We start from the raw sequence: 121,896 nt of genomic DNA, 5'->3' as shown, positions 1-121,896 counted from the left end.
CTGCCCCCAGACTTTGGTCCTTCTTAGAATTTACCCGATTTATCTGGAAACAGAAAGTTGGCATATAATTAAACTACTTGTACACATACACCTTCCACTGTATGCAGACTGTGCCAAGAACCTATGAACTTACCTGGAGCTGACATAAAGGTGTCAACTGGCAGCCAACATGACATGGAGATCTTCTAACAGCAAGTAGCTGTTTTGCACTTTTAAGAATAGAAGCTCTCTCTTTGTTTTATCATTTGCCAGGGCTCTTGATGAGCAGAGAGCATCAGGAAGAAAAACCAGCCACAACTCCCCTCAGGATAAGTCTGGAAAATCCATGGCTCCTGGCCCAGATCTTCATGGAAACTATCAGGATCCAAAGAAGGAAGTGCAATGCCACATCATGCCCCTTTCTCTCAGCTCCAAGAATGTATGGATGGTGGTGCTCCTGAGTAGAATCAGCTGGACAGTAGGAAGCATAAACTGTCCCAAGGAATGTACATGCCAATATCTAACTGTCAATTGCACAGGGAAACTGCTGGAAAAGTTCCCAACTACAATTCCACTGGATACCAGGCAGCTGGTTCTGGCTCAAAACAAACTCAGCTCCTTGCCCTCACTAGAGTTGCATGTTCTCAGTGACTTGGTTTACCTAGATTGCAGCAGCAACACTTTAGGCAAGGACCTGGATTTCACTTTTGTCAGTATGATCAAGCTTATCTACTTAGACTTCAGCTTTAACAACCTCACACAGGTAACGTTTGGCACCTTTTCACAGCTCAGCAGTCTGATGGTGCTAAAACTCTCAGACAATCCCAGCCTGGTGGAGATTGAGAAGGATTCTTTTGCTAACAATACCTGGTTGAGGCATCTAGATGTGAGCCGCTGCAGCTTGATGTTCATTGATACAAGTACGATCAGGGACTTGCCTAATCTGAGAAGCCTGGGCTTAGGTGAGAATCCCTGGTTCTGCAATTGCTCCTTCATGGAACTCTGTAGCTGGTTAAAGGAGAGTGGCATAACTGTCCTAGGTGAGTTTGAAAAACTGGGATTATTATGGATGTATTCTGTTCTCAAACTAGAGGAGTATTGTATAATCAGCAATTTTGCACTGAACTACTGCTGTTTCTCCTCAGCTTATAAAGTAAGGAATGTAAACTGACACATTTTACACCTGCGGAGTTGAAATGAAACTAAAAACTTCTACATTAAATAACAGAGAGAACAGGAGACCTTGGAGATCTTCTAGTCCAACTCCCTGCTCAAGCAGCAGACCAGTCTTAACCTCCAATGATATGTATGATTCTTGCATTAAAAACAAAGGGATATATTATATTTAAAATTTTGCTGTGTATTGTTGTCATCTTCTTCTTTGTAATTAAGAGTGGCAAAACATCATGTAATTCACAAATATCTCAGCTTACACATGCAATTTTATAGTATTTGGCTTCTTCCATCAGTATTGTTCAATAGTCAATTCCTATTCATGCATCTCAGAAAGGCAAATAGGATTGAAAAACTAGATAATGTACTGGCTAAGAGAGTTCCACTTCTCACTGATGTCATACAATTCAACTATAGTGTTGCTGTTCACTCTGTGTCAAAGAGCAGCATTGTGTGTGTGAAATAAACACATTTTTCTGGCTTATATGAGGGTGATGGTTAAATGTTAATGCTTAGTGTAAGTTGATCCAGGAGCACGAGCTCCTTTTTCTTTTCCCTAGTTGAAATAAGATATATCCCATTCCATGCTAGAACAAGATAACACTGATAATTTAGTGGCTTCAGTTAACTGTCATCTGTATGGTCTATTCATGCCATTCTCCAGAAGTAAGGTAAGGGTATATGATATTCCAGGACTTAATATATTTAAGGATGAATGTATAAAAAATCTTGTAGTGATGTTACAGACGTATTGGTTAGGATGTGAATATGTACTGCATGTGTTATGTATACAGATGATTCTATATTGTTGGTTGAAAACCTGAATGATATACCACATCTGGACCAAACAACAAAAACATGATAGCAAAAAAATGCAGAACATGTTAAATTTTTGCTGATTTTAGTGATCACAGGTCAAGATAAGACAACTCTATTTAACATTTCTGTGAAGCCATGAAGAGCTTGGATCTGAAAGTCCATGTATTAATGTCTAAAATAGCTCTGTTTAACAGTAAAAATAGATTGCAGGTGATATATAACCACCGAAAAATTAAAGCAAGTAGGTCTATTTGTGTGTCTTCATAAAATGCTTACTCAATAGATCTTTGTAATTGTTGATAATGGATGCATGTTTCATGTTACATACATACATATAATACATGTGTTGGAAGAAGTGTCCTTCTGGGTTCAGTTCCAAGTGGGGGAAAGACAATGGAAACATGGAGACTGCTTTGGAAGATGGTTTAATGGTGGACAGGATCACATGGCTTCAGCTCCTGAGCAGAAAAGGGGGATCACATGCTTCAAGATGTTGGGTGAAGATGAAAAGGGGGGCAAGATGCTGAGAATGCCCTGGTTTTATGCCCTCTGTTGGGCCCCACCCCAGAGCGTCTCATTCCTGTGTAAGAAATGCATTCTGATTGGTGGTTTCACCCCCATTTCCGTGCTTCTAGGACAGAATCTAAGGCAAATGAAGTGTTTTCTGCCACTCCACTGAGAGAATACAATAATCGTAATAGTAGACAACTTCTATAGACCTAAGATTTAATTCTCTGCATTTCTAATTAAAAGATAGGAAAAATATGGGAGAGATCCTTTGCCTTGGACAACTGCTAATCAGAATAGTCAATGTGACAATGGATAAATTATGCTCAACTTATTTCTAGAAATGTGTGTGTTGGATAACAATCAAATGTACATAGGAAATATAAGTCACACTCACTTCATCTGCGTCTGTTGATTATACCTTCCTTAAACCATCCCAAAATTCATTGGATTCCACTATAGTATAACCTGCAGAGGTCCTGAGAAACAAAGTCCAAAGCATTTCAAACATTTTGAAATTTATAAAAAAGATGAGAGCTAAACTAAATGTGATGTTCAATATATTATTTTCAGAAGAGATTTCAGACTTATGAAATACAATCTGAGTCTCTGGTAGAAGACTGTGAGGTTAGTTCTTTCCCTAGTGTTATTTCCACAATGGAGTTCACAATAGTTGCTATACAAGAACAAAGTTCAATTCAAATTAATTCAGAACAAATTATGGTTAGTAGTTTATTGACCTGTAGAAAATAAAAGACTGTGCATACTTGCAAAATACTTTGGACTTTGTGTGAGCGTTCTCTTACTGATTAACAGCCCCATTTTTCAGGCTTCATAAAAGCCTGGGGAAAAAAACATAGCAATTGCTTTGCGTGTGATGGTGTATTTGTGCAGCTTTATATTTGCAGTACTTTAAAATGGAATCATGGCATGTGACTCTCGGTTTTTCTTATTGCATCCTGAAGTCAGGTTTATTTAAAGTACAGGATTAGAGATTGTGAGTTCTAGTGTTCCCTTTGGTGTGAAAGCTATCTGAATAATTTTGGCCCACTCACTCTCTCTCAGCACAAGCTACCTCAAACAGTTGTTGCTGTGGCAACATTTAATTTAATTTAAATTAAATTATTAGATTTTGATATTACCTAATTCCAGAAGGCCCTAAGGATCTTACAATATTTGAAATACATAATTTAAAACATGGCTGCCTAGATAAAATACCATCAATAACATTCAGATAAACATTCAGCAGGAATGCCACACACATTCTAACCCCAGGCCTCAGAACAGAGCTATGTCTTAAGAAACCTCTGGAATACTTGGACAGTTGGCCCCATATGTATCTGAAGGGTTCCACCACAAATGCGTGAACAACAAAAGCGCGCCTCACTAAACCGCGGTGACAAAACCGTGCCGATAAAACCGCGCGACGAAGGAGCGACGAATGAGCCCTGAAGCGCACCGACAACAGCGCGCCGACAGAAGCACGCTGTAACCTAACCCAAAACCTAACCCTAAACCTAACCCTAAACCTAACCCTAAACCTAAACCTAACCCTAACCCTAAACCTAACCCTAAACCTTGCCTTAACTTAAATCGCGTTTCTGTCGGCACGCTGTTGTCGGCGCGCTATTGTTGACGCACTTTTGACATCGCGGTTTTAGCGCCGCGGTTTTGTCGGCGCGCTTATGACGTTCGCGCTTTTGTCGGGTCACGATCTGAAGAGTTGTTCTTTCAGAGGACAGTGGCTGTGACAGAGAAAGCACATTTCTTTGGTACCACAAAGTCATAATATTTAATGGACAGGACTGGGAGCATACCCACTCTGCCTGAGTGTACTGGATAAGCATAAACAATTGGAGACAGGCAATCCCTCAAGTAACCAGGTCCTATGTCATGAAAGGCTTTGTAGATGATGAGCAGCACCTTTAATTGCACCTAGAAGCCAATTAGTAACCAAGCTTGCACAGCAGCAATAACACATGGGCATGTAACAAGGCTTATTTCCCACACCCCTGCATTTTGAACCAGTTGTACCTTCCAGGTGGTTTTCAAGGGCAGCCCCATGTACCAAATATTGCAGGGAGAACCAGACATGAGTAACTGTCTGAAGGATCTTCTGATTAAGGAAAAGGTGCAACTAATGCACAAAATGAATGTGTGCAAAAGTCTTCCTTGCTGTTTGAACAGTAGCTCAAGAGGATCCCACGTTGCACACCTACCTATCTTGAATGGAAACCACAACCCCATCCAAGACTATTAGCAAAACCATCCCTGACCTCAAGGACCCCATACATATCTAAGCAGTCCAGGGCTGAGATGTACAACTGGGTATGATCAACATACTGATAATACTAGACTTTGAACTGATGAACTACCTCACCCAGTGATTTCACATTGAGGTTCAAAAGGAAAGGCAGAGCAAAACAGAGGCTGATAAATTTATTGATAAAGAATTATGAATGATAGCACAAAATTTGAAGTAGTTGCTAAGCCTATAAAAGATGAAGATTCCAGGCATTTTTTGCTGCTAGCTCCCAGAATGGTATCCACCTTAAGCATGTACCTCCCTGCCCACATGTATGGATTTTACAGGAGATTTCTCTGTTTTTGTTTTCTTCAAAGAGTGCATCCTGGGTGGCATTTTCAGTTATATTGACCACCAGGAGGCATGATGTAATCAGTTAACTCTGAATGCGACTCTTCAAATCCAAATAACCATATATTATTCTATGGGGCTCAAACCCTCTAGTGGAAAATGAACTCGGGGATCTTCCCACTTTTTAATTACAGTGCATTCTGACAGCTTCTAAGTATCCCTTCCTGCAAGTACTTAAGTATGTTGATGATTTCTAGCATAAATCAAGGCCTGTTGTCATTCCTGTGTTTTCTCTGCAGACCCAGCCAATGTCACCTGCTACAGCCCTGTATTTATGCATGGCTTGAACATGCTGGAAGAGGTGCAGGAAGAACTCTACTACAAGTGCTACGTTCATTTCAGCAATCAAGACTATCTCTTTTTTGGGTTAGTTGGCTTTGGTATATTTTCTGCTGGCACTGTGTTGGCCTGGCTGATGGGAGTAGGTGCAGTGATATATGAGTACTTAACTGCCAGTGGAGAAGATGATAAGCAGGAAGAGGAAACAGAGAACTAGAATGACTTGTATCTACGCATAACCAATGGAGCCCGATTTATGTTTATTGTAAGTATTTCCTAGGCCATTCACTCGTGACCCGGCAAAAGCGCGGACGGCAAAAGCGCGATCGACAAAATCGCGCCTTTGACGTCATCACAGCGCGACGAAAAAGATCGAAAAATTCAAATAAAAATTAATAAAAATTAAATTAAAGCAAGCCGATTCGCATAAAGGTAAGGGTTAGGGTTAGGGTTAGGGTTAGGGTTAGGTTAAGGGTTAGGGTTAGCTTTAGAGCGTTAGCGTTAGCGTTAGGGTTAGGATAAGGGTTAGCGTTAGGTTTTTCGTTACTTTAACGGTTAGGTTTTGGGTTAGGTTTAGGGTTAGGTTAAGAGTTAGGTTTAGGGTTAGGTTTAGGGTTAGGTTTGGGGGGCTTAGGGTAAGGTTTTCGCTTTATTTTTACAATTTTTCGATCTTTTTCGTCGCGCTGTGATGACGTCACAGCGCGCTTTTGTCGAGCGCGATTTTGTCCTACGTGCTTTTGTGGTGGAACCCATTCACTAAGCTTGCAGTAATTATAAAGCAAACAGTGGGACTTTCCTCTCAGTAAAAAAACATAAACAGATTATACTAAGACTGTAATTGTTAGCAAAACTCTACTGAAGTAGATCCCATTCAATAGAGTTAAGGGTTTTTTATTTTAATTTGCATATTTTATTCTATTGTAAAAGAATAAAAATCAAAACAATTAAAAATAAATGTTACTTTCACATTAAACTTCATAAACTGCATTTCACATACATATCACAATTATAAACCAATAATTATCATTATCATTTCAGTGGTACAATAACGATGGAAAATCCATCTCGAGAAAAGACACTGCACTTTTATCTAGGCATTTTCATATTTATAGTTCTGCTTCTAAAAAGCCCCCAGTGCATAAATTTTATCTGGTCTAAGAATTACACTGTGGAATAAATGTCAGTTTGAAAGATTCCAAGGATGGGATTATGTACATGGGCATCAGAGAAACACAGTCTTAGAAATAACAGGATTGCCAATTTTTCCCATTATGGAGCAGTACTCGTCAAAGGACTGGAGCTAGCTTGAATAAAAAGAATTGCTTTTATGTTTTTAAGTCCATTTCTTGAAAACCTAAACATTTAATAACATTCCATAATGGAAAAAAAAACATATATGAGTAACAGTAAAGCATTGTATTAACCACCAGCACTGAAAATTATTCCAGTGAATCCCTAAAATTGGCTCAACTCTCTTAGGTACTCATTATTGCAACTTTTTAAAAAGTATTCTTGAGAAAGGTAACAAAAAAAGGCTGAACATCAAGTACATGTCATCTTCTAAAGAGGGATACCCCCTGATTCGAAAGCATGGGAGACACTGTTCCATTCTTCAGGGAGCTCAACATAAATGAATAGTGGTTAAGCAAGTCCCTTCCTTTCTCCAGAGATGGTAGCCAGCACCAAGATGGAACACATGAATCAAATTATTGATCACTTATGGAAACAGAATCCAATCAGGAGTGTCAAACTCACATCGTCACAGCGGGGTCACATGATGTATCTGGAATTTTTCCCCCTTTGCTAAACCAGGCTTGGCCAGCATGTGACGCATCCGGCTCGCAGGCCAGGAGTTTGACAGCCCTGCCCTAAATCAAGAGGTTTTCACATAATAAGGTTTAGTTACATATGAAAGGCAAGCATTCTCCAAGGAGAGGATTGGAAACAAAAAAATAAATAAATAGAGCCTACCTGTGGAGTAGACAAAGCATCATGGTCAAGAATAAGCTGGACATCAGGAATAGCACAGAGTACTCACCCATGTCCCCTTAACTCCTGAACAACTCTCTCTCTCAAGACACCCAGAAGACATCAATCAGAGTTGGAAATGAGCAGACCATGGTTCTAGCAAGGGCCTTGCTCACTTGGTATATAGCCTGAGTATCACAAGATTTCTGACTAGCAGAAGTAAATTAACTCTTCTTCTATACTGTAGTAATGTAGTTCACTGTTAAAAGCAGCTAAACCCCATCAATATTCCTTTTGTCACTGGCATTCAGGGGTGGGGAGCTCTTAGCATTAGCTTTTCCCTCATCTTTCTTGCTTGCTGTTGAACAGGACTTTTATTTGAATCCCCATTGACCCACTCATCAGCTAGTGTACCAAGCACAGAACTCTCTGGGGCTCATTTCAAGCCCTACACCACATGACTCGGTTCTTCCTTCATTTCTATAGGCATGCTTCAGAGCCCAGGAAGATGAACAAAGCTATTGTCATGGAAATATTTCATCTGATTGATGTTCTTGATCCCCTTGAATGAGGACAAGGCTTCAAACTGAAGCTTCCATGCCTCTCTTTGTCTTCATTCAAAGAATTAAAGCATAAGTCATTAGGTCATCTCAGAACTGGACACCTGTAATAGATTGAGGGAGGAAAGACAAAGGGGCCTCCAGAAAACAAGAGCAAATAGGCTGGGATTAATCAGTCCCTCCCTCCCTCCCCCCTCCCCCCCTCTTGTCTGCAGGACTAGTCCCTTGTATTCTTTACTCTCCAATGAATATATATTTGATGTTCTGCTGATGCATATGGTGGCTATGGTTCTATTTGGCAGGCATCTGGAGATCCAGCAGCATCCACAGAACACCCCAGTTCACAAGGAACCTTGGTTATAGGTGCAAAGAACCTTTGTTTTAATAACCCATTTCATAGAGAACTGTTGCTGTATGTTACTAACTACCGTATATACTCGAGTATAGGCCGACCCGAATATAAGCCGAGGCACCTAATTTTACCACAAAAAACTGGAAAAGTTATTGACTCGAGTATAAGCCTAGGGTAGGAAATGCAGCAGCTACCGGTAAATTTCAAAAATAAAAATAGATACCAATAATGCCATTGCCCATTGAATAACATATACAGCCTGCCTGTGCCCATTAAATATACAGTAGCCATTGTGAAAATTTGCTCTGGATAACAAATTATTATCACACAATACCGGTGTATTCAATGAAATACTTCACTCACCTCATGATGCTGATGTCCCGCTGTGATGATGATGTCCCGTGCAGCCGCAGGAGCGATGTCCCGCCTCCTATGACACACGGCACAGTGATTCCTATCATTGGATCACTGTACCAGAGGAGGTGGGACATCGCTATGTGGCTGCTTGCCATAACAAGGAGGAGGTGGGACATCGTTGCAGAGCGGCAGGAGGGGGAGGAAGGGGAATCATAAGACAGCCCTGCATTACATTAGAACGTGAGGAGGGGGGATGGTGCGGTGCGTGCTGCGCGGCAAACTGACACAGAGGGAGGGGAAACTCACAGGGGTGCCGGGCCATTCACAAGCGTCACCCAGTGGCATGGCCCCACCCCTTTTTCTCCTCCATTTCGGGCAAATTTTTCACTGACTCGAGTATAAGCCGAGGCGGCTTTTTTCAGCCCAAAAAGTGGGCTGAAAAACTCGGCTTATACTTGAGTATATACGGTAACTAACTAACTAACTTTGTTTGGGCTAATGAGATAACAAGAGTCAGGCATGACTAGTATCTGGATGAGCAACCAGGAGGACATTTCAAAGCTGCAGGCAAAATTGGAAAGCTAAAACAAAATCCTAGAAGAAGATAGTAACAACCTACTTCAAGTACCGTTCCAAAGGACTCCATGAATGTGCCCATTGAATCATTGGAAGACAAATTTGACTTAGGGGCATCTTAAGTTTTACTGTGACTATCGTGTGCACTTGTGCGTTTGCTCATGTGTGCACTCATGCAATGCTTCTGCACATGTGCAGAAGTGTCCGGGCAGGTGGACAGAGCCTCCTGCTGCCGCCACTACTGGTTCGCCCAATCCGGGGTGAACCGGCAGAAATCCACCTCTGCATTAAAGCCATTAAAAAGTGAAAGTTACAATACTTTGGACATGTGATGTGACACCCAGAAAAATACAGCATTACTTAATCCTCTAGGGAAAGATTGAAGGCAAATGAGGTCCAAGCAGAAAAAGAACATCATGGCCCTCAAAACCTAAGGGACTGGTTTGGACAAAACTCAGCAGTACTTTTTCATGCAGTTGTTGACAAAAATAGGATTGTGGCAGCGGAAGAAGAAGAAGAAGAAGAAGAAGAAGAAGAAGAAGAAGAAGAAGAAGAAGAAGGGGAAGGGGAAGGGGAAGGGGAAGGGGAAGGGGAAGGGGAAGGGGAAGGGGAAGGGGAAGGGGAAGGGGAAGGGGAAGGGGAAGGGGAAGGGGAAGGGGAAGGGAAGGGAAGGAAGGAAGGAAGAAAGAAAGAAAGAAAGAAAGAAAGAAAGAAAGAAAGAAAGAAAGAAAGAAAGAAAGAAAGAAAGAAAGAAAGAAAGTTAAAACCTGCTCTGGTTTCTGTTGCTGGGTGGATACGACCACGTAGATGACCCTCACTCTGTCAAGGACCTTGGAGTACTCATCTCAAATGATCTAAGTGCAAGAGCTCACTTTAACAGCATTGCCACAGAGAGTTGTTAACCTAATTTTGCAAAGCTTCTTCTCCAGTAACATTGTATTGCAAACTAGGGCATACAAAACCTTTGCTAGACCAATTCTCGAATACAGCTCGTCTGCCTGGAATTCGCACTGTATTTCAGACACTAATACAATTGAGCAAGTCCAGAAGTATTTCACGAGAAGAGTACTCCACTCCTCTGCTCACAATAGAATATCATATGCCACCAGGCTTGAAATTTTGGGCTTGAACAACCTAGAACTATGCCCCCCCCTATGGTCTGACCCAAGCATAGTACACAAAATTATCTGCTACAACGTCCGACCTGTCAATGACTACTTCAGCTTCAACCGCAATAATACACGAGCAACCAATAGATACAAACTCAAGGTAAACCGCTCCCAACCCGATTGCAGAAAATATGACTTCAGCAACAGAGTGGTCAATGCCTGGAATGCACTACCTGACTCTGTTGTTACATCCTCAAACCCCCATAACTTTAACCTTAAACTGTCTACTGTGGACCTCACCCTATTCCTAAGAGGTCTGTAAGGGACGTGCATAAGCACACCAGCATGCCTACCATCCCTGTCCTACTGTCCCCATTTATTTGTACCCATTTCTTGTGTTCATATTCATGTTTATATCTGTTATCTCGTATATGTTTGACAAACTAAATAAAATAAAATTAAAAAATTTGCAGACGAAATCAAATTAGGGGGAATTGCTAACACTTTGTAGGATAGACTCAAGATTCAGAAGGATTTGAGCATTGGGTCCTAGCTAACAAGATGCTGTTCAGTAGTGAGACAAATAAGATCTTGAACTTTGGCAGGAAAAACCAAATGTACAGGTATAGAATAGGCAGTACTTGGCTCAATAATAGTAACTGTGAGATGGGTCTAAGTCTCCTAGTGGACTACTGCTTAAGTATGAGCAGCTGCCAAAAAAGCCAATGCAGTCCTAGGCTTCATCAACAGAGGGGTGGCATCAAAATTGCAAGAAATGATAGTACCATTTTATATTATACCAGTGATGCCACACTTGGAATACTGCATCTAATTCTCATTATCTTGATACAAAAAAAGAAATAATGTAGAGAAGAGCAACTAATATAGTAAGGAATCTACTGGATAAATCATATGAGGATCAGTTAAGGGTATATGTAGCCTAACAAAGAAATGAATTAGGGGTAACATAATAGCTATCTTTCAGTATATGATGGGCTGCCACAGAGAGATGGGGGTTTGGAATGAACTCCCCGCGGAGATTCAGACCCTCACCTCTCTCCAGGCCTTCCGGAAAGCCATCAAAACCTGGCTGTGCCGGCAGGCCTGGGGTTGATGAGTTCCCCTCCCCTCTCCATTTGTATGGCTGTATGACTCTTGTGTATTTTAATTACGTGTATTGTGTTTGTATCCCCTTTTTCCCCTTTTGAGTTGTTCGCCGCCCTGAGTCCCTCCTGGAGAAGGGCGGCATACAAATAAACTAAATCTTAATCTTAATCTTAATCTTAATCTTAATCTTAATCTTAATCTTAATCTTAATCTTAATCTTAATCTTAATCTTAATCTTAATCTTAATCTTAATCTTAATCTTAATCTTGACTTATTTTCCAAAGCACTTGTGGGCAGGACATGAAGCAATAAATGGAAGCTTATTAGAGGGAGCTCTAATCTGAAACTAAAAAGTTCCTGATAGTGAGAATTAACCAATGGAACAGCTTGCCTCAGAGTTGTAGGTGCACTGTCACTGGAAGTTTTCCACAAAGGATTGGACAACTATTTGTCTGTGATGGTATTGGGACTCCTGGCTTGGGCAGGGGGTTGAACTAGAAGACCTTCAAGGTCCCTTCCAGCCATATGATTGTATGAACATTCTGAGTCCTGTTTTCCTGCAAGATTCTAACAATCCTGATAGGAATCTTGCATCCTCTTGGGCCAATGGGGGTGGGAGGTGGGACTCCTGCTTTAGAGAATGAATATCAGGGTAATCAGACCAGCAAGCCTGCTTGCTAGGAGGAGAAATAAGCAATTATCATGGAAGGATCACATTTCACTGCCCTGCTATATCAACTAAACATCATTAGAGCACTAATAGGGCTACAAATCCAACCAGACTGGGTTGAAGTGAAGACTACATGGGAATCTGAACTACTCAGGTGTACCAGGGAATTTATCTACATGCATAAAATAAATTGAATTTTAAGTGCTTGGATTTCAGTGTAAAAACTCTTATCTCTCTGAGTTGTAGAGATTTGTATAGCTTTTTAAAAGAATAACTCAAAAATATAAACATGTGTGTGAATTTATTTTTGTAAATTTATTTGTGCAATAGCGTGCCTCATGTTTCACTATTATTTGCACATGAACACACCTACATGTATATCCGGGGCTGCGGAACTCTGCCCCTTTAATGACAGAATACAGTAATGGAGATTTAGTGCAAGATGGATCTGATGGGACAAATAGTAGTAGTAGTTGAGACTTAATCGCTACGTATCCCAAATAAGTGAAAGAACAGTTGGTAAAAAAGATTAAGCCAAAACAGGCGGCCGGGGGTGTGTGTGTTAATCCTGCCTTTATAGTGCCCCAAGGGGGCCCATCGTCCTGGAAACAGCAAAATTCTAGAGAAGTTAAATTGAAGTATTGCAAGTATTACGAGAACTTGTTTCCCCTCCATCCATTTTAACCACCGTTTGCAAGACTGAAAAGCCACCAGCACTATCATGTCTACAGCGTCTGAGCGGCACAAATCTGGACGCCCGAATGACAGCGAAGAGCAAAGAGCACCCATGCAGTGTTTTTCAACCTTGGCCACATGAAGATGTCTGGACTTCAACTCCCAGAATTCCCCAGCCAGCATTCGCTGGCTGGGGAATTCTGGGAGTTGAAGTCCAGACATCTTCAAGTGGCCAAGGTTGAAAAACACTGCATAGAGCATCAAGAAAGAACGAACATTGGAGTCAGAGGAAGAACTCGCGGCGCCCACAGGAACCTCTTTCTGCTCGGGGCGGAGCTATTTCAGGCTCTCCTGAAAGGTGTTGGGCTTCCCGCTAACAGGAGGAAGGTGACTCGGCTGAACGGCTGCTGTACGGTCCTACTGCCTTGGCCCTTTGATTGCCGAATCAGCACGCAGAGAAGGGTGAGCGCCTGCCCTCTTGCAGGGAAAGCCTTTTCGAAGGCCGCTGGTAGGGGGACTTGGCGGCTAATCGTCGTAAAGACGCTTTCTTTGCCTGTCCTTCCCGGGGGGGGGGAGTGGGGGGAATTGCTCCTGACTCCACACCTGTGAGGTTGAGGCGGTTGAGCTCTTGAATTTACACCGGAATCGTCCTTGCAGACTTTAGCTCTGTCTGCTCTCTGCAAAACCTGCGGGAGGTCTGGAAGCGCTTTCATATTGTTCCCGACTAGCCAGCCGTATTTTAAAGTAGCATTTGGTGAGTGTAGCGTGAACCACAGTTCTGCTGTTTGTCACAAAATACGGATACCGCCATTGCTTATTTCTGTCCCTAAAGAGGTAGCAGTTAGCAATAGCAATAGCAGTTAGACTTCTATACCGCTTCATAGGGCTTTCAGCCCTCTCTAAGCGGTTTACAGAGTCAGCATATCGCCCCCAACAACAATCCGGGTCCTCATTTTACCCACCTCGGAAGGATGGAAGGCTGAGTCAACCCTGAGCCGGTGAGATTTGAACCGCTGAACTGCAGATAACAGTCAGCTGAAGTGGTCTGCAGTGCTGCATTTAACCACTGCGCCACCTCGGTTCAGTAGGTGCATTGTTTGGGACCAAATTCTTCCTCTCCGGGTTCTGCTTTAAAACTTGTTGTTGTTGTTCTCACTGCCAGGAATTTCCCCTTTAGTTGAGGTTAGCTTGGCTGTGCTGTAGGTGTTTAGGGCTTGTAGGTATATATGGGGTCCTTAACGCTTCTCATTATGGGGGAAAGTATCTTTCTTTTAGCCGAAATATAATGAAATTAGAATTTAAAAAAAAATAATTAAACATTTAAACATTAAAAAACAAAACACAAACTTCAAGTCATTACAGCATTTCCGTATTGGTATAATAAATATTCATATTTACATAAACTATTTCTATAGTTCATTAATTAGCAATAGCAATAGCAGTTAGACTTATATACCGCTTCATAGGGCTTTCAGCCCTCTCTAAGCAGTTTACAGAGTCAGCATATCGCCCCCACAGTCTGGGTCCTCATTTCACCCACCTCGGAAGGATGGAAGGCTGAGTCATCCTTGAGCCGGTGAGATTTGAACCGCCGAACTGCAGATAGCAGTCAGCTGAAGTGGCCTGCAGTACTGCACTCTAACCACTACGCCACCTCGGCTCTTAAATTAAATTGTCATTTAGGTTGTAATAATATTTATAAACATATACAGTATTGTCGTATAGTAGCTATTACATAATTTGCAATTAGAATTTTTGCAGCACACAATTGTTTCCTTCAAGCAAGTAAGCTCCAAACTTGTACATTTCAGGAACGTGCAGCAAAAGAAAAAAAAAATGGGCCTGAAGTTCTGTGCTAGTCAGGCTTCACAGTTCTGGTTTTGGTGTGATATGGAAGCACAGAAGAGCAGAGAGCAAGAAAAGGATAGTTTTTAAAGCTTAAACTAGGAGAAGAAGAGGAGGGTAGGCTGTTCTGCTTCGTGAATTGTTTTTTGAAAGACTGCCTACAGAGAGAAAGCAACTTGCTATGTTTTTAAAATCAGTTTTTGTTTACCCAGATTTTGAATTATTTCATATTTTAATACAATGTTGCTTAGTTACTAGGATATCTAGAAGAAAATAAAGAAGGCATAGGAAACAGCTGCCTGCAGTGTTCTTTATATTTTGTATCCTGCTTTTATTTTATAAATAATTGAAGGGGATTGAATTTACGGGTACCTAATATTCTTTCCTCCTTTTATTTTCCCCACAACAACTTTGTGAGATGGGTTGGGGTTAGAGAGGGTAGTTGGTTCAAAGTCATCCACCCCACTTTCATGCTTAAGTTGGACCTTGAACTCATCACCTACCGGTTTGAATCTCCCTTTGCAAATATTTCAGATAACAAGGATTTACACTGCTTGTTTTACTGAATTTATTCATAGTGGTTACGGCTACTGCTGGTAGGGCTTGGTGAGATTTGTAAGAGAGTAAGCTTGAGGAAAATTCAATTTAGTCCCAAATATATCTTTGCTCACATAATATAAAAATGCAACTTCATTTACACCGAGGTTGCAGCTTTAAGTACTGTATCAGCATATACTAGAACTTATATTGGTTTTACGTAAGGACACGAAAATTATGAAAGGCAGATGAATTGGGACAATAGTTTGGAATTATGACTGAATCCTGTAAATTGGAGATTTTTGAAATAGTCTTCATTTTTAGCTCATTTAGGACTCACCTTTATTGGAATATTGGAATACCCTTTATTGGCCAAGTCGATACCCAGAAATTTGTCTCCTGTGCATAAGCATTTAGAATTATTACAAAGTTATCATTTTTTAAGTAATCACTCAGGGACAGTTAACCAGCATAGGCTCTGTTTAGGCACTTATTTTAAAAGGAATATTATCTTGTTTTCTAGAAAAATGTTTTTTTTAAATTTTCTAAGGCATTTGTTATTTCAATCCCATGCTATTCTATAATTCATAATTCTAGCTAGATTGTCAGGTGAAACAAATCATTAATATCAGAACACCAAATGCAAAAGAAGAAAGCTTTGGGTAAAAATCTCTAAATAATCTCCAGGAAACCAGTTACTGTATATTTTTTTCTGACTTGAGTTTTAAATCATGCTAAACTCTGGTTTGTAGAATAATTTGTGCTCCTTGTGACTTTACACTGATGTCCCTTTGTGCTTGTTTACTTTCCGCGCAATCTAAACATGTTTTGTTTGTACCTGAGAGACCGCCTCCTGCCAATTACCTCCCATAGACCGATTAGATCTCACAGGTTAGGCCTCCTCCCGATTCCATCTGCCAGCCAATGTTGGCTGGCGACTCCCCGGGGGAGAGCCTTCTCTGTTGCAGCTCCAGCCCTTTGGAACGACCTCCCCGTGGAGATCTGGACCCTTACTACCCTCCCAGCCTTTCGCAAAGCCACCAAGTCCTGGCTGCTCCAGCAGGCCGGGGGGCTTGTGAAATATCCAGCCCCACAGTAACTGTGAATGTTGTATATTTTAAAGTGTTGTTTTGTCTATTTATCCCCTTCCCTTGTTTATTGTGAGCCGCCCGGAGTCCTTTGGGAGTGGGCGGCATACAACTACAACTACAAAGTCTTGAAACAAGACTCACAGAATTTCTTGGAATGTATTATGATATAGGTACCTGAATGCCCAGCAGATGATATCAGTTTGGTTGGCTCTAGCATCAGGGTTGTCATATTGGCAGCCCACAGGCCAGATGCATCACGGATAAGCCATGCCTACCCCAGCTCCATGAAGGGGGAAAATGTCGTGAAACATCACGTGAGGCAATATGACCACGAGTTTGACACCCATGCTCTAGCTAATAGTTAGAAAGGAGATCCCTAGGAAAACCCAAACTTGAGAAAACTGAAGCGTGAGAAAACCCATCCTGGGTGAAAGTCAGAGGGGCGTTGCCAATTTACCTACTACCAGTTAGGTTCCACTCGCATGCGCCGCTTTTGCGCATGTGCAGAAGTGTCCGGGAGGGTGGGCGGAATGTCCCGTCGCTGCTACTACTAGTTTGCCCAATCCTCGCCAAACTGGCAGCAACCCACTCCTGGTGAAAGTTACTCTATTACTCTATTTTTATTTTCAAAATTAGCGGCATTAATGGAAAGAATAAAGAACTCTCAGCTTCCCAGTGATGAAATTGGTATGCTTTCAATCTACCAAAGTTCTTAAAAGATTTAACATATGTTTTCTCCTGTAGGATGTGTAATGAAGCTACACAGAAGAGATGTGAATATTACCGTAAAGCTGCCTTATTTGTTTCTGTTTTCTTGTGCCTTTAAAACTTTTCTCTTTAGGAAGGTTTAATTTATTTCAGGATGGGGAAAAAGTTGGTTGTTGGATTTGACAATGATGGGCCCAAGAACAAGCTTCAGAAGTGCTAATCTGTAGAAATCAGCCTCCATTTTGATCTCACTTTCTTTACTCTTATATTTTTTTAATGTTCTCTTCTGGGAGAAAGAATATAATCATTACCTGTTTATATCAGATGATATATTCTTACCTACTGTATATTGGAATGAACATGCACTAATGTACTACTTTGAACTTTCTTCATAGGGCCGAAATGGTGGTTTTTTCAAAAGAATATGGCTATGTGATTCTCACTGGTACTGCCAGTTTTGTCTTGATAACACACCTTGCAGTAAATGTGTCGAAAGCACGCAAGAAATATCATGTGGAGGTAAGCATGGGTGATTTTCCCAGAATTCCCCTACTTAGCTATTTCTGGAGGCAGAAACTCTAGCATTTCCTGAAAGGAAATGTGTGTGTGTGTTTGTAGAAATGTTGTGAATACTTCCAGTTGAATTATGTAAAATACTGTGCTTCATCTTTCAGGAAACAACGTTTTTAAAAATAATTAATATATTGTATAATAATAAAGAATAAACAGGTAAAACAAGTAACCAGTTTTAAAACATTCATAGCCCATGGGGAAGGAATTCAGAACTATTACAAGATCCAGTGAGAATCTATCAACCTGATTTATATAGGGGGCCTTAGGTGTCTTTAATTTAAGAGCACAAATTTCGTTCCAATAAATTGGATCCATACCACTTACAATTTTGAAAGATAACGTGAATAAAGATTTGGACTGCAGAAATCAGTAAAGTCAGTAAGTGCCAATGAAGCGATAAGGCATTTCTCAAGGCATTACAACCACAGTTGGGGCTGGAATTTCCATTGCTTAGAAAAGTACCAGTAGTTAAAACATGATGCCATGAGACTATCACTTAGCAACAGCAATCCCTACAGTGCCAGCTGCCTTGACTTGTGGATCACCAAGTAGCAAGTGTATTGTGTAGCACATAAGCCCTTGAAGGCCAGTGCACGTTGCATGCAAATTGGGAGGTGCTGAAGTGCAGCATGATATCAAGGAGGCCAGGGAAAGAATATGCTGCAGCTCAAGGGCTATATGGCATGCCATGGCTCTGGGGCTGCAAGAAACTCCTGAGCTGCAACACAATGCAAAGTCTAACTCCAGTCTCATGAGGAAACTGCTATGTATTCTGTGGGGAAGAAAGCCTCTGGCATCTAGCAGCTACCTCATGAAGGGGCATGATAGCAGTTTGCAGTGTCTTAAGCGGCTGCCACAAAGAAGAGGGGGGGGGTGTCAAGATATTCTCCAAAGCACCTGAAGGCAGGACAAAAAGCAATGGATAGAAACTAATCAAGGAGAGAACCATCCTAGAACGAGGAAGAAATTTCCTCACAGTTATAGCAATCAATCAGTGGAATGGCTTCTTTTTAGAACAGTGGTTCTCAACCTGTAGGTCAGGACCCCTTTGGGGGTCGAACGACCCTTTCACAGGGGTTGCCTAAGACCATCGGAAAACACTTATTTTCAAAAAAATATGGAAAACATAAAATAACTTTATGGTTGGGGGTCACCACAACATGAGGAACTGTATTAAAGGGTTGCGGCATTAGGAAGGTTGAGACCCACTGTTTTAGAAGTTAATGGTTGCACCTTCACTGGAGTTTTTAAAGAAGAAATTAGACATTTGTCTGAAATACTATAGGGTCTCCTGCTTAAGCAGGGGTTGGATTGGATTAGAAGATCTCCATGATCCCTTCCAACTCTGTATTCCATATCTTGTATTCAGGCGTGACCCGACAAATGCGCGAACGACAAAAGCGTGCCAACAAAAGCGCGGCGCTAAAACCGCACCGACAACAGCGCGTCGACAACAGCGCGCCGACAGAAGCGCAATTTAAGTTAAGGTTAGGGTTAGGATTACAGCGCGCTTCTGTCGACGCGCTGTTGTCGGCGCACTTCAGTGCTCATTCGTCGGCACGCTTTTGTTGGCACGCTTTTGTCACCACTGTTTAGTCAGGTGCGCTTTTGTCGTTCGTGCATTTGTGGGTGAACCGTATTCAGGCTGGGCATGCATGCTTGTTCAGCAGTGAGGGGAAAGATAGCAAAGGTCAACTAGAGTTTCAGAGGTCACAAAGTTCAGTCTGCCAGAAAGGTATTGATAGGGGAGTTAAAGCACCTCTGCAGGCAGGCTGGCAGTGAAATACATGAATCTTGATAACATGACTGTGGGGTGCTGCAACAGCCTTAACTTTGGGACCTATTCATAAGTCCCTCCATTCAGCACCATTGTAACTTTGGTCACTGAACAAATCTGAAATCAAGGAATTCCTGTATCCAAAACCCCAACTCTTCAGTAGTTTAGTTTAGTTTAGTTTATTGATTTTGTATGCCGCCCACTTCCGGAGGACTCCGTGGGGCTTACAATAAGAAGGGAAGGGGGATAAATAAGACAAAACAATTTAAAATACAACAACATTCACAATTAAAGTGGGGCTGGATTCTTCAACAGCCCCAGGCCTGCCAGAACAGCCAGGACTTAGTAGCTTTACGGAAGGCCGGGAGGGTAGTAAGGGTCCGGATCTCAACGGGGAGGTCGTTCCAGAGGGTTCTTGTTGAATGATCACTTATTCAGTGTTTGAAGTTATGATGATGCTGAATATGGGAGACTTCTAGTTGCAGCTGTTGCTGCAATCCTGGCTCACATGATTGCAATTTGAGCATTTAGCCACCAGTTCATAATAATAACTTGCAGGATCCTGCAGTCACATAATCATGATTTGCAACATTTCCTGCCAACTTCTTACAAAGTCAAACCAACTATTATGTGAGGATTACCTGTAAGCAGATAATGAAAATGAGAGCTGCTGTTAGCTAAATTAAAGTAACTGTAAAATTTGTATCAGTCAAGAGGAGGTGCTTGAAATTGAAAGGTCAGGATTCCAATACAGAGAAAACATCCTGATGGAGGAAGCTACATTAAATAGAAAGGTTCCCATGAGCAGCATTTCCTCTGTATGTGATCTAGTTTACATCTTGTTATATTTACTGTATTTTTTGGAGTATAAGACGCACCGGAGTATAAGACAGACCTTAGTTTTTGGGGAGGAAAATAGGGGGAAAAAATTCTGCCTATCAGATTTACCTTGGTGCCCCCCACCTGGGTGAAGCTCCCATATTTTTATCATATGTTTACCACATTTTTATGCCCATAGCACCAGAAAAGCAAGCAAACACAATAGTATAATAAAACAACATTTTTTGCCACTTTTTTATTTCCCCAGGTGGCCAGGGAAACTGTTAATAAGTTTAACTAGATGTCAGGGCATTCAGCCAAACACACTTCACACCTGGTAAAAATGTAACAAAGCTGAATCAACAAACCAGCCCAGCACTTGCCTGAAGGAAACCATTGAGAAAACTCAAGATAGTGGATAGGAAAAATTCCTCCTTTGCCCTTAAAGGGATTATCCCCAAAAGAATAGAAATCACTAGTCACAGGAACACTTTGCCTTGCCTTTGAGAGGATTATCTCCCCAAAATAGAAACTGGACAAAAGAAGTAGCTCTTAAGGCAGGAAGGGAAGCTCTGGACAGACATCAGAAACAAAAGAATGAACCCTCAACTTGCATTGACCCAGGGTAAAAAAAAACAATAAAACCACAACTCAGAACCCCCAAAACCATCTTGCAAGACAGGAACGCTGGTCACTTTTGCTGTATTGCCCTTCTGTAATAAAACCTGCTTTAGCCTGTTACCTTCAAATTTTTCGCTATCAACGTCTCCCAGCTGGAACAAACCGGGAAATTTTTCCAACAGTATGTTGCAGTAAAAATATTCGAAGTTTTTTTTTCAGCCCTAATGAGGTGCTAACGAGTGAAGCGATCTTTCCTTCCTGCTTTGCCTGCTTTTCTCATTGCTGCTCCCTCAGACAATCAGCTATGCTTTAGAAGCTTTTTTTCAGCCCAAATGAGGTGCTAATGTTAACATCTCATTAGGGCTGAAAAAAAGCTTTGAAAAAGCTAATAATTTTCAGCCTCTTTTAGGGGGGGGGGAGTGCATCTTATACTCCAAAAAATACGGTAACTTATCTTCTATACTATGGGAGTTCTGCCTAATACACAAGCAGCTGTGTTCTGTCCTTAGCAAATCATACCTGGACTGCCAAATTCACATTTGTTACTTAGTCATGAAGGAACTGTACCAGATTTGGAACACCTTCAGATGTTCTGTTTTTAGACCACAGATGGGATGTTCTCATTTTTGTGCCCCAGGATGGTGCACATATTCTTACAGATGGCTCATGCCATGGATGGTAGAAGTCTTTCCTACTTGTAGTCTCCCTCCCTTTCTTGGGAATCTTGGGGTAGGGTAGGGTGGGGTGCGGGTGGAATAAAAGGGAGAACACATTTTGCCCAAGAATCTACTCCTTCGATACTGCAATTGAGAAGAGAGATAGCCGATGTATATACTCCACTTTCAATGCAGTAACTGAGAAACCTAACTAACAACAAGCAGGATTGGGAAATATTTGACAAGTAGACATAATTTTTAGTAGTGCAAAAGTAGCAGTAGAAGAAGAACTGTTCCTATATTCTCTCAGTTTTCATTTCTCCTCAGATTTAGGTGAAAGTGTTCCTTTATTTCTAAGCTTTTCCACCATCTCCAAGTAAATGCTGAATCATCCAAGTACGTATCTGTTGCAAAATTTCTTTGTCTCCTCTAGCCACCCAACACACCATAACGCTGGGCAGCATACAACAGTTCACAGTTAAAAATCCACTATTTAAAAAAAACCTCAAAACCTTCACCCCATTTTGCATAAAATATTTGATAATTGTATAGAAGAGAAAATTTTAGTAGGTAAAACTTTTCTGTTCTGGACGAAGTATGTGAATAGTTGTTGATCAAATCATTACGTCTGAAACTGATACTCAGGATGTAATTCTCTCTGGTTTCAACTGGAGGTGTGCTCTTAAAATGAACCCATTAGCTGTTTTTGTAAAACCAGGGAAGCTGGATGGGATTGGAATGCTTCCAGTGAGGTTACAGTTTGAAATATTTTGTATACTTCAGGTTTCAGGTCTTGTTTTAATACAGAAACTGAAATGTAGCAGAACAGTGACAGTGGACAGAGTGTATGGCTCTGTTACTTTTCTTGGACTTCTCTGCCACTTTCAGTACCATGGGCGCATCCCTTGGCTTGAGTTGAGAAGCAGAGGTTTTGCTTATATTTAGATGTCAATTCTGAAATGTAATGCTAGGTATTTCTGCCTTAGGATAGGTATAATATGCATATTCTGCTTTGTTTTATATAGCATGTAAGTGCTAAAAAGCTTTAAAGTTATTTAGTTATACAGGTATGATAGCTGCATAAACAACTGACCCTTCCTCTCTTTTTTCCTCATTTTATATTAATCAATATGACCTTGTGCAGTGATGGCTGACCTTTTTGTTCTTGGTGCCAAAAATGCGAGCCCGAGCGCACGATAGCGCGCACACATGCCAACTCCCACAATGCAAAGCCTCCCCCGGAGGCCCTCCGGAAGCAGGAAACAGATAATTTCCGAACTTCTGGTAGTTTGGGCACATTTTTCGCCCTCCCCAGGCTCTGGAGGCAGTCCTGAAGCTTGGAGAGGGCGAAAATGGCCTCCCTCGGCCCTCTGCTAGGCCAAAGCCAGCTGGCTGACATGTGCATGCGCGCTGGAGCTGACGGCTCATGTGCTGGCAGATATGGCTCCATGTGTCACCTGTGGCACTTGTGCCATATGTTCACCATCACGGACCTAGTGTTTTCTGAGAGCCAATAGCTTAGTCTAGACAAGTGAGACAAATTAGTGGGAGGTTTATTTTTTCTTAGGGAAAAGTCATCTTGTTCTGATCAGGATTTCACTTCTAAAGAATTAGATTTATCACTTGGACTATTCTTGTAGTTATTATCACTAGAAAGTCAAATTACTGTATCATGTATGGTAACGATATGTTGCAGCAATTCTACTAATCACTTTTTTTTGGATTTACTGCAATGTATTGTCTGCCTAGCAAGCTAGCACTATCTAGTTGGTTGGGGCAATTCTCAAAAAGTAAAGGTCCATGCTGATTAGAAATTGGATCAGCAGAAAATACTAGGACGGTAGACTAGCCCGGGGTCACCTCACATATAGCGTGTTGTAATACACTCTATATGGGGCTGCTCTTGAAGACCATATGAAAGCTTTGAACTGACAGCTAGTTCAAAACGTAGCAGTGTGAGAAGTAATGGCTGTCTGTTTGGGTGCACCTATGTCATCATTACTCCATGAGATGCATTGGCTGCCAGTTGGATCCTGACAGCAATTCAAGATGTTGCTGTTATCCCTAAAGCTCTATATGGCATAGGGCCTGGATGTGAGAGACTGATTATTTCCCAATTTGTTTTGCCCACTCAGTATATTTCAGCAGAGGGGATGCGTTACAGGTCCCTCCATTAGACATTGTCATCTTGTGGAACTAAAACATGCCTCCTCTCCCCCTCCCCAGAACAGCATCCCCCCAGAATAAAGATAGCACCTGTAAGGGCTCCTCTCCTAACTTAAGAAAGTGAAGACTCTTGAAATAGATTATTTCAAAATGGAAGCCATTAAAGGCAAAGCAACATCTGAATCCCCTTAGGCAGTGCAAGTAGAATTAAAGTCGTAGTGAACCCTCCCCTTTGTTAGAATGCAGATTCTAGCCAATACACAAGTGTGAAAATGTTCCCTTTATCAACTGCCCTGAGAGCCGAATAAACATACATTCCCATGGCTATCTTCCGTTAGACATTAAAATAAAACATCCCACACTGCCATCATAAACATTCCCCTAAAGGTGATGGGATCTCAGGCATTTTGGCACTAGGAAACCAGTTATAAAATATCAGTTGTCACAGACACTGCCAATAAATTGACTCCCTTGCATGGCATTTTTAGGGATCTGACACCACCCTCTCTCCCAGGATTCTGGGAAGTTTTGAAAATCTGGCTTTGGTCCCCATCCATGGTTAATGTTTATTAAAAACTCATGTTTTGTTTTGATTTTGTTGCTTATTAGATCCTTTTAGTCTGGCTGTCATTCTGAGTTAATGTTTTTATTATGTTTTTTCTAGTTCTGTATGCCACCAATAGTCCGTTGGAGTAGGGCAGCCAATAAATGTAAACAAATAGTGGTTGAGAAATCGAAAACATCATAGGGGAAGCAGTGTCTGTGTGTGCATGCACACGTGCACATATACACAGGTCACAGAAGTTGAATTTGAATAATATTTATGTAATCAAATTTTGAAGAAAGGTTGGAGAAACAAACAGGATATTTGATATCAGCATTCAGATTTGTAAAAATGTGCCATGGGAAAGATGGTAAGAAAGTATTTTCCATTGGAACAGAAGTTAGAACCAGAAATAATTATTGTGAGTGCAGCTATTTAGGTTTTACACAAGGAAAAACTTCAGGGGGCAAGATCTGTACAATTAATCAATGGAGGTTGTAAGTTATCCATTTCTGGAGGTTTCTAAGAGAATATTGATCTTTCCCCACTTATGAATACAGTTGATTAGTTTCCTGCACATTATAGAATGTTAGACTGATGATATTTTTGATTGCTTTCAACTTCACAATTCTATGGTTCTGTGATATATTTTTTTGGTAAAGTTTTTTATTTTTTTCATTTTCCTAACATATAATTTACATGTATACTATTACATAGCCAGCATCGTATTGTATTATTAAATGTTTACATCAATTCATCTTACCATCAACTCCCCAGAAACAATTATTGGCTATTCTGCTCTCCATACATCATATTTGTACCTTATCCATCACTTTCTTCTCCCTCTCCCCTCCCCCTCCCTACCTCCTTTCTTCCCTCTGTCATCCTTCCCATCTATACTTCCCCTTCCTCTCTCCTCCTCGCTCCCATTTCCACTCCTCATTTCTCCTGTTCCCCCCTCCTTGCCGTCTCTCCTATCCCTCTCTTCTTCCCTTACCTCTCTCCTTTTCTTCCCACTTTTCATGTCATTTACTTGGTGTATTTCAGCTTGTGAGCAAGCTTCATTTTGTGTTGATGGTATTTATAGTTCCTTTTCAATATACATATTTAATTTTAACATATATTCTCCTCCTTTAAAAAAAATAGAACAAAAAGTATACATATATAGTCATTGTGCTTTTAACCCCCCCCCCTCCCCAAGTCTAATTTTGGTCGAGATGTAGACCTGGTTACAGTTCCCAGCTATTCTCATCATTATCTTTATATAATTATACATACTTACATGCCCCCAATTTGTGATTCTGTCTTTAAATCTCAATAGTTTCCCATTGTAGGTGTATTTCACGTTCCCTCTCCATTTTTCCATATCTTGGATTAGATTATCCTTAATTGTCTATAAATGGCAAACCTCACTGTTCAATGTTCGTTACAATTCCCTTAATCTATTATATAGAATAACAAGCAGTAAACATCACATTTTATTCATCATCTTAAAAGTTATATAATATATCCATGTTTCATATGTTTCATGTTTTAACATGCTTAGTTGTCCTTCTATTGTCATTTTCAGTCAATTCGCAACTCAGTTTAATTATCATGTATAAAAGTGAATCACAAACTTCTGCTTTACAACCTCCCCATATCAGTTTCATATTTATTGACATTCCATATATTTTGGGCTTTGTTTGGTTATCTTTCCATTATTATATTCACCCAGTTAGAAACTCCATTTTATTGTCATATTTAGGAATAAAACCCTTATCTTGCTTTATATTTTCCCATATCTATTTGATTTTTTTCCTAGTAAGTCTTTTGTCCCACTTCTCTGTTCCTGTCTTCTCCCTTTTCTTTGTTTTGACACATCCACTCTCATCAATTTTCCCCAAGCCACCCTCAAAAGGATATTTTATATTTCTCTTTGTTGGGGCATAATCCTCTACTTCAATTTTCCTTATGCCACACCCCAAAATCACTTTTGTCTGCTTTTTATTTCCTTTTGTTGGGACACCTCCTCTTTTTTGGAGGAGGACCTGGGTACTTGAGAGACCGCCTCCTGCTGATTACCTCCCAAAGACCCATTAGATCCCACAGATTAGGCCTCCGAATTCCATCGGCCGGCCAATGTCGGCTGGCAACCACCCGGAGGAGGGCCTTCTCTGTGGCTGCTCCGGCCCTTTGGAACGATCTCCCCGTGGAGATTCGGACCCTCACCACCCTTCAGGCTTTCCGTAAAGCCGTCAAGACCTGGCTGTTCCAGCAGGCCTGGGGCTGCTGAGTCCCATCCCCTACTCGAATGGGTATGCGTGTTGAAACCTTTTAGACTGTTTTGTACTGTTGTTTGTTTTTGTTGTGGTTTTCCTTTTTGTGTCGTCCTTCCCTCCCCCCTCCCTTGGTTTTGTTAGCCGCCCTGAGTCCCTCGGGAATAGGGCGGCATACAAGTCGAATCAAACCTTCAAACCTTCAAACCTTTTTACAGTTTTCCCTATACCACTGCCAAGACCTATGGAGTTTTTGGTCTGCTTTTTGTTTCCCTCCATTTCTACCCCTTCATTGTCTTGCCCCCCCCCCTCCTTTAAATTATTCTTTAGATATCTGCTTCTCTGGGTTCAGAATTATATTTAGGCTTGATTTTAATGATTTTACTGATTTATGCTTATTTTTATAATTTCACATAGTTCTTCAAATTCCCAATTTTCCATGATGTCCAGTTCCAAGGTTATAGTTAGTTATACAATTCTTATTTCAGAGTTCTAATCCACCTTAAATTTATCTACTTCAACTGCTGTGGGAAAAAGCCATCTTGGTCTTTTGTTCTTCGTTAATGCCCAGTTCCAAAATTGCAGTTAGTTATACAAGTCTTATTTCAAGATTCTGGTCCACCATAAATTTAGTTAATTCAACTACTTTGAAACTGGAAGAGAAGCTGAGGCCATCTCAGTCTTTTGCAGAAAAAAAAGAAGAAAGAGGAAAAAAAACCCTTTTATTTCCCAGCTCTTGAGTTATTATTCTTTCCCTTAATACCTGCTCAAAATATATCAATTGGAACAAGCTTGCAAACAGCCAAAACTGGGTACGTTTCTCTTTTGCCTCCTGCTTTTCCAAGTTCTGATCTATGGCAGTTGATTAATTAAAACTTCCCGCACAATCAAGGTTAAGTTATCCGTTATCAGTGAGAAGAAGTGCTTTTTTCTTGATTATGTTAGTTGGAAGAAGAAATTCAAACAAAGTAAAAGTAAATCCTATGAAATATTTGGTTTCTATTTCAAATCCAAAACCAAATTTAGAGTTTATAATTGAGTGGGTTTATCACTTCTCTGCTTTTTATCTTTCTGTCTGAAATTGTTTCAAGCAAATAGCTTTTGGGGGGGTCTGGTGTTTCAACCCTCCATTTTCCTTTCTTTCTTTCTTTTTGAAAAAGTCCCAATCTTACCATCAATATTATTCATATTCTCAAGATTTCTTTGCCTTTTCCAGGTTTGATTTATGGCTGTGGGTTAGATAAATTTTCTTACCAGTCTTTCATCTCTTCCACACCCTCCTGTTTAATTTGCTTTGACAAAAAGCCAGCATCTTGTCACCCGTATTGCATTCTGCCACCCCGACTCCGATTCATAGGCAAATCTCCGACCTGCGAGGGACCTGTTGCCTCCCTCTGGGTCTGATGAGACGCTGCCCCCCCCCTCCAGGGGTGTGTGTGTTTCTGATCCAAAAAGGATCTCGGAGATGGTTTGTGATATTTTTATGCTTCTCATATATCTAATTTTTACTTTCATAACAAAAGTGGTCAAAAGTATGGTAATGTAGTTACCTTACTTTATTAAAGTATTTTATTATTTATAAGTGTTATTTTTATTAATCATTCTTTGCTGTATTAATGTATTTTTTAATTTTTAATTTGTCTATATGTTTTCCAATTTTCTGTCCACTGTATGAGTAAGAAAAAAAATACATGCCAAAAAATATACTGTAAACTTTGGATTAATGTATATATTATTTATATAGCTATACGTATATATATATATAACATCATATATGTATCTATTTTTTTCCCTCAATAGTATCCAACCATGTACAGTACAGACCCTGAAAATGGGCATATCTTTAACTGTATCCAGAGGGCACACCAGAACACGTAAGTAGTCTGTATTAGATTGTGCTCGTTCCTGATTTGTTTCAGATTTGGTGCCTAGAAGACACCTGAATTCCATTGCACATAAGAGTGGAATTGTGGAAGCCTGAAATCTATATAGGTTACTTTGATGCAGCACTCATGATATGCCTTTTCTCCTAAGGACATAAATGGGGCAGACTGTCATGTTGCTTGCTCTGTGTTTAGATATCATGAAATGCTACTATTGGTCATTTGGATATAATTCTAGACAACTGCAAAGCACCTGCTTGAGAAGACAGTGATCAAGAATATATTGTGCAAAAAAAAAAACACAGCAAAATTATAAATTGTAAAATGAATCTACTTGTGTTTACTATTATGATTGCAGGCAAGCTAAAGGTATCAAGGGATAGCAGAGTAGTCTGCTTTCTTTTTGTGGATGTGTAAAGTTCTGTATAATGTTCAATTGGACATGAATGAGTAAAACCCATTAATGAAGTATACTTTAAAATCTGTGTGTTTTTAGCTTGGAAACATATCCTTCCTTCCTGTTCTTTCTTGGAATCAGTGGGATCTATTACCCGGTAAGAACAATATTTTTAGGTCTGGATATGATTAGCAACTTGTTCATTGGATGTTTATGTACCTTTTTAACCCATTAATGCTACTTAAGGCAATATAGTAAAACCAGAGGCAGATGAATTAATGTTGCATAGTCAAACCCATCTATCTTTTAGTTATAGCTGATAATTTGTATTTGTATAGTATTTTATTCTTTTTAATGTTTTATTCCTAATGTATGCGTGTTGTTGTATTTTTTTATTATTTAATGTTGTAAGCTTCCCAGAGTCGTCACATAATGAAATAGGCGACAAACAAATGTAATTAATAAATACATAACTTTCATACAGTAAACAGCATCTGGCATCAGTGTAAAATATTGCATCCTGATTTGCAAGTTTTTTTTTAAATTAGCACTTACATTGCAAAAAAAATAAATACAGAAACTTCTTTTTATATATAATTTTATTTTTCTTTAACATCTATAACTGCTTAGTGAATAGTGTATTGTCTGGGTCAATATGCTTTATACACAATATTAATGATAACAATACTATTTAAATATACATAATCATAATCTTTCAATTTCTAACATTTGTGTATACATTGTTGTTATAATATATTCTATTATATATCAGTATACATGATACTATTTTCCCAACTCCTACTTTCTACCTCTTTTTTCTAATTCTTAATGAAATAGCCACCATATTAAGAAGTATTCTATATCTATCATCTCTTGCCCTTTTTAGAATTTCAACTCTTATTGACTTGGTAAATCTTTCATGTTTCTCCTTTGGGATCTTGCATCTCCTTACATCATACTTATTTAATCCAAGTATTTCATCTGTCTCAACACCTATCTCTTACTGTTGGATCTCTAGAACAGCCATCCATAATTCTTTCATCACTTTTGGGAGATCTTTCCCTTTATTCTCTTCTATATTTTGAGCTCTTAAAGAGTAATCTATCTGTTCCATTTTAAGAATTATGGAAGATTGTCTATGAAATAAATATTTTTGGATTGGTATTGATGACAGCTATTGCTTAGGAACATGAATCAGACCACAAAAAGTTGATCTTTTTAACCAATGAATGTGCTCTGTCACATTCAACATAAATTCACACTATTAAAGAAGCTCACAATGTAACTTGATAAAGAGAAAGTTGGAAAGAAAGGTAAAAGTTATACAGGGTAAAAGCAAGTATAATTGGACTGATCATGTCACTTCATAGTTTTTGCACTTGCCCAATATAGGGTGTTAAAAGGAATCTGGAGCAAATGAAATAGTGGAGTAAGCTTTATGTTTTGTACCTGTCTTTATTTACTTTCTTAGCTACTGTAATCATATATTTCCAGAATGATTCTCCCACAGTATAAATCCTAATTGTTGTGACAAACTGTCTGTTTAATATCCACTTAATTGTAAACATCCTTTCATGTGCAATTATTCATTCTTCATAGCGTGTTGCTACAGGACTTGGTATAGCATGGATAATTGGAAGAATACTCTATGCTTATGGCTATTACACAGGAGGTGAGTCCTTGTATCGAGAGTTACAATTGTCATTTCTTGCAAAGCTGTTTTCAACTCTGTGGTGGTGTTTATAAACTCCTGCTTCACTTTACATCCATATACTGTTTTACAAAATGTGAGTTGTTATCTCAAGATTAGTCTGAATCCATAATTAAAGTTTATTTTTAGACAATATAGCTCAGGGTTGTCAAACTGGATTTCTTTGAGGGCCAGATCAGCATTCTAGTTCTCTGTGGGCTGGCAGGGTGATGGTGGCAGGACAGATGCTTCCTGCAGCACCTCTGGCCAAAATGGGGCATGGGTGATCTGTGTGCCATCCCGTGCCTCATTTTCTCCCTCCATGGCACACTGCCAGCCAAAAATGGGTCATGTGGCCTGTTTTTGAGCCGTTTTTCAGCCTGTTTTGGGCCTGTTTGGGGCCTGTTTGTGGCCCAGAGTGCGGCAGGAGGCCATGGAGAATGAAAACAAGGCGCAAGGGGGGGAGGGGCGCACGTGGCCCGTTTTAACCGCCAGAGGCACTGCAGCCCAGTCCTTTGATATTTCCAGACCGGCTCCATGGCCTTGAGTTTGACACCCCTGATATAAGCTGGTCCTATATTTTCCCCAGAAAATGGAAAGAAATAGGGGAATACACACTTGGAATTAATTTACCTAGACCATTAGGATTTTATTTATTGGTTAAATGAGGCTATTATTGTGTCAGAGCATTAAAAAAAATTTTTTAAATGTTATTGTTAAAAAAAAATATCACCAAATTTAGAACGACGATCATGAATCTTGCTAAGGCATGTATTTTAATCTGATTGTGTGCATTGTGAAAATCCAGGGTGATTTTAAGTTGTTCTTGGTTTATTCAGCAAATTTTGCATAAAAATCTGCTGAATATATATAATGGATCTGTATAGACTTCATTATTCCCAGAAAACATTTGAAGTCAAAAATAAGATGTTGGGTTTATCTATCCATAATGCTAAGTGATAAAGTGAATTTGCACATTATATTAAACCAGAGAGAAGCGTCATATTTGTGAATGAGGTCCATGTGTTAGTATTCCGTAGAGCAGTGGTAGTCAACCTGGTCCCTACCGCCCACTAGTGGGCGTTCCAGCTTTCATAGTGGGCGGTAGGGGTTTGCTGTAGCTCTGCTTTATAAATTTTATAAAGTAAAGTTACTTCCCTACTTTATAAATCATCATTACTGTGGAACCGGTGGGCGGTTAGAAAATTTTACTACTAACAGAGATACAAAAGTGGGCGGTAGGTATAAAAAGGTTGACTACCTCTGCCCTAGAGAATAGAATGAAAATCATCATTAGAGAAACAGAGAAGAGGAAAATTTGAATGTGTATATCTGAATGTCTAGTTGCTTAGCTTTTTCTTGTACTCAGCCAGCTATCAAAAATGTAAAAGTGACCATCCTACTGGGGCTAGTGATTGGGAAAACAATGCTTCATGAGTTAAAAATGCTATGCAGATACTTAGCCCTTTATTTAAAATTGGGAATCATGTGCCATGAGTGGAAAGCATGTACAGACTTATTCTCTGGACAAAAATAGTGTGGGGGTAAGATACCCCCAAAACCCCTTGGGTGTACTGTTAATATACAGCCTGTTGTGCCTTGAAATGGCTTCTATTGTACTGCCATAAAATGGCTTCTACTGTGCAGCACAGTGGAGTTGCCATGGTAACGGCTTCACAGTACTCCACAAGGAGGCTCCCTCTGGTAAGGGGGAAAATCCAATGTTAGAAATTATGTTTGGTCCGGACATTTCCGCCCTATAAATAAATACCTGGGCAACGCCGGGTTATCGGATAGTGTCATATAAATAAGTAATAAGGGTGGTTTTTTGTATATGAAGATGACAACAATTTCCTTGAAGCATCTAGAAGAACTTATTGGATGAAAAGAAAGCATTTCAGAAATTAATTTTGCACAACAGTTGTTAATGTTGCTATTTGTATTACGCCATATGGATATTCTGTCTTATTTTTATAGATCCTAGTAAGCGAAATCTTGGAGTCCTCGGTTCCATTTCACATCTGTGTTTGGCAGGGACCACTGTTGCCTCAGCTTTTCAGCACCTTGGTTGGATCTGCAGAGCCTAGGCAGCATCCATTCTGGTGACTTCCTGAGATGTCTTTAAACATTTATCTCATGTAATTTTTATCATTGCTTTGTAAAAAAAATAAAAAAAATAAAAACAAAAATGAATCACATCTAGTTCCTATGTCCCCTTCTTGTTAAAACTCAGCAGCGTGCCATCTTTTTTTCCCCTCCTAACTCCAGATATTTCTATGGCATTTAACATGTCCCTCATTTTGTAATTGTAGGCATTGCCCGGTAAGGGTTATAAATGTTATAGAATATATCTTTACAAGGCTTTCAAATTCAGTTTCAGTTTCAGTTTCACTTTATTTGTATGCCGCCCTTTTCCCTGGGGGGACTCAGGGCGGCTCACAGTTCAAAGGGGGGGGGGGGAGGACAAACAATTTACAACATCAAGGCACAACATCATTTAAGAACTCAACAGTCATACAATTCGAGTAGGGGTTAGAGTCTTTAACCCCAGGCCAGCCGGGATAGCCAGATTTTAAGGGCGGCGCGGAAGGTCTGAAGGGTGGCGAGGGTCCGGATCTCCACGGGGAGTTCGTTCCAGAGGGTTGGAGCAGCCACCGAGAAGGCTCTCCTCCGGGTAGTTGCCAGTCTACACTGGCTGGCTGATGGAATTCGGAGGAGGCCTAATCTATGCGATCTTATCGGTCTAGTGGAGGTAATGTAGCGTTACAGAAAATCTGTTTTCAATTTGATTGCTGATATAAAATATATAGAGAAAAAATTTTAAATGCAATATCAGGGCATGCAATAATGTAGGCTGTACCAATTTCAGATAGATTGTAGAAACACACACCTCTTCAGGCTCTCACTACTTGGATTTTCTCCCAATTATTATCTCTGGACTATGACCAAGCAACAGCCACAGATCATGTGTGCTTGACATAAATCATCAAAACAAAGCTTGTCAAGTACCGTCATCCCAAATGTAATGTTCTCATTACTTCTGACTAGAAAGTACAAAATGATACCGTACCGACTATGAATATGTCCTTGTAACTCAGGACAGGTTGAAATACTAAACGTGTTTTTCTGAAGTGCTGTTTTTATATTCAAAGTCCTCTAGTTATTCCACTTACGAACATCAAAACAGAATTCGCCAATTTAAATTATGTACTATTTCTGCTTTCTGATATACTGAAAAAAAACTTACTAGGTGGCTAGGTTTTGTGTGGTGGCATTAAAAGCAACTGAACCTGTCGAGTATGGATAAGCAGTATAGATAACAGTATGGATAACTCTTGGTTATTTACACCCTTGGAGGTGTTTATATCTAGGGGAATACATGCCATATCAGTTACTCTATTGTGTATATTCTCAAGTCTGACAGGAAAATGTAAACAAGTTTACAAAAACCTTTGGGATTATTTTAGTGTTTTATTTGCCCATAATTACCTGAATTTTACACTAATATTGTAATTTTTTTACTACTCCAGTTATTACTTTTGACCTCTTTTGTACACATAGGTAGCTGGAGCACGCATTGCATATTCTGTTGTAATACACTGTTTTAGCCAAAATGTTATATATGTATTTTGTCTAACTGTTTGGATGTTGTTGGAGTGTTGTAGGGCGACTCCCTAGGTAATTCAGACATGGGGACAAACTCCATGGCACTGGTGACCTGGAAAGGGGTCAGTTCTGTGCTACTATGCACTGTGTTGTAGGTTACCTCCGCAAAAGTCCGCAAGTCTGCCCAGCAATGTTCCCTCTAATTTTTTTTCAGTGTGAGCGGAAAAGTATAGTGTTTGAGTGGCACAGTTTCATGCCTGAGCACCTAAGAGAGCCACAGTTTGAACTGCTGTCACGTCTGCTGGACATTTGCGCAACATTCCAAGCGTCAAGCGCCGATTGTGATTGAGGTTTCAGCCTGATGAATGCCAGGCATGAAAAGTGCCACTCAAATACTATACTTTTCCGCTCACCCTGAAAAAAAAAAGGCTCTCTGCTCAGCTTTTAGATTGCTAGACTGGCTAGAGAGAGACATGGCACCAACAGGGTCCTGGGTCCTGGCATTTTGCAGGCAACCTGTCCTCTCACATTCCTTTGGAATGCAACCCATCACATGTGAATTAGATTTTGCCAATTATCCTATTAAAAGATAACGCTATTATTCTAAAATACGACTAACTCGATATTAAAAACTGTAAATATGTAATGCTGGTAAATAATAGCAGTAATTGTTATTTAGTATGATTAAAATCAGTATTGATATATCAATATAATATCTATCAAAATTGACAATATACACTAACAATACAAATATATAATGTGGAATATAAATGTAATAAATATAATATATAAATGCAACATAAATGTAATAAAATAATTTATCATGAAACTCTCCCCCTTTAAAGTAGTAAGATCAATTAAATAGTCTAGCAAGTTTGGACAATATGCTATATGTTATGTTACTTAAGAATATATATACCTCAGAATCAGATACAACAACCACATCATTTCCAACTGAGTCAATAAAATCATATGCCATGCCAAAACTATTTTAAATAAAGATATGAAATTAATCAAGTATTGCATTTATTTTTCAAAATGAATGTACAATTTTTTTTATTATTTAAGTTTTGTACCCTATCTTTTCTAACTAACGTTAACTTTAAAAAGATGTTACATCAGACTACAATACAAGTAATTAAATGAAGACTAAAATAAGTGTTTTGGCATATTGAGCTTTTTATATTTCTTTCTTATATTTCTTCCTTAGTTGAGAACTTGCTCCTCAGCTTACTTACGCATTAACTGTTTGTTGCTTTTATGGTTTATTCATTCACTGCTCCATCTTCAGTTTTTTTCACAGGGGGAAGGGCTTCCTTCCTTCCTCCCTTCCTTCCTTCCTTCCCTCCACTCCTTTGGCCACCAATTTTGATCCTATTCTCTCTCTCTCTCTCTCTCTCTCTCTCTCTCTCTCTCTCTCTCTCTCTCTCTCTCTCTCTCTCTCTCTCTCTCTCTCTCTCTCTCTCTCTCTCTCTCTCTCTCTCTCTCTCTCTCACTCACTCTCACTCTCTCTCACTCTCTCTCTCTCACTCTCTCTCTCACTCTCTCTCTCTCTCTCACTCTCTCACACACACACACACACACATACACACACACGTTCTTTGGGGGGGTTGAATTACTCCGCCTCACTGCGCAAAGTCGGCTCAGCATGTGTTCGGCCCCCACTTAAATCAAATCCGCGGCCGGCGGGACCAGGGGGTTGCATTTCAAAGCCGCCAGTCCTCTCGCCGCGGGAGCTAGTAGGAAAGCGGCGGCAGGGGTTACCCCTGCCGCCGCCTCCACCTCCGCCGCTTTCCTACTAGCTCCCGCGGCCTCAAAAGCACGGCAGAGGAGGAAGGGGGAGGGATAACGCGGGAGCCAGCTCAGGGGCTCCGCGTGGAGGGAGAGGCACCACTGCCATGGGCGGAGAAGCCAGCAGGAGCTTTGCCGGTGAAGGAGAAGAAGCAAGAGGACTGGCAGCTCATCAAAACAAGTCTGGGGAGGTCCTTTGCGGGCGGCCAGTTCTAGCCGCCTGCAAAGGACTTCCCCACGTTTGCTTTGGTAGAAATCTCTGCGCGGCAGTTAGAAACTGCTGCGCGGGGATTTCTTTCCATGTGCGCGGTCGCGCAGGCGCGCACCTTAGAGGGAACAGTGCTGCCCAGATGGATTGCTGGTAGTCCACATAACACCTCAGGTACTCTTCTTTCATTCTACTGCCCCATTTGTGCTCGGATGAAAGGCCAAGATGAGTCCCTGGATGGGCCCTATTGCACATAGGAATTCCCTCCAGAATTTTGAAGTGAATTGGACGCTACTATTGGAGATAATCCTGCATGGCACCCCATGTAGCTTGTATATTTGCTTGATGAACATTCTAGCTAGTTTCTTGGCTGAGGGTAGCCCTGAGCAGGCTGTGAAGTGGGCTTGCTTTGAGAATAAGTCAATCAAGGTCCAAATAACCGTTTTCGCACCAGTCTCTGGGAGCTCAACTATAAAGTCCATGGCGATCTCTTCTCAGGATTGGACTGGGTCTGCCACTTGCTGGAGGAGGGCAGGGGGCTTTCCTGGCTTCTTCATAGTGACATAGTTGGCACAGCTCTTTGTGTAGTCCTCCATGTCTGCTTTCATCTTTGGCCACCAGAATTGGCTCCTAGTTAAGGGCAGGGTTTTTGGTTCCACCACAAATGCGCGCACAACAAAAGTGTGCCTGACTAAACCGCGGTGTCTAAAGCGCGGTGACAAAACCGCGCGACGAATGAGTGACTAATTAGCCCTAAAGCGCGCCGACAAAAGCGCGCCGACAGAAGTGCGCTGTAACGTAACCCTAAACCTAACCCTAACCCCAGGCTAGTCCATCTTTAAGGGTCAAGGCTTTGTTGTTAAGCCATTGGTCTGCTGGAAGCACAGCTTTTAAGGTCTCTTGTCATTGGATCCTCCCCAGGGTTGTCGCTGTACTTGACTTGCCCTCTGGCGATGGCTTGAGCTGCTGGATGAGGGGGGATGATGACATGGATTTGTAAAAAACTTCTCATCTTATAAAACATTCAGAATCTTTCTTTTTAATTTTACCATTAATCTGTCCAATTCTGAACATTCCATTATTATTTTTTAAATAATTGCTGAAATCATCCTGGTTGGACTAGTACTGGCCTCCGTAGCAATTGAGGTGGGACCAGATCCAGTTAAAAAAAATATGGTAGCTTCCCAAGACTCCCATAAAAAGTGGCGAGGGTTAGGATTAGGCCAGTGAGGCAGGTGTTGGGACCGGCAGGGGAATGGTGCTGGCACCCACTGTCATTGGATCTACCCCTGACCAGGGAAGTATGATCAACTGGGAGGGATTTGGTCCACCAGTGGCAGCCTGAGGGTGGCTGGCAAGGCGGACTGCTTGCCAAAATGGCACAATATTCAAAAGAAACAATAACTTTGCAAAATATCTTGGCTGGAATTCATAATTTATTAGAAAGAATTAGAGAGAATTGAGAAGAAGATGGGAAAAATAGAGTTTATATCAGCAAAAAATGATGGGGTCAGAGTCCCAAAAATTGAAGGGGAAATGATTATAAAGACAACTTTATACTTCTTGATAAGTTAGAAAAATGTGGGATAGACAGCATCACCACATGGATTTGTAACTGGCTGACAAATTGTACTCAACAAGTACTCCGTAATGGTACTACATCTACATGGAGGGAAGTAAGCAGTGGGGTACCACAAGGTTTCGTCTTAGGCCAATACTCTTCAATATCTTCATAAATTACTTACATAAGGGAATAGAAGGGGAACTCATCAAATTTGCAGGAGTAGCCAACACCGCAGAAGACAGGCTCAGGATCAAAAAAGATCTTAACAGGCTTGAACAATGTGCCCTATCCAAAAAATGAAATCTGACATGGAGAAAAGCAAGGTTCTACACCTGGGCAGGAAAAATCAAAAGTACAAGTACAAATTAGGCAAAATCTGGCTCAAAAACAGTAACTGTGAGAGGGACCTTGGAGTCCTAGTGGACGATCAGCAATGTGTAACGGCAGCCAAAAAGCTAATATGGCTTTTTGGCTGCCCAAAAAGGGTTCTTGGTTGTCTAAACAGATGCATAGAATCTAAACCACATGAAGTATTAGTATTGCTTTATAATCCCTTAGTAAGACCACACTATATCCAGTTTTGATCACCACATTACAAAAAAAAATGTTGAGAACTTTGGAAAAAGTGCAAAGAAGAGAAACTAAGACAATTAAAGGCCTGGAGACTAAAACACATGAAGAACAGTTGCAGGATTTGGGTTTGGCTAGTCTCAAGAAAAGGACTAGTGAGGACATGATAGTATTTGAGAGGCTGCCACAAAGAGAGGGGGGTCAATTTATTTTCCAAAGCACCAACAGGCTACACAAGAAACAATGGTTGGAAACTAATCAAGGGCAGAAGCAACCTGGAATTGAGGAGAAGCTTCCTAACAGTGAGAACAATTAACCAGTGGAACAGCTTGCCTTCCGAAGTTGTGGTTGCTTCATCGCTGGAGGTTTTTAAGAAGAGACTGGACAATCACTTGTCTGAAATAGTATAGAACAGTGATGGCTAACCTTTTCCAGACAAGAGTGCTCAAAGCCCGCGCACATTCACGCAAATGCACGTGCCCCCAAACCCCCCAAATGCAATGTGCACGTGGCCTCTGCACATGTTCTGCCCCCCCCCACCGCACATGCACAGAGCTTGATAAAAAAATAAAATAAAAAATGGTGCAAAAATAAAAACAGCTTTTATAGTTCTCTATAATATAATACAAATCGTACAGTTTGAATTATCAATCAACTATATACAAGGCATGACATTTAAAAAATGCCTTGACATTTATATCTTTGATCTAGACCAGTGTTTCTCAACCTTGGCAACTTGAAGATGTCTGGACTTCAACTCCCAGAATTCCCCAACCACCGAATGCTGGCTGGGGAATTCTGGGAGTTGAAGTCCAGACATCTTCAAGTTGCCAAGGTTGAGAAACACTGATCTAGACAAAATAACTGAAGAAAAATTGAATAATTCCTCAAAAATCCTTGGCCTTGCCCCGGTGTCCAAAAAAATATAATTAGATCATCGTTGTGATCCAATTTTTCAGTGTTGCAAACCTAAATAATTAGAATATTCGAAATAAAATTTGAAGTAGAAAAAGAAAATAATCTTCTCAGTTTCGTGGTGATTGCCCGTTCGATATCTGCTAAGCAATCATAGCTTTTCTTTAACGGACGACTCGACAATAATTCCAAACAGAGATCAGACTTTTAAAAAAAAAAAAAAACCTCAGAATTAAGAAGCCTGAAAGGCTATGCTTAATTCTCTTTTTTTCCCCTCTATGGTAAAGGGCATGATGAGAGTATCGGGAAGCGACTGAGCTTCAGATTCACTGCTGCGCATGCGCACTTGACGCTTACTTCCTGTCAAGCTCCGTAACGTCCTGCCGCTTTTTGAGAGGGAGAGAGGCGCGGAAATAAGCCCGATAAAGAAGATAATGAACTGCCAACGACCGGCATCCGCTTACCTGCCTGCAGCTATTGCAGCGCTGAGCCTGAGCCTGCCTGGCTCGCACGTTTCTCCAGAGACTTTCCGGCAAGCCAAGTTCGATCAACCTCAGGCGGTGAGTAGGGGAAAGGGGAAGTACACGCTCCCGGCCGCTCTTTCTGCCACCTAACTGGGTGGCACGCTCAGACACTGAGCAGGAATTTATGTTTACCGACACTGTGCGAGACATATTAGGCAGCTTAAAAAAAACGAGACTAGTCCTCAACAATGTAGAACAAAGTGTCTCAGCCTCATATACTTTTAAAACGTGTAGGGCTGGGGAATTCTGAGAGTTGTTGCATCTTAAAGCGGCTGAGACTGAAAGACGCCGTCGTAGGGTAACTGCTGCCTTTGACTAGTAGCCCACCGGGCGGATGGACTAGGAAAAGCGTCTGGTTGGCAGCTTTTCAGTAGAAAATGATTGCCCTGAAGAGGGCTTTCTTCCTTTCAGGGACTATATCCTAGGACAGTGTTTTTCAACCTTGGCAACTTGAAGATGTCTGGACTTCAACTCCCAGAATTCCCCAGCCAGTGCTGGCTGGGGAATTCTGGGAGTTGAAGTCCAGACATCTTCAAGTTGCCAAGGTTGAAAAACACTGTCCTAGGAAACAGTCTCACTTCTTTATTCTGAGCTTCCGACTGTACAGAGGTGATTTTACGTGCTCGACAGAGATAGTATAACCGTGTCTATTGAGAGGCTCGAGTTTTTAAAACGAAACTCCAATGTACTAATTTATTTTGTCAGCTGCTGCTTATGTTTTTAAGAGAAATTTGGTAACGTATAGGTGATTAGAGAGCACCAAGTAAGAAGAGAAAACGAAAAACCATGCAAAATCGTGGTAACATACAAAAAATCACTAAACAGCTAATGAAGTTTAAAAACTTCGCATTTACTTGTGAATATACCCCAAAATGCACCTGTCCCACTGTTATATAGATATTAGATGCACATTTGTTGATACATTGAAATATGAAAATTATATCTCTGAATTAATTCAGTTTCAATATTCTCCAAAATCATGATTACTTTTTTTGAAGAAGTCTGCAGTTGAAATATGCTTATTCTGTTTATTATTTAATTAGACAATCTGTACTTTCAATGGCAATCAATTGGGGAGCCATAAAAAGTACATAACTGTTAAATACCATATTTTAAGAAGAAGAAAAAATCTGGTGGTACCTTATGAATCAAACAATTTACTATTGTTTATCTTTTGACCCTTACAATTGAATTAGATGTCCCATTCAAATACTAGTCAGATCTGACCTAATTCCTTTTCTGACTCTAGACATAAATTTATTATAGTTGAAAGTTTTAAAAGGATTTCTTTTAAAGGAGAACCATCTAGTATTTATATATTTGACAAGGGGATAGAATGAAACAAAGGTTCGGGGTTTAAGCAAAGTCATGTAAACTACAGCAAATGTCTTCAGTGTTCTCTATTTTAAACAGAGTTTAACATTCTGGAAGCTACTATATCATCTCCTGAATCATATCCATGGTGGAGGACAGATAAAGTCTGCTGATACAGGTAGCAAATTACTGTGAATGTGGGAACATGTTCAGTTTTGGAGGGTGAGGGAGAATGAAAGTAACAAAACTATGTTATTTATTTATGAAATTTATTGACAGCCTCAGTCTAAAAGATGGTACATGAACTATAAAAAGATAAAAGCTTGCACAGTTATAACTATTTGAATAAAATAGTTATATTTTATATTTTAAATAGTAACTATTTGAATAAAAACAGTACAAGTATAACATCTCCTGATACATTAAGACCTTTGAAAATCTTTGCTTGGCACTGAAATTATGGTGCTGTCAGATGAATGTTGAAGGGATGGCACTTGCCACTTGCTTTAACGCAAATTCCAATTAGGTGATTATTGATATTTGATGATGCAGCAAGCTTTGCAAGGTAAATGTTTCTTTGCTGCTCTCATAGCGAAAAGTAGCAATGTGTTTTGATATGGATTCAGTCATCCTCATAGTAAGTTTATACCTGTAATTCTTACCAGTGCTCCATCTGTTATCAAACTTGTTTTAAAAAATCAGATATTTTTAAACTTCCACAGCATTGGAGAAGGTACTCAGGTGCAACCATATTGATAGCTGTATTTGCTTCACTATTTGATCAGAATAATCAATCCAGCCTCTAGGAATAGTTTTTTTACTCACTGCTGGGGAGCACTAGTGCTTTGAGAACTGCTTCACCAAGGAATAATGATTGTTTCAATTGCCCCACCATTATACTACTCTCTCACACTCAGAGGTAAGATCTTACAATGGTATATCCTACTCTGATGCTGGGCAAACATACATTGAGAAATGAATGACTGCAACTCTATGAAATTACGATTGGATTGTTTCAGGCAGCTTTCACATGAAGTCTCAAAAAGCATCTGATAATTGTTTTATTACATATTCATACTGTCAAGAGTATTAAATTACTGTGTTTAGTTTTATTAACCCTTGTACTGTACATTACTTTGATTCCAGACAGTGTTGCTGTAGTTTTTATATAGTGAACTCTATGTAACATATTGATGTAAATGCATTTATTTGTTTATGGATGCCTTCAGTCAATTTCAACTTACGGCAACTGTCTGGATAAATCCATGCAGGTTTTTTGGCAATGTTTTCAGAAACAGTTTGACATTGCTTTTTTAGGAGTAAGCGAAAGTGATTAGCTCAAGATCACCTAAATGACTTTAGCATCTAAGACAGGACAAAACCTGAAATAGATAATTTCTTTCTTTCTTTGTTCTAAAAAGTGCAAAACTGTTTAGGCAGAAAGCCCTGCTGGCAATCTGTTATAGATTAATTGTATATTACTATCTCATTCCAGGAATGATGCTGTCTAAATTAGAAAGCATATGTGAGGGCTTGCAATTTGGGGGTCCTCCTGGATTCGCAGCTGACACTTGAACACCATCTGTCAGCTGTGACCAAGGGGGCCTTTGCCCAGGTTCGCCTGGTACACCAATTGCAGCCCTACTTGGACAGGGGGGCACTTCAGATGGTCACTCAGGCCCTTGTCACCTCAAGGCTTGATTATTGCAACGCGCTCTACATGGGGCTACCCTTGAAAAGCGTTCAGAGACTACAGCTAGTCCAGAATGCAGCCGCGCGAGCGATATTGGGTGTACCGAGATACACCCATATTATATCTGTCCTCCACGAGCTGCACTGGCTGCCAATTGGTCTCCAGACACAATTCAAGGTGTTGTTATTACCTTTAAAGCCCTACATGGCTTAGGACCAGCCTATCTGCGAGACCGCCTACTGCCATATACCTCCCAATGGCCGATAAGACCCGACAGGGTGAGCCTCCTTCGGATACCGTCAGCTGGACAGTGTCGGCTGGCGGGCCCCCGGAGGAGGACCTTCTCTGTGGCTGCTCCGACCCTGTGGGAGGTCCGGGCCTTACCCACTCTCATGGCCTTCAGGAAAGCCATTAAAACCTGGCTGTTCCGGCAGGCCTGGGGCTGTTGACCTTAGTGTTAAGGTCCAGCCCCGATTAGGACGTATGTGTGTTGTAAATTTTAAATTATTTTTTATTTATTTTGCTTTTCTTTTTTTCTTCTTTCATTGTAAGCCGCCCGGAGTCCTCCGGGATTGGGCGGCCTATAAATTTAATAAATGAAATAAATGAAATGAAATGATACTCTCCAGTCTTCCCTCAAGAAATAATAATTACTGTAAAAATTATGATAGCAGCCTTTAAGTATCTGAAAGGATTTCCTATAGAAGAATGGGCTATAGTTATAAAAAGGCTCCAGTTAAATGTAGAAGAAGAATCAACGGTCACCATTATAATTTGACAATTGAATGAATTATTCAAAAAGTTGGTGAGGTTCTCTTCACTGGAGATGTTTGAACAGAATTTGGACAGTTATTTTATATAAATACTTTAATATTTATTTTAGAATAAATATTCTAAATATAGCAAGATATTGGACTCAATGGTTTCTTCTTTTTTATAATTTTACAAAGCCTTTGTTTAATAATTCAATGAATTCAGGGATAATGGGAATCACTTTCTTTTCATTTTAAGAAATAAGTTATTATTGGGGAAGCTGAGTTGGTACTGAGAGGCTAGTACATAATTATTACTGTCAGAGGCTCTAATCTTGAATGTCAAATTTGTTTAAAAGGAGGAAACGGAACATGTCCTCCTAGGCTACTATGTATAAATTAACTCCTGAGGTGATGCGATTTTATCTCCTTGCCTCCCAAATTTTGGTTCTACTTGCTTTAGCATTTGGCACTCTTTTTGATGAATTTGTGGTTACTTGAATGGTAATAAATAATCAAGATTTACCTTATCTCTTCTTTAGGCACCCAAGTCAGATTTGTCAAATATGCAGCCTTGAGCTATGGATATAGAAGACTAAAATTTTATCAGCTTCCTGCTGATGGTTCAGAAGCAAGCAGAGAATTGCTATTGGCACTCTCTTGGTTCCTTTGCAGAATAGCTCTAATGGAAAAGTTATTGATACTAAATAGATTTAAACTTTGGGATGAAGCAAAAGTATGCATGGTGAGTTCAAGGGCTCAAGAATAATGTTCATTGGCGGCTAAATAATGAGAGAGAATGGGTCAGTTGATTTTTTGTTGTTGTTGAGAGTGGCAATAGAGGCAGGTTATTTTTAATGTATTCCAACATGTTCCCAGCATACTTTGTGGAAATTGTTTAAGAGACAAATGGCTTAAAAGAATTGAATGGATGCCATTTTATCTAGAGCTAAAGTAGAAAAGTTGATTAGAAATTACGCTAATTTAAAATATTTACCTTCCTTACAGAAAGACGTCTGAACTGCAGACATCTCCCTTTTTTGGCCTTTGGGTTCTCCAACTCTGTTGTTGACCAACTCTAGGTAGAAATAGTCCAGACACTGTGAGGATATATTGTAGAATTGTAGAATATTTTTTTGCTTGTTTTGTAATTTTCTTTCACTTTGATGAAATATAGCATTATTTGTAGGAATGCTTTGTTACATATCTTGATTTCAGCAAATCATTTAACAAAGTATATCATGACATTCTGATTAACAAGTTAGTTAAATATTAATTTTCTACCCAATTGACTTAATTGACATGCCATCTACATTTGACATGTTTCAAAAATTGTACTCAAAAGAGTGGTAATCAGTGGTTTCATATCATATGAGGGTGGGAGGCACTCTATAAAGATTATTTTATTATAAACTTTAAAGAGAATTTTATGAATTTACAGAAAATATAAAGTTGGTTGTCTAAATGTACAAGACAGAAATGAAATTCAAACAGATTTAGATACTGTAGAGAAATCTGCTGAAAATAAGCCCACATATAAAATGGGGAATATGCAATTTAATAACAATACTATGAATGTCTGTCTGTCTGTGTCTGTCTGTCTACTTACCTACCAACCTACCTACCTATCAGGGGTGTCAAACTGGTGGCTGCTGGCTGGATGAATCACGCTCAGGTCACGCCCACCCTTGTTCCACAAAGGCAAAAATGATAAATCATGTGATGGCAAACGTGACTCCGTGAATTTGACACCTGTGATATATAGGAATAATAATTGACTGCAAACTGAGTATAAATTCACAGTACAATCATGGCAGCAAAATGAATGGTTGTATCTCCATTAAAACAGGAGTTTGCCTGTTTTATCAGGTTCGATTGATTTTTCTATTTTCAACATTACCTTTTTGCCTTCCTGCTTCCCCAGGAAAAACGGGTATTCCTTATTTTCAAAATAAGTGCAATCAGTGAATATATAATTGTTTTCAGTAGCCAAAACATACTTTTATTAAGTAATAGAATTATGCATATCTGTGCTATATTTAATAAAATAATGTTTCTAGTTACAGAATTTCAAATTTCCCCTCATTTCTCTCTCTCTCTTCCCCGAAAAGAAGCCTTAAATATTGTGATACCAAATACATTAACTGTTCATCTATTTCTGCATAATTAAAGCACTGCTTTTTATTTTTTGAGCTGGCTAAGCAATAAGGTTTTATCTTGGGATTTAACAGCTGTGAAATATACATAAAATATTGAGTGAGACCAAAAATAGAAACCTTTGTAGCACAGGACTACTCAGATTTGATTTCAAAATCTGGACTTTGGAATTGAGATATAGTAGTATATTTACTATGATTTGATATCCAGGATTAGTGGCCACTTACACATAATCTCTATATATAAAAGCGAAAACCACTCACACTGGATCATGAAATCTCCAGAATCGTAAAGCTTACAAACGTGAAATGTGGCACGTATGATCCTCTTGGCTTCTAGGTGCTCGCTTAGAAAGGATTTTTTGAAATGACCATCAGACCATTAGCATTTCTTATTATTAACATGCTCTGATGCGAAGGAGTTAGATGTTCTACTCTCCCTCCCAACCTGAAAACTTGGACATGAGCGTGGCTAACCCGTGACTCATCTGGCCTGCTGGCTGGGAGTTTGGAGAGGAGCCTGAGGAAAAGAAGGTGGTAAGAGAGAGGTTTCTGTGGGGCAAGGCTGAGGGAGAGAATGGGATAGGATATGGGAGGTTTCTGTGGAGCAAACCTGAGGAAGAGAGAAAGGGATAGGATAGGGGAGGATTCTGTGGGGCAAGGCTGAGGGGGAGAAGGGAAGAGGAGAGGCTGATGGTAACTACTCACTAATTTTAAAGCCGTAAGTGTCGATTTATCACACCCGATCACATAGTTTTGTAGCGGATAATGGGTATTCAGCTAGTTACTTATAAACTTATTACTAGTTTATCCATGCAAACTTAATATTTGTCCTGATTTCTAATAAGACTAATTTAGAAATATAATATAGTATAGTATAATATAATATAATATAATATAATATAATATAATATAATAATTTACGTATGAGTTCACAGCTTCTTTGCTAGCTTCTTATACATTTATATACATTCATGTATCAAGCATCACAACTCTATATCAGCACAAGCATTCCATGTATATAGCGTATATGGAATGAATATATAAAGTAAATGAAAAGGTATATATTAAAACTAAAGGGATGGGGTGGCTCAATGGCTAAGACACTGAGCTTGTCGATCAAAAGGTCAGCAGTTCAACAGTTCAAATCCCTAGTGCCACGTAATGGAGTGAGCTCCCCTTACTTGTCCCAGCTTCTGCCAACCTAGCAATTTGAAAGCACGTAAAAAATGCAAGTAGAAAAATAGGGACTACCTTTGGTTGGAAGGTAACAGCATTTTGTGCGCCTTTGGCGTTTAGTCATGTTAGCCACATGACCACAGAGACATCTTCAGACAGTGCTGGCTCTTCAGCTTTCAAACGGAAAAGAGCACCGCCTCCTAGAGTCGGGAAGGACTAGCACATATGTGCGAGGGGAACTTTTACCTTTACTTTTATATTAAAACACCCAATGCACCATCTTAATCCTTCTCCTACTCCTGCTAATATGAAACATTTGCCAACCTTTTCATTTATTCTCAGGTATGGTTTAGATTTATTGCGCACTGCTGTTACTGCATTCAGCAACTAATTTTGAATTCTACTCCAAACATTTTACAATTCAAAGCTGTTTACTTTAACATACTTTCTTTGAATAAAAAAATATATCATAAATTTGCTTTCTCACATTCATGCATTTAATACAGATCTCTTTAAGGACAAAAATCTGGTCTGCATAGTGCCTACATAAGCCAACCCAATCCTAAAGCTGCCAGGCATAAAGCCTAGAAGGAGAGAAGAGCAATTTCCTCTTTCTATGACGAATTACAAGATTTTTTTTCTCCGCCATACAACATTTGGTTCTGTTCAATGTTTGGATACTTAACCTGATGGTACAGTCACAAATCACTTTACACTTTACACAATTTCTTTCCAATATTCCACTGTATTGGATAGAATAAAACATTAGCGCTGTTGATAAGGGGATGTTGATCAAAGTGGCACATTTTCAAAGGCTAGAATATTTGAATATGTCAGGAGCAGTTAAGCTTGGTGTCTTTCAGCCATTTTAGATAATGAATCTCAGTGTTTAGGCTCTCAGTTACATTCCCTATATCAATCTTTTTTGCAGGTATCTTTCATGAAATATTCAGGAAATTTAGATAGATAATTGTTTTTCACTTCTGGAGAGCTTCATTTATTTTAACATACTTAATATTTCTTGAATTTGCTATCTTTAATATATATATTTTGGGAGAATCTTTGATGCCTTTTTATGAAACTATGTATGTTGCTGCTTGAATGTGATAACCCAGAGCAGAAAAGGGAAAAATTCTGTTTATGAGAACTTCCTTTCAAGTTATGATATAGAGATAGAATACAATCAAGGAAGAAAGAGAATAATAAAAAGAGAGCTCTACTTATATTACTATTCCTAGAGGAATACATTTCATCAGACTCGTGAGTAATGAGACATTTCTCTTATCAATAGCATCTTTAGAAATTCTGCTAAAATTTCTAGGCAACAACAAATACTAAACATCTACAGAAATACTCTCTAAGCTCATGTAATAAACCTTGAATACTGTGAAAAACTAAGTTGGTACAGAGCAAAAATCATTTTCAGAGATTTTGTTATTATTTTCCTTCTTAGTGCAATCCTCCTCTAAAATATCCACAAGATGGGAAAAGCCTTTTTTCAAAACCTCACGTTAAAGGCCAAAAAGATGTCCAATACCTTCAGTGGTTGAATGGCCGCCTGAAACTCCAGTGGCGGAGTTACCACTCTGACCAGGAAGAGCAATGCAAGTTACTCCATAAGGTAAGTAGAACTTGGGCTGCAGCTGTTTATATTTTGTGGCATTATCCTTCTCTGGTCTTGATTCTATAAGTTCCAGAAGTGGTTTAAAAACAAAATAGGGCTTAAGATTGTGTCTTTATCTAATTTTTTTTAGCCAATGTATGTAGCAAGAAGAATGGATATGTTTTCTTTACATGGTGATGATATTTTTTTATTTTCTTGTTCCAAGGTTAATAGGTACTAAAACTGAATGGAAAGTTCATAAGCCTGAAACCACTGTAGATTCATATTCAGTTTATTCTGATATAACAGTTAATTGTGGTTTGACATTGTGAGTTCTGAAGAGGCTCCAGCTTGGATATTACCTCCCACTCATACCATAGTTCCAGGTTTTAGTTCATAGTTTAGCCATTGAGCTGAACTGGGAGTTAGTTTGCAGCCAAGCTAAAATTGAAATTTAGACTTCTGCTGCAAGAGACCATAGTAGGCTTATTTATAGATCTTCAAGGTAATACAAATTATACAGGTGAAACTCGAAAAATTAGAATATCGTGCAAAAGTTCATTTATTTCAGTAATGCAACTTAAAAGGCAAAACTAATATATGAGATAGACTCATTACATGCAAAGCAAGATAGTTCAAGCTGTGATTTGTCATAATTGTGATGATTATGGCGTACAGCTCATCAAAACCCCAAATCCACCATCTCAGAAAATAAGAATATTACATGCAATCAATAAAACAAGGATTGTGCATAGAACAATATCGGACCTCTGAAAAGTATAAGCATGCATATGTACTCAGTACTTGGTTTGGGCCCCTTTTGCAGCAATTACTGCCTCAATGCGGCGTGGCATGAAAGCTATCAGCCTGTGGCACTGCTGAGGTGTTATGGAAGACCAGGATGCTTCAATAGCGGCCTTCAGCTCTTCTGCATTGTTCGGTCTCATGTCTCTCATCTTTCTCTTGGCAATGCCCCATAGATTCTCTTTGGGATTCAGGTCAGGCGAGTTTGCTGGCCAATCAAGCACAGTAATCCCACAGTCATTGAACCAGGTTTTGGTGCTTTTGGCAATGTGGGCAAGTGTCAGTATCCCCATAAAGCTCGTCTGTGGAAGGAAGCATGAAGTGCTCCAAAATCTCCTGGTAGACGGCTGAGTTGACCCTGGTCTTAATGAAGCACAGTGGACCAACACCAGCAGATGACATGGCTCCCCAAATCAACACAGACTGTGGAAACTTCACACTGGACTTCAAGCATCTTGCATTGTGTGCCTCTCCATTCTTCCTCCATATTTTGGGTCCTTGGTTTCCAAATGAAATGCAAAAGTTGCTCTTATCAGAGAAGAGGACTTTGGACCACTGAGCAACAGACCAGGTCTGTTTTTCTTTAGCCCAGATAAGACGCTTCTGACGTTTGTTGTTCAGGAGCGGCATGACAAGAAGAATACAACATTTGAAGCCCATGTCCAGGATCTGTCTGTGTGTGGTGGCTCTTGATGCACTGATTCCAGCCTCAGTCCACTCCTTGTGAAAGTTCCCAACACTTTTGAATGGCCTTTTCCTAACAATCCTCTCCAGGCTGCAGTCATCCCTGCTGCTTGTGCATCTTTTTCTTCCACACTTTTCCCTTCCACATAACTTTCTATTAATGTGCTTTGATACAGAACTTTGGGAACATCCAACTTCTTTTGCAATTACCTTTTGAGGCTTTCCCTCCTTATGGAGGGTGTCAATGATGGTTTTCTGCACAACTGTCAGGTCAGCAGTCTTTCCCATGTTTGTGATTCCTACTGAACCAGACTGAGAGACCATTTAAAGGCTCAGGAACCCTTTGCAGGTGTTATAGCTTAATCAGCTGCTTAGAGTGGGACACTTTGAGCCTAGAATATGGCACCTTTTCACAATATTCTAATTTTCTGAGATTGTGGATTTGGGGTTTTGATGAGCTGTACGCCATAATAATCACAATTATGACAAATCACAGCTTGAACTATCTTGCTTTGCATGTAATGAGTCTATCTCATATATTAGTTTCACCTTTTAAGTTGCATTACTGAAATAAATGGACTTTTGCATGATATTCTAATTTTTCGAGTTTCACCTGTATATGGTAAGGATCAGTAGAGCTCCAACTTAATGTTTCACAATTGATTTTCAGCGAGAGGTACAAAATGGAGCAAAATGGTGGACAAAATGTCTATTAGTATCACTTCGCCTTCTGAGACAGAAAATTGTTATTAGTGTAAGCAATTAAACTTTCCAAGCAAAGATACATGGGACAAACATTGAAAGGAACTTTTGGTTTGTGTGGTAAACCTTTTCCCACTTACTGCTTTTTTTTTAACTGAGAATTAGAATACATTGTTTTTGAATTTTTATTTATAGGCAGCATGATATCTGTCTGGCCTACTGAAGTATGCTAGTTTTATTTCATGTACTGTAGCTCTATGAAACGCTAATTCTAACCACCAACAGGCAACAACCATTTTCCTGCCTGCTGTCCTGGTTTCGAGCCATTTGGAACTTCCTGCCAACTTCTCCACTGATTTGGTGGTAGGAAGCATGCAGGAAGTTGTCTTGCCTAATAGCCTTGGGATTTGGTTTCTTTATGAAGATTTTCAAGCAAAAATGCCCTTTGGATAAAATGGTTTCATACTACCATGTTGTTTGCTTAATGATTTCAGTGAGTCACTTAACAATCATCCTAAAACACATAAAATCTAGTCCAGTCGTGTGATGCCATGACTCAGGATTGAAATTCCAGTTCCAATTGTGGTGGTTAATTCAAGGACTGCCTGTAATCTAATACCTAAAACTACACATTTAAGTGCATTACCTTTACAAGCAACAATGTGTTACATAGTTGCTTTTATAGACAATACATTTACATGTGTAGTTTTAGATACATCTTGTACCCTGTTTCTAACCATATGTTTCTCTACCAGGTACATTCCTACACAATAGGTTCTCATATTGATCCTGTTATTGACCATTTCTCAGTCATAGAAGTTGATGTTGGAAGACAAGCAGAAAGATATAAGCAGGTAATCCACTTTCTATAGTCTAATGGTATATTAGTAATTCAGAGAAACCTGCTTTCTGCAGAATTTCCAAGCTTCAGCTACATCCTACCCGTATTTTCCTGAAAATAAGACCTGGTCTTATAATTTACCCCGGCCAGGGATGGGTGCAGTACTAATGGACACCCACTCCAATTCTGCAGCCCATACCAATCCAGCAACTAGTGCAATTCCAGCCACCCGCCATGGTCCCCCCATAGATACCGGTCCAGCAGCCAGTGCTGGTCCAGCCACAGGTCTGACCCTGCCAAAAGTGCCTGTCCAGCAACCAGTGTAACTCCCACCACCAGTCGCTGCCCCACCGCCAATAACAGCCCAAGAGCCCGTGTCAACTCAGCAGCCCGTGCCGGCTCAGCAACCGGCCCTGCCAGCCCCTCTTCCTCCATGATTTAGAATGATCTTTGATGGGACACCAGGGTGGCTAGCCTATTTCCTCAATCGAATTCGTATTGGGGGCTAAGCTGCCTAAGCCAAAGATGTACTCCATGACGCCAAAAGAAATGAAAGAACTAAGGAAATGCATCGATGCCAATCTGGCAGGAGTATTTATCCAGCCGGCAAAGTCCAGAGTGATGGCCCCTGTGCTGTTTAAGGAGAAAAAGGACGGTGTACAACCCAGCGAAGAAAAATCTGCTTGAGAAAACTGCAATTTGATAGCTGTAGGTTTTACATCTTGGAGCGGAGGAAGAGGACGCGACAAGGAGGTAGTAAAGCAGCAACCTTTATTCAAGCAGAGTAACTATGATTCAACGTGGCGTGGTTCGCGCCAAACATTTATACCCCCAAGTTTGAACAATGAGCCAATGGGGCGTCGAGTAACCCGGCCAATCGGGGAAGGGATTAAACCGGCTCCGCCCGCGAGCCAATCAAAAAGGGAGATCTTACTTCCCGCGCTAGTATTCAACACCCCTCCCCCCCTAGTTAAGCACCCTCAAGAAGGGCAAACATAGTCCTGTAGATAGGTGGGACGACGACGCTCTCGTCCCGACCTTCGCAGTTCCCCGGCGGTTGTCGTCGGGGGGGGAATCGCCGGTGGAGACATGTCTATAGCGGAACGGTGGTTCTGCGACGCAACCCCGAGGGATGGTGTGTCCGTGACAGCAGGAATGTCCGACGATTGACCCGTGCAATCTGGTTGGGACATAGGTTCAAAGTCTCGACAAAAGCTTCGAGGACAAGAATAGCCAAATGAGGCGCGTCTATCCGAAAAGTTCGTATCGGCTTGTCCCCCGTTCCCCGAGGAGGGGCAGTCCGTTGGGGATAAAGTCATCGAGGGTAGCTCATGCTGAGGGCGAATGTCTGAGGGGCTCGGACCGTCTGTTTCCGCGGGGAGGCGTCGCCTTAACTGGTCCAGGTGGCGCCTCCATTGCGTTCCGTCGGCCAAGCCGGCCCTGAAGGAACAGGGGCCAGTCAAAGCTGTGATGGTTGCGGGGACCCACCGTGGATCCCCAGAAAAGGAACGAGCCCATACGGGATCCCCTAATTTAAACGTATGGGAAGGAAGGGCCCCCAAGTTGCTCGGTAAATCCCCTGCGTAAAGTGGATGGAGCCTATCTAGGGGGATTCGCAATCTCCTACCCATCAAGAGCTCCGCAGGACTTTTATTCGTCGTTGGACAGGGTGTAGAGTGCTGGCTCAAGAGATAGGCCGCCACTCTCTCCTGCCAATCCCCCTGGTCCATGCGACCCAAGGCTTCTTTAGCTGAGCGAACTGCGCGCTCCGCCCTACCGTTACTAGCTGGATGATACGGGGCTGTGGCCGCGTGTCTAATCCCTTGTCCGGCCAGGAATTCTTGGAACATAGTGGAGGTAAACTGGGGCCCGTTGTCTGAAACTATCACATCCGGTAGCCCATGTGTGGCGAACATCTTACGAAGAGCCCTCACGGTACTCTCTGCTGTAGTGGAGGTCATGAGTACCAACTCCACCCACTTAGAGTAAGCATCTACCACTATCATAAAGTTCCGGCCGTGGAAGGGACCGGCGAAATCAATGTGTAAACGAGACCATGGGCCTCTAGGGATTTCCCACTCACGAGGGGCGGCTGTGGGGGGATTCGGCCTAGAATTTTGGCATATTCTACATCGACCTACATAATCTGCGATTTCGGAATCTAACAAGGGCCACCACACATAGCTGCGGGCTAACGCTTTCATTCGCGCTATGCCTGGGTGGTTTTTATGGAGTGCAGGCAGGATTCGTGCCCGCAGGGCTGTGGGGATCACTACCCTATCCCCCCAAACAAGGCAACCCCCGTGAAGGGCAAGTTCAGCTTGTCGTGCCTTAAATGGTCGGAATTCTTCCGCAATCTTTTCTACGGGCCACCCCCTCAACACCCATAGAACTACTTGGGATAAAACGGGGTCAGCCTTTGTACAAGCTGCAACATCCGCAGCTGAAACGGGGAGGTCGGATTCAGCAATAGACAAAATGGAGAGAGAGGGCACGTGGGCTGTGTCCGTCTGTGGCAAGGGACAACGACTCAGGGCGTCTGCGTGCCCTAGTTGCTTACCCGGACGATATAACAGCGTATATGAATACGCCGCTAAAAACTCGGTCCAACGTGTCATGCGGGGAGACAAAATGGGGGGGGTTGGCTTATCGCCTGCCAATAGGCCTAGGAGCGGCTTGTGATCCGTGACAAGGGTGAAATTCCTACCGTAAAGGTAGTCATGGAATCGCTTAATGCCGGACACTGCAGCTAGGGCTTCTTTATCAATTTGACTATAATTTCGCTCCGTTGAAGAAAGCGTCCGGGAGTAAAAGGCTATGGGGGCCTCTGAGCCGTTCGGGAGAACATGGCTCAGAACCGCCCCTATGCCATAGGGAGAGGCGTCACACGTTAAAACTAGGGGCATCCTGTCGCTATATTGAATTAAGACTGCTGACGAGGTTAAAACATCCTTTATAGCCGCGAACGCCTGCGCTTCACGGCTACCCCATTTCCAGGCCGCTGACCGGTCAAGCAGTCGGTGTAACGGTTCAGCTAACGACGCCTTGTGGGGAATAAAAGGGGCGTAAAAATTTAAAAGCCCCAGGAACGCCTGCAATTCCGCCCTAGAGGTGGGTGCAGGAGCGTTTTTTATGGCCGCAACTTTCGAGGGAGTGGGGTGGATGCCCTGTGCGTCGATGAGAAATCCCAAAAACTCTACTTGGGGAACAGCAATTTCGCATTTACTGCGCTTTAGCTTCAATCCGGCCTCCCTAAAACGTGTAAGGACCTCCCGCAATATTTTTAGGAGTTCCGAGTGACTAGGGGCTGCAACCAGGACGTCGTCAAAATAAGGAATGACGCCTGGGAGCCCATGGAGCAACCGCTCCATAAGGCTCTGAAAAATCCCCGGGGCGACCGAGACGCCAAATTGGAGGCGGCGGCAACGGAAAGCCCCGCGGTGGGTGACAATAGTCTGGGCTGTAGCCGCATCGTCGTCTACGGGAAGCTGCTGATAGGCCTGTGCCATATCTAGCTTGGCGAAAATGCGGCCTTGCCCTAAAGAATGGAGTAGATGTTGCACTACAGGAACAGGATATGGATTTGCCTGCAGGGCCAAGTTGATGGTCGACTTATAGTCGGCACATATCCTCACCGATCCGTCGGGTTTGACCGGGAGAACTATGGGAGTTTCCCAACGGGCGTGATCTACGGGCTCTATTACCCCCTGCTCTAGAAGCTTATCCAATTCAGCGTCTACCTTTGCTCTCAATGCAAAAGGGACCCTACGCGCCTTCAGCCTAATAGGCGCGACCTGGGGATCGAGGCAAAGGGAAATGGGGGTGCCCTTGTAACAGCCCAATTTCCCATCGAACACATCTGCGAACTCATCTAAAACGCTATCTACGGTACGGGGGACTACCCTGTGCACCCCTTCTATGGTGAGGCCCAAAGCGGGAAACCAATCTAACCCAAGAAGAGCGGGCAGGTTATTCCTAACAATTAAAACTGGGAGTTTCCCCTTAAAATCTCCATATTCCACCCGAATGTGGAATATTCCTGCCGTGGGAATCCCATTTCCCTGGTAATCTAGGAGGGAGACCCCAGCAGGGCGCAATTTACTCTGAGGAACCCTGGGGCAAAGACGGGAAAACAAAGCCCAAGATAGAAGGGAACGGGAAGACCCAGAGTCCACCTCCATTCGGCAAGGCTGACCTTCAAGACGAACGTCGGTGCTAATTTTACGACCGCCGGCAGGGACGTGGGAAGCCCGGTAGACCACGCACTCAGCGCTGGGGGGCTGGTAGGTTGAATGGCAGTCCTCAGCTCGCCTCGCTAAACGTGGTTGTCTGTGGCGTTGCGGTGTCTGACGCTGGTTGCTGGGCTGCATAAACGATAGAGCTGGCATGAGAGCCCGGCAGACCTTGGCAAGGTGTCCTTCTCCTCGGCAACGGCGGCAGACGGCGGAACGAAACGGGCAGGATGCGCGGCTATGACGGCCGCCGCATCCGCGGCAAGGTGCGTTTGAGGCTGGCTGAACGGGCGTCGGTGGTTGCTGGTGTGGCCTCTGCTTCGGATGCGTCCTCATCTGTCCGACGGTTTCCTCCTCCTCATCTTCCGTGGGGGAGAGGTCGTCTACGAGGTTCGTCTGATTGGAAGGCCCCACAGCGGTTTGCGTAGAGGTTTTCAGCTGGAGGCGTTCCATGTCGGCCGTGGATTGTTCAGAGAGTTCTGCCGCTCGCGCGGTCTCCACAGCCTGCACCAGGGTAATTTTGTGGTTTCGGAACATACGGCTGCGCAATTGCACGTCGCGGACCCCGCATACAAACTGCTCCACGAGGTTCTCCTCCGGGTCTGCAAAATCACATTGGGCGGCCACTGTGCGCAATGCCTCTAGAAACTGGCTGATGGATTCGTTAGGTTTCTGCACACCGCGGCGAAAAATGAAACGACGTGCTATCAAGGAAGGTGAGGGAGCGTAATGGTCCCTCAACCTGGACATCAGCTCGTCCCACCCCAGTTTGTAGGCTGGCCTCGGAGCGGCCAGGGCTCTCGCAGAAGCAAACATGGAAGGCTCACAGCAGGACAGGAAAAAACTACACTTCTCCTCGTCGGTCTGTGCCCGGTTCTTTGACGCGATTAAATAACATTCAAACCGCTCCATGAAGCCGTCCCACGATTCTCCGGCAGACCCAAACGGCGCGAAAGGAGGAAGCGCTGTTGCCATGATGGTGCAAAAGCCAGAGAAGGGAAGGAAGAAAAGCAGAGAAGATTTTGTGTTCGCTGCCGGCGTTCCCGACCTGAAAACGTAGTTCAAACGCGGAGGCAAGCTGGTTTGTTCTTCTCTGTGGTCGCGGGAATCTGATCCCACCTTCGTCGCCAGTTTTACATCTTGGAGCGGAGGAAGAGGACGCGACAAGGAGGTAGTAAAGCAGCAACCTTTATTCAAGCAGAGTAACTATGATTCAACGTGGCGTGGTTCGCGCCAAACATTTATACCCCCAAGTTTGAACAATGAGCCAATGGGGCGTCGAGTAACCCGGCCAATCGGGGAAGGGATTAAACCGGCTCCGCCCGCGAGCCAATCAAAAAGGGAGATCTTACTTCCCGCGCTAGTATTCAACAGTAGGGAAGAAGACATCCATGCCATCATTCCCCCCTCACAACAAGCCACACAGGTCACAAGCCAGATGGCCAACCGACCCCAGGTGTTTTCCATTTGTCTAGATAGGTCCTAATTTGTTGTATCATCTTACAATATTTATCTTCCTTAATCGTTACACATCTTGCTGTTAATTGGATCACTAAATATTTTAATATTATTTGTGATCTGGATATCTACTCTGTTCATTAGCTCTTTTTTGTTTTTCTGTAATATTCTTCACTAAAATCTTAGATTTTTCTTTGTTTATTTTCAGACCTGCCACCTCCCTATACTCTTCTGTTCTTTTTAACAACTTAAGCCCTGTTTCTTGTGGATCTTCTAACCAGGTCATCTGCAAATGCCTGTAATTTATATTTTTCCTTTTTTTATTTCCACGCCTCTTATCTCCTTATCCTTTCTAATATTTCTGTTCAGTACTTCCAGCATCAGTATAAACAATAACGGGGATAGAGGACATTAACAGATTAACAGAGTTGGAAGGAACCTTATAGGTCATCTAGTCCAACTGCTCAAACATTTTTGACAAATGGTAGTCCAATCTCTTCTTGAAAGTTTCAAGTGATGAAGCTCTCACAACTTCTGAAGGCAAGCTGTTCCATTGGTTGATTGTTCTCACTGTCAGAAAGTTCCTCCTTATTTCTAGGTTGATTCTCTCCTTGGTCAGTTTCCATCCATTATTCCTTGTCTGACCTGAAAAAGCTTGACTCTCTCCTCTCTGTGGCAACCCCTCAAATATTGGAACACTGCTATCATGTCTCCCCTGGTCCTTCTCTTCACTAGACTAGCTATACCTGTTCTTCATCTTAGTCTCCAGTCTTCAGTCCCCTAATCATCCTCTTTGCTCTCCTCTGCACTTTTTCTAGAGTCTCAACATCTTTTTGTAGTGTGTTGACCAAAACTGGATGCAGTACTCTTACTCTAAGTCATATCTGTCTTGTGCAGGTATTATGCTAACCTTTTCCATCATGTCTCCGTTAATTATCATTGATAATTGATCCATCATTCACCAGATTTTCAATCGGTGAGTCTCTCATTTCACTGAGACACAGTGTTGTAAAGGATCCCTCCACTGATCAAACATCTTGATATAGGATCACTCAGGCAATAAGGACAGGAGACCTTCCCACAGATCTGGCTCTTCTGGAAATTGGCCCCATAAGCCATTCACGCTGGTTGACAACTGCAAATAGACTTTGTCAAATATGGGTTTCAATACGTGGCTTTAAAGGCAAAACTCTCCAAAACGTAAGAATGATAATGGAATACATTGTTGGTGTGTACTACCCTTGCTGGTTCAGCATCAAAGTAAACATTTCTGGATTGAAGGCCTGCGTCATGTGTTGTTCCAGCTGCAGCAAGTCAGACTGCAAAAGAAGACTGTAGTAGATGCTGTTTGCTAACCATTCAGCATTCAGCATGGTATGCTTTCACTAAAATGGTAACCCAGGCACTCTTCTGCAGATGATGATACACTGAGAGAATTTTCTTTACATGCAAGAAAAATGTTTTTAATCAACGCCAGAGCATCCACTCTGCTGGAGGTGTTTGAATGGTCTGAAGGTGTACATGAGCCACCTTTGATGTGCAAACTGACTACATTGACAAACCAATGCAAGTACCACAGTGACGTCACGGCCCAATGAATAGATGTGTGAAACAGGTCCCAGAGGCAGCAAGCAGAGTGTATACACATGAGAAATGTGAGGGTCACATCAGAGGCCAAGAAGCAAGTTGAATCAAACTTGCGGCAAGAACGAATCAAAGCAGGGCTTGATGAAACTTGCTTAAACATTTTTGTAACTCAGATAATTGCTTTCTGATGTTAGTTTATGGATTGCCTGGATTATTTTTTTGCTTAGTTAGATAAGATTCATGCAGAAAAAACATTTAATTTTTGTAGCAAAAGGTGTAATTTTGGGAAGATAAAGTTTACAGCATTTGGATTACAGCAGACTTTTATGGGGTATATGATCAGATGCGGATTTACCAAGCTAAACATTGTGCAATTGCAAAAATAACAGCAGATTTGAGGTGTAAAAACACACATTTTTAGAATACCTTACTGAAAAAAAATTTCAAAAATTACTTTTCACCCCATTAAATGACACACCCTAAATTTATTCTAGTAGTCAGTCTGGAGATGTCTGCACTTTCTGAGGTATGTTATCAGGTTACAAGCCCATCATGACAGAGACCACTAGAAATAACAGCTGAAAATTCAGTAACAATATAACATTTGGCAGGGAACTTGGAGGTCCTCTACCCAAGCAGAAGACCGATAACATTCTAGACAAATGGCTGTCCAATCTCTTTTTAAAACCTCCAGTGATGGGAGCATCCACAACTTCTGGAGACAAGCCATTCCATTGATTAATTGTTCTCACTGTCAGGAAATTTATTTTTAGTTGTAGGTTGGCTGTAGTTTTACAATACATGTAGAATTGTTTTGTCTACAAATCAGTTGGAGGTATGTTGCTCACCTAAAAGCTTGCACTGCTAGACATGCCTATTACCTTATAGAAACCATATTACTTTCTATTATATTGCAATAATTAAATATAGTTTGTTCTTCATTTCTACAGTTGCTGCGTTTTGTGGAATCTGATTGCTCCCGTCTAGAAGCATTTTTGAAATGGAAGCCTATGGAATCCCTTTATTGGCATTGGATGGTATGGCTCAATAACGTGGTTATAAAAAGTTACATATTTTTTAAATTTCCTTTTTCAGCCAAGATTTGTTTATAAAAATTCCCCCTACAAAATTATCATTATAGCTACCAGTTGGGTATTTGTCAAGTGCTTCTTTAATGCTTGTCAATATACTATATTTAAGTTTGAGCTCTTGTTGAGGTTAAAAGGAATTGGTAATTTGCTATCTATACAGAATGATTTTAAGGATCTTAAATTTGGTTGCTAAAATGGAAATTTTCTAGGTAATTAGTATTTGATTTGTGTATAAATGGAAGGACCATAGGAGCTCGATACGGAAATCAGATTTCTGGGTGATTGCATGTGCTGTAAGGATAGTTCTTTTTTGCCTGCCGATCTACCTTCCTGTTCTGTACTTGGTTGTAGTTGGTGAGTCATGGAGACCACAGTCAAATTAATCAAATACTTGGTTTAAGTTTTAGAGTAAACTAGTCTGAAGACTCTAAGACAGAGATGTATGTCAAGTACTTCCCATAATAGAGTTAGCATATGTTATGTATACTTTACATATATTATGCTAAGACAGAGATGTACAGAGGATTGGATTATAGATAGTCCTTGACTTAGGACCACAGCTGAGCCCAACATTTATGTTATTAAGGGAGATATTTGTTAAATGAGTTTTGCCCTATTTTACAACTTTCCTTGCCCCAATTGTTAAGTTAATCATGACAGTTGTTAAGTTAGTAGCACAGTTGTTAAGTGAGTCTGACTTCCCTTCTTGATTTTGCTTGTCAGAAGATCGTAAAAGCTGATCACATGATCCCAAGACACTGCAAAGGTCATAAATAGGAATCAGTTCAGAGGTGGTTTTCAACAGGTTCTGACCAGCTCTAGAGAACCGGTAATGGAAATTTTGAGTAGTTTGGAGAACCGGTAAATACCATCTCTGACTGGCCTTGCCCCCATCTATTCTCTGCCTCCCAAGTCCCAGCTGGTCGGGAGGAAATGGAGATTTTACAATATCCTTCCCCTGCCATGCCCATGAAGCCACACCCACCAAACCATGCCACACCCAACATGCCACGCCCACAGAACCGGTAGTAAAAAAAAATGGAATCTCACCACTGAATCAGTTGCCAAGTTTCTTTTTTCAGTGAAGTTGTAACTTTGAACAGTCATTAAATGAACTGTTGTAAGTCGAGGACTACCTGTGCTTGCTCTTGATATCAATTGTGTGACATATAATTATATTGTTTTAAAAGCCTGAAAATCATGATTAAGCTTTAAGCAAATCATAAATCACAGAATGAAATTCTTAACTACATAAATTCTATCCATATGGATAAAGCTCTGTTCTAATTTTGAAATCCTGTAAAGCTAAATAAAGACTTTTTGCAGGAAGAAACCCAAATTCTGGATATGATACACATCTATGTTTTGAACTATAATCTAATAAGATTAATTGTAATATTAATATTGTTGGGGACAGCTTTGTTCTAGTAACGTTCGTTTTTCAGTATTTTCTAGTTGAATCTATTCTATTTAAGAATACCATATACTGTAATTTATAAATGTTTGTCCAGTATAATCTTCAGGTAGAACTAGGTGTACTTTACATTTTGTAGAGTAAATGAGGCATTGAATTTCTGTTGCAGATCATAGTTATGAAAACTTAATAGAGCTTTGGAACTTTCCTCCTCCCTCACAGGAGACTGTTTTGGATATGGTAATAGAAGATACCCAAAACCAGACTATGTGTTACAAGGACTGTCTTTTGCCAGGTTTTGATCTGGCATGCCATGGTGTTACCAGAATTATAGAAGAAGTTGACAAATGTAAGAAAGACCTTCTGAGTCTGTGCCAGGAGTTGTGTGAGCATATAACCCTCAGGAAACAGGCTTGCTATGGAAAGGTAAGACCTGTTAGAAATCCCAGTTGGGATTAAGACTTCCTCTTTTTCAACCTCTAATGTTAATTTGTTTTTAACCTTCTGGGTGGGAAGTTTAAGTTATGGTTTTTGCTAATGAATTTGAATTTAATAACATTTATATGCTGCCCAATCCCGTAAGACTCCGGGCGGCTTACAATACAGAAATAAAATCAAAAATAAAATACAGGGAAAAGAAAAGATAGATTTAAAAACAACCCACCATACACTCCGTTCTAAATGGGGCTGGACCGTATTTTGGGGTCAACAGCCCCAGGCCTGCCGGAACAGCCAGGTTTTAGTGGCTTTCTGGAAGGCCGAGAGAGTGGGAAGGGTCCGGATCTCTGCGGGTAGATCGTTCCACAGGGCCGGAGCAGCTACAGAGAAAGCCCTCCCCCAAGTAGTCGCCAACCGGCATTGCCCGGTCGACGATACCCGAAGGAGGCCCAGCCTGTGAGATCTTATGGGTCGTTGGGAGGTATGTGGCAGGAGGCGGTCCCGCAGATATCCAGGTCCCAAGCCATGTAGGGCTTTAAAGGTAATAACCAGCACTTTGAAGCACGTTCGGAGACCGATGGGAAGCCAGTGCAGCTCGCGGAGGATAGGAGTAACATGGGTGTATCCAGGTACACCCGATATCGCTCGCGCGGCCGCATTCTGGACCAATTGTAGTCTCCGAACACTCTTCAGGGGCAGCCCCATGTAAAGCGCATGGCAGTAATCAAGCCTAGAGGTGACGAGAGCATGAGTGACCATTTGAAGTGCCTCCCGGTCCAGGTAGGGCCGCAACTGGTGCACCAGGCGAACCTGGGCAAAAGCCCCCCTGGTCACAGCCGACAGATGGTATTCTAATGTCAGCTGCGAATCCAGGAGGACACCCAAGTTGCGGACCCTCTCTGAGGGGTGAAGGGTTTCACCCCCCAGGCTGAGAGATGGAATATCTGGTCCATCCTTGGGGGGCAACATCAATAGCCACTCGGTCTTGTCTGGATTGAGTGCCAGCTTGTTTACTCCCATCCAGACCCTGACAGCTTCCAGGCACTGGCACATCACTTCTACCGCTTCGCTGACTTGGCATGGGGCGGACAGATACAACTGGGTATTGAAAGAATACATTTGCATATATTTAAGATTGTGACTTACTGGCATTACCAAATGTGTGTATCAAACATACATATATGTACACACACACACACACACACACACACAATTGATACAGTATACATATATAGTATAAATGTTGAAAATGAATTTACAAAATTCCAATATTTTGACACTTATTAGTTTCCAATACAAACCTTCAATAAACTACACGGCTGGATAGAAAATAGCTCTAGAAAATGGGCAAAAAACAATATGGCTCATGGGCACAGATGCATATCTTAGATTAAACAAATATCAGCACACTATGTCAACTCTCAAGGAACAACTAGAACAGACCATCACATCAGAGCACATAGAAAGGTTGACAACTGCTATTTAAGACTACTTCCCAGAAAGAAATGGTGGCAAAGCCAAACTGGTTGACATATGGCAAAATCTTATCTTTTAACTCAGGTGACACAATATTAAAGCTGAGAGAAGAACTTGAATCAAAAGGTTATGTTTGCCATTGGTTTATTTATCAACAGCTGAAAGAAAGATTTAAACTGGATAAAAAGTGCTATGGATTTGACTTTGTTAAAAATGAATTGGAAATTTTATTATGTGGAAATGATGGACATATTATTGTTAAGATCTATGAAATGTTATTGAAATTGAATTTGGAAAATGAATATATAAAACATTGTTTAATTCAGTGTGCAAGGACTTCTGGATATAATGTGATGCTTGAACAATGGGAAAATATATGGGTGAAGGGTTTAAAATTTACATTCAATTATAATGTAAAAGAAAATTTCTAAGATGATGTATCATTGGTATTTAACACTTGATAAGCTATCTAAGATGTATAAAGGTATGTCAGATGAACATTGGAAGTGTAAAAGTAAAGAAGGGACTTTTATCATCTATTGTTAATATGTGAGAAGGCAAAAAATTTGAATATGCTTCATATTTTAATACAGAAAATTTGAAAATGGCGATAAATCTGAAACCATAATTCTTTATTTTGGGTCTAATGGAAAAAGGCCTGGAGGAAAAAATTGGAACTTTGTTACTATGTATGTTGACAGCAGCATTACTATTATATGCACAAAAATGGAAGGACACTTCGATTCCTAACATGGACGAATGGTTACAGACTTTGATGGAGTTGGTTGGAATGGCAAAAGTGACTACTTTGATTAAAGAAAAGAACATAAGTACTTGAAGATCTTTATAGAAATGGCTTGTTCATATTATCATGAAAAAACAAAAAGTTGTGATTTGATGTTAATGCCTTTTTCTATGCCAGTGTTTCTCAACCTTGGCCACTTGAAGATGTCTGGACTTCAACTCCCAGAATTCCCCAGCCAGCGAATGCGTACCAGGCGAACCTGGGCAAATGCCCCCCTGGTCACAGCTGACAAATGATGGTCAAAAGTCAGCTGTGGATCCAGGAGGACTCCCAAGTTGCGGACCCTGTCTGAGGGGTATAAATTTTGACCCCCCAGCCTGAGTGATGGAACGTTGGTCAAATTGTTGGGAGGGAAACACAACAGCCACTCGGTCTTGTCCGGGTTGAGTACCAGTTTGTTAGCTCTCATCCAGTCCTTAACGGCCTCAAGACCCGGTTGGGTCAAATACAGCTAAGGAACACAGGTGGGCGGGTGGGCCCTCCGAAGCACCGTAAAGGAATGGTGCCTGCTGCTCCCAGCAGGCACTGGTACGCCCATACCGGCCTACCACCCGGAACCTACCACTGGGGTAGTCCTGATGTGTCTATGCCATCTTTGCACTTGTACAGTCTACATTTACCAATCTAATTATAATTTCCTTTTTATAGATCAGAACAAGGCAAGAAAAAGGAGTGGAAGATTTCTGCATGGCTGTAAGGAAAGTACAAGAAATTGTGGAGCTGAAATTCTCTGACCTTAAGTGCAATAATAGTACCTGTGGAAGCAATATGTTGCATGGTCCATATAGACTCGTTTATAGAAAAAAGTGTTTAAAGGACAGTAAAATGGATGCAATTGGAACAGCAGCACCTACCAAAGCCAGTGAAGGAATCACTGCCAGTGATCTGATCAGTTTTCTAAAAAAGAAAGAAGCAAGATTGAAGGCACAGTTAAAGCAGCAACAAGAGGGAGATAGGCAGAAGATTCATAAAGCAGCAAATAAACTTGGGCAAGTGCTTTTCATCCCACCAATGAAAACACAAAAAGCAAGAATAAGTGCAGAAGTTGACAAAGTTCACCACTTTTGAAAGAACACTTTGGGATTGCTTGAAATTGCTTCACCCATTTTTGGCATTTATTTCTGTCTTCTGAATGCAGCTGCTGGTCCTTTATGCTTACTATGCACCCTCTCATTTTGAAAAAAAGAATATGTCTTAAGTGTACTACATGTTACCTCAAGGCTCTTAATTAAGAGGAAACTAATATTCACATCTTTTAAAATTATTTTATCTTCTCAGATAGTTAAGTGTTGGTGCCCAGTTTCAGTTTAGCTAGAACAGATTTAACACTACCCTACACTTCACTAAACTAAACTATCATACTGAATATTTGGACAAGAGGTGTGTAAGTATGAGAATGCTGTATATTTAGTACCATCTTCAATAAAGATTTGTTTTTTAGAAATTTTTTTATTTTAGTTAAACAAAAAGAAAAAAGAAAAAAATCATCTTTCGTTACATCTTGTTGAAAGCGTATCAATTGGTTACAAATATATTCCATGCGTTTCTTCCACAGTCCTTACATATACGTCATTCAAATCATGTTGTAATTTTAAGTCAAGAAAGAAAAGTTATGTATTTTACTATCCCTGTACCATAATTCTCATTTGGTTACCATTGTTTAAACATGTTTTTATCTAGAATCATTTATATTAGAAGACACAACCATCTACTGGCATTCATTTGCAATTTCAATAGATCTCCAATACTATTGTACCTTTATGACATGTTCTAAAATTAATTCGGTTAAGTAAGATATCTAAGCATCCCCCCCCCCCCCCCCGGTAACACACCTATATGTATCATTAAATATTGTCCATTAACATTTCATTGTTATTATTGTAGTTTACTAAGAGTTGTTTACTGATTATCTCACCTCTCCTCTCCAGGCCCACACAATATTATAACTTTATAACCGTCTTTAAACAATGATTTATTAATAAGATTTATAGGACTTTTGCGTCAACCCCAAATTAGTTAATTATGTGCTAAGAAAATAAACATTAGACATCTAAGACAATCTAAGAGATATTAACATTTCTACTTAATCACCCAGAATGTACATTAGCATTTCTATGACCTGGTTATTTATCCTAACTAGGGTTATTATTTCTCTATTAGTATCATAGTAAATTTATGCTAATGGATAAACATTCAATGGTAATCTAAAACAGTCTATAAGGTACTAAAATCTCTACTTAATAATCATCAAAAATTAACTAGCTTTTTTCCATCAATTGGCATTATTAACCAGTATCTTTCCAGTAACAAAATGGTCTTTCATCTCTCGCCAGTTGTTGTGTCAATTCTGTATCCAGAACCTTTCCAGGGTTTAAGACTTCTCTCCGCACTTTGAGGCTTAAACAATCTCTCGTGGTTTTGTTGCCCTTGAGTTGTTGTTAATGTAAGCTTAACTTTGGTTGTCAGGTTTGTTTCTGAATAGATTTGTCTTATTAACTCCATCTTTTTCGCTCTTTCTTTTTCTCCTACATCTTGGAGTTTGGGGTGGAACACCAAATTATCAAAGTCACTTTTCCAGCTTCCCTTCTTTCCACTTTCACTCACGTTTGCTCCATTTATAAGTTCATCTGAGTTCTTATCTTTGTTTTCTGTATTTTCATTCACTTCTTTAATTTCTGGGGCTATAACACCCTCATCTTTTTTTGTGATACCCCATAGTCTGTCCCATTTCTTGTCAAATCTCTCAAGTCCTTCTGAGATGTTTTGAAGTCCAGCCAAAATGTTTTGAATCAACAGGTTTTCTTCATCTGAGTATTGCTCCATTTTTTAGAGTAAGGAATATAAAGAAAAAGCAAGAAGAATTTGGTACTATCTGCCACTCTAGCCTGTCACAGATTTTGAAGAATATATCTATTTTTATTTTAGACAAATGTTCTTTTATGGTTTTCAAAGAAGAAGGGTTCTAAAGTTTTTCTTTCCTTTTCCAATTCTTGTCAAAATATTTTCCACACACCACTATTTGTGACCTTGGGTCTTTATCAGGTTTTAAAGCGATGTTCCAAACCCTTCTGTTGAACAGTTAGTATAGTCAGATAAGAGTGGACAAAGGAAACATTGTTACAACAGCAAAGGAAAAGAAGCTTCAGACTTGGGCTTCCAAGTGGCAGATTCGACTCTTTTAAAACCTCTTTCCTTAAGTATCTTTAATATAATATTATAACAAGTAGAAGAAATTTATTAAAGTAAAAAGAGTTTTAATTTAAGCCAAAAAAGTTAAAGTAGTAAAGGGAAATAGGGAAAAAAAGATCCCTTCACCTCAAGCGGGAAAAAACGGAAGTGTTGAAATCACTCAATCCACAAAAGATTACAGGCAAGAACAAAACACTTTCTAAGGAAGTCTAATAGGGATTAAATACGCCACTTTGTTCTTGCTTAATAGACTAATTAAGTTTAAGAAAAGAGTTTCTTAGGGCAATCTTCTAAAAGAAAAGAAAAAAAACCTCACCAGGTGGAAACACTTTCATTTCTCTCTTCCTAGAGCCGTGTCCAACTATGTCAGCTGGGGGAGGCTGCCTGTTTGTCGCCAGTTGGAAGCACTTCCCTTGGGTTGATCAGGGACTTTGCGATGTCCCTGCAACCAGCAAGGTCTTGTCTTCCCGGTCACCGTCTCTTTGGGACCATCCAGGGGCAAAAGTGTCATCAGCGGATTCGGACAGTCAAATCTGCACAATGTAATGTTGCGATGTTGGCTCCTCCTCCTTCAATAAAGATTTTGATGTACTACTTGACACGCTGATTATCAAGCTTGCCAAATGTTGGCTGAATGGCGTGACAATTGATATTTTAATTATTTGAATGCAAAATTGGAAAGCATCCTTATCAAATAATTGGGTAGGGTAGCTAGGAAGCAGAAATAGAATTCAAAATAATCTCAGCAGGCGAGAGAAATGGCATGAAATTAACAAATTCAGCATTGACATATTCAAAGTTCTTCCTCTGGAAAACCATCACTGAATGCTTAAATATGGGATAGAGAAGGATTATTAACCTTTTCTTCCTCACAGACCTCCTTTAAATACCTTAATGAAGTACATGCTAGCCCATCTAGCGAAGAAAGTGTTCACCAAACTTGACCTACAGGAGGCATACTACAGAGTCCACATTAAAGAAAGATGAGTGGGCAGCTTCCAGTTTAAAGTAATGTCATTTGGATTACAAGGAGCCCCCCCCCCCCAGTCTCCATGCAGCTAATCAGTGAGGTGCTGCATGATCACCTCTACAAAGGGGTCCTCATATACTTGGACGACATTCTCATTTTCAGTGAGACCATACAGGAACAAGTCAAACTAGTGTGCCAAGTCCTTAAGAAACTCCTTACGGCTAAGCTTTACAGCTGTTAAAATGCAAGTTCCACAAGACATACCTAGACTACTGAGTGTCTACCCGCAAGCAGCTCTAGAGCTTCCTCAAGTTTGTTAACTTCTACAGACAGTTCATCCTTGCTTTTGTTGAGGTGGCAATCCCCCTCATGGAACTGTTAAAAACAGGAGGGAGTCCCAAACTGAAGCCCAGTCAGCCCTTATCCTGGACCCTAAATTGCCATTGAGCTTTCAAGACCCTAACAAAATGATTAGCCGAGGAACCAATTTCAGGCACCCATTTGTGATCCAAGAAGATGCCAGAGATGTGGCCCTAGCAACTGTGCTGTTCCAAGTAAACCCCCAGTGACAGCTACAACCCTGTGCTTACACCTCCCAAAAACTCACTGACACTGAGAGGCAATGGGTGGTGTGGGAGAAAGAAGCTGGGTTCTCCTCACCTGGTGACATTTCCCAGAAGGGAGTAAAGTGCCATTCAAGATCTGGACTGATCACAAAAACCTAGAGTCACTAAAGGTGCCCCAAAAATTCTCCAAGCAAGTCAGGTGGGTCCAACAGCCACCCACTGGAGGAGACCAGATAACAGCGGCACTGAAGGCTGCCCTCTCCATGGACCCCTGGTTCAATGACAACCAAGATGTCCTAACCCTGAAATATGGATTGTCTTAGAAGGGGACTAAGCTGTACATCCCCACTGGCCTGAGATTCCAAATTCTGCAGCGCAGCCATGACCCCAAACAGGCGGGACATTTCAGCTAGCTAAAAACTCTGCACCAACTACATGGCAGTTTTGGTGGCCGAAAATGAAAAAGGACATTGAGGACTATACAAAAAGTTGTGCTACTTGCACTGCCATGAAGAGGCCAGGGAAACCCCCTGGCCTTCTTCACCAAGTGGCAGAGCCAATCCAGCCATGCGAATAAATTGCCATGGAATTTATAATCAAACCCCCGGGAACACAGTCATTTGGATTGTGATTGACTTATTCTCGAAGCAAGCCCATTTCACCGCTTGCGAAGGCTTGCCCTTGGCCAAGAAGTTTGCTTAGATATTTATAAAACAGATCTGTCCCTGCAGGGTTATCTCTGACAGGGGCATCCAATTCATTGTGAAGTTCTGGAGGAAGTTCCTGAGAGCCATAGGGTCCACCCAGGATCTGATTGTGCTCATCTGAGCACAAATGGGGCTGCAGAACAGATGAATGCCCTGGTAGAGCAATACTTGAGGTGCTAGGTGGATTACCAGCAATCTAAATGGGCAGAGCTGCTGCCCTTTTCGCATGTGGCTTACAATAATGTTGTGCATAGCAGCAACAGCCTGACCCCATTGCAGATTGGAGTTTGTCCCCATGCCAGAGCTACCCACGGAGCCACCAACATCCATGTCCCTGAGCAACTGTATGGAATCCCTGAAGAAGGGTGGGAGAGAATACCAAATGAGCTTTAGTGGAAGCAGTGAAAACCTATAAAACACAAGCTGACAAGCACCACTCCCTCCAACCTCCTTTCCAAGTTGGTGACAAAGTATACCTGTCAATGAAGTTCTTGAGGCTGAGGTTTCCAAGTAGTAAGCTAGGACCTAAATTCCTGGGGCCATTTCTGATTGTGAAAGTGATAAACCCTGTAACCATTCAGCTTAGCCTCCCATGCCTGCTAGGGAAAATGTATCTGGTCTTTCATAACAGCTTGTTAAAGCCGGCAGTAGGATCCCAGCTGAGGCCAGTTGACCAGGCAGCACTAAAGCCTATGTTAGTACAAGGAGAGACCCACTATGAAGTGAAGAAAATTTTGGATTCACGCCTACATAAGGATCGGCTACAGTATTTAGTCCACTGGAAGGGCTACCCCCTGTCTGAGGCCACCTGGGTTAAGAGCTGGGATGTGAAAGCAGACAGGTTAGTCAGGCAGTTCCATGGTAATACCCACAGAAACCTAAGGAGCCATCTGGGAGAGGTCGGGGAGGTGGAGTATGTGTGGGGGGGTGTCAGTTTAATTTTCTATGGTGTTCCCTTTTTTAGGATGTCCTCTTTGCATGAGGAGGGGCAGCCTGTCAATCCTGGAGCCATCTTTGAAGAGCATTCAGGTTTACCATAGTGAGGTTCACTGAAGCTATGGGAAAGGGAGTAGAGATAGCAGAGGGTGATATCTAGCCAAAATAACATTCTCCTGGGAACCAAGGACCGTCTCACCAGCACCTGGTGGAGGGTGGATGAGAGGCATCTAGGAAGAGGAGAGAGATCTGATTGGGGCAAGCAATGGTTATGTGTAATGTGGAGAAGAACTTTGGATTTGAACTGTGTGGGGAAAACCCAGGGGACTTCAGATTTGGGTTTTCACCAGCTGTGTCAATGTGACATGCCTAATAAATCTGTACTTTGAGGAACCCTGCCTTGGAATGATTTCCTATGAGCTGTTACTTGGAACCCTGACACACTGGGCCTAAGGTGGTAACTTATGGTACCCCACTGCTTACTTCCCTCCATGTAGATGTAATACCATTAAGGGCTACTCATTGAGTACAGTTTGGTAGCCAGTTACAAATCCATCTGATGGTGATGCTATCTATCATACTTTTTTCTAACTTACCAAGAAGTAGGTTATGGTCTACAAGAAGTAGATTGTGGCATAGAAGATACTCAAGAACTATTCTCTGTCAATGCAGGCAGCAGGATATAAAATAGTGCTTTTAAATTCCAGTACTGATTGAATGTTAGTAAACATTTTTAACGGGATCCATTCAATAGTGGAACCAATTACTGACAAGCAGTGTGCTTCTTTTTATGTGATGTGTTCAAGCAGAAACTACACAACCATCTGCCAAGGGCACTTTAATCTGAAAACTTGCACTCAGCAGGGAGTATGATTTGATGACAAAAACCAATTGTCTCATCTATATTTTTTTGTATGTCTAAAAGCACTGTAATTACTTTTAAGCCTCAGGCATAAACAATAGCACATCTGTTGTTCTGTGATTATTTAAAATATATCTTTAAGCTGAGTATGCAAAGAAGATCCATTTTGAAATACCTTTCCTGTAACCTACTGTATTTTTTGGACTATGAGATGCTCCAGACTATAAGACATACATAGCTTTTGGGGAGGAAAACAAGAAAAAAAAATCTGCCTCCAAGAAATTTGCCTCCTTGCAGCAAACAGGAAACAGCCTGGTCAGCTTCAGTACAGCCTGATTTAGCACGAGCAACTGATTGGTAGTTGGATCTGCCTCCCGGAATACCGCCTAGCAGCTGTTCCAGGCTGCAAGGATTGCTACCGGCCATCACTGCTTCCATGTACCTCATTTTTTGCCTCCGCTCATCCCATTTTCAGCCTCCACATGTCCCATTTTTGGCCTGTTCCAAGTGGGCCAAAATGGGGCATGCGGAGGCTGAAAATGGGTGTCAGCGTTCCAAGTATCATGTAGAATTAAATCAGAGTCCAAGGCAAAACGATCCTTAAAGTTCCAATTTAATAAATCAGACATCTTAGCACATCTGTGAAATCCCAATTCTAAAGAGCTTTCTGGGATTCCACCCAGTTAAAAGTTCATGATCTTGTCCCCACACCCACAAATCCATCACATGGTCCAATCTTCTTCCACGCTGTCATCTCTACCCAGCTGCTTCCGGTCAGGTGTAAAAGTGCAGAGACAAAAGATGACCTTGGTCTTCTAGAAAAGAATGACAACAACACATTCCACAATCCTACCTGTCACCCATATATCATTCTATTATTCTAAAAATATAAAAAAATCTTCAATATTTTCCATTACCATGATTTTTTATCTAACCATTGATAAAACAAATCCCAAACCTTATAAAATTGTTCATCTTCTTGTTCTCTAATTTCAAATGTCAATTTACTCATTTCCGCACATTCCATTATTTTTTGGATAATTTCCTCCTGCGTTGGTATTTTCTCATTTTTCCAATTTTTTGCAAATACAATTCTAGCTGCTGTTAAAACATTTACAACAAATATTTCAAATCTTTGTTGTATATTTCTGGTATAATTCCCAATAAAAAAGTCTCTGGTTTAAAGTTTTTCCTTTTTTTTTTTGTCATTTTCTCCAACCACATGTGGATCTTAGTCCAATATCATTTAGCTTCTGCGCAAGTCCACCACATATGGTAATATGAACCCGGTGTTTGATGACATTTCTAACACTTTTCTGATTTATTCTTGAACATTCTTGCTATTCTCGTTGGGGTTAGATGCCACCTGTAAAACATCTTATACAAATTTTCTTTATATGCTGTTGACATTGCCATTTTGTAATTTTGGGACCACAATTTCTGCCACTTCTCTAGTTCATTCACATGCCAAAAAAATTTCCCCAAGCTATCATAGTTCCTTTAACTTGTTCTTCTAACTTAACCTCTAGTAAGTGTTGCAAGTACAATTCTTGCAGCCATCCTCATGTGAAGGAATAGCACTCCAAATTGTTTTTAAATTGCCTAGTCCATCATACCTAAAAGAAAAGCTTCAGGTTTCATTAATATTTGCATCTTAAATATGTATTGTTATGTTTATCCAGTATGTTTTCACATATTTGCAAGACCATCCCATATGATAAAATGAATCTGGATTTTGATTACATTTCCAGCATTTATTAGAAATCCCTTTATACATTTTTGCTAATCTATCTGGGGTCAAATACCAACGATACATGATTTTATAAAAGTTTTCTTTCAAACTATAATTTAATGTATATTTTAGTCTATTCGTCCATATATTCTGCCATTTACTTAGCATTACATTATACCATTTTTTTGCACATTTTACCTTACAGTCATTTTCTATATTCATCTTGAGAAACATTTTATATACTTTAGAAATCAAGTGCTCATCTCCAAAACATAAATTAAAATCCAGCTCAGATTTAGTTCCTGTGAAAATAAAACATTTTAATCAAATTTAAAACTTTCAAAAAGTCTATTAATAATTAAACCAATCACAAGCAAACCCTTCACTTGTTCTCTTGTCTTTATCTTAAATCCATTTTTCGGGATTGTTGCAAAAAGAAAGAAGGAAAAAATGGAGGGTTGAATCATTAGCCCCAAAGAGAGCCATTTCCTTGAAATAATTTGGACAGAAAGGAGAAAGAAGAGAAGTGACAAACACACTTAAGCACAACCCACTTAAACACAAACTCTAAATTTGGTTTTGGAATTGAAAAGTTTGTTTTTAAAGGAGTCTAGGAGCGTGAAGATTTGCTTAGTCCGAGTGTCTTTTAACTAACATATCTTAAGCAACGCCAATTAATGAGAACAGGAATGCAACAAGGGAGAAACATCAAGAAAAAAGCACCATCTCCTTAGTAACAACTGATAACCTAATCTTGCCGGTGTGGGAAATTTTAATTAACCAACTGCCATAAATCAGAACTTGGAAAAGCAGGAGGGAAGAGAAACATACCCGAATTTGGCTGTATGCAAGTTTGCTCCAATCAATATATTTTGAGCAATTGTAGCCCATGAGAAGCAGAAAGTACCAAAGAGGTGTAGTGCTTCTAGATGATCAACTCTAGTGCCACTAGTCAAAAGCCAACCTGCAGCTATTATCTTTATCTCCCTTTCTCTGTCTCTTTTAAGGAAATAGAGAAGTTACTGAAAAAACAAGAAAGGGTTATGAATAAAAGAGATAATGCAATTATTCAAAGGTCTTTCTGGTAGTGCCTTGGAACTTGAAAACTGAGGTGCACTGGTTACCAGGGAAGTCTACTGGAAATTTAAACTACTTTTGATTTGGCATGAGAGAGCAGGAATCAAACCTTTATGTGTGCACACAATACACAATACAATATAATACAATAGCAGAGTTGGAAGGGACCTTAGAGGTCTTCTAGTCCAACCCCCTGCCTAGGCAGGAAACTCTATACCGTTCCAGGCAAATGGCTATCCAACATTTTCTTAAAGACTTCCAGTGTTGGGCCATTCACAACTTCTGGAGGCAACTTCTGTTCCACTGATTAATTGTTCTAACTGTCAGGAAATTTCTCTTCAGTTCTCACAAGGGAGAAGAATGGGAGGAAATATCCGATTTTGGATCAGAAAATCCTTAAAAAGAAGACTTGAAATAGTTAAAATTTATTATGTTAATGTACAAATTGTCTTATTAGTATTTAATAGATGGAAATTGCAATTAATATTATTATTCAACCTTTCCATCAAAATGATGCTTAGTTTAGTTCTAAGAAAAATAAAACCCAGAGAATAGTAATTAAAACTATAATTTAAAAGTGGCTCCAAGTTCTACAGCAGGAGGCGCAATAATACAATAATTAATGGGGGCAATATTGCATTTTAAGGCCTACCATTCTATTTCCTCGGGTGCCAGGGACCATCCTTCCGTCGGTCGTTTACTTTTTCAGACTAGTGAGAAAATATCAGTACTTTTCAAAATTAAATGTTGAATAAAACTCATTAAAACCATATTAGATAAAGGGCAGAAATTAATCTAAAGCCCACAGGAAAGGGCAATGCGATTATTTCTACTCATTGTTTTTCCTGGTTATCCATTCTTTGTTCTATCACCTCCTTGCAGCTTATCCTGATTTTAAGGGAGTCTCCTTATCGGCATGCCCATTATTTCCCGTGATATTTCGCCCATTCTTTCCGAAGGATATTCCTGCCCTTCACTAGGGCGTATCGCAGCTGTCGCCCCCTCCCCATCGTTGGCGTCATCCGAAACTGCGATTTCCCTCCTCTCCACCTGCGGACGCTCCCTCCCGCCACTTCCTTTTCTCCCCCACCCCAAATCTTCAAACCTAGCAGCCCCTCCTGCGCAAGCGGCGGCGGCGGCAGCCAATCTCGCCCCGATCGCTCCCGCCGCCTCCCCTACTTGCGTGAACGTAGGGCCAAGAGACATTGCCCGGCGTCCTCTCGAAAAGCCGGCGTGCCGTGGGGCGGGAGGTGGGGGGGGAGAAGCGATTCTTTCCACAGAGGTCGTTTGTCTGTGCTGGGAGTGGGTCGGGACGATTTCCCCCTCTTCTCCATTGCATCTGGAAGCGTCTCAAACGCGCCGCAGCAGAGGCAGGGAATTCACTCAGCCCCGAAAAAAACGAGGTAAGGGTCCGACTGCACCATAATCCGACGATGTGCTGTGCTCTCCTCCTTCAGGCCCGCAAGGAGGATCTGGATGAAATTCCAAGGTGTGGGGAGTTGGACTTCCTTCTGCCCCTCGATGCCGACTCACTGCTCTAGGGAATCTTGAGCAGTGCATCCTGGGGGGGCAATCCAGTTTATCTTCCCTCTACACTCCGCTGTGCCAAGGAAGGTGGGCAGAAGTGCCAGATTGTGCTTATAATGCTAATGAAGGGAAGACAATTGAGCCGAATGGCGCTGCCTTCCCATTCGCTCCGGTCTTCCACCTCTGCTTACCTATTTTTGCTGGACAGCTGCGAGGACTGGGCCTGTCAGATCCAACCTTAGTGCTCAATGGGTGAGGCAGATGTACAAGCAAGCCAGCTCAGGTACTCAGTCAAGAAGCAGCTGGTTCATCTTCACACTAGCTCACCTGAACTGAACAATCCTCCCCATCCTCTTCCCCACCCTTGGTCCCTGTCCCCACCAGAAGAGGGAGAGGAGCAGCAGCAGTAGCATTCCTTCAAGGCCCACGGAGTCCACACAGTTGAATGGATTAGCAGTTAGTTCTCATGAGAACAGCTGGCCACTCTATCTGCTGGCTTGCATTGTTTTCCTTGGTCCACTGCAGCATTAACCCACTGAACTTAACCTCCACTGCTTTGCTGGGGAGGAGGTAGGGAGGGCAGGAGGGAGACCCAGAGGTGGAGGTACCTGCAGGCTTTCTGTGTCCCATTCTTGGCAGTGCCAATGGGCCCGATTTGTCATTATTATGCCTCTGAAAAGGGAGCTGGAGCAAGGGGCTGGTCCTGAAGGGACAGCTGGTGCCTTCTGCATTTCACTAGGTACCAGGAAGGCATAATTTTTCCTTTCTAATTGTTGATAGTCTCTTGACCATCTAAAATTATTCCAGTTACGGAGGCTGAGCACCACTCTGAGGGATCAAATAAGTAGAACATAGTTGCTGCCCTTTCTGCTCTCTGTGTGCTTTAGTCTCTTGAGCAGCACAACATGCTTTGTTCCTACTCTTCTTTGTACATTCCAAATGAAAGATGCAGGCAAGTGATCTGAGATAGTATCAACACCTATTCTTTGCAATCACTAGTTACTCATATATATGTGTGGACATATAAGCAATAGCTCTTGTGCTGCTTGATCTCTAAATCTTGGGGAAGGGAGAAGAATTGAAAAAGAGGTGTTACTGTTACTGTGTGCGGCACATGGAAATACTATCCCTTCCACATGTATACACACACACCCTCACACTCACACTCTCACACACGGCACAGTGTCTCTCAGGAACAGTTCAGCAGATGGATAAGACTTCTAAGAAAACTCAAGTTCAACAGCTGATGGTATGGATTCTCTTTTCCCCCTTCTGCAGAAATAGTCCAGACTTAGATGTAGGAGGAGATAGCAATGAAATGCTTTTAGTATATGCACACTACTTCTCTTTTTCTCCTAGTCCACTTACCAATGTTAAGGAAGGTATGTATTCATTAAACATGAAACTCAGTCAACTGAACATTTAAAAATGCATCACAAATACCATTGACTGGTGCTAATGGTTGATATGAGTTTGCTGCCAGCGTCCTAGGAATCAGCCAAGTACCTTCTTAAAATATATGATGTTCCAAGTAGCACAGTTTTTTGTAGTTACGCTGGTGTTATTGCAGGAAGCTGCAATTTGTTGATGTATCTTATAAAATTCTTGGACATGGTACCAAGTGTCGCGATGACAGTGGGTATCAGGTTACATGCTTCATCCATAATTGTGTAGTTTTGATGGACAGGTTGCGGTATTTCGTGATTTCTTCCAGTTATTCTTCTTTGACTCTGGCATCTCCTGGTACCGCAATGTCAATAAATTGTATGTTTCTTTATTATTATTATTATACAATTGTATCACAGCGGCCAGTTGTTTAGCTGGATTTGGCATTGGTTACTAGTCGGGCCCCACCCAGGGGCCTAGGACGTTGTAACGTATTTTCGTAATATGCGTGCAGATCCAAGCAGTGCGGCTTTTTGCGTTTGACTGATGGTGATTTTGTCAATTTTTAACTGTTTTAAATGTAATTCCAGTGCTTTTGGAATAGCACCCAGTGTGCCAATTACCACTGGAACTACCACTGCTGGTTTGTGCCATAGTCGTTGAATTTCAATTTTTAAGTCCTGGTATTTTGCGATTTTTTCATGTTCCTTCTCAGCGACCCTGCTATCACCTGGTATTGCGATGTCTATGATTGTGACCTTATTTTTCTCAACCAGTGTGATGTCTGGTGTATTATGCGCCAGTATTTTGTCGGTTTGTATGCAGAAATCCCACAAGATCTTGACCATCTGATTTTCGGTGACTTTTTCAGGCTGATGTTCCCACCAGTTTGTTGCTGTTTTAATATTATAATTTTTGCACAAATTCCAATGGATCATTTGTGCTACTGAATTGTGCCGCAATTTATAATCAGTCTGCGCGATTTTTTTTACAGCAGCTGAGTATGTGATCAACAGTTTCATCAGCTTCTTTGCAAAGTCTGCATTTGGCATCATCAGAGGATTTTTCGATTTTGGCCTTAATGGCATTTGTGCGGATAGCTTGTTTTTGCGCAGCCAGGATTAGTGACTCTGTTTCTTTCTTTAATGTACTTGTTGTTAACCATAACCAAGTTTGTTCACTGTCCACTTTATCTTTTATTTTTTCCAGAAATTGGCCATGCAGTGCTTTGTTCTGCCAACTCTCCATTCTTGATTTTATCACATCTTTTCTGTATTCTTGTTTCGTCTGTTGGGCCTTCAGTAGATTTTTGTTCTTTACTTCGATTAATAGATGTTCTTGACTTTCTTTTAAATAATCAGCCAGTGCATGTTTTTCTTCTTCAACTGTTTGCTTCACTTGTAATAATCCTCTGCCACCTGATTTTCGGGGCAGATATAGTCTATCAGTATCACTACGTGGATGTAAACTGTAGTGCATTGTCATTAGTTTCCTGGTTTTTCGGTCCAAAAGGTCCAAATCAGCTTGTGTCCAGTTAACTATACCAGCTGTGTATCTTATAAGTGGTATTGCCCAGGTATTTATGGCCTTGGTTGTATTTCCACCATTCAATTTAGATTTCAAAATTTTCCTAACTCTGTTGGTGTACTCTCGCCTGACAATAGTTTTTACTTCTCCATGCTTGATGTTATCCAACTGCAGAATGCCTAAGTATTTGTAGGCTTCATTTTCTTTGCATTTAATTAATTGGCCATTGGGCATTTCAATTCCCTCACATGCAGTGATTTTGCCCCTTTTTATGGATACAGTGGCGCATTTTTCCATGCCAAACTGCATTGAAATATCGGTGCTGAATACTCGGACTGTGTTTGTCAATGATTGGATTTCTATTTCTGACTTTCCATAGAGTTTCAAATCATCCATATATAGTAAATGCGAAATTTTTTCAGCTTCTTTGGCTGTTTGGTAGCCTAATTTCATTTTTTTTTAAGATTACTGATAGTGGGATCATTGCGATGATGAAGAGAAGAGGTGAAAGTGAATCACCCTGGAAAATTCCTCACTTGATATTAACCATTCCGTAGATCTCATTCCCTACTGCCAACTCAGTTCTCCATTGTTTCATCGCCTTTTCAGTAAAGGATGTAATATTTTTGCTAATGCCAGTTGTTTCTAAGCATTTTATGATCCAACTATGTGGCAGTGAGTCAAATGCCTTTTTGTAATCAATCCAGACCATATTCAAGTTCGTTTTTCTGTTCTTACAATTTTCTAATATCATTTTATCAATTAGAAGCTGATCTTTTGTGCCCCTGCTCCTTCTTTTGTTGCCTTTTTGCTCTACTGGCAAGATGTTGTTTGTTTCCAAATAATCCATCATGTTATCTGCAATAATGCCTGTGAGTAATTTGAAGGTTGTTGGCAAGCATGTTATTGGTCTGTAGTTTTCAGGTGTTGTTCCTTTAGTTGCATCTTTCTGAATCAAGTATGTTTTTCCAGTTGTCAACCATTCATCAATTTGGCCCTTTTGTAAAATTTCATTCAGTTGCCTGGCCAATATTGCATGTAAACTGGTCAGATATTTGAGCCAGAAACCATGTAATTGGTCCTTTCCAGGTGATATCCAATTCTTTACCTTTTTAACTCGATTTTTGACCATCTCAGTTGTTATTTCTAACACTTGCATTTGTTTGTTGCCAATGCTTTTCTCAAAGTCATGTATCCACTTTGCTTCCTTGTTGTAGTCCTTTGCATTTTCCCACAATTCTTTCCAGAATTCAACTGTGGCCTGTTTTTCTGGTTTTTCACTTTTGGTGTCACCATTCACATTAAGACTTTGATAAAAACGCCGTTGGTCTGATCGAAATTGCTGATTTTGTTTATATTGGATGATTCGTGCCTCATATCTTTCAATTTTTCTAGCTGTTGCTGTTATCTGCTGTTTTACAATCTCTACAGCTTCATTGATGTTTCTTGTATCCAATCTATATCGTCTGATTAGCTGATCTATGATTTTGTTGTTTTTAAGCCGTTGCTCATGCATGTTCTTTAAGTTACTAGCATCTGCCCTTAATTTTTTGATTTTTTGTTCTAAACGGATTTTCCACTTTGGCTTTAATGCTTTTTCTGTTGTGTGACTAGGTACTTTAATTTTAATGCCTAGTTCATTAGTGACTATTACAGCTGCGCTGTACATTAACTGGTTTGTTTCCAAGATGGATCCCGGTTCAATTGTTGAAAACACTGCATTAACCATTTTCATGATAGGGGCCAAAATTTTCTTAGGCACAGTTTTTAGTGATGGTAAACGTTGCCTTTCCTCATTAAGCAGAAAATGCTCCATGATCTTATCCTTCAATTCTTTTTGTTTTTGAGTTAGTTCATCAGTTGGTTCAGTGATAACTGGTTCTAGTGGTGGTGATGTTATTTCCTCCTCGAGAGCTTCTTCTGGGAGTTCTACTATAATGTCTTTAGTTGTGTCTTGAATATCAGTTATTTCCGCTTGTGATATTGTTTTTTGGGTTTTGCAATTTGCCTGAATTTCCTCATGTTCAACTTCACTAAACACTTTATTCCGTATAATAAATCGCCTTTGATCTGCTAGTCATTGTTCACTAACATTTGAATCTGGATATTGTTGTTTCCATAACCCTCCTCCTTTCTCATCCGGGCTTGGGACCGGCAAGGGCGGAGTATTATTATTATTATTGTTGTTGTTGTTGTTGTTATTATTATTATTATTATTATTATTATTATTATTATTATTATTATGTGGTTAATCTTTGGTGAGATTCACAGCCTTTGGGGCTGGTTGGTAGCTCAACAGCTCGAGTCCTAACCAAGGACCTGGGAACTGTTAAGGTAACGTCGGAGGATATAAGCTGTTCCAAGTAGGGTGGTTTTTTGTAGAATCAGAATGTTCAAGTCTGATAAATTTAAAATTTCCAAATAGCGAGGTAGCCCTTTAGGTATTGCTGGCAAGGGCTCCAATTACAATCGGGACAACACACGATTTCTTTTTTCACAGTCGCTCAACTTCAATTTGCAGGTCCGGTACTTTGTGATTTTTTCTTGCTGTTTATCTTCAATTTGTGCATCTCCAGGTATTGCAATGTCAATGAACCATACTTTTTTTTCTTTTCAACTATTGTTATGTCAGGTGTGTTGTGGGCCAAGTGCATGTCAGTCTGGATTCTGAAGTCCCACAAGATCTTGACTTTCTCATTCTCTAAAACCTTCTGAACATGATGATCCCAGTGGTTTTTGCTGTACTGAAAAACCAAACGTTTGGCACAATATCCAGTGAATGATCTTAGTAACACAGTCATGGTGTTGTAGGTAGTCAGTTTATTAAATTTTGCTGCACCCACTGATCAAGTGGTCAACTGTCTCATCTTTCTCATTACAGAGACGACATTTGTTGTTGGTGGTAACATGTTGAATTTTTGCCTTCATGCAGTTTGTGGCTAAGGCTTGTTCTTGAGCTGCCAAAATAAAGCCTTCTGTTTCTTTTTTCAGTGCTCCTGATCTTAACCAGTTCCAAGTTAGCTTTTGGTCAGCTTTGCCTTCAATACTTTTCAAGTATTGGCTATGCATAGCTTTGTTTTCCCAATTTTCAGCTCGCTTCTCAATTACTTCTTTCTTATATTCAGCTTTTGACTTAGTTGTCTTTAAAAGACCTCCTTTATTTACTTCCTTAATCATTGGTTCTTCACTTTTCTGGATGTAATCATTCAAGCTGTGTCTTTCTTCTTCCACAGTCTGCTTTACTTGTAGGAGTCCTCGACCACCCTCTGCCTTTGGTAGATACGATCGGTCAACATCACTTTTAGGGTGCAAAGCATGATTCATTGTTGTAAGCTTCCTTGTGTTTCTGTCCAAATTGTCCAATTCCATCTGGGTCCAGTCAATTATTTCTGCGGAGTATCGAATTACAGGTATAGCCCAGGTATTTATGGCTTTTATGATGTTTCCTCCACTCAGTTTGGACTTTAATATCTTGTGAATTCGTCGAATGTACTTGGCTGAGGTTAATTCCTTGACTTTATTATGCATTAAGTCAGAGGCCTCTAAAATCCCCAAGTACTTGTAGCCTTCTTCTGGTTTTACTGCCTTTATCATTTCTTTATTCTCAAGTTGTATTCCATTATCTTCTAGGACCTTGCCTGCCTTGGTTGCCATTGTTGCACATTTGTCAATTCCAAACTGCATACCAATGTCTTGGCTAAATTCTTTTGTGCTTTCAATTAATAAATTCAATTCAGCTTTTGTTTTACCAAACAGCTTCAAATCACCCATGTACATCAAGTGCGAAATTTTCAGTCCTTTCTTTGCAAGTTCGTATCCACAGCTCACCTTCTTCAAAATGATTGTCAATGGTAGCATTGAGAGTATAAAAAGTAGGGGTGAAAGGGAATCACCCTGGAAAATGCCTCGTTTAAGTTCAACCCACTTCTTCTCCATTAGCCATAATCTTCATTTTCCAGCGGTTCATTGAAGTTTCCATGAATTTTTGTATGTTGCTGCTGATGCCAAATATTTTCAGGCATTTCTTGATCCAGCTGTGGGGAACTGAATCAAATGCTTTCTTATAGTGTATCTAAGCCATGAACAAGTTTGTTTGTTTTTTCTTTGAATTCTTTAGGATTAGCTTGTCAATCAACAGTTGATCCTTTGTTCCTCTTGAATTTTTGCAGCATCCTTTCTGTTCTACAGGAAGCAAGTCATTTCTTTTCAAGTATCCGTAAATTTGGTTTGCAATGATACCAGTAAGGAGCTTGTATGTTGCTGGCAAACAGGTGATTGGCCTATAGTTTCCAGGGTCCTTTCCTTTTTCTTTATCTTTTTGGATCAAAAATGTCCTTCCAGTTGTCATCCATTCATCATTTTCCGGTGTTTTTAAGATCTGGTTCATTTGGGCTGCCAATCTTTCGTGCACTCTTGTAAAGTGCCTTTAACCAGAAGTCATGTAATTCATCTGGTGCAGTTGCACTCCAATTCTTCACTTTTCTTGACTGCCTTTGCACCATTTCTTTTGTTATTTTCACATCTTCCATTTTATGCACTTTAATAGAATCCTCATTCTGCTTGATCCATTTTGCATTTCTGTTGTGCTTCTTATCGTTTTCCCACAAATTCTTCCAGAATTTCAGAGCTTTTTCTTTATCAGGCTTTTCATTTGTTGTTACTCCATCTCCACTTTCTAAACTCTTGTAAAACTGTTGCTGATTTGCTCTGAACTGTGAGTTTTCCTTGAACTGAATAACTTGATTTTCACACCGTTTAATCTTTTCAGCAATGGCAACAACCCTCCGTTTCAGTTTTTTAATTACTACCGCAATCTCCTTATTCTCCAAATCATATCTTGCTTTCAGGCTACTTTTGACCTGCTTGTTCTTTAGCTGACCCTGCCTTAGGTTCTTCAAGTGGCTCAAGTCTCCATGGAATTTTTTTGTTCTTCAATTCCAACCAAATTTTCCACTTAGGCTTCCCCTTCTTGCCTCTTTGGTTCTTTTGTATTTTCAAACCCAATTCTTTGGTGGTTATGAAGGCTGCTGCATACATCAGCTGGTTTGTTTCAGCTAATGTAGTGGTTCAAATGGTTTGCACAGCCTCATTGACCTTTTTAGTACATTTCCCAATTCTTTCCGGTTCACTTGGTTCAGCTTTGGCAAATGTGCTCTTTCAGCATCTTTCATTTGATGCTTTATTTTCTCATTGAGCACTATCTGTTGGTGCTTGTTCTTCAGTGCTTTCTTATTCTTTATCTTCATCCATTTCAGCAGGTGGCGCAGTGGTTAAATGCAGCACTGCAGGCTACTTCAGCTGACTGCAGTTCAGCAGTTCGGCTGTTCAAATCCCACTAGGCTCAAGGTTGACTCAGCCTTCCATCCTTTCGAGGTGGGTAAAATGAGGACCCGGATTGTTGTTGGGGGCAATATGCTGACTCTGTAAACCGCTTAGAGAGGGCTGAAAGCCCTATGAAGCGGTATATAAGTCTAACTATTGCTATTGCTCTTCCTCTCTTTCTTCCTCAGTTTGCTTTTGAGTCTGCAAATCATTCTTGATGTTACTCTTCTTTGTTGGTGTACTCAGACCATTAGTAGCTTTCTCTTCAATTCCTGTTAATTCTGTTGTAGTGAAACATTAGTGGCTCAGAATTACACGTCATTGGTCCATTAGCCTTTGTTCACTGATATCGCAGTCCATGTCCACCTTTCAAATCTGATACATTCGTTTTTGAAATCCACGTTTTGCTGGCTCAGATTGATAGTAAGCTTCCATGATAGAGATGTTTTCTTTCCTAGTCCAGATTTTTTGCCTTTTCACTTTTTCTTCCAGTAGCTTGTCAGCTCCATGCCCTGGTTGACTAGCAGAGGGAGCTGAGCCCTGTAGCTCATTTTGCACAGAATGCCCAGGAGCCGTAGCATCCAACAGAACCCCTGTTAATCCGGGCAACAGTTCAGCTGGCATAAATTTCATTATTATATACTTTATTCATTAAACATGAAACTCAGCTAACTGAACATTCAAAAATTACAGATACCAGTGACTGGTGCTAATGGTTGATACGGTTTGCTGCCAGTGTCCTAGGTATCAACCAAGTACCTTCTTAAAATATAAGATGTTCCGAGTAGCGCAGTTTTTTGCAGTTCCTCTGGTGTTATTGCAGGAAGCAGCAATTTGTTGATGTATCTTGTAAAATTCTTGGACATGGTGCCAAGTGCCCCGATGACAATAGGTATCACTGTTACATGCTTCATCCATAGCCGTGTAGTTTCGATGGCCAGGTCGCGATATTTCATTATTTTTTCTAGTTCTTTTTCTTCGACTCTGGCATCTCCAGGAACATCGATATCAATAAATTGTACACTTTGGCCCTCTACAACCGTGATATATGGCGTGTTGTGCTCCAAATGACAATCCATTTGTATTCAAAAGTCCCACAAGATCTTCACCTTCTCATTTTTGATTATTATTATTATTATTATTATTATTATTATTATATTGTTATTATTATTAAAAACACAAGAAAATGAAAGATAGGTGTGATTTTATAAAGAGTTATATTAACCACAATCTACAATAATTGTAGAAATTAAAAAATTGGCCCCAGAGGGAAGAGGACACAATATGAACGAATCTTTTGAGGGGGAAGAGTTCCATAGTTTGGGAATTAGAGCCATGAAGATCTTTCACCCCATCCTCAGTGTGAGAGAACTTAGGCCAAGGTTTCCATTGTTTATCTTAAAGCTCAAGAAAGCACAAACATGGAAAAAGAATCAAGCTTAGAAATGCTTGCTTACATGGGATTTGTGTGGTGCTAAGGCAGGACTTCCCTGAAACCCTTCCTCACTCTCATTATACACGTAATCCTCCAGTTACAAATGTAATAGAGCTTGCCAATTACCATATTTTTGGACTATAAGACGCACATAGATTGACAGGAGGAAAACAAGAAAAAATAATACCTTTTGGGCTCTGCATGTCATGTTTTCACCCTCCCCGGCCCCCAGAAGAACTCTGCAGTGCTCCACACATCCTGTTTTTGCCAAAAACGGCCCTGATTTTGGGCCCAAACCTTCTATGTGTAGTGTTTTGCCCTCCCTGGCCCACTTTTGCCAAAAATGCGCCTGATTTGCTGCAGAATTACTCTCATACAATTAAATGGAATTGGGGAAAAAGAAAGATCAGTGATGCCATGATGGAAGATCTTTATTTTTTCAGTTTATACAAAAATGAATGAAATGGCCGAAGGCTCTACAATCTCTGTAAAATGTTCCAAATATGGATCAGGGCACTGATTACTTTCAGTAAGTTTTAAAAGAAACAAACAACAACCACACCAGAAAATCACCAGATTGGTGTATATCATGTAATAATTGAATATTAGGACAAATTTTATATGGTGTGAAAAATACAAACATGTCAAAGATATGCAGACTTTGGGGATGGACAACTTGACACTCCAAAGGAGACAGTCTGGTCAAAATGACAAAAACATCAATGTTTTAGACATTTTGATGATGAAAACAGAAGACCCTTTTAGTTTTAGAATTATAATGAGATTGAGTATGTATGTGGGTGCTTCTGGGGACCGGGGAGGGCAAAAACACGATGTGTGGAGGGTTTGAGAGCCCTAAAATAGTGGCCCACATTCGGTCTACAAGATGTAGCAAAATTTTCAGCCACTTTTAGGGGGAGAGTGCGTCTTATATTTTGAAAAATACAGTACATTTGTAACCTGGGGATTCATTTAATTGAATCATGTTAAATGAATGTGATCACTCCCTGCTTTTCCCAATGCATTTGTTAATCGAATGTGCAGGTCTTTAAATGCACATGAGGCATCTCAGGCTAGGGAACAGCATGTGGGACCTAGTGCTGGAGTAGACTATCCAAGGCCTCCCCCAATCCATTGAGATACCTCATGCTCCCCTGGTGTCCCCATAACTGCTTCTCCCACTCCATCCTACCCTCTGGGTCTCCACAGACTGGGTCTGTTTTGCTAGGATTCTAGTCCCCACCCCATTTACCATGAGTTACTTACTTTTTGAAGATCTCCAGAGGTCCAGAAGAGGCTGACCAGTGGCAGGGAAGCCAAAGTGTTTTATTCAGATGATGGCAACACTGTAAGAACAGGAAATCTAAGGAAAACATTTTAACCAGCTTCTGAGTAAAAGGCTTTTCTCTTGGGGCAGCTTCAGGAATTGAGGTAGCAACAGCAGCCAATCAATGAGGAGCTTGGCTGAACTGCAAGCCCTTTGTTGATTTGACTGTTGTGCCCCAATCCCTGAAGCTGCTCATTCGAACTAGCCAATCAGCAGCAAGCAGACAGGACACAAATTAAGCCTGACCAGACTGGGTCAGGCCCTCATGGCAGAAAAGACAAAGTCTTTTATTCAGATGGAGAAAGCTGTTTTCCTTACATCTCATGTTCTTACAGCTTCACAGGCTTCTGAATAAAAGACTTTGGCTTCTCTGCCATGTGGGTCAGCCTCTTCTGCGGCTCTTCGAAAAATAAGTATAGTAAAGCCATGGAAAATGGGGTGAGGAGGGCTGGTTCAGGCCCAAGGAGGATCCATTTTGGTCTGTAACAGGCTGTGGGAAGACTACGCAGGCCCAAACGGGGTCTGGGAGGGCTGGATAGGGCCCAAGGAGGCTTCATTTCAGTCTGTAACAGGCTGGAGGAGCCTAGGGAGTCCCGAACGGGCCTGGGAGGGCCAGATCTGGCCCACAGAGGCTCCATTTTGGCATGTAACAGGCTAGGGGAGGCCTATGTAGGCCCAAATGGGGCCCTAGCAAGCTCGGGCAAGCAGCCAGGAGTTGAGATGAGCTTCCTGACAAGGAGAGACTGAGAGGGAGGGGCGAGGCTTCAGTCGGTTTGGCAAACTGAGCAAACAGTTAACAACCAGTGTGAACCGGCTAAATCCCACCACTGGTTAGAATGCAGTATTGCAGGCTAACTCTGCCACAGCCAGGAGTTTGATCCTGACCAGCTCAAGGTTCACTTAGCCTTCCATCCTCCCAAGGTTGATGAAATGAGCACCCAGATTGTTGGGGGGGGGAATATACTGACTTGTAAACTGCTCAGAGAGTGCTGTAAAGCAGGGGTCCCAACCCCCAGTCCGCAGCCCATTGTGAACATGGACGATGAGCATGCCTCACAAACAGCCTTTGTCCACCACCACTGCCAGTCTATGGAGCCAGAAAGTTTGGCGACTGCTGCTGTAAATCACTATGGGGTGATATTAAAGTGACTGCTATTGCTGTTGAAGTTCTATTGCATGGATGGATGGACTGGAGGGCATTTACAGCATAAACTAATTTTTGTTCAGAAAAGAACCCCATTGGATTCAATTGTGGTTTTGATTATATAAATCCACCCCTCAGAAGCTCCATTTCGGCCTGCTCCATTTGGGCCCTCCACGAGCACATTGCAGATCAAAATAGATTTCCTGAAAATAAGACCCCGTCTTATTTTTTTGCCACAAAAAATGGCACCAGATCTTATTTTCAGGGGGATGTCATCCACTGACTCACCTCACTTGCGCATGTCACCCCTATCTCTTTTTCGTTATCAAAGGCCTTCAGGAACTTCTTCATCTGGCAAGGCCAACAAGGATTTCCTGAACACCTCTGCAGCTAATAACAGATCAATCCGGAGCTCTATTATGGGCTACAGAAACCATCAGGAAAGCCTTGCCAGCTGCAGCAGAAGAACTGGGCCAAAGTGTGTGGCTACAACTATCCAAAATTAAGTAGTAGGGCAGCTTCAACCCCTATTCCCACCCTAGCTTAATTTTTACCTATGCACCCTGGAGTGAGTGGGGTCTTAATTAGGACTTATTTGGGGGGTATAACTTATATTGGGTGCACATGTAAAAATCAAGCTAGGACTTACTTTCTGAGTAGGTCGTTCTTTCGTGGTACTTTTGGGAAAAATGTTATTTTCCCTCTACAAGATTTCAGTTCATTTTTCAATTAAATGTTAAATAGGTTAAAAGTAGAAAAAATTCTGAAGTGATTTATCTTGGTAAGATTTTTTCAAATCTCAAAAGCCTGATATTTTAACGGGTGTGGAGACTTTTTATATCCACTATGAGTATTTGTTATAAGCCAGAAATTACTTCAAAATAACACTATGCACATCATGAAATCATTGCACAAATGATTATCATTTCATTGACTTCTAATGCAAGTGCACAATTTGTGTAGTTATGTCACAATATGTATAATCATTTGCCTCTATTATAGATGCTCATAATTCTAACTTTCAAAATGTTTCACACATACAGTATATATTTATTTTGCATTTTTTCTTTCAATAACCAAACCGCTTTGGTCGCATTGACCGATGACCTCTGGAGAGCCAGGGATGGAGGCCACGCCTCCATCCTGGTTCTCCTTGACCTCTCAGCAGCTTTCGATACCATCGACCATGGTATCCTTCTGCGACGACTGCGGGAGGTGGGGGTGGGAGGCACTGTTTTGCAGTGGTTCTCCTCTTACCTCTCGGACAGGTCGCAGTCGGTGTTAGTTGGAGGGCAGAGATCGACCCCTAGGCCCCTAACATATGGGGTGCCGCAGGATTCGGTCTTATCCCCCCTACTATTCAACATCTACATGAAACCGCTGGGCGAGATCATTCGGCGGCACGGGATAAGATACCATCAATATGCGGACGATACCCAGTTGTATCTGTCCGCCCCGTGCCAACTCAATGAAGCGGTGGACGTGATGAACCGGGGCCTTGAAGCTGTTAGGGACTGGATGAGGGCTAACAAGCTTGTGCTCAACCCGGATAAGACCGAGTGGCTGTTGTGTTTCCCTCCCAATAATTTGGCAAGTGTTCCATCTCTCAGGCTGGGGGGGTCAAACACTACACCCCTCACACAGGGTTTGCAACTTGGGAGTCCTCCTGGACCCACAGCTGACCTTTGACCATCATTTGTCAGCTGTGACCAGGGGGGCATTTGCCCAGGTTCGCCTGGTGCACCAGTTGCAACCCTACCTGAACCGGGAGGCCCTCACAACAGTCACTCGTGCCCTTGTGACCTCTAGGCTGGAGTACTGCAACGTGCTCTACATGGGGCTGCCCTTGAAGAGCATCCGGCGACTTCAGCTAGTCCAGAATGCGGCCGCGCGAGCGATTGTGGGTGCACCTCGGTTCACCCACATAACACCTATCCTCCGCGAGCTGCGCTGGCTACCTGTTGATCTCCGGGTACGCTTCAAGGTGCTACTTGCCACCCATAAAGCCCTTCATGGTTGTGGATCTGGATACTTGAGAGACCGCCTCCTGCCAATTACCTCCTCGCGACCAATTAGATCACACAGATTAGGCCTCCTCCGAATCCCATCTGCCAGTGTCGACTGGCAACTACGCGGAGGAGAGCCTTCTCGGTAGTAGCTCCGACCCTTTGGAACGATCTCCCCGTGGAGATTCGTACCCTCACCACCCTCCAGACCTTCCGCACAGCCCTTAAAATCTGGCTATCCCGTCAGGCCTGGGGCTAAAGATTTAACCCACCCCCACCCGAATGGTATGAATGTTGTGTTCTTTTTAATTATGTATTGTTCTTATGTGTCATTGTTTGTATCCCCTTCCCCATGAGTTGTAAGCTGCCCTGAGTCCCCCCAGGGAAAAGGGCGGCCTATAAATAAACTTTCAAATTCAAATTCAAATAATTGGACAGCAATTGTGTCAACATTGTATCATTCTGTCTCATTGAAGCCTTCCACATAGAAATTCCCACCACTTTTTTTATAAGTCCAAACTAACTTTAGTTTTTTTATTTATATTTTTAAAATTAATTAATCATCATATGTATTTGTACCTAATTTTTTTTCACTTTTTCCCAAAACCATCATGCATGGCAAAATGTCTCTTTGTGATCTTCGTATTTCCAACATTGATTCAAACTACCTTTATACGTCTTAGATAATTTATGTGGTAATGATATATCATCTTATAATAGTTGTCTCTTAAGTTGTAACACAAGGTGAATTTCATTCCTTTTAATCACACTGTCTCCCATTGATCCCTCTATATATTATAACCAAAATTCTTAACCCATTTTAACATACATCTGTTTTACCATTCAGATGGTAAATACCAGATTTGTTGAAATACCAGATTTCAACAAAAAATGTTCTTTCAGCAGTCATATGTTTATTGTTTGTTAATGTGTACATTCCACCTTATGTTGTTTTATTTCAGTCACCTTTTTATTTATATGAAATCTCATTCTTAATTGTGCATATGGAAATGATTGAATACTAGTTCCCTCCATAGTCAATTTTTCTCTTGACAGTTTTGCAGTCCAGATCTTTTACAACATCTAAACAATAGAAATAGTTAATGTAGAATCTTGGTCTGAAAACCAGTTTGATACAATAGTTAAGGCTCCAGGCTAGAAACTGGGAAACTGTGATTTCTATAGATAGTTCTCAACTTATAATTCCACTGATGGTTTAGAGTTATGATTGGAAAAAGTAAGAACCTGTACTCACACTTTAAAAAGGTACAAAAAAAAGCCTTAGTTATACTATTTAATAGTTATTACTAGTATGCAACAGCTATTTGTCTCACCCAATTTCTCAAATTATGGTTTGTGCATAGTGCCACATTGTAATATGGGTTGGTTATTTGTAGCTCAATATGTTGGACAAGTCCATTCCAAGAATGGAGAGAAAGATTATGAAACCAATGTTAATCATACATGAATATAATTTCAAAACAAATCAAAATTATGACAGTATTATATATGAATTGGGAGAATATGTTGCATATTGTGAGCCTGAGAAGACCCCTTCACAAAGGGAGCTGGCAGGGAGGCAATCAACCCAGGCCAAACCCTCTAGAAAGCATAATGTGAACATTACTCTGTTCATTCACTGTTGCTGGCAATCCCACTACCAGTTGACTGGTTGGGTAGCAACCATTTGATATCATGATGGACCTCCCCTGGGTTCTGAATTTCCAACAGTCCCCCCCCTCCCGCCCCAATGGTCACTTGGCTGAATTTTGGGCATTCAGCAACCAGTTGCAGACATCTGCAGTGTTGCATCATCATGTGATCACATTTTATGAAGATTTTGCCAGAATCTGGCATTTACAGGTAAAACTCGAAAAATTAAAATATCATGTAAAAGTTCATTTATTTCAGTAATGCAACTTAAAAGGTAAAACTAATATATGAGATTGACTCATTACATGCAAAGCAAGATAGTTCAAGCCATGATTTGTCATAATTGTGATGACTATGGCGTACAGCTCATAAAAACCCCAAATCCACAATCTTAGAAAATTAGAATATTGTGAAAAGGTGCAATATTCTAGGCTCAAAGTGTCACACTCTAATCAGCTAATTAAGCCATAACACCTGCAAAGGGTTCCTGAGCCTTTAAATGGTCTCTCAGTCTGGTTCAGTAGGAATCACAATCATGGGAAAGACTGCTGACCTGACAGTTGTGCAGAAAACCATCACTGACACCCTCCATAAGGAGGGAAAGTCTCAAAAGGTAATTGCAAAAGAAGTGGGATGTTCCCAAAGTGCTGCATCAAAGCACATTAATAGAAAGTTATGTGGAAGGGAAAAGTGTAGAAGAAAAAGGTGCACAAGCAGCAAGGAGATGACCGCAGCCTGGAGAGGATTTTCAGGAAAAGGCCATTCAAAAGTGTTGGGGACTTTCACAAGGAGTGGACTGAGTGCATTAAGAGCCACCACACACAGACGGATCCTGGACATGGGCTTCAAATGTCGTATTCCTCTTGTCAAGCCGCTCCTGAACAACAAACAACATCAGAAGCATCTTATCTGGGCTAAAGAAAAACAGACCTGGTCTGTTGCTCAGTGGTCCAAAGTCCTCTTTTCTGATGAGAGCAACTTTTGCATCTCATTTGAAAACCAAGGACTCAGAGTATGGAGGAAGAATGGAGAGGCTCACACTGCAAGATGCTTGAAGTCCAGTGTGAAGTTTCCACAGTCTGTGTTGATTTGGGGAGCCATGTCATCTGCTGGTGTGGGTCCACTGTGCTTCATTAAGTCCAGGGTCAACGCAGCTGTCTACCAGGAGATTTTGGAGCACTTCATGCTTCCTTCCGCAGACGAGCTTTATGGGGATGCTGACTTCATTTTCCAGCAGGATTTGGCACTTTCCCACATTGCCAAAAGCACCAAAACCTGGTTCAATGACTGTGGGATTACTGTGCTTGATTGGCCAGCAAACTCGCCTGACCTGAACCCCATAGAGAATCTATGGGGCATTGCCAAGAGAAAGATGAGAGACATGAGACCGAACAATGCAGAAGAGCTGAAGGCCGCTATTGAAGCATCCTGGTCTTCCATAACACCTCAGCAGTGCCACAGGCTGATAGCTTCCATGCCACGCCGCATTGAGGCAGTAATTGCTGCAAGAGGGGCCCAAACCAAGAACTGAGTATATATGCATGCTTATACTTTTCAGAGGTCCGATATTGTTCTATGTACAATCCTTGTTTTATTGATTGCATGTAATATTTAAATTTTCTGAGATTGTGGATTTGGGGTTTTCATGAGCTGTACGCCATAATCATCACAATTATGACAAATCACGGCTTGAACTATCTTGATTTGCATGTAATGAATCCTATCTCATATATTAGTTTCACCTTTTAAGTTGCCTTACTGAAATAAATGAACTTTTGCATGATATTCTAATTTTTCGAGTTTCACCTGTACTTCCGGTTTTCAGTAAAACAATTGTGCAAAACTATTTATTTGTTTTATAACTGGCATTCACTTACCTTTGGTGGTTGCTTTATAATTGCAACACTCTCTGAACAACTGCCACAAAAAAGTCATCAAATTGGATCGGGCACACGGGTAACCCACTTTATAGCTATCACCACTTATGACTATGATGGACAGGCTCCATTACAATCATAAGTCAAGGACTATATTACTTTATACCATAATTGTGACTAAAAAGGAATACCATATTTTTCAGAGTATAAGACGCACCTTTTCCCCCTAAAAAGAGGCTGAAAATCTGGGTGCGTCTTATACATCGAATACAGCAGTTTTTGCCCCCTGAAGCCCTGCCCCCTTCACCAGAATGACTGAGCAAAGCCTTATGGAGGCTTTCAGAGAGTTGCTGGGAGCTGGGGAGGGCAGAAATTAGCAAAAACGGGCCGTTTTTTGCCCCCCGGCAGCACTCTATAAGCCTCCATAAGGCTATGGCTGCAATATTTTTGATAAAAAAGGCCTGTTTTCGTGAAAAACAGCCTGTTTTTTTGCTCATTTTTGTCTCTCCCCAGGAGCACTCTGCAAGCTCCCCCAAGGCTATTCATGCCCTTTTTTTAATAAAGAAAAACATTCTGGGGAGGTTTGCAGAGTGCAAAAACTTTTTTTTCCCCTTTTGGAAAGCTGTTTAGTTAAGAGTGGCAAAATACCAATCATAATGTCAGCAGGCTAAATGAAACAAACTTAAATGTAAACTAAAGGGCATCATGCAGACTTTCAATTTTTCAAAACAAGATTTATAAACCTGGTTCTGTTATAATAATTGATGAAGTTAATATCTTTATTGTGACCAAAGAAATACCCTGTTTCCCTGAAAATAAGATCTCCCCAGATAATAAGCCCAATCGGGCTTTTCAGCGCATGCGCTAAAATAAGCCCTCCCCTGAAAATAAGCTCACCCCAAAAATATTGCAACACAGCAGCCATGAGGTGACCACACTCGCTGCCTCCTGCACCTCAAAAATAATAAGACCTCCCCAAAAATAAGGTCAAGTGCTTATTTTGAGGTTTAAAGAAAAGAAGACCCTGTCTTATTTTCGGGGAAACACGGTAGTTATAAAATTGTCAACAAATACAATAGGATTCTTCTTCAGGCTAAATGTTAAACAAATTAGCAAAATGATAAGACAAAAATTTGAGCCATTATTGAAAACTCCCCAAACACTTTTAATGTCAGAAATGCAGAAATGTATTAAATATTATTTGAATTTAAAAGTTAGAATTTTATTTGAGGACTATATTATGTACAGAACTGATATGCAAATTGGGCTTGTGTAATATGTTTATACTAACCTCCCTCCCAAATTTATGCTTGAACTTTGTCTGTCACCCACCCTTCTTGCTGAGTACAGTAGTTGTAACATACAGTTCTCACTAGAGGCCTTTCTTGGTGTTATGCATTTTTGTCCTCTCTGGGAACTTAGATATAAGTAGTCCTTGACATAAATCACAATTGAGCCCAAACTTTCTGTTGCTAAATGAAACATTTGTTAAGTGAATTTTGCCCCATTTCACAACCTTGCTTGCCAGAGTTGTTAAGTGAATCGCTGCAGTTGTTAAGTTAGAAACGTAAGTGAATCTGGCTTCCCCATTGACTTTGCTTGTCAGAAGATCACTAAAAATGATTGTATGACCCTGTTACAATGCAACCATCATACATATGCCAAGCATTTGAATTTTCATTATGTGACCCTGGGATGTTGCAACATTCATAAGAGTGAAAAACAGTCATGTCCCTTTCTTAGTGCTGTTGTAACTTTGAATGGTCACTAAATGAACTGTTATAAATCAAGGACTTCCCCTATTGCTATACACTGGGGTTGTTGCTGCCTTAAACACTATTGTAATTTCTGAATTAGGTCTCTCACAGCAACGGTTCTCATAACCTCATAGCCAGGTCCTCTTCCAAAACCACAGTTGATGCTGCCAAGCTCCAGCAAGAAGAGAGAACCAGCAGCTAACTTGCCACCTAAGACATGAGCAGCATGGAACTCAGCAGGAGCCTCTACCATCCAGCCTGCAAATAGGAGGAAGGTAGAAATGCAGAGAATGCTTGAATATGCCAAAGGTCTGCTAAATCTGGCAGGATTAATTGGAGAGAAAACTAAAGCAGATCAAGGACAACTCTTCTTTGGTGAAGTCAGGGGCTGTTGTTATTGAGTAAATAGCTTTAGTAACTCCAAAAGGGCTGTTGGAACAGGGTTATTGTGAAGGCTTCAAGTTAATTCCTCCTGGGAGAATTTCCTGTTTCCTGAAATTCTGACCCTGGTAGTACTCGGGTCAGCTTGTACATAGCTGATTTAATAAACACATATTAACATATATGAATTTCAATCTTAAGTATCTGAACTAAGTAACAAAAGATAAATCTGGTATAAAGATAAATATTTCTTTTTGTGAAGCTAACATTGGGTCCTGAGAATACATAATGGAGCTCCGGACAAGTCTGAGGTTCATTCACACAGTTACTTTGCTGTGATTCCCTCCCATCCCAGAGTCAAGAGCAAAGATGGGTTTCTGCCGGTTCACCCTGGATTGGGTGAACCGGTAGTGGCGGTGGTAGGAGGCTCCGCCCACCCACCCAGATAAGTCTTCTCATGTGGAGAAGCATCACACAAGTGCACAAGCGTGCACGAGCAAACCAATTTAGTAAAATAAATTAAAACCCACCACTGATCAGGAGTAAGTCATTCAGCATAAATTCTGCTACCCCACAGAGTGCTCTCACCATACCTGCCTGGTTTGACATCGGCAATCAGGTGCCTGCTGCATTAGTTTAGTTTAGTTGAGTTGAGTTTATTTATAGGCCGCCCTTTTCCCTGAGGGGACTCAGGGCGGCTAACAACTTGTATGGGAGGGGGAAACATACGTTGACATATAAACACAATATATAATTAAAATCGAGCAACATTCATTCAACATTCGGGTGGGGGTGGATTATACTCTCATTGCTTCCACCCACCCAACTCATTCCTGCAACATGGCAAGGGAAGTGTTTGGGGGTTTTCCTTGCCTGAAACGGAAATAACATGAACCATATTATAACTCATCAGTGCAAAATGCATGCTAAGATGTCACATATAAGGCTTTACTTCTCCATACAGTCATTTTTTTCTTTTTCCCCCTCTGCAAACGACTATCAACCTTTAAACATTAGATGGGGGAAAAAGAGTTCATGACCCTTACTGATTTCCACAGCCCAGATGCAGCTGCTACATAAGTGTTCTTGTCATGCCTTGATAATGATGTTCACTTAACTATGTTCCCCAAAATAAATTAATAGCAAATAGAGATAGCAATAGCAATAGCAGTTAGACTTATATACCGCTTCATAGGGCTTTCAGCCCTCTCTAAGCGGTTTACAGAGTCAACATATTGCCCCCAACAATCTGGTTCCTCATTTTACCCACCTCAGAAGGATGGAAGGCTGAGTCAACCTTGAGCCGGTGAGATTAGAACCGCTGAACTGCAGATAACAGTCAGATCAGATATTTGGGGTACCATCTTGCCTAACATCCTCCATATGAATGAACAGTGTTCTCAAATGTGAAATGTTATATTTTTGAGAATGGTCAGAAAAACAGGAAAGGTCTGCATAATATCCCATATTACTGTATGAGTCAGAGGGGAGGGAAAGAGAGAGGGGGGGGGCTGGAGAGCCAGGTTGATATAGTGGTTAGGGTACCATTTGTACATTGCTGGATAAAAATATTTTTTTTAATGTTTAGAAAATTCTAATTAGTAAAGTTTTCTCTAGGAAGGGAACTGGACAGTAAGAAATGCAGGAACAGTTCAAAATAGGGGCAGGAAGTTGGATGTCCCACATACTCCATTTAATTTAGAGAGTCCACTGTATTTTGACTTACAAGACAAAATTGCTCCATGAGAAAATTCACCAAATTGGGCTTGGCATTGTACAATTGCTAGGAAGAAAGGAAATGTCTGTACAGTGTTCCTTACCACCTTACTTGCACTTTTCTTTGTCTAGACAAGTGGCCCATTTCCAGACAAATTACTTGGCTGGAGAATTCTCCATTTCTATTTTTAGTAAGTTTCCTCCAGGGCTTAAAAGTGGCTTAGAGCTATAATGAAAGCAAAATCACCACACAAGAGATAGGTATCCTCAGAATGATACAGTCCAACTTAAGTTTCTTGTTTTTCTCCCTATCCATTACTTCTATTCCATAACCCAAACAAGTAATAAAGCTTTACTTTGGAAGGACTCCTCACTTGTCCTTCCTCCACAGAATGCAGATTCCTACCAAGAAATGGTGCTCAATTCCACACACTGCCATTTCACTATGGCACTTCAGCTCCAAAAAAGAAATGAGGCTCAATAACCTCGCCCATTTTCATGGGAGGCATTTGCACTTTAAAAAAGCAATCTCCCGTACCAAGTGACCTTTCCCCCTTCTCCCGTGTCTTGGCCAAGAGAGATCAACACATCAGTCAGCAGAGGAAATCAGATAGTTTAGATGAGCACTTTGAATGCTTTGAAAGCTTTATTCCATTACATTTCAAAATGCGTAATTAATTTCCAAAGCAACAAGGATCTTGCACAGAGTATTCCAATCTTAAACTAATTAGACCCATAAACATGAAGGTTGATGAAGCTCTTTCAAAAACTGAAGAAGAAGTGGTTCTAAAAGGAAACCCGTTCATCATAAAGTCTCTCATTTGTAATCTACCTGATATTACATGACAGAGTTTTGTTAAACACCAACTAATTGTAATAGAAAAGGAAACAACTCCAACTTCAATTGTTAGAGAAGCTCTCTGGGTCCTAGGTGAGATAACACTTGGATAACACTAAATAGATAACATTTGGATGGTAAATGTCGATATAGATTCTCAGTCATCCAAGTCATGGTCAGGGGTAGGATTCAATATTTTTACTACCCGCTCTGGCTTGGTGTATATGGCAAGGGAAGGATACTGTAAAATCTCCATTTCCTCTCCATTTCAGGGGAATGTTACTGCAAAATCCCCATTTCCTCCACATCAACTGGGACTCGAGAGGCAGAGAATAGATGGGCGCAGGGCCAGTCAGAGGTGGTATTTACCAGTTCTGCGAACCACTCAAAATTTCCACTACCGGTTCTCTGAAGTACTCAAAATTTCCGCTACCAGTTCTCCGAACTACTCAAAATTTCCACTGCTGGTTCTCCAGAACTGGTCAGAACCTGCTGAATACCACCTCTGGTCTTGGTTGTCCCAAAGGTGCTTTTTCAAGAGGCAACTGGACTTCCTGTTTTTTTTTCTTTGAAGACATTTCACTTCTGATCCCAGAAGCTGTGGGACCTGGGTACTTGAGAGACCGCCTGCTACCAATTACCTCCCAAAGACCCATTAGATCACACAGATTAGGCCTCCTCCGGGTTCCGTCTACTAGCCAATGTCATCTGGCTACTACCCGGGGGAGGACCTTCTCTGTGGCGGCTCCGGCCCTTTGGAATGAGCTCCCCGCAGAGATTCGGACCCTCACCTCTCTCCAGGCCTTCCGACAAGCCGTTAAAATCTGGCTGTGTCGGCAGACCTGGGGTCGATGAGTTCCCTTCCCCTCTCGAATCGTGTGGCTGTTGGTTGTTTTAAATTCCCTGTACTTTTTGTTGTAGTTCTTGTGTTTCCCTTCCCCTCCTTTGGGTTTGTGCGCCGCCCTGAGTATCCCCGGGAATAGGGCGGCATATAAATAAAATGAACCTTGAACCTTGAACCTAACTGCTATTGCTATTCCTATTGCTATTGCCTCGCCATACTGACCAACCATGTCCCATTCTGCATGTAACCACTAGTCCTTCTCTTTGTTAGACTAGACATATGTAGTTCCTGTTCCTTGTACAATTTAGCCTCCAGACCACTTACCATTTTTGTTGCTCTTTTCTGCACTCTTTCCAGAGTCTCAGTATCTTTTTTGAATCGTGGGACCCAGAACTTGGAACTTGGAACCAGTACAGGTAGGCTTTGATTTACAACAATTTGTTTAGTGACCATTCAAAGTTACAACAGCACTGAAAAAGTGACTTATGGCAGTTTTTCACACTTACAACCATTGCAGCATCCCCAAGGTCATGTGATCAAAATTCAGAATTCAGACATTTATGGATATTTGCAGTGTCCCAAGGTCATGCAATCACTTTTTGCGATCTTCTGTGAAACAAAGTTAATGGGAAAGCCAGACTTACTTAACAACTATGGCATTAACTTAACAACTGTGGCAAGAAAGGTCATAAAATCGGGCAAAATTTACTTAACAAATATCTCACATAGCAACAAAAAATTTGAGCTCAGTTGTGTTCGTAAATTGATGACTACAAATGTGGCCTCAATAGTGCAGTATAGAATGGTAGTTTCAGTTCTTGTGATGCTATACCTGTTGCTGCAGTTTAGGAATGCAGCAGCTGCAGCATATTGCTGGCTCATATTTAAATGATAGTCCATTAGGACATCAAATTTCAAGTTCTCCCAGTTACTATTGTTGAGCCAGGTACCACCTAGTCATGTGTGCATTTGGTTTTTCCTGCCTAAGTGAACTGCGTCTTGTTGAATAGGATCCAATGCTCAAGTCTGTCAAGATCATACTGAATCTTGAATCTGGTTGGGGCTATCTGCAAATTTGACCCATTGTATCCCTCATCTATATCATTTATGATATTGAAGAATACTGGGCTTAAGACAGAGCCTTGAGTTACCCAACTGCATTCTTTCCTCAATCTAGATGTAGTTCCATTGAGGACAACATGATGAGTGGGGTTGATCAGCCAATTGTAAATCCATCTGTGGTGACGCAGTCTTCCACATTGTACTATCTTATCAAGATGTTGACTGTGGTATACAGTACTTTGTCAAATTCCTTACTAAAATCACGTATTTCCCTGCTCCACTAATTTAGTCACGTTGTCAAAGATGACAATAAGTTTTTTCTGGCATTCATTATTTTTAACAAACCCATGTTGGTTTCTAGTAATAGCTCTGCTAGTTTCTAGGTGCTCACAAATCTGCTGCTTGATTATCCTTTCCAGAATCTTTCGAGGTATTGATGTCAGGGTGACTGGACTGTAGTTTGCTGGATTCATTTTTCCCCTTTTGAAGATTGGAATCCCCATCAGCACTTTTTCAGTCCTTTTATAGTTCTGTGGTGCTCCAGGAGCTTTGAAATATTTCTTTAAGTAGTTCTGCCCTGCGTGTGATGCACCTGACCCACGGGCCGCCAGTTTGACAGGCCTAGACTGGAAGATCTCCAAGTCTCTTCCAAATGTGTCATTCCGGTTTCTATATTTTTTTCTATGCTATCTGTCACCTTCTTGCCATTTTCTCCCATTAGTGGACCAATCAATTCCTTGATTTTCTTCTTGTTCTTTATATACTGAAAGAAAGTGGGTTTTGGTATTTTTTTCCAAGTCTGTCAGAATCACATCCAGAAAGCACACACAGATAACTGATTCAGCAGGATTCATTAACTTCTTTATATACATAAATTAGACGTGAGTAAATATACAATACCAATAGTGGATTCTCCAACGTGGTAGTAGTTACAGGCAAAACACAGGCAGAGGAGAGGTTGGTTTCAGTTAAGCAGCCATTCCCAGGCTTCTTACTGTCTGGCATGGCTCTCAGTCACCAAATAGTTTATTTATTTATTTATTTATTTATTAGACTTATATACCGCTTCATAGGGCTTTCACCCTCTCTAAGCGGTTTACAAATTTTTTAGCAAATTGAGTCAGCAACTTGCCCCCACAGTCCGGGTCCTCATTTCACCCACCTCGGAAGGATGGGAGGCTGAGTCGACCTTGAGACGGTGAGATTTGAACCGCTGAACTGCAGCTAAAGCTAAAGTGGCCTGCAGTACTGCACCCTAACCACTGCGCCACCTCGGCTCCAATAGTTCCCATTGGCTGACCCAGTTGCCATGCCTATACACTGGCTGGCCTTGTTACCATGTCCTATTCCAGTCAGTCACCAATGGCTGACCTGTTGCTATGTCCTATTCCAGTTCATGAATATTCTGACACGCCTCCCTTCATGACTGGAATAGAAATAAAACCGAATAACCTAATATTCTTCCCAGACTTGTGTTTGAAGACCCAAATTCACAATTCCCCTCAAATACCTGAAAATCCTTTTTACTGATACATGAAACAAAGATCATTCACAAATGCTAATAATTGACAATCCCCACCTTGTAACTTTACAATGTATATGCAACCATCAGCCTTGCAACTCTTGAACACTTCAATGTAGTATCTAGAGAGATATTCCAATTCCTGGCTGACTGCTTCAGCCCATAAATGGCCTTGTTCAATTTATACACCGTGTTAGGCTTTTTACTTTCATACCCTGGTGCTTGAACCATGTAAATTTCTTCCTCTAACTCAGCATTGAGGAATGCTGTGGTTATGTCAAAATGCCAAATTTTATGGCCATATGCTGCTGCCAGTGCTAGTGCCAGCCTTATGCTTTCACTTTTTTTTTCCCATCTCAATTCAAAAGTTTTATTTCTTTTAAAAACACAAATATTTCATCATTCCTCAATCAATAAAACATCGAAGTACAATTTTTTTTGTATGCCTCTCCCTCCCTCCACCCCCCACCCCCCCTCCTCCCCCTCCCGACTTCCCAGAACCCGTACACGGTATGGATTTTTCACAAACACAGTCTAAAATCTATTGAGAAAAAAGAAATAAAGAAATTAATGACATTCTACATTGACCTTAGCTTCTTCTTGCTGAACTAACTTTAAACAATTTAAATCATTTCTGATCTTAAGCATAGGCTAACTGGAATTTCTTGGTCCCGTATTTATTTTGTATATAGTCAACCCATTTTTTCCAGTCTCGTTTATATCTCTCATTTGAGTGATCTTTAAGATATGCCGATATTTTAGCCATCTCGGCTAAGTTTGTAACTTTCAATGTCCATTCTTGAGTTGTAGGCAAGTCTTCCTTCTTCCAGTATTGCGCCACCAACAGTCTTGCTGCCGTTATTAGGTGCAGAATCAAGTTAGTCTCTACCACTGTAAAGTCAGTACATATACCTAATAAAAATAACTGAGGAGTAAACTTTATCCTTCTTTTAAAGATATTTTGCATAATCCACCATATTTTTATCCAGAATGCCTTAACCTTTTGGCAGGTCCACCATATGTGATAATATGTAGCATCGAGCTTTCACTCTTCACTGTTGGCTCAAATACCTCCTCATAGTGCACATTTTTCTGTGAAAAACATTGTGCCACTAACTTTGCTTTATATTGTACCTCATTATTGGGTGGTACTTTCTTCATATATACCCACTTGCATCCTACAGCTTTGCTACCCTGTGGCAGTCATAGATGTGAACATTCCATGTTCACCCATGGATTTCATTTCTTTGTCCATGGCTTCTTTCCACTTGTTCACATTTAGGTAATTCCAATAGTTCTTTATATTTCCTTGGCTCAAACCAGACATTAAACACCTTTACTTTACTAGCAGAATACCTGTCAGGTGGAATCCCCTAGTTCCATCGCTCTGACTTGCGTGGCATTGACTGCTGCTGTGTTTCAACCCTCTTTCTTCATATCTTTTTCAGCTTCTCCTTCCTGAACGCTGACACCATCACTGTGAGTTACCATCACTGAGTTACCATCACTAAGTGGATCACCGTCACTAAGTGGATCATGCCAAAATTTACATCAATTCTGTTCCAATTTTGCTCTGCGAAGCTAGCAGGCCTGGAAATCACTATTCTTTTGTCCTCATTGCTAAAGCGATAGCTCTTTAAGCCTGGCTCATAACCCATAAACCTGAGCTTTCTAGCCTTTGGTTGTCCTTTTCTTCTAACTGCTTTTGGAATATGCACCCGTTTCATCCCTATAAGTTAGGATTAAGTCCAGAATAGGTGACCTTCTATTCTCACCTTTCAGGTGACAAAATTGACAGCTAGGCATGTCAAAAACCTGTTCAATCACCAACTTGCTGCGCAGTTTGCTTCTCAATTGATGTTATGTACATTTTTGCCAGTATTTCCATTGTTTATTTTGCTTGTAGCTTCTATCATGATCTAATAACTAAGGCTGGATGAAAATAGCCTTCTAAAAGGTTTGTGCTATATTTCTCCATCTGAAGCCTATCAAGCCATCTGTCACTATATGAAACATATTTGTTTTGGATTATTTTTTCTTTCTTTCATATTTTGGAGATTATATATTTCAAATGTTAGAGATGCCAGTTCTCCAAGGATCCAGTCCTGCAGCAATTATTAAATGACTTTGATTTGTTACATTGCTGTTTTCTGAGTGGCAGAACCGTGACAATTGTGAAGCCTAGCTCAAGAACAACGTAACAAAATCCAGTCAAAGTTCAGATCCAAAATTCTGTTCTTTATTTGCTTTAACATTTAGAAAGAACCTTACCAGACGAAACCTTTACTACCTTTATCCCTATCAATATACCCTGGGAGATTCTAGGGTAAGGATGTCAAACTCAATTTCATTGAGGGCCACATCAGGGTTGTGGTTGACTTTGGGGGACTGGGTGGGCATGGCCAGGATGGACATCTTTCCTCCCTCCCTCCTCATTCTCATCTCCTTCCTTCCTTCCTTCCTTCCTTCCTTCCTTCCTTCCTTCCTTCCTTCCTTCCTTCCTTCCTTCCTTCCTTCCTCTCTCCCTCCCTCTCCTCCTCCTCATTCCCAACTCCTTCCTTCCTTTCCTCTTCCTCCTCCATTCCCTTTCCTGGGGGAGAAGGTGACCCCCGGCTTTAAATGTGATCTTTGTTAAGAGCCAGGGATGCCCACTCAGATACCCGCTGCTTGTTTTTTCCCCAAAAGAAAAAATATCGTAACATTTTCCCCATATTAATTAACATTTAAGAGCCCAGATGACTCTTTTGTGGTGGCTTCTGGGGCCTTCTTTTTACCATGCTGGCGGTTGGTGCACACCAACGTGATATTGGGGCTGGAGCCAAGCACTCTGACGCTCTGTGGCCAAGTTGCCAGCAACAGCGGCATTTTATTGCCCCCTCCCAGGGACGGAACCCAGTTGCATCTCTAAACTTAGGAACTGCCTCATCACATTGTTTGGCCAACCATCCTGCAGTTTCCCCTCATTCATCCCTTTTTCCATTGTCGAGAACATTTCTCTGTCAGAAGGTGGAATAAGAACCTGTTGGGGCATTGCAGGTGAGATTGGACTGGGGTGTCAATCTCTGGGTTGGCCACTGCCCAGTTATCTGACATGGCGCCATCTGCTGAGGGAGAGCAGGTGCCCACTAGCATCTCTCCCATACATGAACTGGATGGAAAACCTATTGCGGGGTTGCTTGATTCACAAGTTGAAGCCCAAACAGTGATGGCTGGCTAGGGGAAGATATGGCCCAAACCCCTTTCTGCTGGCTGGGTTGATTTTCCCATGTTGGTGGCCAAGCAGGCAGCCACAGACATCTCTCCCATCCATGACCTGGGAAGAAAACCCAATTTGGTGTTGCTTGATTCACTGGCTGCAGCCCAAACATCGGTGGCTGACTAATGAGAGATACTGGCCAAATCCCTTCCTGCTGGCTCAGCATTTATCACTGTATGGAAGGAGTAATTATCTCCACTCCAGTCCATTGCAGCTTTTGCTAGTGAAGGAAGGGAAATATCCACTCATGTTTGGCTGTGCAAGTTGGTCTGGGAGGCTCCGATCATCTGGTTGGCTGCTAGGTGATTGCTTTGGTTCCTTCAAGCCGTGTGTTGAAATAGCTTTTCCAACCCCCTCTGGCTGCGACCGCATCTTTCCAGACACTATAAATCTCTCGCCTTCCTCCTCCACAGATTCCTTTGTAAAAGTGGAAGGTTTGCAGAGAAGTAACTTGTCCTCTGCTTCCATTCTCAAAGGCTCGATTTTCATCTTCACTGATATTTTACGCTGACCAGGTCAGGTCAGTGTTGGGAGTCAGCACCCCTCGCCAGCACCCCGTGCAGGGGTTGCTAATGATTTATTTTTAAAGGAGATTCAGGTTAGTGTCAGTGTTCCAAATATCATCCAAAATTAAATCAGAGTCAAGGCAAAGCGTTGCTCTAAGTTCCAATTTATTAAGGGAGACATGTTGGCACATTTTTGAAACCCGAATCTGAAAACTTCCTGGGGTTTCCACCCAGTTGAAAGTCCATGATCTTGCCCCCACACCCACAAGTCCATCACATGGTCCAATCTTCCATTGCCATGCTGGCATCTCCGCCCATTCCACTTCCAGTCAGGTGCAGAGACAAAGAATGACCTTGGGCTTCTAGAAAGGAATGTTTTATTTTGACAAACACATTCTACTCCTTACTATTCCCCCTCCCAATTACCCAACTAATGAAACAGCATAGTAAAATAACAGATAGTATGGCAGGCCAAAAGGAATATGATTGCAGGCCTGACACAGTGACTATCCTAACTTTCTTCCTCTTCCCATGGTTCAGCTTACTCTGGTATCTTGTGTCACCCATGTCCTTGGAATGTGTTCCCTCCTTCTTGGGAACCTGCTGCAATATTCTAGTCCATCACATCACCTCCCTTTTGTAGGCACATTCCATCACACATCTTTTTTCTTGATATTTTAATTGGCCATGGCAGCATCTTAGTCATATGTATTCATAATATTTAATACATGTAATGATTTATTGCATTATAATGAATAAGATGTTCCCTTATTTGTATAACATATTGGGTTGAATGCAAAGAATATAATTGGAGGTCATATGCTGAAACATATGCAGATACAAACTCAAACCTATCATTACTGTGCAGATAACCTCATTTTGGAATCCATAGTTAGAATTGCAGAAATGGTTCCCAAGGGATATTTAAAAGATTTCTATGGCTATTCTTTCTTGACAACAACCATTAGTGCATTTTCTTTCTTATTCTTTCTGGTCATGGCCCAGTTCTTTCTTGTTCTATAAATGCATACCTGGGCCAGAAGAATGAATCTGATACAATATATTTTGCCTTCTGAAATATATATTTCCTGAGAGGAGTTGAGAAAGTGCTGTGAATAGATGAAAAATTAGTTTAAAGCTTCAAAATTGATGTTAGGTTGAGGTATAGAACAGAGGAAGAGGCATCTAATAAATGCAGCTTTAAAATGCTGATCAAGAGATACAGAGCTTTTTCTTTCCCCCAAGTATAAGGGAAAGTGAGAAAAGAGGTGATTGCTTCAAGTTAAGATGAGCACATTCACAGGGGGCTTAGTGTCTTGGGAAGATTGGATCGTATAATATGGTCTCCCGAAATCAATTTAAAAGGGGGCTAACTGAAGTGGTAAAGTAAAGTCATATCAATAGAATGAGATTTGGTTGTATTTTGGAATGAGATATTTTTCTAATATCTCTAATATTTCTAATATATGAGGCAAACTTTAGAATTTCTCCCCTTTTTCTTTATACTACATAATATTTGGCGGGGGTGTTAGAAGATTTAAATGGACAGAAATATATATATATATATGTATGTATGTATGTATGTATGTACGTACGTACGTACGTACGTACGTACGTACGTACGTACATACATATATATTCTGAGGTTTTTGCGGGTGCTAGTAAGTAGGTCTTTGGTTATTCGGGTTTTCTCCCACATAAAATTGGAGGTGTCTTGGCGACGTTTCGACAAAGTCTCATTCGTCATCTTCAGGCTTCATGCTTCCAGGAGCAATGTGAGATCTCAGCTGTTTCTTCCTTTTAACTGCCAGTGGAGGTTTGAGCTGATTGGGTGGGAGCTTGGTTATGTTCTGATTGGGTGGAGGTGTGTTCTGATTGGTTGGGGGTTTGTGTTTCATGTAAAGATAGGAGGGGTTTAAAGAGGCTAATGGTGCAGTTTCAGTCTGGTTTCTGGTCCTTGGTCATACCTCATCATCAGATCTCACATTGCTCCAGCATGAAGCCTGAAGATGACGAATGAGACTTCGTCGAAACGCCGCCAAGACACCTCCAATTTTACACGGGAGAAAACCCAAATAACCACACACACACACACACACACACACACACACACACACACACACACACACACACACAGATACATACATACATACATACATACATACATACATACATACATATATATATATATATATATATATATATATATATATATATATGTTTTTTATTTGTGCTGATAAATAAATAAAGAGAGACTAGTATAGATCTATTTCAAGCTATTTAGCTCTCATCAGCTAGCCATACCCTTACTGGGATTCGAATTTATTTATCAGCACAAATAAAAAACACAAATATAACAAAGGCAACAGTAAAAATATTGGGTTTCTGTCATGATGGACTCTTGTGACGAGCTGATTGACAGATGATGGAAGCAGTTAGCTTCCTCCCATAATTGGGGCTTACCAGGGGTTGTGACTCTAAATATACATACATACATACATACATACATACATACATACATACATACATTCATTCATTCATTCATTCATTCATTCATTCATTAGATTTTACAACCCCCGGTATGCCCAAATATGGGAGGAAGATCACTACTTCCATTCTCTGTCCTTCAGCTCATCACAAGAAACCATCCAGGCAGAAACCCAATATTTTTACTGTTGCCTTGTTGTTACATATGTTGTATTTGTGCTGATAAATAAATAAAGGGAGACTAGTATAGATCTATTTCAAGCTATTTAGCTCTCATCAGCTAGCCATACCCTTACTGGGATTTGAACCTGGGCTATATTACATACTAGGCAGACATCTTAGCCATTAGGCCACAGGCTCTTATCCATTATCAGCGAAGCCAGGGTGAAAGGTATCTATTAGATTTTACAACCCCTGTATGCCCAAATATGGGAGGAAGATCACTACTTCCATTCTCTGTCCTTTGGCTCGTCACAAGAGACCATCCAGGCAGAAACCCAATATTTTTACTGTTGCCTTTTTGTTACATATGTTGTATTTGTGCTGATAAATAAATAAAGGGAGACTAGTATAGATCTATTTCAAGCTATTTAGCTCTCATCAGCTAGCCATACCCTTACTGGGATTGGAATGGAAGTAGTGATCTTCCTCCCATATTTGGGCATACCGGGGGTTGTAAAATCTAATAGATACCTTTCATCCTGGCTTCGCTGATAACGGATAAGAGCCTGTGGCCTAATGGCTAAGATGTCTGCCTAGTATGTAATATAGCCCAGGTTCAAATCTCAATTTTAGAAAAGCAGTTAAAAGGAGGCTCATCGAAGGCAATTGCAGAACAATTGTATACTGTTATGCTGCAAATTTTATTTTGCCTAAATTTCCTTGACGACAGAGCTGCTTTTGTATCATTTGTAAAGCCAGCAGAGTTTCCCAAATGCAGGTTATTTGCCCCCCTCCCCAAAGGGTATTTAAGGTGTTTTGTAATACAAGATTGTAAAAAAGAGGAATTGTTCCTTTCCACTAATTTCAATAGCCATGCTGAAAAAGGCAGCTTCTTGAATCACGTGACTGAAACTTCCCTCACTTATTTTTCTTCTGGGTTTTTATTTTCCAGCTCAGAATGGATAGTAGCAAGAAAGAGATGCTGGATCAGAAGCCTCTCTTGGAAGTGCAAGTACTACTCTCCATGGATTCTGCTCCGGATAGAGTCATGGATGGAGGAGCAGGGGGACTTACAGGGGAAAAGATACCCTGGGAAATGATCACCCCTGTTTGCAGCTTTGAAAAACTCTGAATCATTCAGCTTTTGGGGAGCAATAAGTTTTGACCTGCTACTCTAGCATGCTACTATGGTTGATGCCTGATCATTTATTTAATTGCTGAAATGTGACGTGATGAGCTACTGCCAAGAATCTCATAAGGAGGATTATCTACAAGCCAGTGAGGGCTTCATCATTCTTCAAGAAGAACATTAATAGTGAAATTAAACAATTATAACTGAAATGAAGTCTCAAATGCTAACAACAGGCATGGTCAGAAGGTGAATGCTGTGGGAAGCAGCAAAGGATCTTTCTGCTGGTGGAAATCTTGATCTATATGCAGCAAACAATTCAGATGATTGCTATACTTTTGAGTGATCAGAACTTGAGGGTATCAGATGAAATATCAGGTTCATCTGTCATTGCCTTACTGGAATTTCTTTTATAATTAAGTTTTACTGCCAACGATTTCAAGAAATTTCACCCTTGGTAAATGTAAGACTGGCCCTTGGAGCAATACCACAAAGTGGGAAGAAAAGGGTGGGTAGTTCCATCATCTCATCATGGTGCTTCCACCCCCAGATAAGCGCCATGTGTGTCTTACTACCATTGTTATTATGACCAGCATGGCATTCATGGATGCTTATCTGGTAGAGCAGAACCAAGGGCCTCGTAAAATTGGTGTCTGCATCATTGTTCTGGTAGGAGACATCTGCTTTTTGATTGTGCTGCGCTATGTGGCCGTCTGGGTGGGGGCTGAGGTGAAGACAGCCAAACGGGGCTATGCTATGATTCTTTGGTTCCTCTATATCTTTGTGCTGGAAATCAAACTGTATTTTATATTCCAGAATTATAAGGCTGATAAGAGAAATCTGGAGACGGTGGCTAGAAAGGCACTGACCTTGCTTCTCTCTATTTGTGTGCCAGGATTGTACCTAGTGCTAGTAGCCTTGGACAGCATGGAATATATACGTACCTTCCGGAAGAAAGAGGATTTGCGAGGGCGTCTCTTCTGGGTGGCCTTGGACTTATTGGATATCTTAGATATTCAAGCCAACCTGTGGGAACCACAGAAGACTGGTCTGCCAATCTGGGCAGAAGGACTCATGTTCTTCTATTGCTACATATTGCTCCTGATCCTGCCCTGTGTTTCCTTGAGTGAGATTAGCATGCAAGGAGAGCATATTGCTCCCCAGAAAATGATGCTCTACCCTGTCCTGAGTCTGGTGACCATAAACATGGTTACCATATTCATCCGAGCCATTAATATGGTCCTGTTTCAAGACAGCAGAGTTTCTACAATCTTCATTGGCAAGAATATCATTGCCATTGCTACCAAGGTCTGCACATTCCTAGAATACAAGAAGCAAGTGAAGGAGTTCCCACAAAATGCCATTGCACTTGAGCTCCAGCAGAACTCAGTGCCCCACAACCAGACCCTCCACAATACACAAGGCCTTCCTCATGAGCCATCCCCCACCAGGGAGATTTTGGACACATGATGAGCCTCTTCTTAGATATCAGCATTGGTTCTTGTTTACTTGGATGGAGAGAATGGGCAGAGAAATAATACTGCTCTCATTCCAGCGTAGAGAGCTGCTTCTAGCACAAGATTTTAACAAATGGAGGAACATCCCCCTGCAACTCAGGTATTTCCAAGGGGCCCTCTGGAAAGAAAGCAAAACCAATGGACCTTCCAAGCAGAACCTCATCTACTCCAGCATCTGATCTTTTCTATCTGTTTGTTACCTGTGCTTCAACTTGTAAGGAATGAGAATTTGTTATCACAGCCTTTTTTAAAGAAAGGGACAGGGTGGGATGGGGCAGGATGGGAGAATCAGGACTGGCACTTCAGTCAGTGCACCAGTATATTGAGTCTTATTGGAAATGGTTGTGTTTACAGTTTCTTATTTTCAAACAAAACAAAAACAAAAAAAAAGGTCCTGTAAAGTTGCTGCAGAAAACTGGATTTGGGGCAGTTTTTTTAAATCTTTACTAAATAGATCCTTTGCTCTGTTCAGTTCCACTCAGCAAGCAGCAGCCTCACTCATTTGGCCAGGAAAGTTCTAACATTGCCAAAGTCTTCAGCCAGCCCTTCAAAGAATCTTATTTAACATCTCATATTTTAAGAACATTTAAAATGATTCAGTGCAAGATTTCTGTTTTTCAGAAAACAAGTATTTCTGTTTCATTCACGTGTATGCACACTTGAGTTCTGATGGAATGAAATTCCAGAGCTTTTCAAGCTACACTGGCCTGGGGCAACATACAGGTAGTACTATAAATGAAAACGGAGATTCACAGAATGATGAGCATTCACTTTTATTCCTGCAGCAGCTTAATTTATAACTGCTGCTTTTATATGAACTACACAGACAGCCTCTAAAATAAGGTATGGGACAACACCTTTAAGCAAAAACTATTGGGACACAAAACAGAGCAACAGTTTCCCAGCAAAAATGTTGCACAAGCCTGAAAGCAATGCAAGACTATTTTTTTCTTAGTGATCTCCCATTCCCTCACTGGTGTCTTGATCACATACCAACAGATTTTTTTTCCAGTGAGTGCTCATTCTGCATCAGATACCTCATTTGGCCATGCATAGCCATTCCTCACTTAGCAACCTAAAACAAGGAATCAAATTTGTTCTTTTGCCATCCCCATAAAAATATATAGTCAATCTTATTGTGGTGGGATTTACTATATGCTTTTTAAGCTCGGTCTTGTCATTAGGTAAGGATATGAACATTTGGCCTATAAGTAGAAAATATTCAACTCGTTTATTACAGTGAATGAAAGCAAGAGAATTGGCAGAAGAGAGTCTAAACATTCTTGTTATACAAAGTAGCCATTCTCTCAACCAAAAAAGCAGTGGAGAGGAATGTAAAGGGAAGAGGCAGTAGGAACATAAGTTTTGAAGATACTACCTATCTTGAAAGATGCAAATGTATAAGGATAATGCAGTCTTGCTCTGCATGGATCTGGGGTAGGGTATTGGGAATTAACCAAGTCACTACCTACATTGACCTTATTGCTCTTACTAGTTTACTAATTTTGGCCTCCCAAAACATGTTCAGGGTGTTGCTATCCCTGAAGGAAATATATGAAGATGCTTAGTGCATTTCATTATTTTGTCAATTGTCTGAGGTTTGTGTGATGCAGCTCCAAAGAGTTCAGTCACACCTTGGCCTGTGCATTTTATTTTGTTTGAAGATCATTCTATGTAATAAAGGGTTCTGGACACCCACCCACCAAGCATTTTTTTTGACGTGCATATTTTCCTTTTGTGGTTATTGTTGCTCTTATTTATCCAGAAATCAGCATGTCCTCTATGAACATCAAAGGTAAGAGCAATGAGTTAACTTTTGAACCAACAGTCTTTGCTTTTGTTCAAGTCTATGCAAATAGGCCATTAATCGATTAGGCAGACATCCAAAAACCACTTTGTAAAAGAGAACCCTTTCAACATAAAAGTTCATCAGAAGAGTATAGTTTTTTAAAGAAACATGGTTGAATAATTTGACAAGGTACAAGGAAAATGACTGATTCAAAATAGCCTTTCATGTGCCAGAGAATAGCACCAGGAAGGACCGTAAATAAATACCGTATTTTTCAGAATATAAGACGCACCTTTTCTCCCCCAAAAAAGAGGGTGAAGATTTGGGTGTGCCTTATACACTGAATGTAGCCCCCTCACCTCCATCAGAGGCCACAAATATGAGGTATGGAGGCAGCGATGGTCTGTGGCAATTCCTGAAGCCTGCAACAGCTGATTGGGGGTATTCCGGCAGTCTGATCCACTCGTCAATCAGCTGTGCTGAATCAGGTTGCAATAGGTTCTGAAGCTGATCTGGCTGGTCAGAGTTTCCAGCAGCAATCACATTCAGAAAGCACACACAAGTAAGCAAAATAACAATAATATACAATCCAATACCATAAGCAGGTTTTCCAAGGTAGCGGTAAATACAAGCAAAACACAAGCAATTTCACTTTCAGTTCTCAGCTAAGCCAGGAGGCTCCTTCCTGTCTCTTAGTTCGTCACATGACAAATACTCAGAGTCCAAATAGCCCTCATTGGTTGACCTAGTTGCTATGCCTATTCGTTGACTGACCTTGTTAACATGTGTTCCAAGTTAGGAAGCTAGCCATCTGAATACCATGGATGCTGGTGGGCAGAGGCAGATTTTTTTCTTCTTATTTTCCTCCCCAAAAACTAAGGTGTGTCTTATACTCCGGAGCATCTTATACTCCAAAAAATACGGTAAGGATTTTATTTTATCAAGCCAATTCCATTGTAGGTTTTCTATGCAAAATATGTAATACATTATAATAAAATATAATAGGTTTTTCATTATATTAAATTATATTTAATTTAAATATTATATATTTATATGACCTTAAGAGCCGAGGTGGTGCAGTGGTTAAATGCAGCACTGCAGGCTACTTCAGCTGATTGCAGTTCTGCAGTTCGGCTGTTCAAATCTCACCGGCTCAGAGTTGACTCAGCCTTCCATCCTTCCGAGGTGGGTAAAATGAGGACCCGGATTGTTGTTGGGGGCAATATGCTGACTCTGTAAACCGCTTAGAGAAGGCTGAAAGCCCTATGAAGCGGTATATAAGTCTAACTGCTATTGCTATTGCTATATAGTCAATCCATTTTTTCCAGTCTCGTTTATATCTCTCATTTGAGTGATGCATCTTGTTGAATAGGATCCAATGCTCAAGTCTGTCAAGATCATACTGAATCTTGAATCTGTCTTCCAAAATTTTGGCAATTGCCCCCAGGTTGGTGCTATCTGCAAATTTGACCCATTGTATCCCTCATCTATATCATTTATGATGTTGAAGAATACTGGGCTTAAGACAGAGCCTTGAGTTACCCAACTGCATTCTGCTCAACAATATTAGTAATGTTTGATTACTAATTACTAGGAGACGAGGTGGCGCAGTGGGTAGAGTGCAGTATTGCAGGCCACTTCAGCTGACTGATATCTGCAGTTCAGCAGTTCAAATCTCACCGGCTCAGGTTGACTCAGCCTTCCATCCTTCCGAGGTGGGTAAAATGAGGACCCAGATTGTAGGGGCAATATGCTGACTCTGTAAACCGCTTAGAGAGGGCTGAAAGCCCTATGAAGCGGTATATAAGTCTTATTGCTATTGCTAATTCCAAGCATAAACCATTAGATAAACAGTCAGATAAGGAGGTAAGGAGTAAAGAGAAAGAAGAAAAATGCAGATGCAAAGTAGATGTAGGAAGCATACCCAGAGTAAGCCACAAAAAACTTAAAAGCCTATACACTTAATGCTCAAAGTTTACAGAACAAATAGGATGAACTTGAAATATTAGTACATGAGGGCAAGTATGGTATACTGTAGTTGCCATTACAGAAACCTGGTGGAATGAAACTCATGACTAGAATGTACTTGAGTATTTTTTTTTTTTTGAGTATTTTATTAAGGATTTATATGCCGCCCTTTTCCCTGAGGGGACTCAGGGCGGCTTACAACAATGAAGGGAAGGGAGTGCAAGACAAGACTTGAAAAAAAGAATCGTGATTAAAAGAAATTAAACCATAAAAATACAACATTCACTCAACATTCGGGCGGGGTGAGAAATAATCCTATCCCCAGGCCTGACGGGATAGCCAGATCTTGAGGGCTGTGCGGAAGGCCTGGACTGTGGTGAGGGTACGGATCTCCACGGGGAGGTTGTTCCATAATGTCGGAGCTGCAACAGAGAAGGCTCTCCTCCGCGTAGTCGCCAGTCGGCACTGACTGGCGGATGGAATTCGGAGGAGGCCTACTCTGTGCGATCTGATGGGACGCAGGGAGGTGATTGGCAGGAGGCGGTCTCTCAAATAGTCAGATCCACTACCATGGAGCGCTTTATAGGTAGTAAGTAATACCTTGAAGTGCACCCGACGATCCACAGGTAGCCAGCGCAGCTCACGGAGGATTGGTGTAATATGGGCGAACCGTGGTGCGCCCATAATCACTCGCGCGGCCGCGTTCTGGACTAGCTGAAGTCGCCGGATGCTCTTCAAGGGCAGCCCCATGTAGAGCACATTGCAGTATTCCAGCTACTACTACTATACTACTCCAGTACTAATAGAAAGAAAACATTGCAGAAAGAAAACATTGCAGTATTCCAGCTACTACTACTATACTACTCCAGTACTAATAGAAAGATACAAACCTCAAAAGAAACAGACCTAACAAAAGAGGAGGTGGAGTTGCATTATATCAGGGGTGTCAAATTCAAGGTCAGTGGGCTGAATCCGGCCCATGGGGTGCTTAAGTCTGCCCTGCGGGGCCAGCCTAGAAATAGCAAAGGACCAGTCCGTGGTCCTCTGGTAGCCAAAATGGGGCATGGAGGGGGGCTGTGTGTGGCTCTCCCGTGCCCCTGTTTTTGGCCTGGATGGCTTCTTGCAGCACTCTGTTGTCCAAAATGAGGCACAAAGAGGCCACATGAGACCCCCCCCTCACCTCATTTTCAGACTGGATGGCCTCCTGCAGCACTTTGCCAGCCAAAATCGGGTGGGTGGGTACAGGAGGCCCCCTGTGCCCCATTTTGGCCAGCAAAGTGCTGCAGGAGGCCATCCAGCAAAAAGAAAAAGGCATGAGGGGGCCCATGCCCATTTTGACTGGCAGGGTGCTGCAGGAGGCACCCGGCCCATCTCCCCACACACTGGCCAGCCCGCAGAGGAGAACTACAATGCTAATCTAGCCCTCGAATAAATCCAGTTTGACACTCCTGCATTATATGTTAGAGTTCACTTTCTCTCTACAGAGATGCACATAACAAAGGATGAAAGTCTTGTATAATACATATGGGTCAACATAAAAGGAAAAAAAACAGTAGCATTGCCGTAGGTGTATACTACAGGCCACCCAACCAAGTAGATGATCTTTTTGCTATTCAGTTAAATGTATGTAAGAAACACACCACAGTAGTAATGGGGAACTTTAACTACCCTAACATCAACTGGGAGGCAATCTCTGCATCAAGTGGCCCTATGAAGCGGTATGAAAGCCCTATGAAGCGGTATATAAGTCTAACTGCTATTGCTAAGTGGGAGATCAAACAGATTCCTGATCACCTAACTGACAACCTCAGCACCCAAAAGGTAGAAGAGGCAACTACAGGGACAGCTATATTGAACCTTATTCTTACTAACAGCAAGGAAGTGATTGAGAGGATTGAAGTTGCAGGAATTTTAGGGGAGAGTGACCGTGTCATATTAGAATTCAATATAAAACAAACACAAGTAACAGCGTAATCAAACCAGTGTCTTAGATTCTTAAAAAGCTGATTTTAACAAACTCAGAAACAGCTTGGGAAGGGTACCAAATCTTAAAAGCAAATTGACTCCACAAGCTTGGGAAACTCGGAAAAATACAATAATAAAAACCCAGCGAGTTAAATACTACTAAAAAAGAAAAACAAATCCAAGAAAAAAGCCTCGTAACAGACCGTACCGCCTGCAACCCACCACTGGAACTGGCAGACATGATTTCAGAACCATTGAAACAAAGATCTTGGAGCACCAGGCAACTACCCGAGGACTTGAAAAGAGCTGGTGTGGTTCCCATTTTCAAAAAAAGGGGGAGGGCAACAGAGGCAGAAAATTATAGACCAATCAGCCTGACATCAATATTTGGGAAGACTTTGGAAAAGATAATCAACAAATCTACAAACAGCTACAAGAAAACAAAGCCAACATGGGTTTGTCACAGCAACAAGCCAACATGGGTTCATGAAAAACAGATCATGCCAAACCAATCTTATTTCATTCTTTAACAAAGTGACTAGATTAGTGGATCAGTGAAATGCTGTGGACATAGTATACTTAGTTCTCAGTAAAGTATTTGATAAAGTAGACCACAACCTACTTCTTGGCAAGCTATAAAAATGTGAGATAGACAACACCACCACAAAATGGATTTGTAACTGACTTACAAATCATACTCCACATGTACCATATTTTCCGGAATATAAGACGCACTGGAGTATAAGACGCACCAAGGTTTTGAAGAGGCAAATTAAAAAAAAAGGTTTTTGCACTCTGCAAACCTCACAAAAACGGCCCGTTTTTTTGCAAAAACGGGCCCATTTTTTTTAAGGGCATGAACAGCCTTTAGGAGGCTTGTAGAGTGCTCCTGGGGAGGGTGCCAAAAACGAGTAAAAATGGCTCAATTCTTCATGAAAACAGGCCCCTTTTTTGTCAAAAAATGGGCATGGATACTTAGTGCTCCTGGGGGCTGGAGGGGCACAACTGAGCAAAAAACAGTTCATTTGTTGCTCATTTCTGCTCTCCCCAGCCCCCAGGAGCACTCTGAAAGCCTCCTAAAAGCTATACACAGACATTTTGGTAAAGGAGCGGGGTTTCGAGAGGGGAAAAATGCTGTATTCAGTGTATAAGAAGCACCCAGATTTTCAACCTCTTTTTTGAGGGAAAAAGGTGCATCTTATACTCCAAAAAATATGGTAGTTCTCAATTGAACTATGTCCACATGGAGGGAAGTAAGTAGTGGGACACCCCAAAGTTCCATTTAAGGCCTCATACTCTTCAATATTTACATAAACAATCTAGATGAGATAATTGAAGGGAACTCAGCAAATTTGCAAATGACACTAAGCTGGCCGGAATAGCCAACACCGGTTCACTGACAAATGCGCGCCCAACAAATGCGCGTCGACAAAACCGCCGTGACAAAACGGCAACGTCAAAAGTGCGCCCACTGAAGTGCGCCGACAAACGCGCACCAACAAATGCGCGCCATCGAAAGCAACGCAAAAGCAACGGTAACAACGGTAACAACCTTAACCCTAACCTTTACCCTAACCCTAACCCTAATTCTAACCTAAAAACCCTAATCGCACTTTTGTGGGTGTGGTTTTGTCAGCGCGCTTTAGTGGGCGTGCTTTCAACATCGCCATTCTGTCATGGCTGTTTTGTCGGTGCGCATTTGTCGGGCGCACATTTGTTGGGTCACGGCCAACACCCCAGAAGACAAACTCTAGATCCAAAAAGATTTTAACATACTTGAACAATGATCCCTATCCAACAAAATGAAACTCAACATAGATAAAACTAAGGGTTTACACTTAGGCAAGAAAACCAAAGTGTACAGATACAAACTAGGTGGAACCTGGCATAATGCCAATAATTATGGGAGGGATCTTGGAGTCTTCGTGGACAGTCATTTAAATATGGGCCAATGGTGTATAGCAGCAGCCAAAAAAGCTAATGCAATCTAGGTTGAATTAATAGAAAAATGGAATCAAGATTAGCTGAAGTTCTAATACTGCATTACAAGGCATTAGTAAGACCATACTTGGAATACTGAATCTAATTCTTTTTCCAGACTCTGGAAAAAGTTCAGATAAGAACAACAAGAATAATTAGGGGGCTGAAGGCTAAAACACGAAGAATGGTTACAGGAATTGAGTATGTCTAATCTAATGGAAAGAAGGGCTACAGGAGACATGATAGCAGTGTTCCAATATTTGAGGGGCTCCTACAAACATGAGAAGGTCAAACTATTTTCGAAAGGACCAAAAAACAATGGATGGAAACCAAAGAGAGAAGCAACCTAGAACTAAGGTAGTGGTGGGTTTCAATTTTTTTTATTGCCTGTTCTGTGGGTGTGGCTTATTTTGTGGGCATGGCTTGGCAATCATGTGACCGAGTGGGAGAGGCTTGGTGGTCATGTGACTGGGTGGGTGTGGCCAATTTAGCCATCCATTTTGCCAATTTAGCAGCCCATTAAATAATACACAGCAGCCCTCTTTTCTATTCTTTTTAATACTGCATGAAGTTTTTGGTCTAGTTTTTTTTTTACTAGGGGAGAGAGGTTGGCAATGCCTTGGGATTTCTGGGAATTTCTCCTCTATGTTAGAGGCACCAAAATAACCAAGATGATATAAAGTCTCCTGCTGGAGCAGGTGGTTGGACTAAATGACCTCTGAGGTCCCTTCTAGCCCTAGATTGCTGTGCTGTTTCAAAGCATCCTCTGAAGCTGCGTCTAGTGCCAGGTTTGTTGTCCTTCCTTCCTCTCCTTTTCTCTCTCTGCACACTCATCCCATTGCCTGCTGCACCAGAGGGACTTGCCCAGGCAAGTCCAAGTAGAGCAGTACAGCAGGCAATGTGCTTGTGTGGCCAGCGAGAAGAACAGGGCAGCTATGGCAGTGGCTTTTTCAGCGCGTTTGAGACCTCCTGTAGTTTTCGGCAGCCTTCAGCCAGCCACTACTGCCAGGAAGCGGATGGCAAAGAGGTAGCAGCTGGGAGGCTTCTTGTAGTTGCACCGAAAAAGAGAGCTTGCCTTCCAGAGTCCAGACCAGCTGCTGCAGGAGTAAGGTAAGCCCAAAGAAAGAGGTTGTCATGGGGGAGGAAGCATGGCTAGGGTTGGGGCTTCTGAAGGAGCGAGAATGAGGCTGGTGAAAGGAGAGTGAGTGGCATGCAGGAGGAGGCCTCAGGCAGCACAGAGCCTGGAAGTGGTGCACTCCCTGACCCAGCCAAGGTGAATGGCAAGTGGGCAGGAATGGGGCGTCTGTGGGCCCAGCCCCTGACCCAAAGTAAAGGGTGAGCAGGCGGCATGTTTACCTTTGGTGAACTGAGGAGAGTGGGTGAGCTGCAGAGGTGACTGGCAAGGCAATTAGCTGGGCTGCATAGCGAAGGCAATATATGTAGGGCTGGGATGGGCAGGCAAGCATTGAGCAGGCAGACAGGGTGAGCAAGCATCGAGTGAATGGGTGGGGTGAGTGATCAGCGATTGGGTGACTGGGGCAGGCACAAGGCCAGCCAGAGGTTGCTACTAGTTCGGTGAACCAGGTCAAATTTCCCCTACCGGTTCACCCGAACCAGTGCAAACCGGCTGAATACCACGTCTGGTTCTAACCTTATAATATCTAAACACATTTTGCAGAAATATCAAAACAAAACAGTACACGTCCCTGAGACATTTCATTAGTTAAGTCCAACAATGAAATATATGGTGCAAAAGCTAAACTACTGGTAAAAATATGTAAGCAGAAATAGACTAAAGAATAAACTGACAGAAATTGGGCAAAGATTAAGAAAATAAAAAGCCTTAAAGCCAATTAGCAGAATCTTGAACTAAAGATAAAAATGAATTCTTGTTTTTAGCAGTTTGATGATGGACAGAACTGTTTAGGCAAAAGAGGAGATGAACTGTTGGTAGAAGTTTCCAAACTTCCCAAAGCTCTGCAGTTGGTTGTGGGTTGCCACTCCAGGATGGCTTTGACTTTTTCTGGGTCCATTTCTATCCTCTTGCTCAATACATAGCCTAGGTAGTTGAGGAAGGTCTTATGGAACTCACATTTGGATAGCTTGGTGTATAGGTTTGCAGCCAGGACTTTTTTTTTAGTACCTGCTGGAACAGTTTGATGTGCTCCTCCATCATTTCAATGAAGACGAGAATATCATCTAAGTACACTAGGACACCCCACCCCACCCCCCACCCCTGTATAGCTGCTCATGTAGCACTTTGTTTATGAGTTGCATGAAGATCACAGGGGCCCCTTGGAGCCTGAATGGCATTACTTTGAATTGGAAGCTTCCCAGTGGGCAATTAAATGCAATCTTCCCTTCCTCCCCCTCTGTGATCCTCATCCTATAGTATGCCTCCCTCAGGTCTAGCTTGGTGAAGATCTTTCCTTTTGCTAGATAGGTGAACATGTCTTTCATTAGTGAGAGAGGGTACAACCATGATGGCGAACCTATAGCACACAGTGCCTTTTGGGGTCATGGAGTACATTTTTGGCTTAGGGAGCTTCACACCTGGTAGGATCTCAATGGCACAGTTGGTGGCATGATGGCAGTGTAGCACATCACATTCTTTCTCACTGAACATCCCTGCCAGGTCTCAGTACTCCGTGGGGATTGGCTGGGTTCCTGGCAGTAGCTCTGAAGTGGCTTTAAGGCACACAATTCCTTCAGTTTCTGCCCAGTGCTGGACAGCTCCTCCCTTCTGGCTGCCCTGAGGAGGCAGAGGGCCTCTTCCTAGCCTCATTTTTCTTTCTCCCCCTTCCCACCAGTTGGTTTGGTCCCATTTGTCTAACCAGGACAATTCCAGAATCACTGCCTCTGTCATGTTTGGGACTACTACAGACTGGATTATCTCCCAATGTCAGCCCATCTCTAGTTGCATATGCTTAGTATAGTGCATTGCAGGGGTGCCTCCTATCAGTGATCCATCTCCTTGCTCAAACTTCATGGCTTGGGGCAATCTTCTCACTCTGATCCCTAGCTTCAGCACTATTGGTAGACACCTGGTGCAGCCTGAATCTATTACAGCATCCACCTTTCCCTTGATTTCTGACTTTGGCACCATTATTCTTGCAGGGATGGCAAAAGGACGGATGGCTTCACTCACCATACGGTCATTTTCACCCTCATCATTGCTGTCATAGGGGGCAGGCTGCTGGTCTCTCTGGGCCGGAGTTCCCTCTCCCTCACTTATTTATTTATTTGTTTTTTTTTTTATTTATTTATTAAATATATTTATATGCCGCCCAATCCCGAAGGACTCCGGGCGGCTTACAAAAAATAAAGGGTGTGAGACCCTGGCATGCCAATCTTGACTTCTTCATCTCTGATCTTCCCCGAGTCTTTTCCACCCCTCCAGTATTATTAGAAAGGTGGCCAGGGCTCAGGACCCCAGGGTAGGTTTATGAGATTTGGTTTAATGTCAAGGCTCCAACTAATGAACTCAAGCAAATCAGAACCCTGAGACTTGGCTCCTTCTCAAAAATCTTCTTTAATAAACCCATCAGCACAGCTTCAACTAAATCCCACAGAGTCAGTATATATAAACTAGGAAATAACCCAATCCCCAAGTGTCACAGATCACAGTTGGCCAATTGAGTTAATTGGCAGGCTCTTTAGGCACTCCTTTCCCAACCTTCTCTCTTGCCAGTGAAGATGATCTCAGTTCTCATGAGAAAGCTCTCTATTGTGTCTAGTAAGGAACTCCAACCTCCTTCCCACCTGCCCTTGTATGGCAACTGAGGAAAAGAGAGATGGCTGCAGCCAGGTTCAATTCAAAGTTGACAGCCTTACTGAAATCTAAGTATACTAGGTCCATAGCATTTTGCTGGTCTAAATAGCAATTTAGTTACTATGTCAATGAATGAAATAAGATTGATTTGGCGTGATCTGTTTTTAACAAACCCATGCTGGCTACTAGTTATAACTTTATTTCCTTCTAGTTGTATGCAGATCTATTTTTTCATTATCTTTT

At 41.2% G+C, this 121,896-nt stretch overlaps 4 protein-coding genes across 5 annotated transcripts; all 4 read left to right on the top strand.

Moving 5' to 3' along the window:
- The first annotated feature begins 227 nt into the window (after positions 1 to 227).
- Positions 228 to 5,697, top strand: LOC106537741 (leucine-rich repeat-containing protein 52). Its single transcript, XM_014051961.2, has 2 exons — positions 228 to 1,019; positions 5,374 to 5,697. The coding sequence occupies exons 1-2, from the start codon at positions 326 to 328 to the stop codon at positions 5,628 to 5,630; spliced, it is 951 nt and encodes a 316-aa protein (XP_013907436.2). The 5' UTR covers positions 228 to 325; the 3' UTR covers positions 5,631 to 5,697.
- Positions 5,698 to 13,035: 7,338 nt separating this feature from the next.
- On the top strand, positions 13,036 to 32,550 carry MGST3 (microsomal glutathione S-transferase 3). The gene is made up of 6 exons (XM_087726603.1): positions 13,036 to 13,249; positions 17,364 to 17,487; positions 28,183 to 28,256; positions 28,762 to 28,819; positions 30,262 to 30,334; positions 32,330 to 32,550. The coding sequence occupies exons 2-6, from the start codon at positions 17,371 to 17,373 to the stop codon at positions 32,437 to 32,439; spliced, it is 432 nt and encodes a 143-aa protein (XP_087582729.1). The 5' UTR covers positions 13,036 to 13,249; positions 17,364 to 17,370; the 3' UTR covers positions 32,440 to 32,550.
- Positions 32,551 to 39,330: 6,780 nt separating this feature from the next.
- On the top strand, positions 39,331 to 108,636 carry TEDC1 (tubulin epsilon and delta complex 1). 2 transcript variants are annotated; one of them, XM_087726599.1, is made up of 9 exons: positions 39,331 to 39,566; positions 40,944 to 41,022; positions 43,832 to 44,034; positions 48,078 to 48,245; positions 51,173 to 51,271; positions 59,486 to 59,572; positions 61,263 to 61,466; positions 98,896 to 98,954; positions 108,486 to 108,636. In XM_087726599.1, the coding sequence occupies exons 1-9, from the start codon at positions 39,441 to 39,443 to the stop codon at positions 108,631 to 108,633; spliced, it is 1,173 nt and encodes a 390-aa protein (XP_087582725.1). In that variant the 5' UTR covers positions 39,331 to 39,440; the 3' UTR covers positions 108,634 to 108,636. The 2 variants fall into 2 exon arrangements, with proteins under 2 accessions (XP_087582725.1, XP_087582724.1); XM_087726598.1 differs by lacking the exons at positions 98,896 to 98,954; positions 108,486 to 108,636 and adding an exon at positions 64,408 to 65,190 and having other exon boundaries at positions 39,335 to 39,566.
- Positions 108,637 to 109,190: 554 nt separating this feature from the next.
- TMEM121 (transmembrane protein 121) lies at positions 109,191 to 111,885 on the top strand. The gene has a single exon (XM_014054328.2). The coding sequence runs from the start codon at positions 109,194 to 109,196 to the stop codon at positions 110,130 to 110,132; it is 939 nt and encodes a 312-aa protein (XP_013909803.2). The 5' UTR covers positions 109,191 to 109,193; the 3' UTR covers positions 110,133 to 111,885.
- Positions 111,886 to 121,896: the final 10,011 nt, after the last annotated feature.

The sequence above is a fragment of the Thamnophis sirtalis genome, unplaced genomic scaffold (genome assembly GCF_051295495.1).
Source record: "Thamnophis sirtalis isolate CommonGarterSnake01/CBP01778 unplaced genomic scaffold, rThaSir2_p1.2 scaffold_12, whole genome shotgun sequence".
Classification (NCBI taxonomy): domain Eukaryota; kingdom Metazoa; phylum Chordata; class Lepidosauria; order Squamata; family Natricidae; genus Thamnophis; species Thamnophis sirtalis.
This window is presented reverse-complemented; position numbering and strand designations above follow the sequence as displayed.

Excerpts from the sequence above, each read along its gene's own strand:
- TMEM121 (XM_014054328.2), top strand. The coding sequence starts at position 109,194 with ATGGTGCTTCCACCCCCAGATAAGCGCCATGTGTGTCTTACTACCATT.
- MGST3 (XM_087726603.1), top strand. The coding sequence starts at position 17,371 with ATGGTGGTTTTTTCAAAAGAATATGGCTATGTGATTCTCACTGGTACT. Across the intron at positions 17,488-28,182 it reads GCAAGAAATATCATGTGGAG|TATCCAACCATGTACAGTAC; the intron begins GTAAGCATGGGT and ends TTCCCTCAATAG. Across the intron at positions 28,820-30,261 it reads TCAGTGGGATCTATTACCCG|CGTGTTGCTACAGGACTTGG; the intron begins GTAAGAACAATA and ends CATTCTTCATAG.
- TEDC1 (XM_087726598.1), top strand. The coding sequence starts at position 39,441 with ATGAACTGCCAACGACCGGCATCCGCTTACCTGCCTGCAGCTATTGCA. Across the intron at positions 48,246-51,172 it reads AATGCAAGTTACTCCATAAG|GTACATTCCTACACAATAGG; the intron begins GTAAGTAGAACT and ends TTTCTCTACCAG. Across the intron at positions 61,467-64,407 it reads AACAGGCTTGCTATGGAAAG|ATCAGAACAAGGCAAGAAAA; the intron begins GTAAGACCTGTT and ends TCCTTTTTATAG.
- LOC106537741 (XM_014051961.2), top strand. The coding sequence starts at position 326 with ATGGCTCCTGGCCCAGATCTTCATGGAAACTATCAGGATCCAAAGAAG. Across the intron at positions 1,020-5,373 it reads GAGTGGCATAACTGTCCTAG|ACCCAGCCAATGTCACCTGC; the intron begins GTGAGTTTGAAA and ends TTTTCTCTGCAG.